We start from the raw sequence: 144,179 nt of genomic DNA, 5'->3' as shown, positions 1-144,179 counted from the left end.
TCTCTCTCCATGGACCTGGTTTTTACAACATTTTCTGTTTCTTGAGATTATTATCCTAGTGCATACATTTTTACGTCATATATGTTTGACGCGGTAATCAAATGCCTAGATAATGGAGTTAGGAGGGAGAGATAGATCAGCCATGATTGAATGAGGGCATAGACTTGATGGGCCGAATAACCAAATTCTACTACTATTCCTTATGACCTTACGACCTAGAAATAAAGCATTAAATGCTGTAAATAGCCAGTAGGTCAGGCAGCATCCACAGAGAGAAACATTGTACTCCTCACTAGACATTCCTCTTCTTGCGTATGGTGTGCACAGCCTAAAGTTGTAGGATAACTTGTTCTATTTGATCTTATTTGAATGTGCACACCAGGTAGATTGCATTCAAACAGGGCAGACCACGTGAAGGTTGCAATCGCCCACCCCATGGATTTCATTGAACTGTATTGAAGGAAACAGGCAGGTGATTTCCCAGCAACAGCGATTCAACGGATATGTTTTATCCCCAAGAATATTTTGACTATTAAATCATGGAGCATATCAGACTTCCAGATGCAAGCCATATCCCCACATCTGGCTTGGATATTAATAATATGATTCTAATGTTTCAAATCAATCAAATTGTGAATGTATTAAAAAGAATTGTTGTTATTAATATGATGGGCAATAAACTGCATCTCCATTTCAGTGAGAAATAGCGTAAAACTGGAGATGGGATTACTCCCATCATTTGACACAGGGGTTTGTACTTCATTCAAAAAACCAGTGGAGAAAGGACAAGGGAATGGGAACAATTACACGGGTCTTTTTAGAGTGGTGACTTTTTATGACGGGCTTTAAAGCCTGTTTCTACACTGTAAAGTACAGTGATTCTACTATATATATATATATATATAAAACAAAAAAACCAAAAGTTTTCCACTGTACCTCAGCACATGTGAGAATACTATTGTGACGTGACAAAAGGGCAGCATGGTGGCGCAGTAGTAGAGTTGCTGCCTTACAGCACCAGAGACCCGGGTTCGATCCTAACCACGGGTGCAGTCTGCACGGAGTTCTCCCTGTGACCTGCGTGAGATTTCTCCAAGATCTTTGGTTTCCTTCGACACTCCAAAAACATTCAGGTTTGTTGGTTAATTGGCCTGGTATAATTGTAAATTGTTCCAGTGTGTGTAGGATAGCGTTAGTGTGCAGGTATTACTGGTCAGTGCGGACTCGGTGGGCCGAAGGGCCTGTTTCCATTCTGTGTCTCTAAACTAAACTAAACTAAACCTAAACTTCAACCTAAATTCAGGTCATACTACTGAATAGGGTGTCTGAACTAATATCAATTTAGGACAATCTCAAATAAAAATCTGGTAATAGAGGTAATTTTTGCCATAGATTTCAGGGGTCAATAATTTTTTTTTTTAAATGAGCATTTTACCTTCAAACTTCTATAATCCATTAACGCGAATTCCCATGATATTTAATGAGATTGTGCTGGGAAAGAGTCACAGGAATATTTCTAGCCGTCTAAATGCAGTGCATTCAAGTCGACAAAAAAACGTTGTTTCATGGCAACAATGTGATAAAAGAGACAATTTAATTTCCACTGCTGCTTGCCAGTTAATAAGCTTCATTGTTATATGTAATCATAGGTGGGGGATGACAGCCTGGAGATTCACTTGATACAAAGGAATTTTATTGAAAGTTCAGTTGGTAAACAGCACCCTCACCACACCTCTACATATTTGTTCAAAATTCTCAGCACTCACATGGAAACCACTGAGCCCAATTCATGTCACTTGCACAAAGTCCAACCAGGAATACAAATCCAAACACAACATGCGGACCTCAAACTCCGATCTCAATCAACGCTGAGATCCATGAAGGGTACAATAGAGAGCCTCAACCTCTAAATTGTTCCCACCAAGCTCCTCGCCACCCTGCCCTCTTTCTCTATTTGGTATTTAGGGTTCTCCCCCGATTCCTTTGTGAAACAACCTCTGCCCCACAAACGGATCATCTCCTCAGCACCCCACCACAAAACAGACGATTACCTGCCAGCCCATCAACCTTAACCATCTCCCCATTGTCATTCTTTGGTCAATCATCTCCCCGCTTCCGAAGGCACTCTCCCACCACCTCTCAATAGACAATAGAATATAGGTGCAGCAGTAGGCCATTTGGCCCTTCGAGCCAGCACCGCCATTCAATGTGATCATGGCTGATTATCCCCAATCAGTACCCCATTCCTGCCTTCTCCCCATATCCGCTGACTCCGCTATTTTTAAGACCCCTATCTAGCTCTCTCTTGAAAGCATCCAGAGAACCTGCCTCCACCACCCTCTGAGGCAGAAAATTCCACAGACTCACCACTCTCTGTGAGAAAAAGTGTTTCCTCTTCCCCGTTCTAAATGGCTTACTCCTTATTCTTAAACTCTGGACCCTGGTTCTGGACTCCCCCAACATTGGGAACATGTTTCCTGCCTATAGCGTGTCCAAGCCCTTAACAATCTTATATGTTTCAATGAGATCCACTCTCATCCTTCCAGAGTATACAAGCCCAGCTGCTCCATTCTCTCAGCATATGACAGTCTCGCCATCCCGGAAATTAATCTCGTAAACCTATGCTGCACTCCCTCAATAGCAAGAATGTCCTTCCTCAAATTAGGGGACCAAAACTGCACACAATACTCCAGGTGTGGTCTCACTAGGGCTCTGTACAACTGCAGAAGGACCTCTTTGCTCCTATATTCGATCCCTCTTGTTATAAAGGCCAACATGCCATTCGCTTTCTTCACTGCCTGCTGTACCTGCATGCTTATTTTCTTAGACAAATTTACAAGGACCCCCAGATCCCATTGTACTTCCCCTTTTCCCAACTTGACGCCATTTAGATAGTAATCTGCCTTCCTGTTTTTGCTACCAAGGTGGATAACCTCACATTTATCCGCATTAAACTTCATCTGCCATGCATCTGCCCACTCCCCCAACCTGTCCAAATCACCCTGCATTCTCATAGCATCCTCCTTGCACTAATTTGTTACTTTGATCTCATGGGAGACTCAAGAGTCAAGAGTGTTATATTGTCATTTGTACCAAAACGTAACAATGAAATTCTTACCTGCAGCAGCCAACATTCGTGTTTTGCACTGCATAACTTGTGAACTCTGATATTTCATCTCTGTGGCATTTGTATTTATTACTTCCTAATACTATTTAAGAATCTCCAGTAATTACAGCCACAACGGAAACATGGTCACGTCTCAGTTTTGTTCAATAGCTGACTCGGTTTGCGAGAGAAAAGGCTTACCTCTGAGTAGCTCCGGTGCGCAAATGGACTTTGTCCGTAATCAAGGCAAGGACACGATTCCAGTCTTGAACTGTATGTTTTGGTAGAAGTAATCTCACGGGTGGTATCAGCAGGTCGCCATTGGTAAAGACACTGATGCCAGGTGGACGATGCAGGTGAAGAAGACAAAAACTGGTGTTAGATCATAAAATTATTGTTTCCCGTTAACTAAGGCAAATCTTACATCCTTACAAAAGTTATTATAAGCAAGAAAGAGCAAATAATCAGGCAGTATCAGGCAAAATGCGGGATGGTTGCCATCTCCCTTAGTTCCAAGAGAATTTTATAAAGACATGGAAACTTAAATAAGAAAGAAAAAGAAAAACTACTGATAAACAGAGAAAGAGAATAATAATAATAATAATAATAAATAATAATAATAATAATAATAATAATAATATGTTATTGTCATTGCACATAGGTGCAACGAGATTTGGTATGCAGCTTCCATCCGATTGTCATAACTTAAACACCTAATAAAGTCTAGATACCCCGAGAAACAGGATTTATTAAAAAAAAAGAGAACAGTAAAACAGTGCAGATATGTCTGTGCCGGGTCCATGTGCGTGAATACAGTTCATGGGGGTGGGGGGGGGCACTCAGCAGTGCCGGTTCAGGGCAGCGATAGATCTGGGGATGAAGCTGTTCCTGAGTCAGGAGGTGCAGGCGTATAAGGCCTTGTAACGTCTGCCGGAAGGTAGGAGTTCGAACAGACTATTACAAGGGTGTGAGGAGTCTGCAAGGAGATGATTAAACTGGCCAATATTCAAAATAAAGGACACAAAATAAAGGGTGGCATAATTTGCTGCTATTAGACATGAGGCCTCACAATGCCAGAGACCCAGGTTCAATCCCGGCCTCGGGTGCTGTCAATATGGAGTTTGCACGTTCTCCCTGTGACCGTATACAATTTCCTCTGGGTGCTCCAGTTTCCTCCCACATCACTAAGCTGTGCAGTTCAACTGCCCCAATAGCCCCTACCTCTGTGTAGGGAGTGCTTGCAAAAGTGGGATAACATAGCATTGGTGTGAAGGTATGATCGACGGTCAGCATGGACTTGCTGGGCCAAAGGGCTTTTTTCCATGTTTTATCTCTGAACTAAATAATATGACATGCCAAAGGAATCAAAGATATCTAAAGATGCAGTAAAGATGCAGTAAAGATGCAGTAACTAGAGGATATGGCAACAAAAATCAGGATCAATACAGTATCTTGGAGGAAAAGCATCTCATATCCCACTTGGGCAGCTTACGCCCCAATGGTATGAATTTGATTTCTCTAACTTCAAGTAATCCCTGCATTCCCTCTCTCTCCATACCTCCCCCAGCCAAGTCACACCAGTTTGTCGTTCTCACCCAACAAACAGCTAACAAAGGACTGTTTCCTTTATCATCATTACTTGTTTGCATATCTTTCATTCATTGTTCTATATTTCAATTCAATTTGATTTAAAAACTTTATTGGCATGATAAAAAAAACATTGTTATATTGCCAAAGTATAAAACATGACATACATGTTTAAAATGCATGTATAAATACAAGTATACAGTGCATGGATAGATATGTCCCTGTACATAAACTCACAATAGGCCTATAGCCCTGTATTGATTGCATCTCTTTACATCATTGTCCATATCTCTCGTTTACCTTTCCTATAACTTCCAGACTGAAGAAGGGTCTCAACCCAAAACGTCACCTTTTCCTTCTCTCTGCCTGTCCCGCTGGGTTTCTCCAGCTTTTTGTGCGTATCTAGCCTTATGTGCCCTTTACAGTATACTCGAGATGTGCAAACTAATCGGAACGATTAAGTAAATGGCAGTAAATCAAACTAATGGCGCAGCAGTAGGGTTGCTGCCTTACAGCACCAGATACCTGGGTTTGATCCTCACTACGAGTGCTGCCTTTACGTAGTTTGTACCTTCTCCCCGTGACCTGCATGGGTTTTCTCTGGGTGCTCCTGTTTCCTCCCACACTCCAAAGATGTACAGGTTTGTAGGTTAATTGGCTTTGGTAAAATTGTAAATTGTCACTAGTGTGTGTAGTAGTGTGTGGTGATCGCTAGTCAGTATGGACTCAGTGGGCTGAAGGGCCTGTTTCCTCGCTGTATCTCCAATCTAAAAAAAAATCCCCTTCCCAGTAACCAGTCCTGAAATTCCAGAGAACCAAAGGTAAGTACAAGTTCTCGGCATCTATCATTACAGCCAGGGCAAGAAAGTAGATGAACTGTCACATTATTACAACAAAATTGCAGGTGATTTATGTTCCAAAGAAAGGAAGGCGTGAATTGACATGGCATTTTATCTCACCTCACAGAAGTTGTCAAAGGTATGTCATATCTAATCAACTTACTGCTGAGTACAGCAAATGTTAAATAGGCTCTATTCCAGCAATTAAAAGTCAAAAGACCCTCACCCTTACCACTTAAGGTGAAAAATTGCCGTTAAAGTCATACTTGCAATGCAATCAGGAGACATAAATCATTTATTTGTTGATGTCGTCCAAGAAGAAGCATGATGAAGTGAGCTTCCAATTGCCCCTGACTTTATTGAAGATGGTATGACAGATGTGAGCAGCTGCTGTGAATCTTCTGCCAAGGTACAGCCCAATTCACAACCCAAACTTACGCAGAAGCTGTTCCTGCACATGTTATGATGGTATTAGAGCTACTATAGCTCATGCCATAACAGCAGCCTTCATTCCTCCATGGCAGGGATGTTGGCTCTGATCGTCTTGTGAGGGTACATTTATCCTGCCGTACTTAATCTCTGCCAAGGGCCAAACTGGAAGGCCTGGATCAAAACCGAACCTTCAGCAATGGGAACACATTAGATGGATCTGATCGGTTTCATTCTACATTCAGCTGACCCATATACTTTAATTAATCATCAAATAACACTCATTAAAATGTTTCCTTTCTGCGGGCCTTATGGTGAATGAACTCATTAATGGAAGCCAAAAAGATGTGGAACCAGACGATGGGCCGAATGGCCATATGCTACTCCCATCACTTATGACCTTATGACTCCCTCATTATGTAGGGTGCACTGTGGGATCTTGGTGTGTGATGACTCATGGAATCATCCAGATATACAGCACAAATACAGACCCTTCAGCCCATCTCATCCAAACTGACCGAGTTGGCAATCCAGGCTTGTCCCATTTGACTGCTTTTGGCCCATATCCATCTAAACTGGGTCCACTGAGTGACGCTGTCAGCGATGGCAGCTCGCCAACAGTCTGTCTGTCTTTTTGTCTTTTTTGTTTTTATTTTTAGTGTGTTTTAAAATAATGTGTTATTGTTCTCTGGTTTGTTTTATGTGGGGGGTGGGAGAGGGAGTCAGGGGAAACCTTTTTTCAATCTCTTACCTTGCCGGAGATGCAATTGTTTTCTGGATCGTATCTCTGGTCGCTTTGCGGCCTAACATCATGGAGTTGGCGTCCTTGCTCGAGACTGACTTTGGGCCCCACCGCGGGGCTGTGGACTTACCATCGGAGCCTGCGATCTCTTGCCTGGGATCGACGCTCCGACTAGCCTGCGGATTTCAACATCGAGCAGCTCGCAGTCTCAGGCAGAGACTGATGTCGGGAAGCTCCAAAGTGGCAGGAAGTTCGACTAGTCCCGACCCAGGGTCCGATTGCCCAGTGCGGAGAGCTGAGATCCCCCCGAAGCAGGAGCTTGATCGCCCCGATGCGGAGGGCCCAACCGCCAGCTATGTGAGCCAAGATTGACCCTTCAACGGAAGGCTCGAGGCCCCGACCGTGGGAGAACAAAGAAAGAATTAGATTGAACTTTTTTTTCACCTTCCATCACAGTGAGGAATGTGGAGGAGTCACTGTGGTGGATGTTTATGTTAAAATGTATTTTGTGTGTCTTGTTGCTTTTTATTGGTATGACTGATGGCAAATCAAATTCCTCGTATGTTGCAAAACATACTTGGCTAATAAAGTATGATTATGATGATTATGATTAAACTGGTCCCATCCACATATCTGTCCAAATACCTTTTGAATGTCATAAATGCATCAGCCCTTAAACCTCTTCCCTCTCACTTTAGAGTCCTCTCCTCAGGGAAAAAGACAGCGAGTGTTCACTTTATCAATGCCGGTCAAGATCTTGCACACTACAATAAGGTAACCCCTGAACCTACAGACTTTAAAGACGCAATGCGGAAACATGCCCTTCAGTCCACCTAGTCCACTCTGACCAGTGATTACCCCGTACACTAACACTATCCTACACACTGGGGCCAATTTTACAATTTACTGAATCCAATTAACCTACAAACCTGTATGTCTTTAGAATGTGGGAGGAAACCGGAGCATCCGGAAAAAATCCCACACAGTCACAGGGGGCGCATACAAATTCCATACAGACAGCTCCCGCAGTCATATAACCATATAACCATATGACAATTACAGCACGGAAACAGGCCATCTCGGCCCTATAAGTCCGTGCCGAACAACTTTTTTCCCTTAGTCCCACCTGCCTGCACTCAAACCATAACCCTCCATTCTCTTATCCATATGCCTATCCAATTTATTTTTAAATGATACCAACGAACCTGCCGCCACCACTTCCACTGGAAGCTCATTCCACACCGCCACCACTCTCTGAGTAAAGATCAGGAGTCAGGATCGAACCGGTCTCTGGCGCTGCAAGGCAGTAACTCCACTGCTGCGCCACCGTGCCGCCCAACCTTCTATGCTCCAAAGAGAAAAGCCCCAGCCTATCCAACCTTCCTCTGTAACTCAAATCCTGGTATCATAGATTCATTTACAGCCTGATGAGCTGTAACTGAATCTTTGTAACCAGGATACACATCAGTCTCAGCTGGGTACACATCAGTCGATGTGCACCAATACCCGACACTGCTATTGCAGCCGCTCAGTATACACACGCTTCATTCACACAGTGGGTGGGCTTCCATTCCAAGAGCAGTTGTGCCTGAGAGGAAGAGGCTTTGCTCCAGAGCTAGTTACATGACCAATTCTTACAAGAACCACTACGTGAGAGGCTGCCGCTGCAGTCAACCATGAAACAAACTTTCCAGCACCAATACAGCATCTGATATTGTTGCCAAGCTTTGCACTTTGTTTGAGGGTGAAGTAAAGGGACACTGTGTACCCCACTGTTCACCTCAGCTCCCCCACAGCATGTGGCCCCCATTCCCCATCTTGAATCTACTATTGCCGGCGAATCTAGCACACTGTTAGGAGCAGAAGTCCCATTTAGATCTGTAGGAAGGAACTGCAGATGCTGGTTTAAACCAAAGATAGATACGACATTCTGGAAAAACTCAGTGGGTCTGGCAACATCTCTGGAGAAAGGAATAGGTGACGTTTTTGTTTTGGGTCGAGACCCTTCTTCAGACCTGACCGGTCTGATCTGAAGAAGGGTTCCTGGTCTGAAGAGGGTTCTGACCTGAACCATCCCCCCATTCCCTTTCTCCAGAAATGTTGCCTAACATGCTGTGTTACTCCAATATTTTGTGTCCATCTTCCATTTAGATCTGCTGCTTTAAGAGTTCCCACCCAGCTGGTGAATCGTCTTCTGAACTTTGTGCTTCCTACAGTATATGAAACTGGATATAGACACTGGATACTGCTGTAATTGGCACAGCCAGGCAGAAGGTCGGGATTCCCAGTGCCATGCACCTTTACCCTTTGCATGGGAAAGGAAATCACTCTCCTGCAGTAAACCAGGATGGCGGGTCCCCTGGGAGAACGTCCTTTTAAGCGGTTTTAATGCACGCAAGCATTTCAGGATCATCATCTCTTAACATCTGAGTGGTTGTGGTGCAGTTAGTGGAGCTGATATCTCATATTTCCAGCCTCCCCAGTTTCAATCAGTACCTCCCGTTTCAATCAGGATGGGTTTCCCAGGTGCCCGGCTTCCTTTCCATCCCCAAAATGTACAGGTTGATGGGCTAATAGCTGGATGGTCATTATAAATTGCCCCTGATATATCGGCGAGTGGTATAAAGAGGAGGGAGTCGAGATGGATCTGGGAAGAATAAAATGAATTAATCTCAAATAGTGTTGATAGTCATCTTGCATAATGGCCATTTTACATGTTGTATCTGTCAATGAATCTGCCTTCTTTTGCTGGACTCCACCAGTGCATGTTTTTGCATCGGATTGGTAAAATGTGTACAGCAGTCATCCTCATGTAGATATTTTACTGCCATGTCACTGGACAGAATCAAACCTTCATATAATGAATGAATGAATGAATACGTTTATTGGCCAGGTATTCACATACAGGGAATTTGCCTTGGTGCTCTGCCCGCAAGTGGCAACATGGCATATAGTGTTTCAAAGGACAGTACAGCTCATGAACAGACCCTTTGGCCCACAATACCTGTGCTGAACATAATGCGACAAACTCTTATCTGCCTGCACATATCCCTCCATTCCCTGCATATTCATACCTCCAATTTCCCTCTTAAATGCCCCTCGCATATCTGCCTCCAATACCAGCCCTGGTAGCACATTCCAGGCAACCACCATCCTTTTATGTAAAAAAAAACTTACTCCGTGTCTCTCCTTTAAACTTTACCCCTTTCACCTTAAAGCAATGTCCTCTAGCATATGATTTTTTTTCCATCCAGGGATAAAGGTTCTGACCGTCTACTCTATCCATGCCTCTCATAATATTATATACTTCTTTCACATCTCCCTGCATCCTTTGACGTTCCAGAGAAAACAATTCAAGTCTGTCCAACTACTCCTTACAGCTAATATCCGCTAATCCAGGCGTCATTCTGATTAATCAAGTTGCATCACGACTTCATGACTCTTCTTCTCAATGTCCTGACCTATGAAAGCAAGCACACCATATGGCTTATTTGCCACTCTATGTACTAGTATTGCCACATTTAAGGAGTTATGGACTTGGACCCCATGATCCCTCTGTGCGTCAATGCTGTTAGGGTCAAGTCATTAATCATACATTTCTCCCTTACACTTGACCACCCAAAATGTAACATCTCACACTTGCTCAGATTAAACTCCATCTGCCATTTCTCTGCCCATATCTGTAGCTGTGTACTTTTCGACAGCATTCCTCACAGTCCACGTCCACAGCAATCTTGATGTCCTCTTCAAACCTACTAACCAACCCGTCTACATTTATGTCCAAGTCATTTATATATATCACAAACAGCAGCAGTCCCTGCACAAATCCCTGTGGAAATCCACTGGTCACTGAACTCCATCCTGAATATTGTCCTTCCACCATAACCCTATTAGTAAGCCAGTTCCAAATCCATATGACTGTTAATACTGCACTTCTTAATCTTCTGGTTAAGCCTACCACGGGGGACTTTATCAAATCCCTTACTAAAATCCAGGTAGTCAACATCCACTGCCCTGCTCTCTTTGATCACCTTTGTCAACTGCTCAAAAAACGTACTTAAGTTAGCAAGACACATAACGCCACCACAACTGACAGCATTAGTCGTCATAATATCTCAACATCAAGTTCCTTTGGGCCTATCATCTTTACATTACATTCTAGGATACACAGTGACATCTAGTGGTGTAAGTTAGCCATGTATCAATTCATTACTTGATTACTGGGAAATTTACTCTTCCTGATGGGAGTGTGATTAATAGATGTACAAACTCATGAGAGGAATAGATTGAGTAAACGCACACTCTTGCCCAGTCAAGGAATCCTGAGCCAGAGGATATAGGAATAAGATTTAATAGGAATCTGATGGATAGTTTTTCCACACAAAGGGTGGTGGGTGTATGGAAAGAGCTGTCGGAGGAGATAGTTGAGGCAGGTACTATTACAACGTTTAAGACTCATTTAGACAGGTACATGGGTAGGATAGGTTTAGAGGGATAAGGGCCTAACGCAAGCAGGTGGGACTAGTGTAGATGGGACTGTTGGCCGGTGTGGGCAGGTTGGTCCATAGGGCATGTTTCCACACTGTAAGATTCCATAACTCAATAGCTTTTCAGAAATTCACCTCAAGATTCAAGAGGTAAACCACCATCCTGTCATTTAGGAAAGTCCTGACAGAGGTCTTGTCCTTGTATGTCCCAAGTTCTCTGGACTCTCTTACTCAGCATTGAGAAGGGCTTATGCAGAAGGGATATCAAATGTCAAATGCTGCAGCAGCTCTTGAAGAAGTTGTTGCAGCCATACAAGGGTACATTTGTCTGTAATAGGCAGTGGCATAATTTGCACTCCTGTGAATCCCGAAATGGGTTTTATAAAGAATGGAGCAGCTGGGCTTGTACATTCTGAAGTTTAGAAGGATGAGAGGATACCACATTGAAACATATAAGATTGTTAAGGGTTTGGACATGCTAGAGGCAGGAAACACGTTCCCGATGTTGGGGGAGTCCAGAACCAGAGGCCACAGTTTAAGATTAACGAGGTAAGCCATTTAGAACGGAGATGAGGAAACACTTTTTCTAACAGAGAGTGGTGAGTCAGTGGAATTCTCTGCCTCAGAGGGCGGTGTAGGCCATTCAGCCCTTCGAGCCAGCACCGCCATTCAATGTGATCATAGCTGATCATCCCAAATCAGTACCCCGTTCCTGCCTTCTCCCCATATCCCCTGACTCCACTATTTTTAAGAGCCCTCTCTCTTGAAAGCATCCAGAGAACCTGCCTCCACCGCCCTCTGAGGCAGATAATTCCACTGACTCACCACTCTCTGTGAGAAAAAGTGTTTCCTCGTCTCCGTTCTAAACGGCCTTCTCCTGCACCTATTGTCTATTGTCAAATGCTTTACTAAATTTCACGAATGCAACATCCACTCCCCTCCCCTCAACTTCGTCACTTCCTCAAAAAAAAACAATCACATTTGTGATACAGGATATCCCCTGCACAAAGCCATGGAGAACCCAGTGAGTTTAGTGAGAGATAGAGCATGGATACAGACCCTTTGGCCCATCGTGTTCATGCTGATGATTGATCACCCGTTCAAACTAGTTCTATGTGATTCCACTTTTCACCCACTCCCTACACACCAGGTCCAATTTACAGAACCCACATGTCTTTGTGATTCTTCAGACTACATGTCTTTGTGATGTGTGCGAAAAACAGAGCACCCAGAGTAAACCCATGTGCTCACAGGGTAAATGTGCAAACTCCACACAGACAGCACCTGAGGTCAGGATCGAACCAGAGTCTCTGGTGTTGTGAGGCAGCAGCTCTACCAGATGATATTTGAGAGGGACTGGGCAAGATGGTTGATGAGTCAATAGCAGTACCTCAGGATACCAGAGGAATGTTCCCACTTCCCTCACCATTCTTCAACAATGAATGCCAAGCGATCACAACTCTCCAGCTGACCCAGAGCAGGGAGTTAGGACTTGGGTTCCATAGATCATACGAGGAAACAAACCTGGTACACAGTGTGTGTGCGAATGTGTGAGAATACACCAATGTGCATCTCTTTACCTCTGTGAAGAGAATGTACATTGTTGCATAACTTTATTAAACTTTACACCTGATGGTACATTTTAAACCTCACAATAATCTGATCCCTAGCACCATCTGGTGGATTTCTTTGGCTAATCATGAAGCATAAAACATCTGAAGAGAATTCTCTAATTCAATTTTTACTGACCTATTGTCAGAGCTTGGCTTTTTTTTTAATTAGCTTATAAATACATAGATATCGAGTGTGTTTAGCTTACTATCTCACATATGATCAGGTTTTTTATTATATGTTCTCAAGCAGGGGGGGAAAAAATAATTTAGTTTAGTTCAGAGCAACGGCGCGGAAACATGGCCTTCAGCCCACTGAGTCCGCACCAATATGCGATTCCCGCACATTAACATCATCCTACACACACTGGGGACAATTTAAACGCCCGTTGGCAGGATCAAAGCGCTATAAGGCAGCAACTCTACAGCTGTAGCAACATGCTAGTGCAAAAATTAGATTCCTAAATTTTCTCCTTCAAATCTGTTTCAGAATTGTGGTGCGGGGAACCGACGCCATGCTGATGACAATACCACCAACACACCCATCGTAGGGTGAACTGACGTGAAGAGAACAAATGCCATGTTGGCCTTAATAACAAGAGGAGTTGAGTATAGGAGCAAAGAGGTCCTCCTGCAGTTGTACAGGGCCCTAGTGAGACCACACCTGGAGTATTGGATGCAGTTTTGGTCTCCAAACTTGAGGAAGGACATTCTTGCTATTGAGGGAGTGCAGTGTAGGTTCACGAGGTTAATTCCCGGGATGGTGGGACTGTCATATGTTGATAGATTGGAGCGGCTGGGCTTGTATATTCTGGAATTTAGAAGGATGAGAGTGGATCTTATTGAAACATATAAGATTATTAAGGGTTTGGACACGCTGGAGGTAGGAAACATGTTCCCAATATTGGGGGAGTCCAGAACCAGGGGCCATAGTTTAAGAATAAGTGGTAACCCATTTAGAACGGAGATTTGGAAAAACATTTTCACACAGAGAGTTGTGAGTCTGTGGATGCTGGTTATCTGGATGTTTTCAAGAGAGAGTTAGATAGAGCTCATATGGATAGCGGAGTTAAGGGATATGGAGAGAAGGCAGGAACGAGGTACTGATTGTGGATGATCAGCCATGATCACATTGAATGGCGGTGCTGGCTCTACTCCTGCACCTATTGTCTATTGAAAAGGTTTGTTTACCTTTTAGTGAATGATGTTGGTGACGAGATGGTCCTGCTCCACATGGGGGTGCAGTCCCTCATTGTCTGTGAGCAGGTGAGCAGACTCGGCCTTGTCCCGGCAGCTCTGCCATGCTCCAAAAGGGGGCTCTGGTGGTCTCAGGCTGGTCCCAGCAGCTCAGTTCCCCTCTCTATGAGGCCACAGTCCCTTGTTATATGTGGGCAGGTGAGGCACAGTCAGTCTCAGGTTTGACCCTAAATCTCGATCTTGGCCTTGAAGGGATGGCGTTGGTGGTCTACGGCTTGTCCGACAACTCGGTCTTGCTCTCCCTGTCGGGGGCACAGTCCCTCATCGTCTGTGGGCAAGTGATGGGGAGCTGGCAGTCTCGTGCCGGGCCCAGCAGCTCAGTTGTGCCTCCAAAAGGATGCAAAGGCAGTCTGAGCTTGAGTCTGAGATTAGTTTATTTCCACATGTACCGAGGTACAGTGAAAAGTTTTTGTTGCATGCTATCCAATCAGTTGAAAGACTATACATGATTGCCATCGAACCATCCACAGTGTACAGACATTTGAGAAAGGGAATAACGTTGAGTGCAAGATTAACCCTTTAAATTCCGATCAAAGATAGTCTGAGGGCAGTCTAAGGCTTGCCCTGGCAGCTCAGCCTTGCTCTCTGTGTGGTGGAGATTCACTTGGATTATCTGTAGGCAGGTGAGGAGTTGGTGGCAGTGTCAAGTCTGAAAAGGCAAGCACAGCTAGTAGGGAGGCACACCGCTTGCTCTCCCATTTTCTCCCTCCTGGATGGATGTAACTGCCTTGGTATTGAGGAGTAGCTGATGAGGTGCAGGGAGGCCAATTCAATCTCACCTAATTGGATGCAGTGTTTAAAAAAGAAATGCAGATGATGGAAAAATCGAAGGTAGACAAAAATGCTGGAGAAACTCAGCGGGTGAGGCAGCATCTAAAGGCGACGTTTCAGGTCGAGACCCTTCTTCAGACTGCTGGATGCAGTTGTTGCTTTACTGGCTGTGGCCTCTGTTCGGTCCAGAGCGCTGTCCAGGGATCCAGTGTTTTCCTGCAGGCGGGAGTTGTCCATTGTGCTCGTCTTCAGCTCCTCTTGCCCCGTCCTCCTTTAACGTGGATCGGAGCGGCATTTAGAGACGATGCATCATCACAGAAGATTATCCAATTCTATAACATTTCCCAATGTTGTGAATTTATAGCCATGTGTGATCGAATGATAATGAGTTGAGTTGAGTTTATTGTCACATGTACTGAAGTACACGTGACAAGATTTTTGTTGTGTGCTAACCAGTCAGTGGAAAGACTATTCATGATTACAATTGAGCCATCCACAGTGTACAAATGCATGATAAAGGAAATAACATGAATAACGTTTGGTGCAAGATAAAGTCCAGTAAAGTTCAATCAAATATAGTCCGTGGGTCTGAAATTAGGTGGATAGTAGTTCAGGACTGCTCTCTAGTTGTTGGTTGGATGGTTCAGTTGCCTGATAACAGCTCATGGAGTGATCCAATGGCATCAGACTATAACATATTATTGAGAGACGTATCTGATAGCACTTTCACCTAGATGATAGTACTGTATCATGGAAAGACAGCAATTCCCTGCACTAGTGGTCTCAGCTGGATCTGACAAAGGTAGACAAAAATGCTGGAGAAACTCAGCGGGTGGGGCAGCATCTATGGAGCTAAGGAAATAGGCAACGTTTTGGGGCCGAAACCTGTCTAAAGAAGGGTTTTGGCCCGAAACGTTACCTATTTCCTTTGCTCCATAGATGCTGCTGCACCCGCTAATTTTCTCCAGCATTTTTCTCTACTTTCGATTTTCCAGCATCTGCAGTTCCTTCTTGAACATTGGATCTTACAAATCCCAGTACAATAATGTTGTAGGTCCATAATTGGTGTTACCAGCTTCAGAGAGTAGCCATTGTCTTCCACCATTGATTTGCTTATTCTTTTGTAACCTCCAGATAATACAGAACTATAAATCTCCACGGAATGAAAGGACTCATGCCACAGCCTCATCTGATACAACTCACTTCACATATAGGGTGGTACATCCCACGACTAGTTTGTGCAATGGAGTTGACGTGGGTCCCTGACTTTTGATGTTGCCTTGGAATATTACAAAGCCCAGCAGTTAATAAAAGTTATGTCAACTCTCCAGCTGCCTCACATCCATTTGGATAGGATACAAGTTTGTCCCCTGGCAAACATGATGTCAATGATTTTCTGTCAACATGAACATCAAAATACCATGTCTCATGGATTTGCTTTGGGTGAACTGCAAAGATCCCGCTGTTGTTACAGTAGGGTGCCATTGTTTGATAATACATTACATAGAATGCCATGATACTTTCCTGCCACAGAACAGCACACTGGCACAACTGCTGCCTCACAGTGCCTTAGACCAGGGTTCAGTCCTGACCTCGGGTGCTGTCTGTGTACACTCCCTGTGGCCACATAGGGTTTATCTCCAGATGCTCTAGTTTCCTCCCACATCCCAAAGATGTGTGAGTCTGTAGGTTAATTGGTCTCTAAATTGCCACCAGTATGTAGGGAGTGGATAAGAAAGTGGGATAACATGGAAGTGGATGATAAATGGTCGACATGGACTTAGTGGGCCGAAGGGCCTGTTTCCATGCTGCATCTCTAACGCAATCTAATAAAAGGCCTGCGTGATATCACTTGATCGTAGAGTGGTATGATTGTTCTGTGCATTAGAATGCTGCAATGTTATTTCCCCAAGATGGTATGATTGTTCCATGCAACAGGATAATACAATGCTAAATGTTAGGTTGTTGTAGCTTTGTGTTGAAATCACTTAGAGACATCTTTAACTCTTCCATTGTAATGGCAGTCAGTCATTTCCAAGTCTGAATGCAGCCTAGGATGAGAAAAGAGAGGAACTGTGCCATGATCGTATGACAATACTGCAGTATTGGATAGGATGGATTACAGATTCATGGCAAAGCATGGTACTTCTATATAACAAGATGGCTCAATAGTACTGTGTCTCGGACAGTGTCACAGTAATGATACAATACTACAGTTCCAGAGGATAAAATGATATCACAATGCTGTAGAATGCTGCGCTAATGTTTGCCATTAGAACACATGCTGGTACTGTTCCAATGGGATGGTACAACAGAGTTGTGCATGATACTATGGATGTTATGATATGATACTATGGATTCTATGATACAATGCATGTCACCATGTTTGTGTGTGCATTAAATTCTCGTAACAAACCCTGGTTTAGTTTAGTTTAGAGATACAGCACGGAAACAGGCACTTCAGCCCACCGAGTTCACACTGACCAGCGATACCAGCACATTAACACTATCCTACACACACTTGGGCCAATTTTACATTTATACCCAACCAATTAACCTTCAACCCTGTATGTCTTTGGAGAGCGGGAGGAAACCGATTATCTTGCAGAAAACCCACGCAGTCACATGGAGAACGTACAAACTCCGTACTGACAGCACCCGTAGTCAGACCCGTAGTCTCCGCCGCTGTAACCACTGTGAGGCAGCAACTTTACCGCTGCGCCACCCTGGTCTCAAATCATCATCTCTGTAACATCTCTATAAGCTAGTAAACCTTCTTCAGTGCAAGTGAGAATTGGTTTAACAGCCAACCCACATTAAAATGAATCACACTTGGCATGATCACTCCAGTGGGAACCTACCTGCCTCATCCCTGCGGGACAGAATACTCTGTCAGAGGATGCATGAAAGCTTCAGGCCATAGGATGTTTTATTATACATTTTTGTAAGCTGACTCTTTAGCATTGTGCCATAGGATATTTAGTGGTGTGGTTCCATGAAATAGTACAATAATGCCATTCTCTGGAATGGGATGAACATACAGTGGCTAAGAATAGAAAAATAATATTAAGCCATAGCTATAATGATGGTACTTTGCCATTAGCTGGCTAGGAGTGTGCTCTCAAATAGTTTGACAATTCTGTGCCATATGATTCTATGATCACACTGCACTTCAGAATTATTTGAAAGAATGGCCCATAATATGGTGTGATAGGACTGCACCACAGATTGTATGAGTTTGCACTGCCCTAGGTACTGTGATAACACTGTATTACGATACTTTGGTATAGTATTGCTCCATGATACTGTATTATCATGGCACTGTGACCTTGGGATATTTTACAATTGCTGTTCCAAATTAAGCAGAAGTGGCAGGTCAACTTGGAAAAGAATGCAAATGCATTGGAGGTAATGACTAACCAATGACTAACTAATGAAAATCAAAAGGCAACAAATGCCGAAAGTCGAAGTGGAAAATGGAAATCCTGGAAACACTAAGCCTTGTTTAAACTGAAACAATTAACATTTGTGTCAAAGATCCTTCAGAGTTGGGAGTGATCAAACAAGTTAGCTTAAAGTTAGAAATTGGTTAAAACTAACTAGTTTTCCTTCTTTCCCAGTTTTGGCAAGGGGCTTTCACAGATGCTTCTTTGACTGATAAGTGTTGCCAGCATTTTCTGTTTTTAATTCATGAATAAATAAATGTAATAACTCATTTGATTTTACACCCGAGGGACTTACATCCATCTGCATTTTATTTTAAAGTGTTAAGGGCCTTTCCCACTATACGGGTTTACCCAAGAACTCTCCCGAGTTTAAAAAAAAAATCAAACTCGTGGTAAGTACTTAGAATGTACGTAGCGGGTACGTTGGAGCTCTGGACATCTCTTAGCGGCTCGTAACACTAATGGCAGGTACTCGGGTAACGCGGTAAGCTCGTGAAGTTTTTTCAACATGTTGAAAAATGTCCACGAGTGCCCCGAGTACCTATGAGCGGCTATTACTGTAATTCACCGAGTTTGAATCAGGGGAAACTCGGGAGAACTCTTGAATTACCTCGTACAGTGGTACAGGCCCTTTATTCAAAATAAAAGTTACTCCAGGCAGAATGAAATATAAATCAACAAGATCATGAAGTAACTTTATCAACATGGTCACTTGTTTCAGTAAAGTGCAGTTTCTCTATGATGCTGAACCATTAAAATATTTATCATTTTTCACTGCTGAGTTTTGACAACATTGACACACACTTCCGGTCATGATTTCCACAATCTGTCTGTCATCTGTTCTTTTGATCAAACACCAAATCTTAAAAACAAAGCAGCCTTCCATTCACATTAGAATTAGGGTCATAGAGTTCTGGAGCCATTGAGTGTTACAGTGTGGAAACATGCTCTCCGGCCCAACTTGCCCATACCGGCCAACATGTCCCAGCTACAATAGTCCCATCTGCTCACGTTAGGTCCATATCCCTCCAAACCTGTCCTATCCATGTATCTGTCTGACTGTCTCTTAAATGTTGGGATAATCCCTGCTTCAACTACCTCCTCTGGTAGCTTGTTCCATACACCCACCACCCTTTGTGTGAACAGGTTATCCCTCAAATTCCGATTAAATCTTTTCCCCTTCATCTTAAAACTATGTCCTCTGGTCCTCGAAATTCTAACATACAGTGTGTGTAGCCCTCGATAAACTAAGAGATGATGCATCATCAACCACTCCTCACTATTTGTATAAAAGAGCAAATATTCCATAAGTGTACTGACTTGATGGTACATGGTTCATAGTTGTACTTCTTCCATCGTGCAGAAACGATAATTCGGCTGTGAACAACTGGTCGAATCTGAAGAGGAAAAAATCCACGGTTAATACACTTTGAAGTGTTTTGCTGGAACAAACTTTGTGATGTGTTAAATGATATCAGGTTCTAGAGAGTGCACTGATCCACATTTATTTCAGTACATCTAAATCACTCCATTATTCTCACCAAAAAGGAAATGTCGTAATTTTCTTTCAAAAGCATCATCTCCTAAACCCTAAAACATGATCACATAACAGTTATATAATGATTTAACCAAAGTCCAAGTGAGAACAAAAATAATATGCCTAGATTCAATGTGATGACATTAAGCACTCTTTCTATAAGTAATTGCATTTGTCGCTTGTCACTGAGTCAGTGCTGCAAATTTTAACTTGTCCTGTCCTTTCTCACTACTGGTCTGAGAAACAAAACCATCATGGTCGGCTCAAATTGAAATCTGACAGCTTTGTGTCCTTAATCCTTTATATATAAGTAGTTTACAGATTTAACTTTAAATACAGCAAAAATTTGCTGTAACATAAAACAGAAATGAAGGGTCTTGCAAGCAGATCAGAGGTCATCCAATGGGCGCATCTTCAGTGGGAATGATGCACTCTAACAAGTCATGATATTCACCTTTTCCACACACTCCCCAGTGGGAAGGGGCCGCCAGAAACAAAGAGGGACTCGACGGGGGAGAAGGCATCAAGAATAAAGAGGGACTCTAATGATTACTTCTGTTACTTTGTCAGCGCCACTGTACCCAAGTCAAGTCCTAGCTACATGTGGTAATAAAGTATAATTGAATCATTCAAGCAGTTCAAAACATTGACATCTTTTTCATGGGCAATTTTGGTTAGTCAACTCCATAAGTGAATTAAAAAATATATATCTCAGCAGAAAGTGCAAGTTGAATATCATGGGAAGATCTCACTATAAATATACAAGAGACAAATGTACACCAGATATCCTTGTTGATCTAGCAATCACTTAGATATCTCGGCAATAAAGAAAATCTAACCAGAAATGAATATTTGAATTATATCTGCCATCTGAATTCATGCACCTGCCTAAACTATTAACAGGAGTGATGAGTTATGTTTACAAATGGACGCTTGATAATGACATTTGCTTCCTTGGTACAAGATTGCTGTTAGAAATGACAGTGGATACAGCAGGCAGAATATGAATACACTACTGAAATAAATACTGCCAAGTTTCATCAATGGCACAAAGGTAAAAGAGCCCTCCATCCCTACCTACCCCATCCCCACAACACCCCCCCATTACAATCAGTCTGAAGTAGAGTCCCAACCCAAACTGTCACCTATCCATGTTCTCCAGAGAAGCTGCCTGACACACTAAGTAAAGGTCCTGTCCCACTTACGTATCCTTGGCACGCAAATTACACAACCTCGTGGTCGCGTTGAGGTGCATGGGCATCGTATGGCTGCGCGGGGCCGGTCCCACTTAGAAGATCGGAGGGGTATGTAGTTGTGCGCGACATCGCGCGGGGCTCCGAAATTTTTGTAGTGAACAAAATCTTCGCGTGCCAAAGGCCTGTCGTGGAACTGACAGCCAAAGTGGGCCCAAGACCCTGGCACGACGCAACGTCTCACCTTCAACAGCAGCAGGCAAACAATCGCCGAGCTTAGCCTGGGGCTCACAGCCGTTGCGGTCCGGATCCGCCCCCACTTCTACTCCCAGAGCGGGGCCAAGAAAATTGAAGATGGACACAAAATGCAGGAGTAACTCAGCTGGACCGGCAGCATCTCTGGAGAGAAGCAATGGGTGATGTTTCGGGTCGAGTCTCTTCTTTTCAGACTGGAGAAGAGTCTCGACACGCTTTGTGTCCATCTTCAAATTACGCCACGTACTCCAGACGCCTGTGCGTACGCATGTAATCGCGTGCGACCTTCGCAGGACCGTCTCGGCTCAACGCGACCACAAGGTCGCGTAATTTGCGTGCCAAGGATACGTAAGTGGGACAGGCCCTTTACTCCAGCATTTTGATATAATGATCATGCCTAATGATTATGTCTGATGAACTGAAACTTACTGTGTACCAGGCAAATAGTTTCCGATTGTGAAAATGACAGACATATAGGAAAATGGTAATTACAACATGGCTATTATTTATGAGATGTAACCCCAGCCCTCACAAACCTGACATGAAAAGTTAAGAAATCTAGAAAAAATACTTTATTGAAATATGGGATGTTCATTTTAATGATCAAAAGAAAATCCAAAGCTCATGGTTTCTAATTATATCTGTTGATCACAATGACCAAATTGCCTTTCATTCATCCTACAATTCATACCAAGGTGTTCACCTTGTCACATATGCATTATTAAGAAATGTTTTTTTATCATCTAGTCTGTACAGAGTGTGTATGTTCTCTCTGTGACTGTGTGGTTTTTCCCTGGAGGTCCAGTTTCCTCCCACATTTAAAAGACGTGTAGATTTGTAGGTTAATTGGCTTTGGTAAAATATTGTAAATTGTCCCTAGAATGTTGGATAGTGCTGGTGTACGGGAATCGCTGGTCTGCAGACTCGGTGGGATGAAGGTCCTGTTTCCATGCTGTATCTAAAACTAAAACTAGTATTTGACTTGATTGACTCTTTGATTTGACTAGAGTGAACTGATTAACTCTACAACACATAAAATGTCCCAAGCCGTAACATCTTGTCTAATTATTAAAGTGAGATGAACGGGTTACTGTGGTGAAATCCATGTACCTGTATGGTACTTTTCACATTATCAGGATGTGCCTTAGTATTTAAAAATCAGTGAAACACATATGAGATTTCGTCACTGCTTTAACCTTGGAAATGCAAAATGCAATGTACATTTAGCAAGCTCTCTGAAACAACGAGATAATGGTTAGACAATATTTTGACACGGTTGGCTGAATGATAAATGATGACATGGACACATAGGAGATTTCCTTTATATCATTTCAAAATTATGTCATCAGATCATTTGCTTGGATCTAAGATGACGTGTTGTTTTCAATTCATATCTACGCAATCAAGCTAAACTCCAAATCTAGATCCAAGATGTTAATCTTGAATTGGCAATCAGTTCTTTGAAGTGGTGTTAAGAATATTAATGCATTTTTTTTCTGTTTTTTTTTTAAAGGTTCTTGTCAATATACATGCTTTTTAGAATTGTTTTATGTTTTATTTTAATGTAGGGTTGTTCCTAAATAATAATTTATATTACCTAGTAGAAAAAGGGAACCCTATTTTAAAGCTGCCCTGCCTTGTAAATTTGCTGCCCTGGATGACATTTTAAATTTTAAAATTACAGGCCGAGATGTTTAGTTCCAAACAAATCACACAGCATATTAATGTAATAATGCAAATTTAAATATTAGCCAATGGATTGTCCATGCACCAGGACTTCATGTCGGATAAGTTGGATAAGTTTCACGTTGACTTTTCAAAAAAGTGCCCTCAGTATAAAGCAGTACATTGAGTAGTGAATGCCTTCAAATTTGTACGTATGTTACCTTCCATGGGAAGTAGTGTGGCACAGCTGGTAGAGCTACTGCCTCACAATTCCGGAGACCCAGGTTCAATCTTGAGCTCAGGTTCTGTCTGTGTGAGTTTGCACGTTCTCCCTGTGACTGCGCGCGTTTCCTCCAGGTGCCCCAGTTTCCTCTCGCATCCCAGAGGGGTTCAGGTTGGCAGGTTAATTGGCCACTGTAAATTGCTCCTGGTTCATAGGTGAATGGTAGAACCTGAGAGGAGTTGATGGGAATGTATAAAGAATAGCATGGGTCTAATGTAAGATTAGTGCAAATGAGTTGATGATGTCTGGTATGGACTCAGAGGGCTGAATGACCTGTTTCCTTGCTGCAGCTCTCTCGATGACTTTAAAATATATATATATATATATAGTCCTGAAGCAACTGTTCACTCTCTATTTCATTTATTATTCTTTTTCTTAAAGTGTATATCTTTAGGTTCATAGTGTTTTTAAACTGAAAGATTAAAAATTGGACATTGACAGCAACCAAACACCTCAACAATAGATAAATCGCATGAAAGTTATGAGCATTTAGACAAAATCTGATGCAGCAAAACTAATATCACCATTCATGTAAGTAATGATGACCATTTTTTAAGGATCATCTATCTAATTAATACATAACACCAATGTCAATATTAATGTTAATACAACAGAAAGGTGGGATGAAAACAAGGCTCACTAAAGCAACCTTGCTAATCCTATCTTTTTTTTTCACAAAGACTATTTGAACATAGAACATAAAACAGTACAACACAGGAAAAGGCTCTTCAGCCCACAATGTCTATGCTAAACCAATGTCAAGCTAACTAATCTCATCTGCCTTCACGTGATCCATATCTCTCTGTTCCCTGCATATCCACATGTATATCTAAAAGCTTCTTAAAAGCCTCTTAAACTGTTACTTAGCTAATACTCTGTTATATTTTCCAAATATTTCCATTCTGGGTTTCATAGGGATCTGAATTTCACACCAAACTGAAATTGCCATGTTTGTGGACATTTCCATTGAGTTCCATGTGGTTATGCTACTTGCCAACATGCTACTATCTGCCCAAAGAGAAGTGTATCCAAGGATCCACACATAGCAAAATGGCACTGATATGTATCAAGACACAAGGGAATTGAGATTTCTACTGACTTCTAAGAATCCACATTAGTCCAAATGTTAATTGAGGTTTGGCATTTCCCACTGAGATCAACATCCATTATGGTAAATGGGCCAATATTATTTTTTTCATGTGGGATGGGGGCAGCAGTGGTCAGAATCTCATCCAAAGGGTTTTACAGCATGCTGATGTTGACTTTGAAAATTACCCCTTGTCATATTTGATTCTGTAGACAAGTGAAAGTTTGGTCCTATTATGTTCATCCTGCTCCTTTTGCACTTGCATCACTGCCTATTTTGAATTAAACGTGAAGATTCATTAAAAATAAATCCCAAATTGACTTCAAGTTATACTTTGAGTGAAATGGTAAAAAGTTGTAATCACTGTAAAATGATGCATGGATATGTTATAACGGGGATACAACATTTCACTTGGTACAGTTGTGTAGTTGGGGAGTAACATAGAAACATAAAAAATAGGTGCAGGAGTAGACCATTCGGCCCTTCGAGCCTGCACCGCCTTTCAATATGATCATGGCTGATCATCCAACTCAGTATCCCGTACCTGCCTTCTCTCCAAACCCCCTGATCCCCTTAGCCACAAGGGCCACATCTAACTCCCTCTTAAATATAGCCAATGAACTGGCCTCAACTACCTTCTGTGGCAGAGAATTCCACAGATTCACCACTCTCTGTGTGTGAAAAATGGTCTTCTCATCTCGGTCCTAAAAGACTTCCCCCTTATCCTTAAACTGTGACCCCTTGTTCTGGACTTCCCCAACATCGGGAACAATCTTCCTGCATCTAGCCTGTCCAACCACTTAAGAATTTTGTAAGTTTCTATAAGATCACCCCTCAATCTTCTAAATTCTAGCAAGTACAAGCCGAGTCTATCCAGTCTTTCTTCATATGAAAGTCCTGACTGTTCTTTGTAGTTACTCTATGGCAAGAGTGTCTTTCCTCAGATTAGGTGTACTGGAATATATATATATATATTAGAATCGAGCCCGAGTTGAAGTTTATACTTGATTTTTCTACATCAATACAAGCTGCATAAAGTACTTGTAACTAATACAAGGCTTTTCTTTTATACTTTAAAGAAACTCATTTTCATTATCAGGAGAAAGGAGAGTCTAGAAAGGCACATTTCATTGTCAGCAAGATGTCTCCAGTGTGTTTCTACATTTCCAGAATTACATTTATCTTTTAAATACCAGTTAACATAAAGAAAATGTTCTTCATATCATCGTTCTTCTCCATATGTTCTTTGTCTGCAAACTCAATACCCCAATACTCTCTCACCGCTTCTATACATTCAGCTCAATACTTGCTCTTGTTTCAGTTTAGTTTAGAGATACAGCATCTTGTTTTAGTTTAGTTTAGAGATACAGCATGGAAACAGGTCTTTGGCCCACTGAGTTCACGCCAACCAATGATCACCCACACACAAGTTCTATGTTATTCCAGTTTGGAATCCTACATACTAGGGCAATTTACAGAGGTCGATTACCATACAAACCTGCTCACCTTTGGAATTAGGGAGGAGACCGGACGGAGCGCACGGAGAAACCACACTCAGTCACAGGGACAATGTACAAACTCCGTACAGACAGCACCCTTAGTCAGGATCGATCCCGAATCCCTAGCGCTGTAAGGCAGCAACTCTACCACTGCCACTACATACTCTGTTTGCTGAGTTCAGCAACCCACATCTTGTCCAACACTTAGTCCCACTCTTTATCCCTCCCATCCTTAATCACTAGTGCCAAATGGATTGAATTTTAAATCCTCATCCTCATTCAAAAATACAGCCAGGGGTCTCCCTCCTTCCCAATTCTGCAAAATCTTTCAATCACGTGACACACATCACATTTTCTCTTTAGACACAAAATGCTGGAGTAATTTGGTGACATTTCAGGTCGAGACCCTTCTTCAGACCCAAAACATCACCCATGTAGGAAAGAACTGCTGGTTTAAATCGAAGGTAGATACAAATGCTGGAGTAACTCAGCGGAATTGGCAGCATCTCTGGAGAGAAGGAATGGGTGACGTTTTGGGTCGAGACCCTTCTTCAGGCATCAAAACATCACCTATTCCTTTTCTCCAGAGATGCTGTCTGACCCACTGTTACTTACACTTGTTTTACCTCCAGATTGGCCCCCAACTTTGGAACCGCTCTAAAGGCAGAAGCCAATATATACTGTTGTTTCATGATCACAATGCTGAACTAAAGGGCCTGTCCCACTTGGGCGGCATTTGCGCGTCATTTACGTGACATCATTCACACGTCACGACGCACAATGCACACGTGATGCGCGCATGGCACGTGGTGTGGCGTGGTGGCGTGTGCAGTGACGCGCAGTCGCATACGGCGCCCCAGGATTTTGGGATTCACAAAATCCTTGCATGCCACCTGCGTGACACGTAAATGACGCCCAAGTGGGACAGGCCCTTAAGATCACAATCTAATTAAATTGTCAATGCATGGTCACTGATATCAAAGCACAGATGAAGTGCCTTATTAAAATAACAATCAAATAGGCAGAAGGAGAAGCAGCTTTTGAGGTAGTGTGCTACCACTACAATTGTGGTTTTTTTTCTGTTAATTGCTGGTGAGGGCTAAATTATAATTACACTGCAATCAATACACGGTATCTTTTAGGTATGAAAGTGGTTAAATTGCATAGCAGGGGAGCAGAATCCATTATTAATGCTTCCACGTAGCAAAAGATTAAAGTAAAAGGTAACATGCAACAAGCTGAGACAGACTGAATTAAAACAAATGAATTATCTCTCCAAGAATGGTAACAAACGATACAGGGTGCTTGATATGAATTTATTGTTGGACATCTTCCCAGTGGGGGAGGAAATCAACATTTCACCAGAATACCTTTTGAGACGTCTTACTCGGAATATGTTATCAATAGAAATTTGTTGTTCAACACAGCTCACTTCAATGGACTGAAGGCTTGCCTCAAAATGAATAATAATTTGAACCTTGAAACAGTGATGGATACCGAACTGTTAGCATAATTCATCTTTAGACAATGCAGTTGCACAAAACTGATGCAAAGATATAAATGGATTTGGTCAGAGCAGACAAGAAAAATAAACTCCTTCCAGAGGAAACAAGAACACTAGCTCATCCGTGTAAGTTTGATGTCAACAATGCAATGAGGAGTACACTAGACTAGTATCCTGAAAAGCAATCGTTGACTAACATCATTAAAGCTATGTTTTTGCCTGTTTTCATTGTGCTGCTAGTGCAAGCCTTCTGTAAACAAATTTAGTGATGTAAACAGATTTGTCTTTGCTATTGGTGCATCTCCTTTCATAGAACGGAGTGACACAGAACAGTAACATAGAACAGTGACATAGAACAGTGGCATAGAACAGTGGCATAGAACAGTGGCATAGAACAGTGGCATAGAACAGTGGCATAGAACAGTGACATAGAACAGTGACATAGAACAGTGACATAAAACAGTGACATAGAACAGTGGCATAGAACAGTGACATAGAACAGTGACATAGAACAGTGGCATAGAACAGTGGCATAGAACAGTGGCATAGAACAGTGGCATAGAACAGTGACATAGAACAGTGACATAGAACAGTGACATAGAACAGTGACATAGAACAGTGGCATAGAACAGACATAGAACAGTGACATAGAACAGTGACATAGAACAGTAACATAGAACAGTGACACAGTGACATAGAACAGTGACATAGAACAGTGGCATAGAACAGTGGCATAGAACAGTGGCATAGAACAGAGTCATAGAACAGTGTCATAGAACAGACATAGAACAGTGACATAGAACAGTGGCATAGAACAGTGGCATAGAACAGTGGCATAGAACAGACATAGAACAGTGACATAGAACAGTGGCATAGAACAGTGGCATAGAACAGACATAGAACAGTGGCATAGAACAGACATAGAACAGTGACATAGAACAGTGACATAGAACAGTAACGTAGAACAGTGACGTAGAACAGTGACATAGAACAGTGACATAGAACAGTGACATAGAACAGTGATATAGAACAGTGGCATAGAACAGTGGCATAGAACAGTGGCATAGAACAGAGTCATAGAACAGTGTCATAGAACAGACATAGAACAGTGACATAGAACAGTGGCATAGAACAGTGGCATAGAACAGACATAGAACAGTGACATAAAACAGTGGCATAGAACAGTGGCATAGAACAGACATAGAACAGTGACATAGAACAGTGGCATAGAACAGTGGCATAGACCAGAGTCATAGAACAGTGACATAGAACAGTGACATAGAACAGTGATATAGAACAGTGACATAGAACAGAGTCATAGAACAGTCATAGAACAGTGACACAGAACAGTGTCATAGAACAGTGACATAGAACAGACATAGAACAGTGACATAGAACAGACATAGAACAGTGACATAGAACAGTGGCATAGAACAGTGGCATAGAACAGACATAGAACAATGACATAGAACAGTGACATAGAACACAGTGACATAGAACAGTGACATAGAACAGTGACATTGAACAGTGGCATTGAACAGTGGCATAGAACAGTGACATAGAACAGTGACATAGAACAGTGACATAGAACAGTGACATAGAACAGTGACATAGAACAGTGGCACATAGAACAGACATAGAACAGACATAGAACAGTGACATAGAACAGTGACATAGAACAGTGACATAGAACAGTGACACAGAACAGTGACATAGAACAGTGGCATAGAACAGTGGCATAGAACAGTGGCATAGAACAGTGACATAGAACAGTGACATAGAACAGTGGCATAGAACAGACATAGAACAGACATAGAACAGTGACATAGAACAGTGACATAGAACAGTGACATAGAACAGTGACATAGAACAGTGACATAGAACAGTGACATAGAACAGTGGCATAGAACAGTGACATAGAACAGTGACATAGAACAGTTACATAGAACAGTGTCATAGAACAGACATAGAACAGTGACATAGAACAGTGCAATAGAACAGACATAGAACAGTGACATAGAACAGTGCAATAGAACAGACATAGAACAGTGGCATAGAACAGTGGCATAGAACAGTGGTATAGAACAGTGGCATAGAACAGTGGCATAGAACAGTGGCATAGAACAGTGGCATAGAACAGTGGCATAGAACAGACATAGAACAGTGACATAGAACAGAGTCATAGAACAGTGACATAGAACAGTGACATAGAACAGTGATATAGAACAGTGATATAGAACAGTGACATAGAACAGAGTCATAGAACAGTGACATAGAACAGTGACATAGAACAGTGACATAGAACAGTGACATAGAACAGACATAGAACAGTGACATAGAACAGTGACATAGAACAGTAACATAGAACAGTAACATAGAACAGTGACATAGAACAGTGGCATAGAACAGTGGCATAGAACAGTGACACAGAACAGTGTCATAGAACAGTGACATAGAACATTGACATAGAACAGTGACATAGAACAGTGACACAGAACGGAGTGACACAGAACGGAGTGGCACAGAACAGTGACATAGAACAGTGGCATAGAACAGTGACATAGAACAGTGACATAGAACAGTGACATAGAACAGTGACATAGAACAGTGACATAGAACAGTGTCATAGAACAGTGTCATAGAACAGACATAGAACAGTGACATAGAACAGTGACATAGAACAGTGACATAGAACAGTGGCATAGAACAGTGTCATAGAACAGTGTCATAGAACAGACATAGAACAGTGACATAGAACAGTGACATAGAACAGAATAGAACAGTGACATAGAACAGTGACATAGAACAGTGACATAGAACAGTGACATAGAACAGTGGCATAGAACAGTGACATAGAACAGTGACATAGAACAGTGACATAGAACAGTGTCATAGAACAGTGTCATAGAACAGTGTCATAGAACAGTGTCATAGAACAGTGACGTCATAGAACAGTGACATAGAACAGTGACATAGAACAGTGACATAGAACAGTGACATAGAACAGTGGCATAGAACAGTGACATAAAACAGTGACACAGAACAGTGACACAGACCAGTGACATAGAACAGTGACACAGAACAGTGTCATAGCACGGAGTGACATGGCCCTTCAGCCCACAATGTTCCTGTCAAACACGATGCTTAGTTAAACTAATCACTTCTACCTGCACGCAAAAAAGATCCCTATATTCCCTGCATATCCATGTGCCTATCCAAAAGCAGCTGAAATGCCATTATCATATCTGTGATCAAAAAGGAACTGCAGATGCTGGAAGATCGAAGGTACACAAAAATGCTGGAGAAACTCAGCGGGTGCAGCAGCATCTATGGAGCGAAGGAATATCTGTGATGTTTACTTTGCTGCCTTGAAATTCATCGAAGCCAGAGACTCTCCATTGCCCTGAAGCTCAACAGGGCTGGGATTCTCGTAGCCCCTTTAAACTTGCTGGGTTCATCAGAAGACTTAACATAATACTGTGCAATATCTTTAAAAAGTGAATGAAAAATATTTTGAGTATTAATACCATCGAATAGTTTAAAAAGAAATCTAGCACTCAGGCACCACTGGAGATCCAAAGGTGACAGACACATGATCAAAGTGTTACTGTATCTTTTAAATTTGCTTCTCATGGGTTACAAATGTCAAGTCTGAAGCAGTGAGATTTTGATTCCTGGTCATGTTGTCACATGCCAGCATTAACGTAATACGGCAGCTTTGCTTCTACACCACACAATGAGGTTTACTACATGTGGGGACCCAAACACTGGTCAGTTTGTCTCATATCTGTGTTATCCGTTGCAAGTAAACTTTAGTTATTGAACAATTTGCAGCAACTAGTTCGGAAATGGAAGCGAATGAAATTAAAGCTACGACAACAAGCATCATGCATGAAGAAACTCACCATCTCATTTATCTTTTTCTGTGGCTTCTTTGTTGTAATTTGTAAATAACTGCGGGAAAATGAATACAATTTTTAATGTTGGCAGATTAAATTAAATAAAAAACATCTTAATAGTTCCTTCTCTCCTGCCTGAAGAGAAATAGGTGATTTATTTTGATGGAATTATATATAATCCTAATTGTACTGGTGTATAAAAAAATAATTCATTTATTTTCAAACTAATGGAACAACACAATATTTTAATGGTGTATTTCATTACAGAAGAGGAGGTGCTTGACGTCTTTAGCCATGAAGGCAGATTCATCCTTGGGACCTGATCAAATGTATCCTAGGACATTGTGCGGAGACTTACATCCTTACATGGTGGGTGAGTTATTAGAGGGGATTCTGAGAGAGGGTCTCCATGCATTTGCAAAAGCAGGAACTGTTTGGGGATAGTATGTGTGGGTTTGTGTGTGGGAAATAGTGTCTCACTTATTTGATTCACCTTTTTGAAGAAGTGACCAAGAAGATTGATGAGAACAATGTACTTGAACTTTAGCTAGGCCACTGACAAGGTACCATATGGTTGGCTGAACTGAAAGGCTAAATCCAGGGCAAGCTAGCCAACTGGATACAAAATTGGATGAAAGGTAGGAAACAGAGGGTGGTGGTAAATGGCTGTTTTTCTGACTGGAGAATTGTAATAACTCGGTTTTGTGGATCATTAACATTGGTGGTATAGTGGACAGTGAAGAAGGTTAGCTATGAATACAACATGATCCTGGTCAGCTGGATCACTAGACTGAGGAATGGCAGATGGTGTTTAATTCAGACAAAAAGTGAGGCATTGTATTTAGCAGGACAAATGCTTCACAATACTTCACAATATGGCAATACTTTCACAATAAATGGGAGGGCTCTGGGAGTGTTACAGAACGGAGGGACCCAAGGGTGCTGGAACATTGTTTCATGAAGTTGGAGACATGGTGGACAGGGTGGTGAAGAAGCCATTTGGCACGTGTGTCTCCATCAGTCAGGACATAGTTTGAAGAAGGTCTCAAACCGAAACGTCACCCCATTCTTTCTCTCCAGAGGTGCTGCCTATCCCGCTGAGTTACTCCAGCTTTTTGTTTCTATCTTCCAATGAACATATGATGAAAGAATGGGTCTACTGGGTTTGTATGCACTGGGATTTAGGATGAGAGGGGATCTTACAGAAACATATAAAAATCTTAAAGGATTAGACAGGCTAGATGCAGGAAAAATGTTCCCGGTGTTGGGGGGAGTCCAGAACCAGGGGTCACAGTTTAAGAATAAGGGGTCGGCCATTTAGGACTGAGATGAGGAAAAACATCTTCACCCAGCGAGTTAAGAATCTGTGGAATTCTCTGCCACAGAATGCAGTGGAGGCCAATTGACTGGATGTTTTCAAGAGAGTTAGATTTAGCTCTCAGGGGACTAAAGGAATGAAGGTGAAATGGGGAATATCATATCATATTGAATGGTCGTGCTGGTTCGAAGGGCCGATGGCCTACTCCTGCACCTATTTTTATATGTTTCTGTTAATACTGGAGTTGGACGACATGTTACAGCTGTACAAGACTTTGGTAAGGTCACATTTGGAGTAGTCAACTGCTGTACGGAGGATGTAATTAAACTGGAAAGGGTGTAATACAAATGAGGGGTTTTCCTAAGTCTGGAGGGTTTGAGCTATTAGGTATTGCTGGGTTTGTTTTCCTCTCTGGAATATAGAAGACCAAGGGATGATCTTATAAAGGTATATAAAATCATGAGGGGCATAGATAAGGTGAATGGTCATAGTTGTTTTCCCAGGAAAGGGGAGTCGGGAACTACAGGCCAAAGTTTTAAGGCAAGAGAGGAAAGATTTAAAAGGGACCTGAGGGGCAACATTTTCACTGGTGCAGATATGCAATGAGCTGCCATAGGCGGTGGTTGATGTGGATCCAATTGCGACATTTAAAAGACACTTGGAAGGGTACATGGATACAAAAGGACAGGAAAGGTTTGGAGTGATATGGGCCCGATGCAGGCAAGTTATGCTAGCTTGGTTACAAATTGATGGTCAGTAAATACGCATTTGCGAGAGGTAAAACAGTGATGATGAACACAGCTGGCTGCTCAGCCTACTTGTTACAGAAGGAATGTATTTTATGTCTGAAAACCTATACATTAAAGTTGCTGCAGCAAATTAGATTGAAATTGCTCAGTGTGTGGACGCTTCACAATCTGCTCATTTCTAGGAACATCAGATTGTTCCCCACCCCATCCATCAGACCCTAGAAATAACTGGCGCAATTGAGAGATAAAGTCACATTCACATTTTGACTGGAGGCCCATATGCATGGTTAAAATTGCATTTGTATCATTGGAACCCTTAAATTAAGGAGCGGTTAGATATTAGTTAGTCTTTTACAGGCAATTCCACATAACCCAATGGTAATAACATGTCTGTACATGGAAGTGCAGTGGGTAATTGGCAAAAAATAATGCCATCTGCTGCGGTCCTCATTCCAATTGGGTGTAGCAGGGGTCAGGGTTAATTTTGAGGCTTTCAGCAGAGCTAAAGTCATGGAAAACTCTGCTGCCTCTATAGTCCTGGGTGTGGTGATGGTGTGTGCTGTTTGGCAATCTGCACAGCCCTGGTAACATACATCAGTCCTGGGTCATGGCTCTCTTTCATAGTCACGTTGGGATGGAGCTGTTTAGCATTACTTGCATTTTAAAATTTATACTACTTGCAATTAACAAATTGTCATTGCCTTATTTGCGAACCAAAAATGTTAACATACATTATTTGCTTATAAACTTAGTATTGGTTTTCTCGTTGACTCGTCATATTTCCTAACAGGCAGGTTACAAAGCTTGTCATAGATTTTTAATTAAACAGAAAAGTTTCTAGAAATAAATGTTAAAACCAAAAATTATTCAACCTCTTTACCAGAGACAATAAAATTTAAATAAACTGACTACAGTTCTGGTCACCAGGGTATAGAAAGGTGGTCATTCTGCTGGAATAAATACCAAAGAGATTCACCATGATGTTGCCTGGGCTTGCGGATTTGAGTTATAAGCTATATTTAAGAGGGAGTAAAATGTGGCCCTTGTGGCTAAAGGGATCAGGGGGTATGGAGAGAAGGCAGGTACAGGATACTGAGTTGGATGATCAGCCATGATCATATTGAATGGCAGTGCAGGCTCAAATGGCCAAATGGCCTACTCCTGCACCTATTTTCTATGTCTAAGGCGGGTTGAATTGGCTGGAACATTTTTCTTTGGAGATTAGGAGGCTGCGGGTTTGTCTTTATTGAGGTTGTGGATAAAATGAGGGGCGTGGATAAAATAAATGCTCTGTCTTTTCCCCAGGAGGAAGGATTTCAAAACCAGTGGCATAGTCTTTAGCTGAGAGGGATGCGATTTAAGCAAGGCCTCAGGATGCATTATTGTGCATTTAGGCAGTAATCCATTTCTGGAATGAGCTGCGAGAGGAAGCAATGAAAGCGGATACATTTATGAATTTTAAACTGATGATACATAAATCATGACATAATACATACATTAATAAACTGATGATGTATCCGTTATGTGATACATTTGGTCAGACCCGTAGATAGGAAAGGTTTAGAGGGCTATGGGCCACATGCAGGCAAATGGGACTGGTCTAGCATGACAACTTGGTCAGCACAGACAAGATGGGCCGAAAGGCCTGTATGAGTGCAGTATAACTCTGTGACTGTGATAATAATGATAAACAATGATAATACTCACTCCAAGGGTTTAAACTTCTCCACTCCTGCTGCCACATAGCAGGCTCCGTTTTCTAGTTCATCCAGATCAAAGACTCTGTGACCCTCCTTAGAAGTGTAGATGTTCCTGACTGCCCCAAAAGGAGGCATTAATGCCCTTGGTGACCTGGTTAAGGAAAGTGTCAAAGGTGGAGACTTGTTTGTTGATGAGAAACCTTCTGCCAGTGAAGAATGGATCCCCATTTCGATAAACTATCACACTCTTAGCTGCAGGTGGCTGTGGGGGAGCTCCTCTTGATGCTGTGGCCATGGCCTTTAATGATAACAACAATCATAATAATGACGATAGAAATGTCTGCAGTCACGTTCATTCACAGTCAACGAGTTTTGCATGGATCATCAAGATAATGTCTTCTCCATAAGGTCCCAGTCAAAATGTATTGAACATGGAGCCGGTCAGCTTGTTTGCCTGCTACCTTAGTTTTGGCCTCACTACAGTAACTAAAGGCAGCAGTCCCTGAACCAAAATAAAATTACCTTTTCTGACATGGGAGGAAAATTTGTGACCTTGAAATAAAGCAAAACAAAACACCTTAGGTTAAATACTAGGCTACATTCGAGCAGGTTCATGTTTGTACATCAGATAACAGTTCAAACTAATGCATATCGGTAGTTAACATTGTTATTAAACATAAAACCAATAATGAGCAAGCAAAACAACTTTTTGAAATGCTAATAAATGCAAATTACACATGCTCCACATACTTTAGTCAGTCGCTTGCACAATTGTGCATTAGTAATATAAGGTGTCACATTACAATAACGAGCATTTCTGCAGTATCGAGCATAATAAACATTGCAAAGCATGTTTCCCAAGGAAATGGCAGGGGTGATAAGAGTGATAAGAGTAAAAAATTGCTGTTTTTTTTCCCTTTTTCCTTCCGCCCACAATATTTAATATGAAAAAGAATATGTGATTCTGTTACATTCTGTTTGTAGTTTGTTTGGTTGTTTGTTTGTTTGTCCTTTTGCACAAAGTCCGCGAGTATTTCCACTTTTCATTTCACTGCACATCTCGTATGTGTATGTGACGAATAAACTTGACTTGACTTGACATGACTTGATGAGATGTCTGCAATTGAGATTGAGGTGGTATGACAAACCACCTTGGGCGGTACGGTGGCACAGCAGTAGAGTTGCTGCCTTACAGCGCCAGAGTCCCAGGTTTGAACTTAACTACGGGTGCTGTCTGTATGCAATTTCTATGTTGCTGTGACCTACGTGTGTTTTCTCCAGGATCTCTAGTTTCTGCACACACTCCAAAGATGGACGGGTTTGTAGGTTAATTGGCTTGGTATAATTGCAAATTGTCTCTAGTGTGTGTAGGATAGCATTAGTGTGCGGGGATTGCTGGTCAGCACAACCTCGGTGGGCCGAAGGGCCTGTTTTCACTCTATAGCACAACTGAACTAAATTAAACATTGAGCAGGGCTACAAGACATGAGGCTAAGGTTTGAACGGTGTGGGTAAGTTAAAGAAGTTTATAAGAGACAAGAGCCAAGAGAGTAAAGGGCTCACAATAGTGCCCAATGCTCGTGGAGAATATAGAGACAATGCAAGGCAGAGTCAATGGAGTCACTGGAGTGAAAAGGATCAGACAAAATGTGCAGGAAGGAACTGCAGATGCTGGTTGAAACTAAAGATAGACGCAAAATGCTGGAGTAACTCAGCGGGACAGAAAGCATGTTGTGTGTGTGAGGAGGGTGGGCTGGTTGGGTCAGGCAGCAGCCCAAACTAACAGAATCTTACTGCAGAGTTATTATAAGGTAGAACAAGGGTAACTCCAAACTGGCTAATAAGTTTGAAATTCCTACATAGAATCAGAAATTGACAGCACAAAAGGAAGCCAATTGGCCCATTGTGTCCATGCTGGGCTAAAATGTAGTTTTGTTTAGTTTAGAGACACAGCGCAAAAACAGGCCCTTCGGCCCACCAGGTCCATGCCAACCAGCGACCCCTGCACATTAACACAATCCAAAACGCTAGGGACAATTTACATTTCTGCCAAGCCAATTAACCTACAAACCTGTACGTCTTTGGAGTGTGGGAGGAAACTGAAGATCTCGGAGAAAACCCACATAGTCACGAGGCGAACGTACAAACTCCGTACAGACAGCACCCGTAGTCAGGATCTAACCTGGGTCTCCGGCGCTGCAAGCGCTGTAAGGCAGCAACTACTGCTGCTCCATCGAGCTGCCTTTAATTAGATGAATCCCATGTCACTAAGTCTAAAGACCCTCTTAGTGTGAAGAATAGTTTCAACGTCGCTTAATTATTTTCTACAGAGATGCTGTCTGACCCGCTGAGTTACTCTAGCATTTTGTATCTATCTTTGGTCTAAAGACCTACAGATCATGGGTCGACAAGTGCTCAAGCAGTACTTTTAAAATTTGCTGAGAGTGCCTTTGGTGCAAAGAGTTCTTGAACCCCACCACTCATTGAAGAGAATTATTCCTCAAATACTTTTATTATTTAGCTCAAAGAGAAGGCCCCAAATTACAGATCTCTCTGCTAATGTAATTGGTCATTGCTATTTACACAGTCTAGACGTCTCATAATTTTATACATTTTGGTTACATTTTGTCTGGCAATATCATTATATATTTCAGCAGCACCCTTTCCCAGAGATGATAATGTTCTGAAACCACAAGGTGGATCATTGCCACCAAGACACTGCCTACTATTCCATGCAGCCCATCGGAACTCCATGCAATGAGCACCATATTAATTCTGGATATGAGATCTACAGTGAAAATGCTAGTGATTTGTAGGTGTGACATGCAGCAGTGGGACAGACTCGTACTGGTTGTATCCTCATGGGCAGGTGGGGAATATCTCAGACAAACCCACCTGAGTTACCTCCTGGGTACGGCTGTATGAACCGATTTGGCAGTGTCTCAAAAGCAGATCCTCCGTGTGACCTCAGCCAGCATACACAATATGGAGTAGGATCACCTGCAAGGAAAATAACATCATTATTGTTTAAAAAACAAAAAAATAAAAAGTTAAAATTTTCGTGTTCGGTTTAGAAACATAGAAACATAGACATAGAAAATAGGTGCAGGAGTAGGCCATTCGGCCCTTCGAGCCTGCACCACCATTCAACATGATCATGGCTGATCATCCAACTCAGTATCCTGTACCTGCCTTCTCTCCATACCCCCTGATCCCTTTAGCCACAAGGGCCACATCTAACTCCCTCTTAAATATAGCCAATGAACTGGCCTCAACTACCTCCTGTGGCAGAGAATTCCAGAGATTCACCACTCTCTGTGTGAAAAATGTTTTCCTCATCTCGGTCCTAAAAGATTTCCCCCTTATCCTTAAACTGTGACCCCTTGTTCTGGACTTCCCCAACATCGGGAACAATCTTCCTGCATCTAGCCTGTCCAACCCCTTAAGAATTTTGTAAGTTTCTATAAGTTCCCCCCTCAATCTTCTAAATTCTAGCGAGTACAAGCCGAGTCTATCCAGTCATTCTTCATATGAAAGTCCTGACATCCCAGGAATAAGTCTGGTGAACCTTCTCTGTACTCCCTCTATGGCAAGAATGTCCTTCCTCAGATTAGGAGACCAAAACTGCACGCAATACTCCAGGTGCGGTCTCACCAAGACCCTGTACAACTGCAGTAGAACCTCCCAGCTCCTATACTCAAATCCTTTTGCTATGAAATACAGCATGGAAACATGGAGAAATACAGCATGGAAACAGGCACTTCAGACCAACGAGTCTATGCCAACTATCGATCACCCATTTGCACTAATTCATGTTTTCCTGCTTTCTCATCCACTCCCTACACAATATGGGCAGTTTACAGATGCCAATTAAGCTATATTTCCACATGTCATTGGGACGTTGGTGGAAACTGGAGCACCCGGAGGAAACCGATGCAGTCACAGAATGAATGTGGAAATTCAGCACAAATAGCACCTGAGGACAAGATCATGCCAGGGTCTCTGGCACTGTGAGGCAGCAGCTCAACTAGCTATGCCACTGTGCTGCCCACTATGTCACTCATCAATTTAATATTAACTTTATTCCACCCCAAACCAAACATGATGGCAAGATAAACTGATCTCACTGATCTGCCCACACATGATCCATATCCTTCCATTCCCTGCATATCCACCTGTTCATCTATAAACCTCTTATATGCCACCATTATATTTGCCTCCACCACCACACATGGCAGCATGTTCCAGGCACTCACCAGCTCCTTGTGTCACCCCTGCACATCTCCTTTAAACTGCTCTCACCTTAAAGCTATGCCCTCCAGTCATTGGCGTTTCCGTCCTGACATAATTACAGCTTAGGTAATAAATAGCATGAGTACAGACTGTAAGGAGGCATTTTAAATATCATCATCATCATCGTTGAAAACATTAGCTGGTTTCCGACGGGCACGGTGAAGAACGCACCACACATATTTTAAATGTGGGGAGAAAAAGTCCAAAAATGGAAACTGATCCGAGGGCAACGACATGAAGATGGAAAATTTAGTGTTCATTCTCGAAGGTTTGCAAAGTGCCTAGAAGTTAAAATGTTATTCTTCGAATTTACCATCGGTTTTACCACAGCAGTGGAGGGGACCAATTTTATTTTTCACACTGCAAATTGATCAGGAAAATAAAGTTTCATGGAATCCTATAGATTGAAATGAGAAGGATCTAACATTGTCTAAGGCAGAAGTGATGGCCACATAAACTTTTCCAACTGGAAACTTCAGTGTGTTTTGTAGAATTCAATGGCTCTGATTTAAATGTAGATGAGACAATAATCTGGCCATGTGGCTGATAACATGGAATTAAGCTGTTTTCAATGGGATGATATCAACATACGGGTCAGCAAGCAAAAATGGGGTAGAATGGAATTTAATCTGGTGAAGTTGAATGTAAGGTATATAGGGAGATAAACAAGCGAGGGAAATGTGTGTATAGTTAGATACTAAGAATTACAAAAGAACAGTGGAATATTGGACAGTGTGTCCACAGATTTATAAATATAGGACTGCAAGTAAATTAAGCAGTTGAGTCAATACAAGGTCGATTTGGCATAATTAGCAGAGTATCCTAACAGGGAAGTTATACAAGAACAGTATAAAACACCTGAAGTGCTGTAGAATCATAATCATGGAATTGTGCAGCACAGATGTGGGTGTTTCACACTCACCTTGTCGAATTTAAAAGGATTTTGCCATGAGAGGAATAGATCGGGTAGATGCACAGATTCTCTTGCCCAGAGTGGAGAAATCGAGGACCTGAGGACTGAGGCAATACATAGAAGTACCTACTAGAGAAGGGGCGGTGCTGGACCTCCTGTTAGGAAATGAGATGGGTCAGGTGGCAGAGGTATGCGTTGGGGAACAGTTCGGGACCAGTGATCACAATACCATTAGTTTCAATATAATTATGGAAAGGGTCAGAACTGGACCTAGGGTTGAGATTTTTGATTGGAGAAAGGCTAACTTTGAGGAGATGCGAAAGGATTTAAAAGGAGTAAATTGGGACAGTTTGTTTTATGGGAAAGATGTGGAAGAGAAATGGAATACATTTCAAGGTGAAATTTTAAGAGTACAGAATCTTTATGTCCCTGTTCGGTTGAAAGGAAATAGTAAAAATTGGAAAGAGCCATGGTTTTCAAGGGAAATTGGACACTTGGTTCGGAAAAAGAGGGAGATCTACAATAATTATAGGCAGCATGGAGTAAATGAGGTGCTTGAGGAGTAGAAAGAATGTAAAAAGAATCTTAAGAAAGAAATTAGAAAAGCTAAAAGAAGATATGAGGTTGCTTTGGCAAGTAAGGTGAAAGTAAATCCAAAGGGTTTCAACAGCTATATTAATAGCAAAAAGATAACGAGGGATAAAATTGGTCCATTAGAGAGTCAGAGTGGACAGCTACCTGCAGAGCCAAAAGGGATGGGGGAGATATTGAACAATTTATTTTCTTCGGTATTCACCAAGGAGAAGGATATTGAATTATGTGAGGTAAGGGAAACAAGTAGAGTAGCTATGGAAACTATGAGATTCAAAGAAGAGGAAGTACTGACACTTTTGAGAAATATAAAAGTGGATAAGTCTCCAGGTCCGGACAGGATATTCCCTAGGACATTGAGGGAAGTTAGTGTAGAAATAGCAGGGGCTATGGCAGAAATATTTCAAATGTCATTAGAAACGGGAATAGTGCCGGAGGATTGGCGTACAGCGCATGTTGGTCCATTGTTTAAAAAGGGGTCTAAGAGTAAACCTAGCAATTATAGACCTGTTAGTTTGACGTCAATGGTGGGCAAATTAATGGAAAGGATACTTAGAGATAATATATATAAGCATCTGGATAAACAGGGTCTGATTAGGAACAGTCAACATGGATTTGTGCCTGGAAGGTCATGTTTGACTAATCTTCTTGAATTTTTTGAAGAGGTTACTCGGGAAATTGATGAGGGTAAAGAAGTGGATGTTGTATATATGGACTTCAGTAAGGCCTTTGACAAGGTTCCTCATGGAAGGTTGGTTAAGAAGGTTCAATGGTTGGGTATTAATGGTGGAGTAGCAAGATGGATTCAACAGTGGCTGAATGGGAGATGCCAGAGAGTAATGGTGGATGGTTGTTTGTCAGGTTGGAGGCCAGTGACTAGTGGGGTGCCACAGGGATCTGTGTTGGGTCCACTGTTGTTTGTCATGTACATCAATGATCTGGATGATGGTGTGGTAAATTGGATTAGTAAGTATGCAGATGATACTAAGATAGGTGGGGTTGTGGATAATGAAGTAGATTTTCAAAGTCTACAGAGAGATTTATGCCAGTTGGAAGAGTGGGCTGAAAGATGGCAGATGGAATTTAATGCTGATAAGTGTGAGGTGCTACATCTTGGCAGGACAAATCAAAATAGGACGTACATGGTAAATGGTAGGGAATTGAAGAATGCAGGTGAACAGAGGGATCTGGGAATAACTGTGCACAGTTCCCTGAAAGTGGAATCTCATGTAGATAGGGTGGTAAAGAAAGCTTTTGGTATGCTGGCCTTTATAAATCAGAGCATTGAGTATAGAAGTTGCGATGTAATGTTAAAATTGTACAAGGCATTGGTGAGTCCAATTCTGGAGTATGGCGTACAATTTTGGTCGCCTAATTATAGGAAGGATGTCAACAAAATAAAGAGAGTACAGAGGAGATGTACTAGAATGTTGCCTGGGTTTCAGCAACTAAGTTACAGAGAAAGGTTGAACAAGTTAGGGCTTTATTCTTTGGAGCGCAGAAGGTTAAGGGGGGACTTGATAGAGGTCTTTAAAATGATGAGAGGGATAGACAGTTGACGTGGATAAGCTTTTCCCACTGAGAGTAGGGAAGATTCAAACAAGGGGACATGACTTGAGAATTAAGGGACAGACATTTAGGGGTAACATGAGGGGGAACTTCTTTACTCAGAGAGTGGTGGCTGTGTGGAATGAGCTTCCAGTGAAGGTGGTGGAGGCAGGTTCGTTTTTATCATTTAAAAATAAATTGGATAGTTATATGGACGGGAAAGGTATGGAGGGTTATGGTCTGAACGCAGGTGTATGGGACTAGGGGAGAATACTTGTTCGGCATGGACTAGAAGGGTCGAGATGGCCTGTTTCCGTGTTGTAATGGTTATATGGTTATATGGTTATAGGTTTAAGGTGAAGGGGAAGCAATTTAATAGGGATCTGAGGGGTAACTTTTTCACACAAAGAGTGGTGGGTATATTGAACGAGCTGCCAGTGGAGGTAGTTGATGCAGGTACTATTGCAACGTTTAAGAAACATTTGGACAGGTACATGGTAGGACAAGTCTGGAGAGATATGGACAAAATACAGGCAGGTGAGACTAGTGTAGCTGGGACATATTGGCCGGTGTGGGCATGTTGGGTCAAAGGGCCTGTTTCCACACTGTATCACTCTATGACTATGACTCTCAATTCGAGGGCCTGAGCTGTGGGGAGAGGTTGAGCAGGCAAGGACTTTATTCCTTGGAATGTTGGAGGCCCAAGGAGTGAATTTACAAAAGTAAATATAGCATGAGGGGAATAAACAATTTTAAACAAGATTTGACTGAAATATATAAAATAAAGAAATATTTATGTCGGGTTTTTTTTTTAGGAAAGATTGATTTCTCTTTGAAAGATGTCAAGTGGAAGGCATGTAGATTTAAGGTAATAAGGGGAGAAATACAGGAGTTTAAAAAAATGATGGCAGAATTATGGAATTCATTGTGTGTTCAAGTGTGATGGAGATAGAAACACTCGTCACTTGTAAACAAATATCTAAACATTTATAAACTTGCTGGGTCAGAAACTGGAAGGCTATGAACAGCAAGCTGCTTATGGGACTGGTCTGGGTAGCTTTTTTTGACTGACCAAATGTTTCCTTCTGCGACATACATTTCTGTCATTCTATGATTCAATCAAAACTATCTCCTGCTAAAAAAATTAAACTTGTCATAAATCATCATCATAAAAGAAATGCTAAACATGATTCCTTTCTCACTGAAAATACATAATGAAGACTCGTCATGCTACATTTTGTCATTCCCAGCTAGTTTAGTCTCTGATAAATTATTTGCTCAATCTTGCATATCCTGATATTTATTGTTTAAGAAGGAACTGCAGATGCTAGAAAATCGAAGGTCAACAAAAATGCTGGAGAAACTCAGCAGGTGAGGCAGCATCTATGGAGCGAAGGAAATAGGCAACGTTTTGGGCCAAAACCCTTCTTCTGTTCGGAGGGAGGAGAACTTCTTCAAAGTAGCCATACCTTGATATTTCGCAGTGTAGACAAAATGTTTAAGAAGGAACTGCAGATGCTGGAAAATCGAGGGTAGAGAGAAATTCTGGAGAAACTCAGCAGGTGAGGCTGCAGGCAAAGGAAACAGCAGGAAACAGGCAACGTTTCATGGCCGAAACGTTGCCGATTTCCTTCGCTCCGTAGATGCTGCCTCACCCGCTGAGTTTCTCCAGCATTTTTGTCTATCCTGATATTTAATTTGGTTTAGTTTAGTTTATTTCTCGTGTACCAAGGTTCAGCGAAAACATTTTTTTTTGCATGCTAACCAGTCAGGGGAAAGTCAATATATGATTACAATTGAGCCATCCACATATTTACTCTAATGGCCATGATTTTTATGTTCATAAAATTTCATATCTGGGATCTCATTATTGCATTCATCCAGTTTGAAGATTCTAACTGTTGGAATATATCAGCATAAATAAAAATGATAGTCTGTAGCATACAGCAAACCTAGCAACATTTATAAATGATTTTGGCCTGAAGGCCTGTATTTCCTATGCATTGTTTGCATTCCATTGTCTGCACAATTTTAACACACTTCTGAATGCAATTGACCAGTGAACGATGGACTTAAGAAAGCACCAACAACATAGAAACATAGAAAATAGGTGCAGGAGTAGGCCATTCGGCCCTTCGAGCCTGCACCGCCATTCAATATGATCATAGCTGATCATCCAACTCAATATCCTGTACCTGCCTTCTCTCCAAACCCCCTGTTCCCTTTAGCCACAAGGACCCCATCTCTAACTCCCTCTTAAATATAGCCAATGAACTGGCCTCAACTACATTCTGTGGCAGAGATTTCCAGAGATTCACCACTCTCTGTGTAAAAAATGTTTTTCTCATCTCAGTCCTAAAAGATTTCCCCTTTATCCTTAAACTGTGACCCCTTGTTCTGGACTTCCCCAACATTGGGAACAATCTTCCTGCATCTAGCCTGTCCAACCCCTTAAAAATGTTGTAAGTTTCTATAAGATCCCTCCTCAATCTTCTAAATTCTAGCGAGTACAAGCCGAGTCTACCCAGTCTTTCTTCATATGAAAGTCCTGCCATCCCAGGAATCAGTCTGGTGAACCTTCTCTGTACTCCCTCTATGGCAAGAATGGCTTTCCTCAGATTAGGAGACCAAAACTCTATGCAATACTCCAGGTGTGGTCTCACCAAGACCCTGTAAAACTGCAGTAGAACCTCCCTGCTCCTATACTCAAATCCTTTTGCTATGAATGCTAACATGCCATTCACTTTCTTCACTGCCTGCTGCACCTGCATGCCTACTTTCAATGACTGGTGTACCATGACACCCAGGTCTCGTTGCATCTCCCCTTTTCTTAATCGGCCTCCATTCAGGTAATAGTCTACTTTCCTGTTTTTGCCACCAAAGTGGATAACCTCACATTTATCCACATTATACTGCATCTGCCATGCATTTGCCCACTCACCCAGTCTATCCAAGTCATCTTGCAGCCTCCTAGCATCCTCCTCACAGCTAACACTGCCCCCCAGCTTTGTGTCATCCGCAAACTTGGGCGAAGCTGGGGGGCAGTGTTAGCTGTGAGGAAGATGCTAGGAGAATGCTAGGCGGCTGCAAGATGACTTGGATAGGCTGGGTGAGTGGGCAAATGCATGGCAGATGCGGTATAATGTAGATACATTTGAGGTTATCACTTTGGTGGAATAAAAACAGGAAAGCTAAACGTGTCACTGGGAAAGTCTACCTTTGTCTGCATCCTGAGAGCTCTCAAAGATGTTACATGGATCGAAACATCAGTGGATCTGAGGGACCATCAATCAGCTTTAGACATGACCAGAAATGTTTTATTTCAGAATGTGTCTTGGTTTTATGCTGGAAACACTCAGCTGGTCAGGCTGATCAAGAGATATTGGACCACCACGGGTATTTCCTGAACGGAGTCATTGACTCCCAGAAACAGGCAGTCCAGCTTGTAACAGCCCTTCAGTCCAGCTATCAAGTACCCATTTACACCACTTATCAGCACGGTCTGTAGCCTTCTTTACCTCAGCGATTTAAATGCTGATCAAGATGCTTCGGAAATGTGATGAAACTGCATGCCTAGGCAGTATCACACATGTGTCTTCCCAGCATCGTCTGCTTTTATTTTAACCTTTCAGCATCTGCAGTGCTTTTTTTTTTGCACATTGGATTTAAGACTTTTGGCTAATCTTAGAAAAGTTAGGCTTTGTTTGCAAATGTTTTAATAGTTGGCGATATGCAGAGTACTGCCCTGCCGACTACAAATTCAGAAGATTCAGAAGATATAATTGCAAACTCCACCACCTGAATAGAATCACCGCTGTCAAACTGCTGGAAAACATGTAATGCAACGCAAGAAGTCTTTCTTAAAAAAAAAACCCTACACAATTACTCCCACATCCCTCCCTTTGGCAAAAGTCACGCAAATGTGTCCTTTTCAATGCAGTTCCTCATTAAACAGCCAGTTGCACAAAACACCACTCCTTGCGTTTTAACCTTAACTTTTTAACTTAAAAAAAAAACTTGAACTGTCCAAGCTAATGAAATTATGCAACGAGGGTGAGAATTTAAAACTGTAAACCGGAGATATGTGAGATTAATATAGAGCATTGGTTGATACGCAGAGAGTAGTGTCCAATTTACTCACCTGCAGGTTGACTGGTAGATAACAAGTCATAAGATCTACTTCTTGGTGAAATTTAAAATATGCTCAGATTCACTTCTAACAACGAAGGGTGCAAAAATAACAAACGCAGTGTGATAGTTGCTGCAATTTGGACTTCCTTGTCCTTAGCCAAACTATTGTAGAAATCAGGGAGTGCGGTGGAAACCGGTGTGCCTTGCACATTCCGAATCGTTAGATCCCAGCATTAAATATACACTCCTGTGTCCAGAGAATAGCTGTTAATTGTCGCTAGGTATGAAGGATTTATTACCAACATACGCGAAAATGAAAATCAACCTGCCTGCAGTTGGGCGGATGGGACAGCGGGAAGAGTGTGAAATCCAGGTGCGTGGACATCCCTTCCAACAACAGATGGGGAGAGAGTAGGGGAGAGAGGTGCAGAAGAGGTTGGGGAAAACATCGACGGCAACACTTACTGTATCCGTGTGGCTGTAAAGGCTGTGGATGCCCCGTGGTGTCTGTCCGTGCGTGGCTGCTCTCGCTCTCCTTGATGCCCACTCCCAGCTCCCAGCCAGCGCTCAATGCTAGCAGTCAGCTGCTGTCACCGGCTCCCTCTCCCCTCCCACACGATGCACTGGCCCAGGGCGAACCAAGCCAAGGTGCCGACTTTCCTTCCTCCAGTCCATTGGCTGCTTTAAAACGTCGCCCGCAGACAGGGCGAAAGTTTTAACCACAGTCGCCCCTTCTACTTTAAACCTTTGTTTTTTTTCTCTCTCTCTCTCTTGCTTTCTCACTTTGCAATATCATTCTTCACACCTCCAATTCCCGTGCCTCTCCACCCGTCCTTTTATCCTCTTCTCACTCCCGTCCTGGTTTCACCTTCCTTTTCTCTTATTTACACTTACTCAGACGCAAAGTTTGCCTGTTATTATTTCTGGTACAAGCCATTCTGATCTGGAAATGTTCTGTCAACTTTCTTGTTGTCTCTGGATCAGACTCCCAGTACTCCTTAGCTAAGTATACTGAAGATATACATAAAATGCTGGAGTAACTCAGCAGGACAGGCAGCATCTCTAGAAAGAAGGAATGGGTGACGTTTCGGGATGGAGACCCTTCTTCAGACTTCTTCAGTATTCCTAAGAATTCTGTGTTAACACCTTCACATAAAAAAGAATAATAGATGGCCACCACTTTTTCAGAGGCAGAGGTGCCTAGGATGCTCATGTTGCAAGGGGTTAATAAAGAAAATATCATAGCCACTGCCTCTGCAATCATTCTTTCCATCATTGAGGAAGGTTTTCAAACTGGTCACCAATTGTAGGAAATCTTAGCTTCATTACACTGCCTGCATAAGCTTCTGCCTCTGGTTAACATGAACAAATCAAAGGCCAAGAACATCACCAAACTGTGCACTGTTGGAATTATATCTCCAGTGGAATAATTATGCTCCATTCTCTGGAGGAGAAATAACAGTGCAAGGTTGAATCCTCAGCTTTCAGTTTTTGAAGGAAAAAAAATATTTCCATGAAAATTGCAACTTTCACACGATTTAACAATGTGTAAGCTGCTTTATACATAACTCGATTCTGGGAGCACCAAGGCTATTGTTAACAGCCCCTTATACCTGCAAACATGGTACAAAGTCGACACCATGCCTAATATGGGCATAATGAGAAAACCATTAATCTTGCTAGTTTAACCTGATTTTGTGACAACATTTTGAAAATGAGACTGGGTTAAAAAAAGAACGCTCCTCAATCAGATAATAATGATAAATAATGAACTGCTTGGTTGACATCTGTACAGTTCAAGACCAGGCCAGCTTCTCCTCACTCAAAAGCTGTCCGTGAATCATACCTGGTTTACATAATCAGGTCTGCTCCTCTTGTTGTTAATCTTGCAAACAGTCCTCAATTGTTAAGACAAGCCCAGCATACTAACATATCGATTCACTCAGAACAGCAACTCAAAAATGTCTGGGAAAGCTTCTGGAGTGACACTGTCAAAGAAAAATAATGCAGCATGTATATCTCCAGTATATCATTGCCCCCTGTTGCTTAGAAACAGATAAACAGTGTCAAGTTTTATCACTGAACCTATATTTGGTATGATGTAAGTGATTTGCACCATGTTTTAAACATAAAGACTCCTCACACCCTTGCAATAGTCTGTTCGAACGTCTACCATCCGGCAGACGTTACAAGGCCTTCCACGCCCGCACCTCCAGACTTAGGAACAGCTTCATCCCCAGAGTTATAGCTGCTCTGAACCGGCCCTGCAGAGTGCCCCCCCCCATGAGCAGTCTCTCTCAGATGGTCACGTCTCACATCGTCCCGGCACAGACCTATTTGCTCTTTATACTGCTTTAACTGTGTTTCTTTTAACTGTGTTTTTTTTTTATCTTGTTTCTCAGGGTGTCTAAATGTTTAACTAATTAAGTTACTACATCAGATGGAAGCTGCATACCAAATCTTGTTGCACCTCTGTGCAATGACAATAAAATATCTTATTATTACATATAAAAACATCAAATTGTAAATATTATACTCCTTTAGCATCTCACAACTGTTGGATATTGAGAGGGAGAGTAGGTACCTTTTAGTTTCACTCAGTTGCATTAAGGATTCATAGGGTAATAGAGATATACAGTGCAGATACAAGCCCTTTAACCCATCTAATCCATTAAGCCAAGGATGTCTATCATAGATAGTCCCACTTGCCTGCATTTGGCACATATCTAGCTAAATCTTTATTTAAACGTGTACTTATCTGAACATCTTCTCAACATGGTAAATGCACTTGCCTCTACAGCTTCCACTGGCAGCTTGTTTCAAATACCCTCCACCTTTGTGTGAGAAAGTTGTCCCTCAGGTTCCTTTTAAATCTTTCATCTTAAATCTGTGCTCCATGAAAAGGAGCCCCTCTTTCTTACAACATACCCTCAGCCATACATGGATTCTCCTTAAATGTCTCCATGTAAACTTGAAAATGGCTCAACCAATAATACAGATATTATAACAGACATATTCCTGCTAATTCCTAGTCTTTTACGAGAACTGCATCCTTATTCCCATTAGAATTGCGAATAGACTTAGACAACACACAGAAACACAAATTATGCACAAATTACTTACAAATTCTTCAAGATAGTGAAAAGAAAAAAAACTGTAAATCAACAAGACATTTGTACACAAATACACAATTAGAAAACAGTCCAGGGTGTATGAGAGGTGGCACGTAGTAATCTGTTGCTGAGATAGCATTAGGGTATATCAACCAACAAATGATTGATGTAACATGTTTAGGAACGTGAGCAAGATGTTAGTAAAGTCTTCATCTCACAATTAAGGTTTCAAAGGCCATCTGAAGATAGATTCGAATAGTGTGGAAAGGCAAAAAACCTAGGACAGAAATCCCTTGACAAATTAGGATTTTGATGTACATAGACAGTGGTATTTAATTTGTGTTTAGAAAGGCACAGGAACAGGTCCTTCAGCCAACTATGCTGAACATAATGCCAAGTTAAACAATCTTCTCTGACTGCACATGATCCATATCCCTCTATTGTCTGCATAACCACCTTTTAACATATGAAACACATGTATAAAATAACTTTGGGATTTTTCTTCAATCCAACCTGTCAGTGATATTTCATATATCCTTTGGTCTTTCTAATTGCCCGTTTGATTTCGTTCCTGCTTGTTTAATATTGCACAAAACCCATGTCTGATATAATTTTTCTAAACATTAAACATTTTCCTAAACATGTTTCCTTTTGGAGATACAAGGAACTGCAAATGATGGTTTACAAAAAAAGACACAAAGCGCTATAGTAACTGCGGGTCATGGAGCATCTCTGGAGAAAATGGATAGGTGATATTTCAGGCCAGGACCCTTCTTCAGACTGATTCTAATTTGAGGGCAGAAAGGTGGAAGAAAAGTGGGGGCAAGGCAAGACTTGGCAAATAATAGGTGAATACTGGAAAAGCATGCAAACTGGAGGAACAGCACGTCATAATCTGCTTGGGTACTTTACAACCCAATGGTATAAACATAGAACATTGAATTCTCCCATGTCAAGTAACTAATCTCAACCCCCACCCCACCTCTGCCGACATCTCTTCCCTGTGCCCCATTTTGATGTGCACTCATTTCCCTCCCCCCTCCTATCTCCCATACTACCCTTCCACCCATATTCTTTCTTCTGGCATCTCTCCTTATCTCTGTAAAATCACACTTTTTGTCTTTCCATCTCTGGCCTTTGTCCAACTACCTGCCAATCCAGAATAACCCTCACCTGTATCCACCTATCACCTGGCCAGCTTTGACTCACACCCACCTCTCTTCCAGCTTTCTCTCCCCTTCCCGCCCCCTTCTCTCTTCAAGCAGTATGAAGAAGGGTCCCAACCCAAAACATTGCCTATTCATGTTCTTCAGAAATGCTGCCTGACCCATTTAGTTACTCCATCACATTGTTTCTATTTTATATGCTTCCTTTTAATTCTTTCAGAAAGAAAAGGCAAGCGTATAATATTTAGGAAGATGTTGCAATGGGGAAAAGTGTCATAAAATTTGCTGAACACCTACGCTCAGTTCGCCTGAACCTACCTGATCCCCCGGTTGCTAAACACTATAATTCTCCTTCCCATTCCCACACAAACTTTTCTGTACTAGGTCTCCTCCATTGTCAGAGTGAGGCTAAATGTAAATTGGAGGAACAGCATCTCATATTTCGCTTGGACAGCTTACAGCCCAGTGATATGAATTTTGATTTCTCTCACTTTAAGTAACCCTGGCATTCCCTCTCTCTCTATCCCTCCCCTACCCAAGTAGCACCAGCTTCTCACTTTCACCCAACAAACAGCTAACAATGGCCTTTTTTCCTTTCCCATCGTTACTGTTTTGCATATCTTTCATTCATTGTTCTTTATCACCATACATCATCGTCGATATCTCTCGTTTCACTTATCCCTAACTAGTCTGAAGAAAGATCTCGACCCAAAACGTCACCCATTACTTCTCTCCAGAGATACTGCCTGTCCCATTGAGTTACACCAGATTTTGTGTCTATCTTCGGACATCTGCAGTTCCTTCCCACACATAAAGTTCTATCCTTGCTTTCCTTTTATTCTTTTCAAGTCAATACCTTACCACTTTTATTAGTTAAAATGCACAATTCCTCTTTAAATCGTTGATGTTTACCACTACTCTTTATCCATTGGGTTGTGTTACCCAAGCATAATTTGATGTTCAGTTTGCATGCATTTCCAGTATCCACCTATCACTTGCCAAGCTTTGCCCAGCCTCTTTATCCATTTTCTGTCATGTCTCTGCTCAGGAAATTCAGACACATTTAAACATTTCCAATAAGAACTCAATAGTTATTAACTCATTCTGTCCAACTGGTTGGCGCTAGCATCAACAGGTAGCCACAACCACCAGGGACAAAGATATAATTGATCTGTCCTTGAACAAGTGGAATAGTCACCTCAGGGGAAAGTTTTTTTTAGAAAGTGTTTAAAAATAATCATTAACATCGGAGAAATCCTACCCATTCAATCACGAAACGGGACGGGAAAAAATTACAATTCTTCCATTACAAAGATAATAAGTAGCTTATCTTGCACAGTATGTAATTCTGTCATAGAAAAAAGATACCCATACAAGCTATTTTCAGAAGTCTCATAAAAGAGTTCATGACACCTGCACTGAACATGATGCTTCATTTCACACCTAGCGACCCTGATTGAAAGGATTTAATTATACAGACATATTGTTTACGCTGACAGGCAATATGTTGGAATTGATGTCAGCAAAGATTATGAGGCACTTTGTTACATGAGTCCTCTGCCGTCGCAAACACACTTACTTCTTTCCTTTGGAGCAAATACTTATCTTGTCATTTTCCAGTTCATTGGAATCTTCTGAATATTTTTGCTGCCTGATATTGTTAGTTGGCTAATTAAACACCATGGATCTTTTTTTGTAATTTGTTATAAATAAGTGTAATATTCATTAAGTGCAGTCTGTCCCAAGAAAGCATTCTCTTAACATTAGACACATGTTCCATAACCTCTTCCTCATTGAAGACTCTCAGACTATCTTTAATCGGACTTTAATGGACTTTATCTTGCACTGAACATTATTCCCTTTATCATGTACCTGTACACTGAGGACGGCTTGATTGTAATCATGTATTGTTTTTTTTCGCTGACTGGTTAGCGCACAACAAAGCACACTATGCTTTTCACTGTACTTGAAGATACATGATAATAAATGAAACTAAACGAACCAGACACAGGAGGTGTATTACAACAGGGACACAAGGAACTGCAAATGCTTGAATTTTGAGCCAAGCAGCATCCGTGGAGGGAATGGATAGGCAACCGTTCAGTTTGGGACACTTCTTCTCTGGAATAGCTCAATCAATGATCTGAAAAGAAGCATTTATATCCTGATTTGTTCTTCCTAAAAAATTAGCCAAAATCAAAAATCTCAGAGTTTAAATTACCATACGCACAGCTTTGGCTCATTGAGGTCAAGTTAAAATTTAAAAGAAGCAATGCTGTCACAAAATTGTTTGTCTGCCGTGTACTTTTCTGTGGCTTTGGTTTTGTTAAAGTCTTGCACATGGGAATTTGATTTAAAAAATGCAACAATTCATTAACTAAAAATAAAATATTGGAAATTAACCATTAATGGGAAATTAATGACATGTGACTGTCATTAGTTTTGCTCAAAATTCAAATTTGTAACAATTGTGTATTAATGAGCTTGATAATTATAATTAGCAGGAGACATCTGCAAACAAGGGTAGATTGATCAGCATATTATAGGAAATTAATAACAGACTTGGGAGAATTTGCACTGGGCTATCAGTTGAAAATAAATTCTTATTGACTTAATAAAATTAATTATACAACCTTGCCAAGCCAGACGTTGTACAAAGCTACGTGCTCTTCTATCAGAACATACACAAATATTGTTTTGGCAAGTATACTCTGTCTCAGAATTTGATTTATCTTTATTCTTACAAATATCCAAGTATATTGACCATAAAATTATGATGGCATATTTTGGAACAGGAAATTGCAAAGATATGTACATAGTTTAGCTGCAAGAGGAAGTAGTTATGGCAGGTAATGTGTCTGCATTTAGCCTAGATCCCTTTAAACCTTTCATATCTATGTACGTATCCAAATGTTTTAAAACATAGACGTGAAAGGCTTAAAGGGATCTAGGCTAAATGCAGACAAACGAGCTCTAGCTTAGATGGGACATCTTGGTTGGCATGGACGAGTTAGGCCGGATGGCCTGTTTCTATGACTATATCATTTCATGTCTGTACGGAGTTTGTACTGTACATTCTCCCTGTGACCTGCGTGGGCTTTCTCTGACACCTTCGGTTTCCTCCCACATTCCAAAGGTTTGTAGTTAAATTGTAAATTGTCCTAGTGTGTGCGGGGATCTTTGGTCGGCGCAGACTCGGTGGGCCAAAGGACCGGTTTCCATGCTGTATCTCTAAACTAAACAAAAAAAAACTAAACAAAAAAAAAACTAGAAATTAGGTGCAAGTAGGCCATTCGTTCAGCCTGCATCCCATCTTCGAATCCTATCACCACTAGTATCCCAACCTTTACGGGCCAGCCAATTAACGGACTTAAATAGCCTGAACTGGCCTCTACCCTCTGGGCAGAGCGTTCCAGAGATTAACCTGTAAACTTGTTCAGTTATCCCATCTTCGAATCCTACAAACTAGGTGAAATTTACAGGAGCCAATTAACGGACAAACCTGCACGTCTCTGGGATGTGGGAGAAAACCAGAGCACCAGGAGAAAACCCAAGCGGTCACAGGGAGAACTTGCAAACTTCGTACAGACAGTACCCATAATCAGGATCGAACCCAGATTTCTGGCGCTGCGGCACTGTGCCGCCCCGGTGAGGAGGAACTACATGTAAATACGTATAAAGGTGATTAGGTTCATTAATAGTTGTGAAATAAGGAATGATCCAGCTAGAATCTACGGTATATGAATGCTTTAAATGTAATTTATGTAAATACAAGTATATTCTAGATAAGGATATCTAACTGCAATAATGCAAAACTCTTCCTCACATTTAGAGGCATAGAGTCATACAGCACGGAAACAGCCCCATTGGCCCAACTCATCCATGACCACCACGATCCCCATCTAACCTAGTCCCATTTGGCCCAAATCCCTCTAAACAGTTCATATCCATGTACCTGTACAAGTGCCTTTTAAACACTGTTTTAGTATCTGTCTCAACAACCTCCTCTGGCAGCTCCTTTCATACACCTACCACCCTCTGAATGAAAAAGTTAGGTTTGTATTAAATCTTGGACCTCTCACTTTAATGTACTCTGGTATTTGATTCCCCTATTCTGGGTAAAAGATTGTGCATTCACACTAACACTTCACCTCATGATCCTATACACCTCTATAAGATCACTCCTCAGTTTCCTGCACTCCAAGCAATAAACTCCAAGCTTGCCAAAACCTCTCCCTATAACTTAGTCCCCCAAGCCCATGAAACAGCCTTTTAAATCTTCTCTGCACTCTATCCAGCTTAATGACGTCAAATTCTCTCGCTGTGTTCCAGTTCCCATGTGAGGGCCTGTTGCGTAATTGTCTGTCATTTGATTCACAGTGCTAATGCATTAAGGAGTTGTAAGATATATTTTGCATTGTGTAAATTATTAAGGCATGGTAAACACTAGCAAAGTTCTCTCAGAACAAAGATCAAAGCTATCAAGTTGTTATGTGATCATTTCCACATGGCTTTCTTGCATAATTCATAATTTATTGACCTACAATGTAAATTTGTCTGAAAATATCGCTCGCATTATATCCTATCCTCCCAGATGTTTGTATGTTCCAAGGTATTAGAAGTGTTGTCTATCCAGGTAGATATCTATCCAGGTAGTACCAGGACCATTCTATTCTTCATCTCCTCATTACTGTATCCACTGTTCCAGGTGTGGACTCCTGTATATCGGCGAGATCCAGCACAGGTTCGGCAATCGTTTCGCTGAACACCTCCATTCAGTCCGCCTAAACCTAGCTGATCTCCTGGTTGCTCAACACTTTAACTCCCCCTCCCATTCCCATACTGACCTTTCTGTCCTGGGCCTCCTCCATTGTCAGAGTGAGGTCCAGTGCAAATTGGAGGAACATCACGTCATATTTCACTTGAGCAGCTTACATCCCCAGCGGTATGAACATTGACTTCTCTAATTTCAAGTAGCCCTTGCTTTCCCTCTCTCTCCATCCCTCCCCATTACCAGTTCTCCTACCAGTCTCACTGTCTCGGACTACATTCTATCTCTGCCCTGCCCACTCCCCTGACATCAGTCTGAAGAAGGGTCTCGACCCAAAACGTCACCCATTCCTCCTCTCCAGAGATGCTGCATGTCCCACTGTTACTCCAGCATTTTAATTTATCCTCTATTCTTCAAACTTGTGTCCTCTTATGCAGATCTGCAATGGCACACAAACCCTGAATCTAATGTAATCGGAGAAACCATCTCCAACCACTCACATCACTAATCTAGACCCACATCTGTAGTTCAGATGTCCATAAGGTCATAAGTTCATAAGGATCAGAATTAGACCATTCGGGCCAACAAAGCTACTCTGCCATTCAATCATGGCTGATCGATCTCTCCCTCCTAAACCCATTATCCTGCCTTCTCCCTATAACCCCTGACTCGCGTACTAATCAGTAAAAGGTTGACAAATGACCATGAATTCCAGAGTGATACACAATGTGCATGGAGTAACTCAATGGGTTAGGCAGCACCTATAGAAGGAATGGAATTAATCTACCACTTTGTGCTCAAAATTCCAGCATCTTCAGTTTCTTCTGTCCCCATCCCAGATACTTAGTTTTTTCCTTTTAACTTTGAACCACCATAATCTCAGATTAGATTTACAATTTTTTTAAAGCTAATCCTCCTTATTAGAAAGATAGACACAAGGTGCTGGAGTAACTCAAAGGGTCAGGCAGCAAAAGGATGGGTGACGTTTCGGGTCCAGAGATGTTGGCTGACCTGCTGAGTTATTCCAGCACTTTGTGTCTATCTTTGGTATAAACCAGCTTCTGCAGTTCTTTGTTTCTATATCTTTATTTGTTCACGGCTGGGAAAGGATCAAATACATTAGTATGAACAATTAGAACATTTCCAAACAATAATATTTTAACTTAAGGGTTGAATATGAAACAAGTCCCAATACAAGTATTGGAATTATCCGAGCCAAAATTGTCATATGGACACCAGGGTGGGTAAATCGTCTTAGTCCTGGTTCAAAGCACAACATTTGTTGTAAGAGCTAACCAATAGACAATAGGTGCAAGAGTAGGCCATTCGGCCCTTTGTGCCAGCACCGCCATTCAATGTGATCATGGCTGATCATCCACAATCTATGTTCCTGACTTCTCCCCATAGCCCCTGACTCCGCTATTTTAAGAGCCCTACCTAACTCTCTCTTGAAAGTATCCAGAGAACCGGCCTCCACCGCCCTCTGAGGCAGAGAATTCCACAGACTCACCTCTCTCTGTGAGAAAAAGTGTCTCCTCATCTCCGTCTAATGGCTAACCCCTTATTCTTAAACTGTGGCACCTGGATTAGGACTCCCCCAACATCAGGAACATGTTTCCTGCCTCTAGTGTGTCCAAACCATTAATAATCTTATAGTTTCAATAAGATATCCTCTCATCCTTCTAAATTCCAGAGTGTACAAGCCGAGCCCCTCCATTCTCTCAGCATATGACAGTCCCGCCATCTCGGGAATCAACCTTGTAAACCTACGCTGCACTCCCTCAATAGCAAAAATGTCCTTCCTCAAATTAGGGGACCAAAACTGCACACAATACTCCAGGTGTGGGCTCACTAGGGCTCTGTACAACTGCAGAAGGACCTCTTTGCTCTTATACTCAACTCCTCTTGTTATGAAGGCCAACATGCCATTCACTTTCTTCACTGCCTGCTGTACCTGCATGCTTACTTTCATTGGGTGACAAACGAGGATCCCCAGATCCTGTTGAACGTCCCTTTCCCCTAACCAATATTAAAGCTCATTGGTATATTTCTGGCATGATCTGGGCACTTGCCCAGAGGCAATCCATTGGTACACAGGTTTCTAATTTCAGCCTAGCCCACTGCTCCTCCTTTGCAAGTTGCAGATATCTAAACTAAGAGAGGGAAATGGAGAGGGACCAGAATTTGCAGTAATCTCAGAATGCCGCTTCTGCTCCTCAGTTAAATTGTTCATTCATGGTCTGCTTCTCTCCACTGGGCATCACTTTTAATCTAAAAAGTGTAAACTTTCAACTGTAGAGAAACAGCGTGGACACAGGCCCTTCGGTCCACCGAGTCCACGCCAACCAGCGCTCGCACTGTACACGGGCATTATCTTACACGCTAAGGACAATTTACAATTTACAATTTACAGAAACCAATTAATCTACAAATCTGTACATCTTTAGAATGTGGGAGGAAACCGGAGCACCCGGACAAAATCCACGTGGTCACAGGGAGGACGTACAAACTCCATACAGACAGCACCCATAGTCAGGATCTAACCTGAATCTTTGGCATTGTAAGATAGCAATTCTGCCGCTGTACCACTGTACTTCCCTAAACCTTACACAGGTGGTAGCCAGAGCACTAAATATGCTTGATGACCTGGGGACCCATACCATGTGCATGCTGTAGTTAACAGACAATGGTTCCTTGAATGCCAGGTATGCACAAATTAGGTGCAAGATATTGTACAGCATATCAAAAATGACTCTTTTTAACTGTCGTCCACCTTGAATCTAGGAAGAAGAACTGCACTAGGCACACTTGCAGCATTTAAAATAATTCTGGACTAGTACATGGATTGGAATAGTTTTGGGAGGATATGGGTCAAACGCAGGTGAATTAAACTATGGTCATCTTGGTTGGCATGGAATAGTTGGGCCAAAGAGCCAGTTTCCATGCTGTATCTCACTATAACCATTACATGTTCAAAACAAGGGACAATTATCAACGCGTATTTGTCCTTGGAACAGAAGTACTGTGGTGATGCTGTAGGTTTTTAAATTTTAAACTCTCAAGAGCAACATGTAATTTTAATTTCCTTTAATATTCAACCAGCAACAACATAGCTGCAGGCTATGCTCAGCCTCTGCAGGCTGTGGTCAGGTGAGCATATTAGTTGTGAATAGTTCATCGTCCAATAGCTTGTGAAAGATGTAACATCTATGCATGTCACTTTCTCAGAACTATATATTTAATGCTATTCATTTTTAGAGAATTAGCCACCTGAGGAATGAGTCGAGGAGACTGGTCATTTATATTTCTGGGACAAAGGAGGGATGGGTTAGTACTCAGCAACAGTGAAAAAGATTTTAATCCCTCTTTCTGCAACTTCTGTACAATCCCACAGCATGGAAACAAGCCCTGTGACCCAACTCATACATGCCAATCAACTTGTCAACGAAGCTAGTGTTACTTGCTTGTGCATGGCCCATATCCCTCCAAACATTTTATATCTCTGCACCATGTTAGTATTCATGTTCTTGGGGGGAATTTTTTTTTTGCCTAAGTGTCTGTATCTGAATTAGTGAAAGTTAACATGCAGGTTTAAGAAGTATTCATAAAATATATTTTATATTTGTATATAAGAGATATAAGGGCGGTACGGTGGCGCAGCGGTAAAGTTGCTGCCTTACAGCGCTTGCAGCGCTGGAGATCCGGGTTTGATCCCGACTACGGGTGTCTACTGTAATGGAGTTGGTATATTCTCCCCATAACCGTGTGGATTTTCTTGGAGATCTTCAATTTCTTCCCACACTCCAAAGATGTACACGTTTGTAGGTTAATTAGCTTGGGTTTGTACACTTGGTATAAGAGTAAATTGTCCCTATTGTGTGTAGGCTTGTGTTAATGTGTGGGGATTGCTGGCCGGTGCAGACTTGGTGGGCTGAAGGGCGTGTTTCCACACTGTGTTTCTAAAAAAACAACCTGTCCAAGTGCCTTTAAATGTCATAGTGTACTCACCTATGCCACTTTCTTTAGCAGCTCGTTCCATATACGTGCTACCCTTTATGTGAATGTCCGACATGGCACGGCCTTCCGTTTCCTTGTTCTTAATTTTCCCTTCATGTTTAGGTCATTTCCATTTAATTAACGCAACAAAGTAATGCCGCTGGGGCAAGATGACTTGCAAGTGCTACATTCCTGGGCAGAATTACAGAATTATTCCAGTGGGTGGGAGTACAATCCAGTGAGGGACTCATATCCTCTGGGTTTCCAGTCTCTAAATGTATCTCTTAATTAGGGGCAAAACATTGATGCAACTAGTAGAGCAACTGCCTCAAAGTTCCAACGATCCAGGTTCAATCATAACATGTGCTGGCTATGTGGAGAATAAGAATCAGAATCAGAATCAGAATCCCACTTTATTCGCCAAGTATGTTTTGCAACATACAAGGAATTTCACTGGCCAGCTCATACAATTAAAAGCAACAGATCACTCAAAAACACATTTTAACATGAACATCCACCACAATGACACCTACACATTCCTCACTGTGATGGAAGGCGAAATAAAGTTCAAGTCCCTTCCCTTTGTTCTCCCGCGGTCGTGGGTCTCAAGCCCCCGTTGACGGGAGGATCTTGACTCCCGTAGCCAGTGGCGTTTTGGCCCTCCGCATCGAGGTGATCAGCTCCCGCATCAGGGGGATGTCAGCTCCCCCGCACCAGGTGGTCGAACCTCGTGTCGGGGCTGGTCGAACCTTCGGCGACATTGGAGCTCCCAACTCAGCCTCTCCTGACTGCAAGCTTGATGGTAAGTCCGCAGGCCGTGGTGGGCGCGATCCCAGGCAAGGGATCAGCTCCGATGTTAAGTCCATGCCCCGCAGGGAGGCTCCCAATACCCTCTCCCTCCCCCCCACATAAGACAAACCTAAGAACATTAAAACAAACTTTTAACACACTAAAAAATAACAAAAAGAATGGAAAAACAAACAGACTGCCGGCAGGGCAGCCATCACCCCGGCGCCCCAGGAGTTTGCATGTTCTTCCTGTGACCACATGAGTTTCCTCAGGTGATCTGGTTCTCTCCCATACCCTATAGCCTGTGCATTAATTAGCTACTGTAAATTGCCTCTAGTGCAGGTGGATGGTACAATTGAGGAGGGATTGATGAGAATGGAGGGAAATGTAAAATATGCGATTAGTGTAGGATTTGTACAAATGGGTGCATGGTGGTTGGTGCAGACCCATTGGACTAAAGGGCTGTTTCTGTGCTCCATTATGTAGAACCCTTCAGACCTGATGGTCCTCTTTGATACACTTCTGCCACTTTAAGGATTAACTCTTTTGAGCAATTGGAAATCCAGTCCTGGCACCCAATACAATTCAACTGAAAATGACTGGTAATTCCAATTAGATTTTCACCTCCTGAAAGAAGATGTATCATCTGTTCATGACAAATAAATTGGAGAGCAGAGCAAGTAATTACATACTTTTAATCTTTCTTACCTTCTATCTTTTTTAGCCCAACGCAGGGGTCAGTTCAGAGGAGTAGGCTAAAATTATGACCGTCCCACCCAGAGTGTTGCCCCTATAGCGTTGCGCCCAAGTGTTCTATCACTAGAGTGAACAAAAGATTCTGCACAAGGTTTAACCTCAATGCAAAGCAGTGGACAAAAATCTCATTATGCCACACCTCAAAGTAGACTTCAGAATTTCTACCCTTGAGTTTTACAACTGAAACCCCCTTCCCTGGCTCCTCTGAAGACTTTACTGAAACTAAATGGTCACCTTCCACAAGTATTGAACGCATTTTCACTTTAATTCAGAAATTGTATAATGATTAACAGCTGAAGTCAGAATCAACAGCACCACACGATCAAGTCCACAGTTAATAAAGACCAAACCACTGCAGTCATTAGAGGTCCTGCATATCAAGAGAAAGTGGTGGAGGTGGGCAGCAGATCAGGCAGTGTCTGAGGGGAGAGAACCAGAGATAAAGTTTCAGGTCAAACACTTTTCATCAGAACCTGAAACAGTGCAGCTAATCTGTTCTAACAGCTTAAAGCATCCCGGCACATTATCAATATCCTGCACACACTGGGGACAATTTATATTTATACCAAGCCAAATAAACTGCAGACCTGTACATCCTTGGAGTGTGAGAGAAAATTGAAGATCTTGGAGAAAAACCACACAGTCACAGGGAGAACATACAAACTCCGTACAGACAGCACCTGTTGTCAGAATCGAAGCCGGATCTCTGACACTGTAAGTGCTGTAAGGCATAGGGTTGCCAACTGTCCCGTATTAGCCGGGACATCCCGTATATTGGGCTAATTTGGTTTGTCCCATACGGGACCGCCCTTGTCCCGTATTTGACTGTTACTACTCGGGTCGAGGGGACTGTCGGGTAGGAGCGCCGTGTTCCGGCCCCGCCTCACCCATCCCGACGTAGTGCAGCCCATGGAGTGCATTAGAAGCGACTCGCCCATGGCCCTGTCGGTTGGCAGCCCGACCAACTGTCCGACCTTCGGACCTTCGCTGACCGTCGACACCACCACCCCTCCATCTCATGGCCGATCATCGGTTCATGAGTTGGATGGGGTGCCGGACTTTGCGAGCAACGTCGCACGGGCCAAAAGGTAGCTGGCCCACCAGCTGGGCTTTGTGTGCAGTCCAGCACCCGGGCCAACACATCATTCACCCAGCCATGGCCAAGTCGGTCAATGAATTTCCGTCATGAATTTGTCCCGTATTTTGACCTTTTTCTCCCTTATTTGGGAATGAGAAAATTGTCAACCCTAGGAAAGCAGCAACTTTACTGCACCACTACCTTGGTGGGTCTTACATGAAGGGGATCAAACCAAATCCCACAGCTGCTGAACCAGCAGATCGGGAGACTGACTAACATTTATTGCCGCTATCTTTGACTGAAAATTTATAGATAACGACAAATTTGAAATTTGATTTTGTCATGGCATGGCAGCCATGTTGCATTAAAATTCATGGAAAGGGATGCTTCATGGCAGACAGAAAGAACACTAGCAGCTTGCAAAGTCCTTTGTGATCTGGTGTTGTGTCAGTCCAAATTTCACAGCAGACCCACCAAACGGTGGTTCATCTATAGATTCCTCTGTTCAGTCATCTGTATCCAAAATATAACAATGGTTTCCAGCTGATCCAGACAACATGCACAGACCTCCAGCGTAGTATTTAGATTTATACCAAATGTCACTGTCACGAGCTCAGTAGTGATAATAAAATTAGACTTCTAACCGTCTGGGAATTTACTGCACTCACATTTCAACTTAAAGTTTGTCAGTCCCCACCATTCGTCACTGAGTTTATAATGGAGATTGAATTGAATCTGCCAGTGTCATTGTATCCTTGTGCAAAGAGATTAATGTTTCATATATGTTTCCATTATTCATACCACGTCCAATCATGCATTTACCCCCATTAAGGATCTCCACTTCTGTGATTAATTACTTTTTTGTCCCAGTTGTCTCTTTATGTTACTTTGTTTTATGTGTCATCATTTTACACAGCATTTGTCAGAGTGAATATTTCATCCTGCTGTCTGAGAGCATGCTACTGGGTTACTGAGTACAGGTGCTGTTCCTACCACTCACGTATCCCAGTGAGGAGAGCAATGAGCTAACGTGCACTGCGTGCCTTTCAGGCCTCGCTGAATTCAGCTGGGCTGAAGTTCACTATCAAGTGACGACAGCAAGAATCAATGACAACATGGTCAATGTTCTTGATTTAGCTCTGAACTAAATGGGCAAGGGTTTAAATCAGATTGACGTGTGTTGGATAATTCTAGGAGAGAAATGGTTAAATAATAAAGTAGCCTAAAGTGAAAATGTAGAACATCTATGTGAAATTCAACAAAGACCAAAGTCGCATCCTGGAAGCAAAATGATCTCAGTTGCAGGAAACACCCTGGTCATTGGGTGAGAGGGTGGAAGATTACAGCTTTGACCCAAAGTCAGAGCTAATGGATTGCACAGAATAACCTCAAGGTGCTACAGAAAAGCAGATGGGAAAATCTATCAGATGGCCCTCTCTGCAGGCCATGAAGTCAATAGGTCAATGCCTTATCACCAGATGTTTTTAACCAAACACCTACATCTTACTTTGCTTTTGGTGGGAAAGGTCTTCCTATGGAGTCATAGAGTGGTACAGCAAGGACCAGGCCCTTCGGTTCAACTTGCCCAAACCAGCCAACACTATCTGCACTACACTAGCCCCACCTGCCTGCATTTGGCCCATATCCCTCTAAACCTGTCCTACCAGTTTAAATATTTCTCCTAAAGATCATTCATGAATAGTCTGAATTACAATCCCACCACATATTCTCACTGAAGCTGTTGATGTGGGGATGAGACATCACCCATCTCATAATAAAATGTCTACTTACAGATGTGGATCAATTACCTTTGCTATGGTCAATCACAAACAAATGTTAACAAGGAACTTTCCTTTCCAGAGGCTCTTCCTAGCAAAACACACTGAGACAAGGATTATTCATCTGGTGAAATATGGTTAGGTCAGGGGGAAGTTCCCACCGCCACGAGTACCATGTAATCCCGTGCTACCTGCTCCATGGTCGGACTAAACCATCTCCCCCACCTGGTTTACCAGGTGAGGAGGGAGCTGTGGACCTCCAGCAGGACCAAAAACATGTCCTGTCAAAGGATGGACGAGCTCCTAGCAAGCCAACAGTCATCCACACTTCAGTAGAAGTTGCGATCACTGTCGTACATAACACTGTGCCCCTGTCCCACTTAGGAAACCTGAATGGAAACCTCTGGAGACTTTGAGCCCCACCCAAGGTTTCCGTGCGGTTCCCGGAGGTTCGCGGAGGTTTTTGTCAGTCTCCCTACTTGCTTCCACTACCTGCCACCTCCGGCAACCACCAGCAACCACCTGCAACCTCCGGGAACCGCACGGAAACCTTGGGTGGGGCGCAAAGTCTCCAGAGGTTTCCATTCAGGTTTCCTAAGTGGGACAGGGGCATAAGGCACCATGCCCGTTGCTGTTTTCAACAATGATGATGAAAAATGCATGTTGACCACTAGTCCTCTAGTGCATGGTTCTGCTCAAGACAAAATGTTGCAGACTGATGCATTCCAAAGTCCTGGTTTATGGAATCTCAAAAGCTTTACTTCACTCTGCCCATCACAATCTTACAGCACCAGACACCCAGGTTCAATCCTGACTACGGGTGCTGTCTGTTTAGACCAAATACATTCTCCCTGTGACCGCGTGGGTTTTCTCCGGATGCTCCTGTTTCCTCCCACTCTCCAAAGACGTACAGATCTGTAGGTTAATTGGCGTAGGTAAAATTGTGAATTGCCCCTAATGGTAGGATAGTGTTAGTATATGTGGCCACCGCTGGTCGGCGTGGACTCAATGGGCCGAAGTGCCTGTTTCTGCGCTGTATTTAAAGTCTAAAAGTCTAAAATCACACCTCTGCTGTTTGAAAAAGAATTACTGAAGCTAATTCCAATTTCCTGCACCTGGTCTGGAGCCCAGCAGGTCACAGTTCATTAAATACAAGCAGTTTTCAAATGTGATGAGGATTATTGTTTCCACCACCAGCTCTGGTAATGAATTCTAGACCCTCTAGGCGAAAACATTTTGCAATTCCCCTGTAATCCTTTCCCAGTCCCTTGAAGATATGTCCTCTGGTTGTTGCCCCTCTGCTCAAAGAGGTAGATCATTCCTCTTTACTCTACTATTCCACTACTCTAAACTTCCCCTGAAATGTTATATATCTCCATTAAGATTTTGGTCACCTGATATGTTCCAAAGATATAAAACATCTCTGTAGAAACATATAGAAACAAAGAAACATAGAAAATAGGTGCAAGAGGAGGCCATTCGGCCCTTCGAGCCAGCACCGCCATTCGTTGTGATCATGGCTGATCGTCCCCTATCAATAACCCGTGCCTGTCTTCTCCCCATATCCCTTGACTCCACTAGCTCCTAGAGCTCTATCTAACTCTCTCTGAAATCCATCCAGTGATTTAGCCTCCACTGCCCTCTGTGGCAGGGAATTCCATAAATTCACAACTCTCTGGGTGAAAAAGTTTTTTCTCACCTCTGTCTTAAATGACCTCCCCTTTATTCTAAGGCTGTGGCCCCTGGTTCTGGACTCGCCCAACATTGGGAACATTTTTCCTGCATCTTTTATAACTTTATATGTCTCTATAAGATACCCCCTCATCCTTCTAAACTCCAGTGAATACAAGCCTAGTCTTTTCAATCTTTCCTCATATGACAGTCCCGCCATCCCAGGGACCAATCTCGTGAAACTAGGCTGCACTGCCTCAATCACAAGGATGTCCTTCCTCAAATTATGAGACCAAAACTGTACACAATACTCCAGATGTGGTCTCGCCAGAGTTCTTTACAACTGCTACCCTATACAACTGCAGAAGAACCTCTTTACTCCTATACTGAAAACCTCTTGTTATGAAGGCCAACATTCCATTAGCTTTCTTCACTACCTGCTGTACCTGTAAACCAACTTTCAGTGACCGGTGTACAAGGACGCCCAGGTCTCGCTGCATTCCCCCCCTTACCTAATCTAACCCCATTGAGATAATAATCTACCCCCTTGTTTTTGCTGTCACATTTATCTATATTATACTGCATCTGCCACGCATCTGCCCATTCACTTAACCTGTCCAGGTTACCCTGCAACCTCCTAACCCAGCTTTGTGTCATTCGCAAACTTGCTATTTCTCACCTAATTCTATTTCTATACTATTTCTCACCTAATGAAAATTTATTTCAGTTCCTCTACCCCCTTAGATCCTCTGTCCTCCAGTACATTTGGTAGATTGTTTGTGTCGTCCTTTGTGAAGACAGATCCGAAATACCTATTCAACTCATCTGCCATTTCCTTGTTGCCCATAATAATTCCACCCGTGTCTGCCTTCAAGGGACCCACGTTTGACTTTGCTACTCTTTTTCCCTTAACATATCTAAAGAAGCTTTTACTGTCCTTCTTTATATTCCTGGCCAGCTTCATACTTCATCTTTTAAGCCCGTATTGCCCGTTTTATTTCCTTCTGTTGTCCTATGAAAGTTTTCCAATCCTCTAGCTTCCGGCTACTCTTTGCTGTGTTATACATCTTTTCTTTTAGTTTTATTCTATCCCTAACTTCTCTTGTCAGCCACGGTTGCCTCCTACTCCCCTTAGAATCTTTCTTCCTTTTTGGAATTAAATGATCCTGCGTCTTCCGGATTATGCCCAGAAATTCCTGCCATTGCTGTTCCATCGTCATTCCTGCTAGGATCCCTTTCCAGTCTACCTTGGCCAGCTCCTCTCTCATGCCTTCATAGTCCCCTTTGTTCAACTGCATCACTGCCACGTCCGATTTAACGTTCTCCTTCTCAAATTGCAGATTAAAACTAATCATATTATGATCACTACCTCCAAGCGGATCCTTTACCTCGAGTTCTCTGATTCATTGGACAACACTAAATCCAGAATTGCCTTTTCTCTGGTCAGCTCCATTACAAGCTCCTCCAAGAATCCATCTCGGAGGCATTCTACAAACTCTCTTTCTTGGGGACCTGAACCAACCTGATTTTCCCAGTCTACCTGCATATTGAAATCCCCCATTATCATAGTGGCGTTACCTTTGTTACATGCCAGTTTTAACTCCTGCTGTAACTGACACCCTAAATCCGGGCTACTATTTGGGGGTCTGTAGATAACACCAATTAGTGTCATCATGCCTTTACAATTCCTCAACTAAATCCACAGTGACTCTACCTCGTCAGTCCCTATGTCTTCCCTCGCAAGGGACTGAATTCCATCCCTCACCAGCAGAGCTACCCCCCCTCCTCTGCCCACCTGCCTGTCCTTTCTATAGGATGTATAACCCTGAATATTAAGTTCCCAGGCCCGATCCTCCTGCAGCCACGTCTCAGTAATCCCCACAATGTCATATCTACCAACCTCTAACTGAGCCTCAAGCTCATCTACTTTACTTCTTATACTTCGCGCATTCATATACAATACTTTTAATTCCTTACGCATCTCACCTTTCACATCGATCCCTATTACACTTGGCCATACTCTCCTATCCCTTTGTGAGCTTCCTTTCCCATTAATTCTGGGGTCATTAACCATCCCTTTACTCTCTTTCCCTTTAACTCCGTCCTCGACTATCCCATTTGACACCCCACCCCCCTTATTCAGTTTAAAACCACCCGTGTAGCAGTGGCAAACCTGCCTGCCAGAATGCTGGTCCCCCACCTGTTAAGATGCAATCCGTCCCTTTTGTACAGTTCCCCCTTACTCCAAAACAGATCCCAGTGATCTAAGAATCTAAATCCCTGCCCCCTGCACCAGTTCCTCAGCCACACATTTAGGTCCCGTATCTCCCTGTTGCTGCTCTCCTACTATCTTATTAAATCTTTCCTAATTTCCCAGTCCTGGTATCATCTTGATAAATCTCTCTGGATCATCTCCAGTGCAATCGCATATTTCCTGCAATGTTGATACCAGAATTGCACATGGTGCTGAGACTGTGATCCACCGACTGTTGTTTTCAGTTCGAGTAACATCTCTCAACTTTTGCCCAGCATGTAAAGAAAAGCATCCCGTAAGTTTTTTTTTACTATTTGTTACCAATTTGTCCTCCATTTAATGATCTTTGATCATACATTCCAAATTGCTTGGCTTCTTCATCCGCAGCTCTCAATATCCTCCGATTTGATACATATTGTTGCACCTCCCCAAATGTATTACCCAACAAGTGTCTTCATTAAGTATTGTGTTGTCATTCTTCTGTTCAACTGACCAACCATCTGGATCTTCTTGCAATCAAAATGTTTAATTGTTCTGCCTCAGAAGGCAGTGGAGGTCAATTCTCTGTATGCTTTCAAGAGAGTTGGATAGAGCGCTTAAAGATAGCGGAGTCAAGGGATATGGGGGTAAAGGCAGGAACGGGGTATTGAGTGTGGATGATCAGCCATGATCACAGTGAATGGCGGTGCTGGCTCGAAGGACGGAATGGCCTACTCCTGCACACATTGTCCATTTATAGTGTCTATCATTTCTGCTGGCAATCTCTGTGCATGAGCAATTGTTGCTCTCAATTTTTTCGTAGAGGTCACCAAGAGGATTATTGAGGATGATTATAGAGGAAAAATTGATGACATATCTGTATGCTAGAAACATCATACTTTAGTAAAGTGATCTGTCCTGCATTGTGCATGATGGCATTTGAATGTGCTACATATTTACTAATTTTACGAGTAAAATGTATTTTTGGGTATGTAAACTTCTAGCATTCTTAGTACCAAGATGTCCATTGGGAATTTGGGAGTATATCTGATTTGCTGACCCACAGTTTTCCACCAATTAAAAAAAACGTGGATAAGCATTTCACTTATATGGAAAACACTGCCCCTTGAAACAACAAAGTGCCTTCAGATGCTGATTAATCTGCTCTGTGGTCACAGCAATTTTGATGTTTTATTTTCATCTTGAGCAAATGCATTATTTCACTCATCACCTGTTTTCTATCGCCCTGATAGCTTCAAACACAGCAAGCTGAAGTTTTGTTAAATCCAAGGTTCATTACCTCCTTTAATAGTTTGTGCTTAAGAACCTGATGAAATGTTTTCTGCAAGTGCAGGTACATTACACCCGTTGGCTAGCTGTGTTCTAATTGTAGTTACCTCCTCAAAGTATTTCACTGGATTAGTGAGGCGTAAGCAATTGCTTCAAAATCTCCCTGATTGCCCCTTTTGGTTTCCATGCTCTTTACAGGAATACTAAAATATCACGTAAACACAAAGGCAATTTTCCACAATGGATGTTTGTTAGACTAATTCAGTACTTGATGTGTTTTGCCGGTCTGCATTTAAAAAAAATGTGCTCAAGGGTATTTCCATATTCCTAATAGGAAAGTTTCCGTAATCCTTTCAGATCCAGAATAGGTTTACATTTACACCTCCCAAAAACATAAACGCATCGACGTTCATGCCATTATTGTTTGACATATATCCAAGTAAGAACGGCAGGGTGGTGCAGCAGGTAATGCTGCTGCTTCATTACATCGACAACCTGGGTTCACTTCTGACTTCTAGTACTGTTCGTTGTACGTTCTCCCTGAGACTGCAGAGGTTTCCTCGGGGTTTCCTCCCACATCTTCAGGATGTGCAGGTTGATAAGTTATTTGGTCTCTGTAAATTACTCCAGCATTGATTGACGACAGGAGAACCAAGGTGGAGTTGACGAGCATAAAGAGAAAAGGTTGCAGGTCAACAAATAGGGCAATGGGTCTGATGGGACTGCTCTAAGAGTGGGCATAGACTAAGTGGGCTGAATAATCTATTTCTCTGTTGTGAGAAATGTGACAGATATGCTGATCTTGAATGAACAGAGTCTTACATCCTCTCAGTTCACCTGGAGGTCACACCGACAGCATACTCAATCCAATATGTAACACAAAGTGTTGGAGTTAGATAGCATCTCTGGAGGACATGGATGGGCAACGTTTCTGGTCGGGACCTCTTTTCAGACTTCAACAGGCTAATGGTATCCTTTGCATTTCATAGAAGTTTGGTTCCAACATTCAATCTAATGTTCATTCAAAATATGAAGACCAGCAAGTTTCAAAGTATCACACCTGCATTTCTTTCTATCTTCTTTCAAATGGAAAGAAATTCCATCAGGACTCCTTTGAAAGCAAATGGAATAATTAAAATGCCGCACATTTCTTTACCACTTCTCACTGAGCGAACATAAATAAAAATCAAACTAACTTCACTTGGATGGGTGCAGTACAGCACTGTGCAAAGGTTAAGTTACTCAACTGGAAACCTAGAGCTCAGAGGAATGGTTCCAAATGTGACAGTTCCATCATAGGAGCTGGGGAATTTGAATTCAGTCGATTAATTAATTAAATGTAAACACTTTCTGGATGAAAAACCTCCATTAGTAATAATGGCAGTAAAACTGATGGCTCGAATAAAAATCAATATAATTTGTGATTATCCTATTGAAATAGAAAGCTTAGCTGGCCCTGGGCTATGTGTGACTCCAGAACCATTGCATTATGATCGACCATTAACTTTCCTCTGAAGTGATCTTGGAAGCTACTTATTTCAAGGGCATTCAGACGGTCAACTTGCCAATGATGTAGACATGCAATGACTAAACAAACCCTAAAATTAAAATTAATATTCTTGCATTATTTATCGCAGCACACCCTCATTCAATAAATTATTCCTGAGCTTCCATCTTCACAGGTTTCTTTTCCACCCTGGGGACCAACCTGCTATTTTTAGCATAAACAAAGTGTGCATCCAATTCTTCAGTAAACCTGAAACACAATCAGTGGAAAGCCATCTTTGTTTTTTTCAAGATAAATCGAACACTGACATAGGTGAGCTTCAAGTGATAGAAAAAGTTAATTTGGGATGATTTCCCTCTATATCTTTCTCCGCTCTCTTGAGTGTGAAATCGTTTTGAAATGTGGTCACTGGTCTAATCATCCAACAACTAGCAATATGACAATGACTGTCCTGTGCACGGCTGCCCAGCCAGCAGCTGTCTGTCTCTTCATCTCTTCATTTTTTATTTTAGTTAGTTAAGTGTTTTGTTTGGAGGTCTAGACTTTTTTTATGTGGGGGGGGGGGGAGGGGGGAAACTACCTTTCAGGGTCCCTACCTGGTCGGAGAGGCAGCTTTTCTCTGGGCTGCAGCTTCGACCCGTCCTCGCGGCCTACCAGCAGGCCTGGAGCGGCGTTTCCTGTCGGGGACTGCCCAGAACCTCGGCTTCGGCGGCGGCACAGCACTGGAGCGCTATCGCGGAGCGGGCGATGCCTTGCCCGGGTCGCCGCGCTGGAGCTCCGGTGAGCTGAGACCGCCGGGTAAAACATCGCGGAGCTGCGGGTCTGAGGAGCGACCAGCTGCAGGCGGTGGTGCTGACTTTACACCGGGATCTCTAGATGAGATCGCCAGTTGAGGAGCTCCAACCGGCACGGCCTTGTTGGCTTCGGAAGCCGCGGCCTCCAGTACGGAAGTGGCCATTCCAGGGTTCCCAAGCCGCTGGGAGGACTCTCCCGACGCCGGAGCACCATCACCCGGCGAGAACGGCCTGGAACATCGGGCCTCCGTAGAGGCAACTGTGGAGGCCTCAATAGGCCCGACTAGGGGTGAACTGGGGTTGGGGACTGGGCTTTGTGCCTTCCCTCATGGTGGGAGCCATTGCGGGGGGATGTTCTTTGTGTTTAAGACTCTCATTGGTGTTATGCCTGTATTCTTTTTTTGTGTGCTGCAAAATGGCAAAAAGCATTTCACTTTACTACACCTGGGTGTATGTGAATGTGACTAATAAAAAAGCTTTGATACCTTTGACCTTTGACTTAAAAATCTCATTCGCGTCTTAGTTAAGAAATAAGCCTTGATTGGAAAACTCTTGCACTTACTTTAGTTTAGTTTAATTTAGAGATACAGCGCGGAAACAGCCCCTTCGGCCCATCGAGTCCGCACCGACCAGCGATCCCCACACATTGACACTATCCTGCACACTCTAGAGACAATTTACATTTATTCCAAGCCAATTGACCTACAAACCTGTACATTTTTGGAGTGTGGGAGGAAACTAAAGATCTCGGAGAAAATCCACGTGGTCACGGGGAGAACGTACAAACTCTGTACAGACAGCTCCCGTAATCCGGATCAAACCCAGATCTCTGGCGCTGTAAAGCGCTGTAAGGCAGCAACTCTACTGCTCCGCCACTGTGCCACTAATATTGTATTTGATTCTTCCTGGGGGAGGGGGGGAAGAAATTAACCTAAATAACAAAGACGGTTGCACTACACAAATTACTGACTGCCACGAATGAAGATTACATCATTTTATTTAGCAGAAATGTGCTACAATTCAGTTAAGACAGTTTGTTTCACTTGCACATTTTTCTGATAGCTGCATCCAACCATGACCCATGTTATCCCCTTTATAATTACAGAGGTGAATTTGACATAAGCATATTGTTCATATAGCGACACCACGGACATTATGCTAATGTGTATATTAAAAATGTGTATATTACACCCAGTACAGCGAGTTTCATCATGTTATCCAAGTGTGGGAAATTTTTCCAGAGAACTCTGGCCACTACATCCAATGGTGGACTAAATCAGACAAAGAGAGACCGATGGATTAAAACAAAAAAAGCTCAAGTCCTCGCTTTCACTTCCGGACTGAGGGCCAGTCCTGTAGTGACACCCCATCCGCATGGATGAAGGAGGGGTCTCCAGAGTACACCAGCCTCCAGCAGGTACAAGGGAGAACCCATGAAGAATTCAGACCGTGTGGGGGGTTCTGATTTAAACACAAAAGGTCTTAAATTCCCTTTCAATATTCAATTTGTAGCCAGTGCCACTGCAAACCAACCAAATAGCAAATGTCTGCTGCTTTCTCCTGAGCTTGTTGATGGAGGTGAATGTTCAACATGGTATAAATGCGTCCGGATCCTATTTGAATGCGGAACCACCATACACACAAATAATCAGAGGAGGTTCTCTCATCAAAATACAATGAGGAAGCAATTGTGTTTTTGATTTTATCCAACAAGAACAAAACAGTGTGAAAGCCTAACCAGATTTTCTTTGTGGGCAATAGGTGTAGAATTTATATTTTATTGATCTTACTTCCGAGGTGTTGTATATGTTTCTCAAAGTGCCCATCCAGACCTCTGACCAATGCAATTTGTTTATCGGTTGTATTGTCCAAAAGTGTACTGGCAAACTGATACTTTCATTATTAATATGACATTGAATGTGTATACTTGGTTATTATTAAATATTTTGACTGTGTTTCGTTTTATAGGGACTGAAAGTTGATTTTAAGTTTAGTTTGTACCCAAAAGAGACCAATTTTTTCCCTAAAGTTTCTAAAAAGCAAAAAAATAGCTAAACCAAGAATTACAGCTGAAAGTTGAAACCCTTCAAATAATTCAGCAAAGGAGGAGCAGACGTTGACACCAAGATATGCACGTGGATTTGGTCCTCTAATTTACATGTTTTAGAAACACAAGATCAGGTCTGCTAGTATGTTTATATTGCATCAATATCCCACAGCACATGCAGTTGCAGAAACTACAGTAAATGTTGCACGATCGATATGCTGTATGACGAAAATTTTACTCAGGAGACAAATCATTTTTAGCCTCGGCGGCAGTGATGGGACCTTGGCAGTGGTGAAGCCTCGTGGTGGCGGTAAAGTCTCGCGGTGATGAGGCCTCAGTGGCGTCAAAGCTTCGCGGGTTGACCCGTGGTCGGGGGGGGAGAACCGCCGTGAGGGGGAGTGGGGTGAAGAGCTAAGGAGGACCCAGCATGGGGTACTTTGTAACTTTCTCAGCGCCATATATAGCAGCCATTTGTGTACGCTGGGTTTGCAAGCAAAGAATTTCACTGTGCCGTGTCACATGTGATAATAAAGTATTCCATTCCATATAGGGCACACTGGGGAAATGAGGGAAGGTTGGCAGACTACGACAATTTGGCTTCTAGCAAAGCTGATTCGGTGATAAGGGGATGAATTTGCAATACATTTTGAGAAGCTTCACAGATTCACCGGGAGCAGAGGGGAGGGATGTCCCACAAGCCGCATCCTGCTGATCCCACCATCTGGTCTCATCGTCAGCCGTGTGTGAGTTGCAACATCTTCCATTTTGATGGTGAAGAAGTGCTGCTGGTGTGGCTTCAGCTAAAATTGAAAGAGAAGTTATTTGTGATACATGAAGGGACCAGGGTAAGCCTTGCAAGGAAAAGGGACAAGAACGTTTTGCTTTGAGAGAGAGGAAGAACAGGAACAACCATTTATTTCCCTGTGCAAGTGAAAAGTGCTTTATGACAGAATCATGCAATTGAAACATGCTACCTAATCAAAGCATCAATGGAATAACTATCCAGTCCCATTTCCCTGTTTTTTTCTCATGATCTATTAACTTTATCTTTATCCTTTACAAAATTTACACATAAACTTATCAACAAATCAAAATACCAAGTTAATATATTTTACTGTCCAACAATGTCCTATTAATTGAAACAATTTCATAGCAATGTTTTATTCTTACATAAACATATGGCTAATTAAAGGTGTTTCAGAGCGAATTTGAAATGAGAAATTATAATATCTTGGAACAGCAGATGAGGAAACACCCAGTAAAAACTTTTGACAGAGTTGCAAGGGAACAAATATCATGCAGACACAATATGAAAGTCTATCGTGCTGCTCCTCCCACCTTGCATTGAACATTATCACCTTATCATACCCATTCATCAATAGACTTCATTTTGAGGCACAGACTGTGACAGACAATCAAACACCTTCATAAAGGACAATGTAAGTAGGCAGAAAAACAAGATACAAGATACATTTATTTGCCACGTACCAATTGGTACAGTGAAATGTGTGGTCTCCATACAGCCATACGAATAATAAAGAGCACATAACACGATAGTCTTAACACAGACATCCCCATACAGTGGGATCAAAGTTTCCCACAGTGAGGGAAGGCTCCAAAATTCAGTTATCCTCCTCTGTTGTCCTCCCATGGTCGGGGGGCTCCCGAACCCCCTACTGTTGCCACTACGAGCGGCCCGATGTTCAGGCCCGCTTGCCGGGGTGATGGAAGTCCGACATCGGGACTGGAGGACACCCTCAGCAGCTTGGACATCCGAATCAGCCACCTCCTACCTGAGTCCTCGGCTCCCGAAGTCCACAGGCCACACTGAGCGGAGATTCAAAGCTGCTGGCCCATCGGCAAAGGGCCCCAGGACTCCGCGATGTTAAGGTCAGCGCCGCCCGCACTGGAATCTCTACAAACCACAGCTCCGATGTTGAAGCAGCAGGCCCAACACTCCGGAGCTTCAACGGCGATCCAGGTAAGCAATCGCCCGCTCCGTGATGTATCCAGCGCTGCGCCGCCGCTGCTGAAGTTCTGGTCCAGGTCCCCGGCAGGAAAGGCCGCGCCAATCCAGGTGGTAGGCCGCGAGGAGGAGGGGCGAGGATGTGACTCGGAGGATGCGACTCAGAGTCCTCGCCAGGAAGTGACTGGGAAACGTTTTTTCCCCCTTACCCTACCCCCCTCCGCCACATAGAAAAGCTAAAGAAATCACCAAAACAAACTTTTAAAACTGACTAAAACATTTTAAAAGACAGAAAAACAGACAGAATGTTGTCAGAGGCTGCCGTCAATGCGGTGCCCCTAGGTGACCAGCTACACTTCAAGCTGCCCAGGGAAAATAGACAACATAATCAAGGACCATTTAACCATATAACCATATAACAATTACAGCACGGAAACAGGCCATCTCGGCCCTACAAGTCCATGCCGAACAAAATGTTTTCCCCTTAGTCCCACCTGCCTGCACTCGTACCATAACCCTCCATTCCCTTCTCATCCATATGCCTATCCAATTTATTTTTAAATGATACCAATGAACCTGCCTCCACCACTTCCACTGGGAGCTCATTCCACACCGCCACCACTCTCTGCGTAAAGATGTTCCCCCTCATATTACCCCTAAACTTCTGTCCCTTTTACATGATGTTTTACATCTCTGTCTTCCTCTCTTCCCCCGCCCTCCATTCCCATAAAGGCAGAAGATACAAAAGCTTGAAAGCACATACCACCAGATTCAGGAACAGCTTCTTCCCCGCTGCAACCAGACCTCTCATAAGCTAAGGATGTAGTCCTGATCTTCCAGCCTACCTCATTGCTGCCCTTGCACTTGTTTTAATCTGCACTTTCTCTGTAACTTTAACACTGTGTTCTACACTTTGGTGGATTCCTCTTTGCACCAGCTGTTGTATCTTGGTACGTCTGACAATAATAAACCAATACCAATGATGGTTAGAGATAATTTAGGAAATTGAAGCTGAACATCGTTGAGCTCAGAGATAATTGCCATTTTAAGAGAGCATGTCTACACATTGGACAGGCCAGGAGCCGCAACCTTTTACTCAATCCACAATGCAAGTTAACCCAACATAATTCACTATAACTGATGTTATTTGAGTCAAATTTGGGAGCTAAGCACTGAACTCACCAGAATGTGAACAGCCTGTGGTTTATGATAGAATTTCTCCAAGAGTGCAGCTAGCCATGACATGGTAAAGGTTTAAAGGAACTGTTAATTAAATACAGACTTTAACAATTCCTGGCATATCTAAGCTCGGTCTTGCTCACAAGGAAAGTGAAAGGGTGCAGCCAAGAGATACAAGTGCTAAAGTCATGGGAATTGAACAGCTCCTGATTATATTTCAGGTAAGGAATTAAATTGTCACTTATTATTACAAACATAAAATTTACCCAATTGTTCAGCCTTACAAAGCAAATTTACATTTTTTTTCAGCCCTGCTTTCCACAGTTACCAGAAGGAATGTTTATTTAAATATTAACCTGTTCCTTATTTGAAAGTAATCACTAACAATATTAACTCACCAAATCGACTCCGCAGCCAAGAGGAAAACATAAATCTGTGAAAGCACTAAAGTTGTTGCCTCATACAGTGACCTCCAAATAGAGCAAACAACTGGAAAAAAACTACTCCCACTCCAGGGAGAGGGAGAGAGGGGGGGGGAGAGGGGGGAGGGGGGAGGGGGAGGGAGAGAGAGGGAGAGGGGGGGAGAGGGGGGGAGAGAGGGAGAGGGGGAGAGGAGAGAGAGGAAGAGGGAGGAGGGAGAAGGAGGATAGAGAGAGAGGAGAGAAGGGAGAGACGGAGGTCGAGGGAGAGAGAGAAGGGAGAGGGAGAGAAGGAGAGGGGGAGAGGAGAGGGGAAGGAGTTGTGATCACCACTGGAGGAGGGAGGGAGGGAGAGGGAGGGAGAGGGAGAGGGAGGGGAGGGAGAAGGAGAAGGAGAAGGAGAGAGAGGAGAGGGAGAGGGGAGAGGGGAGAGGGAGAGGGGAGAGGGAGAGGGAGAGGGAGAGGGAGAGGGGAGAGGGGAGAGGGAGAGGGAGAGGGAGAGAGAGAGGGAGAGAGACGGAGCCGGAGAGAGAGAGCCAGAGAGAGAGTCGGAGAGATGGAGAGAGACAAAGAGCGAGAGAGAGAGAGAGAGGGGGGAAACAGAGAGGGGGGGGGGGAGGGGGGAGAGGGGGGGAGGGGGGGGGAGGGGGAGAGAAAGGGGGAGAGAGGGAGGGAGAGAGAGGGAGAGAGGGAGAGAGGGGGAGAGAGATGGAGAGAGGGAGAGAGAGAGAGGAGGGAGAGAGAGGGAGGGAGAGAGGGAGGAAGAGAGAGAGAGAGGGGAGAGAGAGGAGAGGGAGAGAGAGAGAGGGAGAGGGAGAGGGAGGAGAGGAGAGAGGGAGAGGGAGAGGAGAGGGAGAGGGAGAGGGAGGGGAGAGGGAGGGAGAGGGAGGGAGGGAGAGGAGGGAGAGGGAGGGGGAGGGAGAGGGAGAGGGAGAGAGAGTGAGATAGAGAGGGAGAGATGGAGGGAGAGAGAGGGAGAGGGAGAGGGAGGGGAGAGAGAGAGAGAGAGAGGGAGAGGGAGAGGGGAGAGGGAGGGGAGAGGAGAGGGAGAGAGAGGGAGAGGGAGATGTTACATAATTTATCCACTGGGCAGAATTCTCAACGGGTAAATCAGGTGGAATTTCACAATTCTGAAGAATTTCTACCAAAGTCTTGCCTTTATATGTAAAATGCAAAACGACCCTTGAATCCTAGAAGGGTCCCATGTATGGGATATCAAAAATAATGTATTGAAGTAACTGAGAAGATTGATGAGGCAGGGCAGTTGACATTGTTTATTGGAATTTTGTAAGCTGTTTGCCAAGAACCAGATGGTGAGCCGGTCCAGAAATTTAAGACACATGAGATGAGAGCCCATCTGCACTTGTCCCACTTGCCTGCATTTGGCTCATAAACCTCTGAACCTTTCCTATCTATCTGCCTGTCCAAATGGATTTCAAGCCTAGTTGTTGTACTAACTGCCTCAATTACCTCCTGTATCCACCATCCTCTGTGTGAAAACTGCCCCTCGAGTTCCTATTAAATCTTTCCCCACCTTAAACCAATGTCCTCAGGGTTTTTGATTCCCCAAACCTGGGTAAAATACTGTGCATTCACCCTATCGATTCTCATTATTTTATTTACCTCCATAAGATCACTCCTTAGTCTCTGCATTCCAAGGAATAAAGTCCTAGTCTGTCCAACTCCTCCCGAGAGCTCAGGCCTTCAAGTCTCGCCAGCATCCTCATAAATTGTCTCTGTATTCTTTCCAGTTTAACAACATCCTTCCTATTAAAACATGACCAAAACTGAACACAATTCTCCAACTGAGGCCTCACCATGGTCTTGTACAACTGTAACATAACATCCCATCTTCTATATGTAAAGCACTTTGGGGTCAATGAAAATTGACTATAAATGTGCTATATAAATAAATTTATTATTATTATTATTATTATTATTATTATATTCAATATCATAACTATTGAAGGTCAATGTACCAAAAGCCTTCTTGGTCACCTTATCGACCCGTGGCACCACTTTCAGGGAACTGTGTATCTGCACTCCTAGATCCTTCTGCTCTACAACACACCCCAGAGCCCTGTCATTCACTGTGAAGGTCCTGCCCTGGTTTACTAACCAAAATACAATACCTTGTAGATATCGAACCCGGCGTTCGGAAGCCGCGGTCACGTGACTCGGGAGGGGCTGTTGTTTTCGCGTGGATTTTCTTTTGCGCGCGTTAGTTCAGCCCTGACCACGGATGTGGGCTTGAGCTTTTGAATAAAGTTTTGTTGAAAACTCCAGTAGTCGTTTCTCAGACCGCTAAAACCTCACACTTACCTGTATTAAAGTCCATTAACCATTCCTCAGCCCATTTGCCCAACTGATGAAGATCCTGCTGATGTGGCGTGGTTCACTGAGCAGAGCTTGTCTGGCGAAATGCCTCATCGCCAGAACTCACATATAAGCACCAAGCCCTCGCTCGATTGCCGATAAGAGGGGCCCTCCCGGTCTGATACTTTCTGTATCATTGAGTTTTACTACCGATGCACGCTGCCCTCAGTACAGCTGCTATGGAGATGAGTGAATGCCAATCACTTTGCAATGTGCAGAATTGCAAAGAGGGTCTGGAGAAGAATGCAAGAGTCTTTGTCATTGTTCATCCAGAACAGCCTTGTACAGAGAGGACTCTTTGATTTACAGGCAGTTCCCATGGACACATTTGGAGACAGATATCCAGTGCTGCTGGAAGATCATCAGGTTAGACAACTTTCCTCATGATCCACAATCTTACTTAACAGACCTCCTATAATCACATCCAATTTATCGATATGCATCACAAATAACAGTCCCATCACTGATCCCTGCAGCCCACCACTGATTGCAGAGTCCATTCAGTAAAGCATCCTTCTTTCACCACCCTATCTCCAAGCCAATTTCTGATCTAATCAACCATCTCACCTTGGGTTACATGTGCTTTAATCTTATAGACCTGTCTATCATGTTGGACCTTGTCAAATGCCTTACTAAAGCTCATATAGAAAACATCTACCAATCTTCATCAAAATCTTCATCACTCCTCAAAAATCTTTGTCAAATGATTGGGGCAGGATTTTCCCCTAACAAGGTTGTGCTGACTATCCTTGATCTGCCATTGGCTTTCTAAATGTACATAAATGTTATTTCCAAGGATGTTCTCCAACAATCTTCCTAGAGGTAAGACTCGCTGGCCTGCAATTGCTTGGCTTATCCGTGTTGATGCATTTAAATAAAGAAACAACATGAACTCTCCTCCAATCCACTGACTAATGAAGATATAATATTTCCATTCAGACCCCAATATCTTCTTCCCCGTAACATCCTAACTTATGTTACATCCGGTAGGCGGCGCGGCTCTGGCCAGCAGCGGCCTCTGCAGTCTGTCCGCGTTTTTATTATTTTCTGTCTGTGTTTTAATGTAGTTTTGTGTTTTTTGTTGGGGTGTGTGTGTGTGGGGGGGTGGGGGTGGGGGTGGGTGGGAGGGGGGGGGAAACTTTTTAAATCTCTCCCTGCACTGGAGACCCGACCTTTTTCTCGTCGGGTTCCGTTGTCGTTGAGGCCGCAACGAGGAGCGGCCTCCAACAGGAAGAAGCCGGGGACTCTGGTGCTACTCACCGTTGCCGTCGCGGAGCTGGCCGAGACCGGAGCGGTTGGAGCGGTGGAGGAACGCTGCTGCTGCTGCTGCTGCTGCTGCTGCCGATGCCGCTGCTGAGTCGGGGGCTGCTGCTGCGGGTCTGCGGACAGCGACGCCGGGAGCCCGCGGCTCCCTGGAGAGAGACCGCTTTTCTGGGGCTCCTGCAACGGCGAATTCTCCCGCCCGAGTTGCGGGGTCGAAGAGCTCCTGGAGCGGGGCCTCACTACACCGCCCCGCGCGGCTGGAACGGCCGCGGGTACTTGCGAGCGCACACCGGGGGCTCCAACACCAAGACCTGGTGTGCGACCTCGCACCACCCGGCGTGGCTTCAATGGCCGCGGGACAATCGCCATCGCCAGCCGGGGGCTTTGACTTTGACTCTGACATCGGGGGGGGGGGAGAGTGCAGTGGAGAGATAAGTTTTTTTTGGCCTTCCATCACAGCTATGTGATGGATGTTTATGTAAAATTGTAATTATGTTGTGTCTGGGTCTATTTGTGTGTAATGTATGGCTGCAGAAACGGCATTTCGTTTGGACCTCTAGGGGTCCAAATGACAATTAAATTGACTCTCTTGACTCTTGATCTGGCCCCGGGGATTTAGCAACCCTTATGCATCTCATAACATCTAACCTTAAGACGTACCTGCTCTAAATTATCCAGGTACTACTCCCTGAACTCATTATCTTCCATGTCCTTCTCCTTGGTGAATATAGATGTGAAAGATTCATTTAATACCTCATCCACTTTGCAATGCATTATTATTGAATAGGAAAGTAGATTTGAGGAACCAACTGATCTATTCATGTTCCTAATGCACATGTCTGCAGGTATCCACATCAGCCCCTCAGCTTATTCCTGATTTCCAAGATGTATTGTACAAGAGCAATGGCACATCAACCAATGCAGCCATCAATTAATACAGCACAGAGCGAGGCCTTTCAGTCGAATGTGTCTACCTCAGTCCTTTGAAAGAGTAGACTCATTTCCCTGCACTCTCCAAATAGCCCTGAAATTATCTGCTTTGGTTGTGAGCAATTACCAATGAATGTACTTCTCACTCCTCCAGGGTCAGGAATTGTGAGCTCCAGAATGGCTTGATGGTCGTAATTACAGATCATCCCAGTGCATGTAACCTGGCAACAGCAGATTAATTCATGGTTTATCGTCACATACCTTAGTAATTGGCAACAGTATTTTCCATTTCAAGCTGGCACAGCTTTTCCACTCTGCATCAATGCATTTTCTCTCCTCCTCTGGTGTGATGCCACACCCTTCAATTAGGCAACTATCTGGGAAGTTACCTGGTGACAGAAAGTTTGTTGCTTACCTGCATTGCTCACATTTTCATCCACTAGTACAATCCTACTCACTGCTAACTCTGTTAAAACATATATTGGAGCAGTAGAGGGGAGGGTGAAGGATTGGAAGAATACATTCTCTCCTCCCTCCCTCCGATAATAATTCCTGGCTCTAAAACCATTGCAAATGCGACTTTAAACAGAGCAAGGTGGAGGTCAAGGTGGAGGGTAGTCCATTCAAACGTCTACCTCCTGGATGGACTTCCCGGAACTCAGGAGCCAGAGAAGATGATGTCAGCTGGGAACTGTGAGAACCAGAGGAGTTTGTGAATTAGTTTGAGCTGTTGTGTTTAATCCCATTCCTAACCTAATCTGCCACAATTTGGAAGGTGCTTTCCTGGAGATGAGAGAATATAATTATATAACGTTTATTTAATTATAATGTGCGCATTTAAGATTTAATATAAACTAGACCAAGTGCAGACCTGTTGGGTCTGTTCCCGCAACGTGCGGCTGCAAGGGGAGGGGGCAGCCTGACGTCATCGTGCAATGCCACGTGCTAGGCATACGGCGTCAAGACGCTGCGTACGACGTCAAGACGCTGCGTACGACGTCAAGATGCTGTGTACAATGTCAAGACGCTGCGTACGATATCAAGACGCTGTGTACGCCCTCAATGCGCCTCACAGGGCCTGACAGGACGTTGACGGCGCTGGGATTTGCGGATCAGAGGAGTGCAAGCCAGCGAGGAGGACACGGCGCAACCCAGTTGCAGCAGGGGGCCACCAGAGCAGGTGATCTTTGGCTCCCACTACCCCCAGTGGAGCCAGGGCGTGGGAGACAGAGGCCCACCGGAAAACGACCCCCACAAGAGGAGGGGGGGGGGGGGGGGGAGTATTAACAGGGGGAGTTGTTTGTAGGAAGTAAAAATCGCCCACGAAATGAGAAAAATGTCGCCATTTTTGGAGGAGAGCCGGGCGGCAGCAGCAGTTATGGAGGCTGGCCAGCAGGAGGCGAAAAAATGAGTGAGTGAGAGGGGGGGAAGGATTTTATTAAAAATGTGTACATAAAAAACGACGAAATTTAATGAGGAGTGGATTTGCGAATGTAAAAGTGAAATCGCTAGCGAGATGGAAAAAATCTCGGAGTTTTTGCATGTGGTTTTGGCGGACCAAAGAATCAAAGGCCAAAAATCTAATCTGAAAATGACTCTAATCTGACATACAAAAACACACACACACACACCACACACACTACACACACACACATTATCACATCACACAAGGACTCACACACACACACACACACACACACACAGTCACAAGTCCTATCACACACACACACTTAAAGCAGTATATAGATGTGTCGTTAGGGAATATTTTGCTATATAAATTGGCATGGAATAAATGTCGATTTTCATGGGATGTGCTAGTAAAAAACATTGTCTGCTTTTTTCTGGATTTCATTTTTTGCTCTTTCAACATACCTTTGAAATGGCTCGTGTCAATCTCAATGTGTGTTATTACACCAGGATGCCCCAGTTTAAAAATAGCCCATTCACAACCAGGTACCTGTAGAATGCCCTGGTCATCTGCCTGGAAAACAAAATGCAAAGGACCAAGGTCAATCCAAATTATATTTAATAAATTTGAAGCAATAAGTGTGACTGCTGAACAGACCATTGAAGAACAAACTCTTGGTTTTCTACCTTTAATACTGCTGGTCTGTCCAGTCTCCGGGCAGTTTCCCAACCATCAGACATAACCTTAGACCTTCCAATGCCTTCGGTGAAAAATCATATGTTAGGAATATTAAAGTAGCAAGAGAAGAACTTAAAATAGAGGAAGGATTATTTAAAACAAAAACAAAAAATGTGGATGATGCACTGTAATTCTGTGGAGAGAGAGGAGCACTTAATGTTTGAGGTCAATGACTTTTCATGAAAAGGGTTCTTGTAAAAGATTATCAGCCTGAAATATTACCTCTGTTTCTGCATTGACCCTGCCCGGTCTGCTAAGTACTTCCATCATTTTATTTTTATTCTTCATATTTCCAGCATCAGCAGAATTTTTCTGAAGGGTTATTTAATTTGCCTGACATTATTAATAAATTAATTATTGATCAATAACATATTTGATACAGATTAACAATATAAATTATAAATTCATTTACCATTACAAGCATATTTTTACTAACCTTCGATTAGGAAAGATTAGTAAAAATATGCTTGTAATTGTAAAGTAATATTGTTCTATTTCAATAGGAGGGATTGCGAATGTAAAAGTGGAACTCGCTAGAGATTGAAAAATCTCGGGGTTTTTGAATGTGGTTTGGGCGGACCATGGAAAATAAACCCACCATGGAACATAAACATGTCGATCAAACATGTTATTGATCAGTAATTTCTGTGAGGTGTCCACCTCATTACCGAAACAACAAAATAAATTGCCGTGTGTAAAAAATGAAACGCTGGTGACTTTAAAGCCTGTACATAATGGACAACGGATATTGAAATGTATGCATTAATGGTAGAAATATGATTGTATTAATTCTTCTACTAGCAATACATTGAATAAAATCATGCAAGATGTAAAGTTCCTATTTTCCCTGACAAAGTTGCTGTGTAAAGGGCTGTTGCTCCAAATTCCCATCCGATTCCAGGTACTACTTCTAATTTTCTCGGCAGTACAAAGTGCAACAATTGAGGTACATGAAACTGATGATAATGTGAGTAAAACTGCACTGGGCTCATTGGGGATTTGATACTCAAATTATTCTTCATGGAAAGTTCCTCCATGATGAATAAGAACATTAGATATATATCCAAGTAAGGGTCACTCCCGCCAAGTAGGCCCGACTTGCCCACTGCGGTCAGATGTCTGTGGAGGAGCGGGAACCTGGCTGAAGGCTTGGCAGATGGTGTAACCGGGAGAAAGCTGGAGAAGTCGGCTGGTAGGAGGGTGAACCGGGGAAATGCCTCCAGGGCCTTCAAGGTTGGCTGCAGGAATCGCTCCCCGCAACACAAAGATGGGCGAGTGAGGAGAGGAGAGTGACGTTGGTTCACTGGATCTGCTCCAACACCGGACTTTGAACTTTCAATAATGGCACCAAAATTGGCGGTGCCTGCATGTGAAATATGTGCAAAATGAATTTCACTGTGCAGTTGCATATGTGACAAATAAAGCACTATTGGCTATTGACTATTTACTAGTTAACTATGCATCTTGTTAAACCATATAAATTAAATCATCTATTTCTTTTAATAAAAGTCTTTGGAGTGAAATGTATCGTAACTACTTTACCTATAATGTTATTAGGGTGTCCAAAGTGAGCGTTGCTGAATCCCACGCATACACCTCCATTTGTCATTGCAGCCAAATCCACTGTTTGCCTCTGTGAAATTGCTGTCCAGTCATTGTGGCCTATGCCATAAAGTCTAAGCCGTGCAATCCCACCATCTAAAGAAAGAAAACCAGGTATAAGTATCACGTAGTGTTTGGTCAATGTGCCATAAGAAGGGCAACGCGATGGTGTGGCGGTACAGTTGCTGATTACAGCACTGGAGATCCACGCTCAATCCTGACTACAGGTGATGGCTGTACATTCTCCCTGTGACATGCAGGGATTTCCCCACATTCCAAAAACATACAGATTTGTAGGTTAATTGGCTTCTGTAAATTATAAATTGTCCCAAGTGTGTGTAGGATAGTGTAAGTATAGGGGGATCATTGGTATGCACTGACTCAGTGGGCTGAAGGGCCTGTTTCGCGCTGTATCTCTAAACCAAACAATGAAGGCCAATATCAGCATGTAGAATCAGTGTTCAGCATCCCGTTCAGACAGCACCTGCAGTCAGAATCGAACCCTGGTCTTTGGTGCTGTAAAGCAGCAACTCTAGCGTTGCGCCACTGAGGCACCCTAAACTCACCATCTCCTGCAGCACGAACCTTGAGCTCGTGTTTCTCTCCACAACCTCCATAGCCTTCCATCTAAACTGAGGATGCTATTTAAGGTAAGGGAACCATTGCTCATACTGGTGCCTTTACTGTGCAGGCATTGTGTACCAAAACTGATCTGCACAGTAGATAATATAAATAAGAATTCTGTAAGCAAGTAGCATGGGAGATGAATGTAAGAATTGACTTGTAGGATTCTTAAAGTAGATAAAGCAGCTTTAAAGCTGCTCATACAAGTAGCTATTGGTAGGGGAACTTGGTAACCTTTGTGACAGTCACCTTTGTCTACTTCTAAGGGCGTGTTATGAAAGTATTGCTTTCAGAGGGTAAAAAGTACCCTTGATGTCCAGAATGGACCAGGAGGAAACAGCGGGCATGTCTATTTGTCATGCTAAGTATTAGACAACATTTCTCTTCAGAAGTAGGATGAGCTGATAGACAGTGATGGTAATCTTAGGATTCTCCTTACTGCCTTCCTACTTTGCTAGTTATAACCATATAACATATAACCATATAACAATTACAGCACGGAAACAGGCCATCTTGGCCCTACAAGTCCGTGCCGAACAACTTTTTTCCCTTAGTCCCACCTGCCTGCACTCATACCATAACCCTCCATTCCCTTCTCATCCATATGCCTATCCAATTTATTTTTAAATGATACCAATGAACCTGCCGACACCACTTCCACTGGAAGCTCATTCCACACCTGATGGAATTGTATAGGCCTGAATGCAGAAGGATGTGTTGCTGTGATGTTATCATATTGGTGGATCCATTCTAAATCAAAAACATTGCTTCCAATAACTTGAAATAGATTCAGTTCTTTGGAACATGAATTTAACTTTTATTTGTGAGCTTTCATCTCCATGATCAGCACTTCTGCAGCCAACGCTGACAAAATCCCTGTCCATCTCGGATGTATATCTCTCAAAAACATGAGTTTGGTATCACCGATTTGCTCCCTCCTGATTTTGTTTGTTTTCTCATTTAACCTTTATTTATTTAGGGAATGCCTGGAATATCTTTCCCTGCTTATTATTTAATGAAACACCAATGAAAGGATGTGTAAGAAGGAACTGCAGATGTTGGTTTACACCAAAGATAGACACAAAATGCTGGAGTAACTCAGCGGAACAGTCAGCATCTATGGAGAGAAGGAATGAATTATGTTTTGGTCGAGACCCTACTTCAGAGAGAAGAAGTCAGATGGAAGACAGATGAAGAACGTCACCCATTCCTTCTCTCCAGAAATGCTGCCTGTCCCGCTGAGTTTTTCCGGCATTTTGTGTCTACCATTGAACGGTTAGTTACCTGGATACATGTTAAGTCGGATGTGAGTCCATCGCTTATGCTGTTGAACAGGAAAATAATTGTGGCAGGTGTCCACATAGCCTGGGTGTAGGATTGTCATTGGAACTAACTCGGTCCAGACCTCCGATTTCAACTAGCGTAGAGAATATAAAAATAAAGGATTTAAAAACTTTTTCATGGTAGCATTCATCTTATTTTACCTGGAATGTGTCGATAGATGGTAAACCAAGTAAAAAATGAAAATAAATTTCAAGATTGTTCATGCAAATATGAACACCAGAAAATAGAGGAGTAGAGGAGTAGGAGTAGAAATTAGTCCATGTCACCCTCAAACGTGCCCCACTGTTCCAGGCAGATCAGCCCTAAGCCTTGTGTCCTCTTCCACAACAGCTACCATAGCCATTCACAATCTTCCAAACATTTATCTATTTCCTTTCCAAATACCTCCACAATCTGGCCTCCACTACACTCTGGGGTAGCGAAACACAGAGAAACCCAGCCTTTTCTGCTGAGACGTTGCCTGACCCGCTGATTTATTCCTGCATTTTGTGTCTGCCTTAGTCTTTTTTGTGTTAGAAGTGATTGCGATGTTACAAAGTAGAGGGTAAAGCAATCATAGAAACATAGAAACATAGAAAATAGGTGCAGGAGTAGGCCATTCGGCCCTTCGAGCCTGCACCGCCATTCAATATGATCATGGCTGATCATCCAACTCAGTATCCTGTACCTGCCTTCTCTCCATACCCCCTGATCCCTTTAGCCACAAGGGCCACATCTAACTCCCTCTTAAATATAGCCAATGAACTGGCCTCAACTACCTTCTGTGGCAGAGAATTCCAGAGATTCACCACTCTCTGTGTGAAAAAATGTTTTCCTCATCTCGGTCCTAAAAGATTTCCACCTTATCCTTAAACTGTGACCCCTTGTTCTGGACTTCCCCAACATCGGGAACAATCTTCCTGCATCTAGCCTGTCCAACCCCTTAAGAATTTTGTAAGTTTCTATAAGTTCTATAATCCATAGGAACAGGGCAATCACGTTAAATCACCTTGACTGATCTGATAGAAAGTTTGAGAAATAGACAGTAAGGTTATTAAGAGAAAATTAATAAAAAAATAAGAAAAAGATTGGATTAAGAGAAATATGCAAACATGACGGAAAAGTAGAAAATATGTTATTTTTAGATTTTTATTATGACAAATCTTTAAGAATATTGCAACTCCTATAATAGTTGATTTTCAGTAACAGAGAGGAGAATTAACAATTGCAATAGTCACATGGTGAAATGGATGCTCGTACTTGTAATGACAAAACTTAACACCCTGAATTCATTTAAGTATTCAAATACAAGGCATTGAATACAGTTACCGGAGTGCCATTACAAATAGGATTGCCATTGATACAAAGCTAATATTACATCAAAGATAGACACAAAAAATGCTGGAGTAACTCAGCGGGACAGGCAGCATCTCAGCAGAGAAGGAATGGATGATGTTTCGGGTCGAGACCCTTCATCATCCATTCCTTCTCTGCCTCAATAAATGGTATTGTATTGTATTGTATTGTATCAGACTTGACTTTAGTCTCGACCTGAAACATCACCAATTCGCCAGAGATGCTGCCTGCATAGTTACTCCAGCATTTCTTTTGTGTCTATCTTTGATTTAAACCGGCATCTGCAGTTCCTTCCTACTAATATTACATCAGTTCAACTTGGATAGAAATTTTGGAAATATGGGTTTATTCGCATTCAACGTCTGTCACTCAAATCTGCTGTGTTGTTTACAACTAAATAACTTTGAGCGCAATTAATGTCATTGTCATTTCAACAAAAGATCCAGCTCATTGATTTTGTGCTCATGCAGCACTGAAATTGTAAATTATTCTCTTTTAAACAAATGCACCTGTGATAAATTATTCAATGTAATTCATAAATTTGAAAGGTCATTTTATGAGCTGGACTTTTTGGTACAACACTTTATGCCACGTATTTAATGATCGAGAGTTTGAAAAAAAAATTCCCTCTTTCTGGTTTGAATTTCCAGTGGGCAGCCTCTCACCTAAAGCACACCAGGAGCATTGGAAAATCTAAATCAGATCTTTTAGTAGATAGACACAAAGTGCTGGAGTAATCAGCGGGTCAAGGCAGCATCTCTGGAGAGAAAGGATGGATGACGTTTTGGGTCGGGACCCTTTCTCAGACAGTCATACCCAAAGATCATAGAGCGGAGCAAGATATTCCACTCGGCGAAAAAGCTGTAGTACGTCATGGGTAATTTTTTGTGCCATCTTGATGAGCTCGCGATTACGGTCATGGCGTCCACATCTACATCTACAGCTCACTGACTGAATGATACAGACACCCTGACTGAAAATCACACCCTTCCGATCAATTATTTTAGGATAAGCCTTTCTAGAGAACATGTTACTTTTTGTTTCGCCCATTTTCAAAATATAGAATTTTGAATTTGGCATTTGACTGGTACAAGAAGACTACAAAGCTCGTAATAACTATTTTTACACACTGTAACTTTCTACATTTCTACTTTTGGGTATGTATGTGGCAATTATGGCTCATGGAATTTTCTCCCATACTACTAGTTATAATCATAGCAACATTTAAATACTTGAAATTTTCGATCTTTCCCAACCCCTTACAAAATGTCTGAAGAAGGGATCCGATCCTAAACGTCGCCTGGCTATTCCCTCCGGAGATAGATACAAAATGCTGGAGTAACTCAGCGGGTCAGGCAGCATCTCTGGAGAGAAGGAATAGGTGACGTTTTGGGTCGAGACACTTCTTCAGACCCTCCATAGATCCAGCCTGACTTGCTGAGTTCTCCAGCACTTTATGTTTTGTTCTTAAAATAAATTTGTGGTCCGCTGAAGAAACAACATGATAGACCACTCTGGAAGTGCAAGTCTTACTGTACACTTCATACTGGAGAGCACATCGTAATACACCCTGAGTGAATTAATGGGGTTAGATTATTTTTTTAACCTGTTGTCTAGAATTAATCGATATCCAACCTATGTACCTTATATCAGCTTTATTGTATGAAACGTTCATAAATGCGGCAACGCAGATGTCGTTTACAATTATCCATAGTGTTTATGGGTGTGTGTTTTCAATAGCTACTGGTTCCAACTCTGACCAGATGTCATATCAGTTCAGATTCAGGAAACTGAATAGATTCATAGCAAAGAGAGACACAAGAAGCTGAAGTAACTCAGCGGATCAGACAGCGTCTCTGGAGAAAAGGATGTGGTGACATTTCAGGTCGAGATCTTCTCTCCAGAGATGCAATCAGTCCCGCTAAGTTACTTCAGATTTTGTGTGCCTATATTCAGTTTAAACCAGCATCTGCATTTCCTTCCTACATATAGATTCATAGCAACTTGTTTCAGCAACTTTTTCAGCACTTTAAAGTTTGGCATATAGTTTGGACAGCATGGTGGTGCAACAGTAAAGTTGATATCTTACAGCACCAGAGACCTGGGTTCGATTCTGACTAAGTTTGCTGTTGCTGGAATATCTCAGCGGGACAGGCAGTGACTCTCGAGAGAAGGAATGGATGACGTTTTGGGTCTTCAGACTGAACTGAACTCTCGTCGGTGAGAGTACTTGTGATTGTCTGAAGAAGGGTCTCGACCCAAAACGTCACCCATTCCTTCTCTCCAGAGATGCTGCCTGTCCCATTGAGTTACTCCAGCTTTTAGTGTCTATCTTCAATTTCAGAGTTAAATACAAAAACAGAGTGCTGGAAGAACTCAGCGGGCTAGGTGGCATCTGTGGAGCGAATGGATTAGTAGTTTCGGGCCAGGCTTCTTCTTCAATAGGAAGGAACTGCAGATGCAGTTGTCTTTGCAAAACGCCAAAGAATGCGGAGAGGGAGAGGGAGGGGAGAGGGAGAGGGAGAGGGAGAGGGAGAGGGAGAGGGAGAGGGAGAGAGGGAGAGGGAGAGGGAGAGGGGAGAGGGAGAGGGAGAAGGGTAGCGAGAGAGAGCGCGAGAGAGAGAGGGGAGGGAGGGAGAGAGCGAGAGAGAGAGAGAGAGAGAGAGAGAGGGGGAGGGGTGGAGAGTGAGAGAGAGGAGGGGGGGGAGGGGGAGGGGGGGGGGGGAGGGGGAGGGGGAGGGGGGGAGGGGGAGGGGGGAGAGGAGATCTAGAGAGATTCCAGCCTCTTAACCCCAAGCACTGTGGTAGATCAACGCTTACAAAAATAATCATCCAGATCTTGATATTTAAAATACTAATAGATTTAATCTGCTATAATTTTTAGAGGTACAGTATGACTTTTTATCTCCTTGCATTTTTTAAGCAGCAAGATCTTAAGTCAATTTCACCGGGTTATTACTTTTCCATTGGCGAGTGGTATGTTCATGAAACCGGAAGTTGGGTTGCGCATTCCAAAATGGTGGCCGTTATGCTCCGTTACGTACTACACCTCAGTGATTACACAGGAGTGGGGTATCCTGCTCCGCTCTATGATCTTTGGTCATACCTTTCAGTGTTTTATTTTTGTAAAAAGTTCACGGTGTAACAGAACACATTTTTCTGCATTGTCACAGTGACAATGTACTTGACTCCTGCTTGTACAGGGTGAAAATTCACAGATAATGCACCTATTATCAACTTATCCACCTCCACAGACCACATTGCAATAGTCCTCATTGCTTTTCAGATTGAACAAGATTTGTCAAACAGAAGCAATGGTTTTGTCTAATAAGGAAATTGCAAATTATTTTGACAAACCTTCCCAATGGCTTCAGATTCCACCTCTGAAGCAGCAGTTCCAATTCTCTCTCCCCGTAGCATTAGGTCCGGAACTGCATCTGGTCAGAGAGATGTATAAAGTTGCATCATTTCAAAGCTTGCTCTTAGACGCAATATCAGATCACGGATAAAGTACAAAGTGCATGATGGATTGGTATAAAGTGATGTAAATCGCAGACCAAGACTGGTGATGAAAAATAGTAGCCCTGGGCTACTCGCCCTTCAGATTTCCTTCTGGACTTAAAACAATATCATGTCATGCAAAGTCAAATACACCAAAACTTTCTGTATTAACTGATCAACAATATCTCCCGTTATGCATGTACGAATCCACAACATCGCATAATAGAGGATTTAAAGTTAGACATTACACCAGCAGGGGTGTGAGAAGCCGATGAATTCTGAGGAACCTGGTGTGCAAGTGATCAATTGATAATAAAAATCTGGTTCGTGGGAGCAGAGTCAGAATATTGTTTGTCAAAACCACACTTTACTTCTTAAGTTATATTGAAGAACATTGAGAATATGTTCCATCTTTTGAATGAGACATTAAACTTGGTCTCTCTTAGTCCTTCGAGTAGATAGATTCTACGACACAATTCAGAAAGAGCGGGAGTTTCTCACAGGGCCCAAGTTATCATTCACCAAAAAAAAAACAGATGAACTAATTGTGAGGCAATGTTGTGCTTTGCAAATTGCTACATTTGGCCAAGTAAGCATTGTGAAGAGCCTCAGACTGTCCTTCAAATGTGAGAAGCATTATGCAGAAAACAAGTCCCACTTGTTATGAAGAACATATTTAACAACAATGATTAGGAATTCAGAAAAGTAAACTATAATTAGGGCAGAGATTTAAGTTCAGAGGGGGAAAGTTTAAAGGGACATGTGGGGCATGTTCTTTCTACATAGAGGGTGATGGGTGTCTGGAACATGATGCCAGGAATGGTATCATGAAAGCTGATATGATAGTAGCATTTAAGAGGCTATTAGATAGGCACATGGATATGCAGAGTATTGAGGGATGGCATCACAAGCAGGAGAATAGGATGTTTAATTTGGCATCATGTTCGGCAAAGGTATCCTAGGCCAAAGGGCCTGTTCCTGCTCTGCTCTGTTTTTTGTTATATTATTGTGCATGCTAAATGCACAATAATGTAAGAACATGTGCCTGCAAGAATGTGAGAATATGTGCCTGTTTAAAGGGGCTGTCCACTGCGGTGACATAATCCGCGAGTTAAGAAGATTGTCTTCGACCTTCAAGCTCGAGGGCACGCGCCTGGAAAACCTCGAGATGAATCGACCGTCAGCGTTGAAACCACGGGCTGGATCGACCACACGCACGCACGCACGCACACGTGCACGCACGCACACACGTGCACGCCCGCACACACGCACCCGCACGCACGCACACGCGCGCACGCACACACACGCACACAAACACACACGCACGCGCGCACACACACACACACACACGAACACACGCACACACACACACACACACACACACACACACACACACACACACACACACACACACACACACACACACACACAAAGGCATCGCAAAGGCAGGGGCCAGGGAAAGCGGAGGAGTGCTGTCTGAAATTCAAACCGCGATGATAGAAGGTAAAATATGGCTGCACAGTGTACGGTAATTCCTTTAGAGAGTGTGGGGGGTGGGGGGGGGGGGGAGAGAGAGAAGAGGAGAGAGGGGGGAGAGGGGGAGGGGAGAAGGAGGGAAGAAGCAGGGGGGGAAGGAGTGGATAAACTTTTAAGAAGTATAATAAAGTTTAGCGGGCATTTTACCTACCCGTAGGTTTTTCTTGGTCCTGAAAACTCCAATGAGCCAATCAAAATGACCGGTCAGCGAAGGAGATTGCCTATGGCAGCCCTCGACTGCCTGTAACTACATAGCGACCCCACTCTACTGCACTATGAGTTAAAAAGAACCACGCCGACCTAATTTTACTCGCGGAAATATTTCAACATGCTGAAAATTTTTCCGCGACCTAGCTGATGCGGCAAGTATTGGGGAACTTCCCTCGAGCATGAAGGAGAGTTCCAGTGACCTCATTGGACCTCCTAGGACCACGTGTCGACCATACTGCAAGTTTGAGTCGAGGGCAAACTTGTCTAAACTCGCAGATTAGGCCGCCGCAGTGGGACAGTCCCTTAACTCGGCTTCTGAAATTCAATTCTTTCCACACTTGCGGAATCAAATTACAGAGGCAGAGTTTAAAGACTATATGGTACAACATGACATTACATATGAAGATTGGGGTGAGAGATTGCAACCTTCACGTGGTCCACTCTGTTTCGATGAATGCAAGAAACCTGGCGTGCACAAACAGAAGATCAAACAGTACAAGTTGTCTTATAACTTTCGACTGTGCACGCCATACGCAGGAAGAAGACATATGAAGGAAGATTAGCACGTGCAAATGGAGGACACATCTCTATTCACAGGGCCCTGTGCCTTAAGCCTGCAACTGTGGAATGTCAAATGTAAAATAATGTGGAAAGTAAAATAACTTAACAGAGAAATTATAATTATTATAAAATCAGAAATAACTCGGATAAAACACAGTGATAAGTCGAGTGGAAATGTTACCTCTTGACTCCCACATACCTTGTTCGATCCTGACCTTTGGATGGCACGGTGGTACAGCTGGTGGAGCAACAGCCTCACAGCACCAGAGAACCGGGTTCGACCCTGACCTCAAGTGCGGCCTGGGTGGAGTTTGCAAGTTCTCTCTGCAACCTCATGGGTTTCCTCCTTGTGCTTTGGTTTCCGCCCACATCCCAAAGATATGTGTCCTTGTAGGTTAATTGACCTTTATAGATAGCCCCTTGTGTTTAAGAATTGGATGCAAAAGTAGGATAACATAGAACTGTTGTGATTACACCGAGACCTGGCTGTATAAGTCGACCTTGGACATTGTGTTGCAGCTGGCTGGCTTTCAACTTCACAGAGCGGACCGCGAAGCATAAGCAGCAGGAAAATCAAGAGGTGGTGGAATATGCTTCTATACTGACCAGGCCGGGTGCAGCGACATCACGGCACTGTCTAAATTCTGTTCTCTCAATCTAGAATCCCTCTGTATAAACTGCAAACCCTTTTATTCTCTGAGGGAATTTACCTCTTCTATTCTTGCTGGAGTTTAGATCTCCCCCCCAAGCCTGCATACGTGAGGCACAAATGCAATTCGCTGAACAGGTAATGAGGGTAGAGAGTGACTTCCCGGACTCCATGGTCATTGTTTTGGGGGACTTTAACAAGTTTTAACTCAGCCGTGACCTTCCAAAGTACAGACTTCATGTCACCTGCCCCACCAGAGGGGAGAGGGAGAACACTCGATCACTGTTACACTTCAAACAAGAACGCATATCGCTTAGTTCCCCGTGTGGCTCTGGGTCTCTATGATCATTGTTTAGTTCACTTTATTCATCTACAGGCAGAAACTAAATTCTGCTAAGCCTGTGGTCAAAACAATGAAAAGGTGGACAAGCGAGGGCATTGAGAACCTACATCCTGCTTTGACTGCACTGATTGGAATGTGTTCAAGGAAGCAACCACAAGCCTCGATGAGTATACACACACCATGACATCACATTTTGTGAGGCCAGTTGCATTCCCACTAGGACCCGGATCTGGTTCAACAACGGCAAGCCCTGGTTTACAGCAGAACAGACAGCTCCGAGACCCGACTCGGCCCCGAAGCTGTGGCGGTGGCAGCAGTGGCAGCAGCAACGGCAACGGAGACCCAACTCGGCCCCGGAACCGTGGCAGCGGCAGCAGCGGTAGCGGAGACCCAACTCGGCCCCGGAACCGTGGCGGCGGCAGCGACCACCCGCGGAGTTTGAACCGGCCCGTTCGCGGAGCACGGTTGAGCCGCGGGATTTACCATCACCCGGTGGGGTCACAACATCTGGAGCCTGGATCGCCTCGGCGCAGAGGGAGAACAAAGAGGGAAGAGACAGAGACTTTAAGATTTTGCCTTCCACCACAGTGAGGAGGTGTTTGGTGAACTCACTGTGGTGGATGTTAAATTTGTGTTGATTGTGTGTTTTTGTCATTTTTCTATTATATATATGACTGCAGGGAAACGAAATTTCGTTCAGACCGAAAGGTCTGAATGACAATAAATGAATCTAATCTAATCTAATCGAATCTCCGCCAGTCTAAAGATGAGGCCTACAGGAGCGAGAATGCAGACCTCTACAGGCAGGCCAAGTACAAGCTGAGAAGCGGAATCAGAGCTGCCAATGAAAGGTACTCTGAGAAGTTGAGGAGCAAGTTCTCAGCTTGTGACTCTTCTTCAGTTTGAAAGGGCTTGCAAGAAATTACCAGCTACAAGAGGAAAGCCCGCCACTCATTTGACATTCGTCAGCTGACCAACGACCTGAACAAGTTCTACTGCAGGTTCGATAAACAGAAACTTAACCCTGGTACCACCTCCGCAACCAAAACTTCACACCTACTCACAGCCTGAATCCAGTCTGCAAAGACTGGGCTCTCGTCCACTACCCACCCCCTCCTTGCTGCCCAACATCAGTCTGCCCACTTCTCCGTCACTAACAATAGAAATTGTTATTCAGGAAACAGAAAAGCCTGAAATCTCCAGGACCAGACAATGTTTCCCCCTCTACCCTCAAGCTCTGAGCTGAACAACTGGCACCGGTCTACACAGACATTTTCAACCAGTCCCTGCAAACATGTACTGTCCCTGCCTGCTTCAAAGTCTCCACTATTGTCCCTGTACCCAAAAATACAAGGATTACTGGTCTTAATGACTATGGGCCTGTCACACTGACCTCTGTAGTCATGAAGACCCTTGAAAGACGTGCTGGCCAAGCTGAAAAATATCACAAACCCCTTCTGGACCCTCTGCAGTTTGCATACCGGGCCGATAGATCAGTGGCTGTGCGGTCAACCTAGGTCTCCACGTCATCCTCCATCACCTAGACTGCCAAGGGACCTATGCAAGGATTTTGTTTGTTGATTTTAGCTCTGCATTCAACACCATTGTGCCAGAGCTACTGCACTCCAAACGCTCCCAGTTGACTGTGCCTGAACCCCTCTGTTGGTGGATCACCAACTTCCTGACTGACAGGAAGCAGCATGTGAGGCTAGGAAAGCACATCTCGGACCCACAGACCCTCAGATTAGGAGCACCACAAGGCTGCGTACTCTCTCCTCTCCATTACTCTCTCTACACCAACGACTGCATCGATAGTCAGTGTGGACTTAGTGGGCCGAAGGGCCTGTGTCCATCAGTCTGAAGAAGGGTCTTGACCCAAAACTTTGCCTATTCCTTCGCTCCTTAGATGCTGCCTCACCCGCTGAGTTTCTCCATCTTTTTTGTGCACAATGGATAAGAGAAGTTTTAGTTTGGGACTCTTCTTTAGATTGATTGCAGGTGGGCAGCGAGAACGAAAGCTGGAGACCTCAGGAAGGCCAAAACACAGTGAGAAATACATGACAAATATAGTTAGTGTCCTTTTGCAGAACATTCATTGTATTTCAATGTATTAAACGGTGGAGGAGTTTTAGTAAATTACTAACCGGCTTTTAGGCATGCTGCTTGAATTGACATACGAGGAGCATAATTGCCAGTGAAGTAAGATGTATCGACATCAATTCCATGGATGACTCCAGGCACACCCAGCTGGATAACACACCAGTCATGACCTATGAAAAATAAACATGCATTGATGAACAAAGATTAAGATTTAATACACTTGTGGAAAGGAAAGTTGGAGCATGGTCAGACTCAAGCATCATTTGTAGGATGCTAATTATCGAATTATGCAGTATCTTGGAAAGCCAATGTCAAGTTGCAACTGATGTTCATGTCTTTGCCTGGAATTAATATTGGCCATTTGAAAGCCCAATGGCCTGAATTTGGATATTAGAGGGAACATTAGAATACCTTGGTTGATTTTGATCAACTATAATTCATAAGTAAATGCTGAAGTAGAAATGTGTCTACATCCTTGGTGGGGTATAAGATGTTGAGGAGCATACTAAAGAAGGAAATCATGATGACAAAAAGGGGCATGAGATAGCTCTGGCAGATAAGATTATGTTAAATCCAAAGTAAAGAGATTTTATTAATATATTAAGGGCAAAAGGATAACCAGAGAGAGAATAGGGGCCTTTAGAAACTAAAGTGATCATCTATGTGGGAGACATAGGAAATGGGCAAGGTACTCATTGAACATTTCCCCTGTGTGTTTTACCATGGAGTAGGACATTAAGACTGGGGGACGTATCAGTTAATGGAGATGTCTTGAGGACATTCCGTATAACAGTTGAGGAGGTGCTGGATGTCCTAAGAAATGTGACAGCTAATAAATCACCTGGGCCTGAACAGATTTATGCAAGGACACTGTGGGAAGCTAGAGAATACATTTGAAGAAGTAACCATGAAGGCTGATGGAGGCCAGGCCATAGACATAGATAATAATAATAATAATAATAAACGTTATTATTATTATAATAATAATAATAATAATAATAATAATAAAAAACTTTATTATGGACTCAAGGTCCAGACAAGGGGCAACATTACATATAAATGCTTTGCATATTAAAAAATATCATAAAGTGCATATAAAATCTTAGTATATCCCTTATAAAAGTATCATAAATTATATATAAAAAAACACAATACATGAATTAAAAATCCAGATTTAAAAAATGATCAATGTCCTACAATGAGACAACGATACCAGTGTCTCCACAGCTGGGGTTCAAAGCGTGTAGTGCTAACCCTTATGTTTGTCAAGGCCACAATAATTACATTTTTAGAGTCATATAGACTACATGGACTATGTGGACTTCAGAAGGTTGACACATACAGGAGATGAAGAGGAAAGTCAGGGTGGTTGCAGACTTAGTAAAGATATGGAAAGTAAAACAGCCAGCTAAACATTTGAATTCTCCGAAGCAAGGTTGCACAATTTCCTTCTGTTTCACTGCAATCAAGAATTCAAGGTAGGATTATATCACAGAGACAGACCTTTCACCCTGCCAAATCCATGTTTACTATCAACCACTCATTATTATACTAATCTTATGCTAAGCCATTTTATTCTCCCTAATTTGGCATCAGCTGCTCCCAAGACAACCTTTCACTGACATCTAGAGGCAATTTATAGTAGCCAATTAAACGACCAACCTGTTAAATATTTTGGATGTGCAAAGAAACTAGAACACCAAGAGAAAATCAATATGGACGCAGGGAGAACATGTAAACTCCGCGCAGAAAATACCCAAGGTCAGGGTTGATCTCGAGTCAATGGTGTTGTGATGTAGTAGCTCTATCAGCTGCGCCATTCTGTCACCCTTAGATTTATTTCAAGGGACAAGTGAAATTACTGTTATCAGGCAACTTAAAGATCCTAACAACTAGAGAGCAGTCCTGAACTACTATCTACGTCATTGGAGACCATCAGGCTATCTTTGATCAGACTTTACTGGCTTTATCTTGCACTAAATGGTATTTCCTTTATTATGTATCTGTGTACTGTGAATGGCTTGAGTGTAATCATGAATTGTCTTTCCGCTGACTGGTTAACACAAAACTTTTCACTGTACCTCAGTACACCTAACAATAAGCTGAACTGCTTTATCTTGCAATCAGTAAATGGTATTTCCTTTATAATTGCCATCTTCTAGCCTTTCAAAAGCCACCATATTTAAACAATATAGAGAAACATCATAGAAAATATGTGCTGAGTAGGCCATTCGGCCTTTCTAGCCTGCACCGCCATTCAGTATCATGGCCATCCAACTCAGTATCCCATCCCCGCCTTCTCTCCATACCCCCTGATCCCTTTAGCCACAAGGGCCACATCTAACTCCCTCTTAAATATAGCCAATGAACTGGCCTCAACTACCTTCTGTGGCAGAGAGTTTCACAGATTCACCACTCTCTGTTATCAGTAGCTGCATGATTAAACCTTCATACCATTGATGGAGCTGATTTTGACAGAGTTCTATCTACTTAGATACTAGTGGGGAACATAATCAAGTTAGCATTAAATGTGTATATTTCAGATCTTGACTTACCTGGAATTCGTTTTCTCCTGGTTTCCCAACCATCCATCCATTTGCCAAAGTTTGTAAATTCATGTGCCTTCCATTGTGGTGCTTCAGACTAAAACAAACATTGTGATTTAAAAATTAGGAACAAACCAAATATAAAAAGTCAGTCTGAAGAAGGCTCTCCACCCAAAACGTCACACGGAATCAAGGGATACGGGGAGAAATCAGGAATGGGGTACTGATTTGGTGCTGACTCAAATGGGCCGAATAGCCTACTCCTGCACCTATTTTCTATATTTCTAGGTCACCTATTCCTTATCACCAGAGATGCTGCCTGACCTGCTGAGGTAGTCCAGCATTTTGTGATTTTCTCTAATATATCCATGACTTTGACACGCTCAGACGTGGTTGTTAATGAAGTATATTTAGAAGTGGGGAAAACATTTGAGGTTATTTTTGTTCAGTCCTGAAAAATTAGCACCATGTCAGAGGTGCAGTCCTATTCATGAGATACACTCTCATGTTGAAAGTCTTTCTGCTTGCTCCAGGGGATTGAATGATAAAAGTTCCAAGGCAGATTTTTCCAATCAAAAATTGGAAATAAATCATTGTGCAGGTAGAATACACATGGAAGAATTGCTAAGGTTGATTTGCCTACCTTTAAAAATATTTTTTTTTGTGGTCATTTTGAAATGGACTGATGATCAGGATGCCTTTGTTAACATCACACAGTTCTCATAATACAGTGGACTGCCACCAGGCCAATCTCAAGCACGATAGTGGAAAATATCCATCCCCATGCCAGTGGTTCAGAGGTTACACTGCCGTTTCATAGCACCAGCAACCTGAGTTTGATCCTGACCTCATTTGCTGTCTATGTGGAGTTTACACATTCTCTTTGTGAGTATACAGGTTGAATTTGGTTTAGTTTACATTCACATTTACTGAGGTACAGTGAAAAGCTCTTTTGTTGCATACTATCCAGTCAGCAAAAAGACTATACATGATTGCAATCAAGCTTTCTACAGTGTACAGATACAGGATAAAGCGAATAACATTTAGCGCAAGATAAAGTCCAGTAAAGTCCAATTAAAGATGGTCCGAGTATCTCCAATTAGATAGATGGTTAGTTAGGAGTGCTTTCTGGTTGGTGAGGGGATGGCTCAGTTGCCTGATAACAACTGAAAAGAAATTGCCCCTGAATATGGAGTCATGTGTTGTCCCACTTCTGTACCTGTTGCCGGTGGGAGAGGGGAGAAGAGGGAGTGACCAGGCTGAGACTCATCCTTGATTATACTGCTGGCCTTTGCGAGGCATTGTGAAGTGTAGATGAAGCAGCATGAAGTGATTTCACTCTGTGTTCCAGTTTCCTCATACATCCCAAATAATACCCCAGTGCAAATTACGTTTCGATCATCAATTGTTGATGTCCAATGCCTGTAAATTAACTGAAACATATGTAGCATTTCACTCACCTTCAAAAGATTCTCTGCAGTTGCAAACCAATCATCTGTTGCAAAAAGGACCTGAAAAATAGTTACGTTGAAATAGCAAAATGATCACTTCCAGTGGTCCTTTATGTATCATGTCTCTTACATCTAACAACAAGGAGGTTCGCTAAGCAGAGGTTAGGTAGTTGAGGAATATTTGTTGGTTAATTCAGACAGCTCTCATTAGAAGCAATAGAGCACCATTTGCTCTATTAAGTTTTGGGGGAAATCACATCCACACTAATGTGTTGAGAAATGTAGAAAGGGTAAACATAGAAACAAGAAACATAGAAATTAGGTGCAGGAGAATGCCATTCGGCCCTTCGAGCCTACACCGCCATTCAATATGATCATGGCTGATCATCCAACTCAGTATCCCGTACCTGCCTTCTCTCCATACCCCCTGATCCCCTTGGCCACAAGGGCCACATCTAACTCCCTCTTAAATATAGCCAATGAACTGGCCTCAACTACCCTCTGTGGCAGAGAGTTCCAGAGATTCACCACTCTTTGCGTGAAAAAAGTCCCACCTGTCTCGCACTTTAAAGGATTTCCCCTTTTCCCTTAATCTGTGACCCCCTTGTGTCCTGGATTTTTAAACATCGGGAACAATCAATGAACCTGCCTGTCCACCACTTAAGAATTTGTAAGCTCTATTCCAGATCCCCTCTCAATCTTCTGAATAAAGAGAGTATAAACCAGTCTATCCAGTCTTTCTTCATAAAGTCCTGTCATCCCAGGAATCAGTCTGGTGAACCGTCTCTGCACTCCCTCTATGGCAATAATGTCCTTTCTCAGATTTGGAGACCAAAACTGTACGCAATACTCCAGGTCTGGTCTCACCAAGACCCTGTACAACTGCAGTAGAACCTCCCTGCTCCTATACTCAAATCATTTTGCAATGAAAGCTAACATACCATTCGCTTTCTTTACTGCCTGCTGCACCTGCATGCCTACCTTCAATGACTGGTGTACCATGACACCCAGGTCTCGCTGCATCTCCCCCTTTCCCAATCGGCCACCATTTAGATAATAGTCTGCTTTCCTTGTAACCTTGCAAAATTCCCAGGAGAATGAAATGACTCGAGTACCATCGTGTTGATCAGATCTCATTTAATTCTGAGTATCTCTCTTGGCATCCACACAAATTACTTTGGCATTTCTAATGTTTCCATCTTGCACCCACTCATCCCAGTAAACATTGGTGGCTCAATAAATTAAAACACATTCATGATAAAGTCCAACTTTATTCATCAAATATACTGGAGCATTTTAACAGGCAGTTGCTGCTGGCGTCTCGCTTACTAATGGCCCTGACCCACGGTACGAGTTCCTTCCAAGAGCTCTCTCGAGTTTTAAAAAAATCAAACTCGTGGTAAGCACGGAAAATGAACATAGCGGGTACGTCGGAGCTCGGGGGCGTCTCTTAGCGGCTCGTAACGCTAACGGCAGGTACTCGGGAAGAGTCGCTAATGGCAGGTAAGCTCGGGAAGATTCGTGAAGATTTTTCAACATGTTGAAAAATGTCCACGAGAGCCCCGAGTATTGATGAGCGGCCACTATTGTAAATCTCCGATTTCGAATCAGGGCAAACTCAGGAGAGTTCTTGGAATTAACTCGTACTGTGGGACAGGGCCATAATTTTTGGTTGGTGGGGGCGCTGCAAGCCGGCGCCCTGTCAGCAGTGTGTCTGTTTTTTTCAACTTTTTTTGTTTTTTTAGTATGTTTTAAAGTATGTGTTTAATGTTTCTTTGTGTGTTTTGTGTGGGGGTGGTGTGGGGGGGGTGAGGGGAAAACCGTTTTGGTCGCCTCCTCCATGGAGAGGCGACTTTTTCCAGGTCGGCTCCCCCTTGGCCTAACAACGAGGATCGGAGACGCGCCCGGTGCTTCAGCGGCGGACGCAGCGTGGACTCTCGGCGCGGAGCGGGCGAGCCCTCGCTGGGGCTTGCCAGAGGGGAGCGCTCTGTTTCGCTGGCCTGCGGCAGCCGGCAGCCTGAAGCCGCGGTCTGCAGTGCTCCAGCTGGCACGGCGTCTGCATCCCTTGTGGGGGACCCGGGGGAAGAAGAAGCCACCACTGCCGGCCCACGGCCAACTTTAACCGCAGATCCGGTGTGGACTTACCATCACCCCTGGAGGGGAGCTTCGACCGCCGGCCCTGCAGTCTGTGGTGCATCTGGCTGCGGCGCAAACTTTGAATCTTCGCCTTCCGGCCTGCGGCCTACACCAACCTAAAGCCGTGGTCTCCAGTGGGGAAGAGCCGACTCCGGTCTGGAAACACGGGGGAAAATGGAGGAGGACTGGCCAAATTTTGTGCTTTCCACCACAGTGATGAATGCTGTGGTGGATGTTTGTATTATTTTTTTACTGTGTATTGTGTGTTCTTTCTCATTGTACTGCTGCTGACAAATTCATTTCACTTGCACTTTATGTGCAATGTGACAAATAAAACCGTATTGTATTGTATTGTATTGTATTGTAACTAGTACCCGAGAGAGAGAGTCTTTGTGTAGTACCGTAATACCATGTAATGGGTGGCATGCATATTTGTGTTATGAAGGTTATAAATGGTATGAATTAATAAGGGTTAATCTACACCGGTTAAACTATTTTTAAACATTTACGACATTGGCCTGAAACATTAACTCCACAGGTGCAGCCTGACCTGCTGAGTACTTTCAGTTTTATTTCAGACATCAAACATCTGCAGATTTGTTTATCCTTTTCAAATTTTCATCAGTTTCATTTGTTTTTCCTTTTGCAATTCCATGTGGGCAATTTTCCTTATTGCTTGACCAATGCAACATTCTAAAAGCATAGTAGTGAAGAATTCATCCATTGGTCTTGCTGTGAACTAAATAATTGCCACAGTTCCCAGTTCAGCATCAATGCCTTTTCAAACTGCTCCAGTGAAATCACTGTAGGAAATTGACACAACAGCTTCTACATAAATGAAATGTACTGTAATTCTATTTTGTTCTTCTCAAAGTCCTTCCCGAAGTCAGAAGTGTCAGTGAAAGCTTACCTTTGCCCCTGTTGACTCACAAGCCAGGTCATTCATATGGACAAAGTCTGGAACCTTTTCTATTTTGCTCTGGACTGGACGAACTGCCATTCTTCAACCTGTTCTAATAAATTAAATGTTCGCATGTTTTTTTGCTCGAGTACAAAGGTCTTCAATAATGCATGGATACATGCTGGCTAAACATGCTCTTTCCTACAACTCTCCCCCTGGAATGTTTTTTATCCATTTTGTGGTATGTTACCCCGTATGTTGATATCACTTTCCTTGGTATTTCATAGTTCTGCTTGTGATTAAGTTTTCCTACCATTATACATTAACCAAGCATAAAATTAAATTCAATTACATTTACTGATAAGCTTCAGCATTCAGCAATTGTTGTTCCAACATGAGCAGATTTTAAACAGACATCCCTAACTTTATTTTATAAAGTAGAACATTTATAATGGCAAATCTAAATAAAAGTAAGGAAGACCAACACAATTAATATGAAAAAATGGTTTTGTATTTCTAAAGATATAAAGAAAATTACATCACAAATGCCAAGCCCAATATTTAACTTTATTTACATACTTTCAAATTGCTACTTATACTAACTCAAGATATAGGTTTTTTTTATTTGTAACTTGCATATTGTACATTTGATTTTATGACTTACCGGTTTTCCTGCCGACAAGCCTGTTTGCAGCTAGTGAGTCTAAAGTACAAAAAAATGCTGGTATCTGTTAAACAACCCAGTTATGATGTGCAAACCTGCAGAATGAACTTAGGGGCACACAGTTACCGAACTGAAGATAGTCAGCTGTATTATTGGCTGTTTCAAAACATGCAAATGGAAAGCAGCTATATTTTCTCATGCAAGTTCAAAACATATGCCCAGGAATTGAATAGCGACTATTCTGGCGTGTAAAATTGACCGGAGCTTTTGCCAAATGAGAAGACACCAATAATTCAATATCTTTTCTTAATAGTTAATATTGTGGCTTGCTTGTTTTGAGAAAACATGATCTGGGGATAAGGGGAGAAAGCAGGAACAGGATACTGATTCTGGATGATCAGCCATGATCATATTGAATGACTGGCTCGAAAGGCCAAATGGCCAACACCTGCACCTATTTTCTATTTCTATTTTTTTCTATGTTTCTATGATCTCATGTTTGGCACTTGCTGCTTGAAGCGTCCCAATCCAAACCAACACACGAGGAAGTGGATAAATCCCAGGCCTCTTCAGACGTGATAAATCCACAGATGGGTGAATCCCCCGGCCTGATCAAGTGTACCCTACAATGTTAGAAGAAGCAAGAGAAGAAATTGCTGGGGCCCTGGTAGAGGTTTTTGTATAACCTTTTGGAAAAAGGAAGACTGGAGGGTAGCTAATGTTGTGCCTTTAGTTAAGAAGGATTACAAACCAGGGAACCTCAGGCTGGTGAACCAAATATTGGTGGTGAGGAAAATCACTGAAGGTGCATCTGAGAGACAGGATCAGTCTACACTTGGAAAGGCAAGAGCTGATATGGGATAGTCAGCATGACTGTGAAAATAAACCCTGGCGGAATATACGCAGTGAATGTCAAGGACGTAGGGAGAGAACTAGAGATACAAGTTTTGTTCACAGTAAGTAGACAAGTTGGTGATAAAGGCATATGGCACGCTTGCTTTGATTGGCAGAACATTAAGTCTTTGTAATGTCATGTTACAGCTATACAAGATGTTGGTGAAGCTGCAACTGGAGAATTGTGTGCGGTTCGGGTCACCCACCATATTAAAGGATGTGATTAAGCTGGAGTTCACTTATCATTTGCCAGGCTTCACCCTGACCCCACCTCTTTTCCTGAGTTCTCGTTCCCATACTGTAATTACTCTGAAAAAGGGACCCGACCCAAAATATAACCTATCCTTGTCCTCCAGAGATTCTGCCTGATCCATTGAGTTACTCCAGCACATTGTGGGTTGATTTATAAGCCAGCATCTGCAGTTCCTTGTGTGTTCAGTAAGACAACCTTTAGAACACTTCATCCTAGTAACATAATAGTCACAGAATTTTTATAAAACTTTTTCTCACCCTAGTTGAAGCTACCTTCGATCAACCTTTTGGTATTAAACAGCTAAAGGCCCTGATGCAAATCAAGCCCAATGTCCTGGAATCACCTCCCTAAATTTCTCCTTACCTCTTTCGTCCTTTTAAGATGTTCCTTTAAAACCAACCTTCACGACTTCACCTGACCTATTAAGTCCATCGGCATCTCCATGCTTCGTTTTGTTCAGGAATGCTTCTGTGATGTACCCTGGCTTACCTTATAGTAAACAACAGAGGTTTTCTCAAGCCAGCACCTTCAGCATGCAGGCCTCAGTTATTCCCATTCAGCTCCACTTGGCAGGCCACATTGCTCACTGGCTTGATTCCAGAGTCCAAAACAAACCACATCTCTGGAAGAGATTACCAGATGGACAGAGGAAAGATTCAGGAATCTTGGACGAGTCCGAGTGATCCAGCGCTGAAACAGGCCCTTCGGCCCAATTTGCCCACACCGGCCAACATTTCCCAGCCACACGCTGTCCCACCTGCCCGCATTTGGTCCCTGTCCCTCCAAACCTGACCTATTCACACAAAGGGTGGTGGGTGTATGGAATTGTCGCATTAACTGCTCAAGGCTCTCCCTGGGCAGGCTTTTTAGAGTTCCCGCACTGCAACTCACCTAAGATTCCCTTCTTCCAACCAATACACTCACTCGCTGCTCTGACTGCTGCTCCTCTGCCGACTCGCCTATGGCAGTGTGTCAAATTATGAGAGCAGAGATAGGTTAGAACCTTTTTCCTAGGGTGGAAATATCAAAGACTAGAAGGTATGGCATTGAAAGTTTAAAGGAGATGAGCAGGGCGATGTTTTAGTACAAAGTTGGTGGTTGGTACCTGGAAGGCACTGCCAGTGGTGATAGTGGAGGTAGACATGATAGTGGTGTTTAAGAGGCATTTAGACAGATACATGGATATGTAGGGATTACGGGGATGTGGATCATGTGAGTAGTTTATCTTGGCTTCATCTTCAGTAGATATTTTGTTTTAGATTAGTTTAGAGATACAGCGTGGAAACAGCCCACTGAGTCCGTGCTGACCAGCGATCCTCGGAAAGCAGCACTATCCTACATACCAGGAACAATTTACAATCTTCACCGAAGCCAATAAACCTACAAACGTGTGTGTACGTCTTTGAATTGTGGAGGAATCAGGAGAAAACCCACTCTGTGCAGACAATACCCACAGACCATGGGAGAACATGCAAACTCTGTGCAGACAGTACCCACAGTCAGGATTGAACCAGAGTCTCTGGTGCTGTCAGGCAGCAACTCCAGCAGTGCGCCACCATAATATTGTGTGCCAAAGGGCCTGTCCCTGTGCTGCATTGTTCAATGCTGTGCCCAAAGTCTCCTTGAAGAAACTTTGCATTTCCACTGACTTCTGAACACAGTGGGCCAGGCAGCATCCCTGGAGAATATGGATAGGTGATGTTTCGGGTTAGGACCCTTCAGACTGGATGGTGTTGTTCAGTGTGGTGTTCTTAAGCATACTCTAATATGTACTTTGATTACATTTCTATATAATAGTGATAACTTACAAAATCACCATTAAAAGTTGATTGAAGCACTTAGAGATCCTCTAACTGAAGAACTCAATAAAAGATTAATGTACTTACAGTTAGGGTACAGATTGAATGTTTTTGGAACATTAGTGAGAGATTTTCAAAATTGGAAGCGTCATAGGTTTAGGATCAAGAGATTGCTTAGTTTAGTTTAGTTTAGAGACACAGTGTGGAAACAGGCCCTTCAGTCCGATCACCTGTATATTAGTTCTATCCTACACACTCGGGACAATTTACAGAAGCCAATTAATCTACAAATCTGCACGTCTTTGGAATGCAATAGAAAACCAGAGCACCTGGAGAAAACCCACGCGTTCACAGGAAGAACATACAAATTCAATCCAGACAGGAGTAAACCTGGGTCTCTGGCGCTGTAAGGTAGCAACTCTACCGCTGCACCATTGCAACTGGGTCCTTAACGTTTTATCACAACGGCAGCAGACAGTCAGGGTGGGCAGTCGATATCAAGAGCCATCGCCGTGAGCACTGGCTCACCCCAAGGCCTGTGTCCCCCTGCTGTTTAGTCTGCTTACACATGATTGTACTGCTAGACTCAGTAACAACTATATCAACAAGTTCGCTGATGACACAACAGTGGTGGGTCTCATCAGCGACAATAATGAGTCGGCGTACAGGATGGAGGTGGAGCTGCTCACAGGATGGTGCAGATCCCACAACCTCACTCTTAATGTGGAAAAAAAAACTAAGGAGATGGTGGTCGACTTCAGGAGGGCGGGAAAACAACACCACACACCGCTGTACATTGATGGAGCTGCTGTGGAGAGGGTCAGCAGTGTGAAGTTCCTAGGACTCCACCTGTCGGATGACCTGACCTCTATGACCAACACCACAGCAGTGGTCAAAATAGCCCAACAGCAACTCCACCCTCTCCGGAGACTAAGGAAAGCAGGTCTCCCCACTGCCCATCTAAGAACCTTCTACAGGGGCACAATCAAAAGCATAATAACCTACGGCATCACTTCCTGGTTCGGGAGCTGCAAGGCTTACGAACAATATCAACTAAACAGGATAGTGAAGACAGCCAGCAGGATTATTGGTGCCCCACTCCCTTTCCTGCTGGAGATATACAAGAAGAGGAGCATCAGTAGAGCCATCTCCATCATCCAGGACCCCTACCACCCATCACACCACATCTTCTCCATTCTGCCATCTGGGAAGAGGTACAGGAGCATCAGCTGCAAAACCAGCAGGATGCTCCTCAGCTTCTTCCCACAGGCAATAAGACTGATTAACGGACTTTGTCCCCTCCCAAAATATCGCTCACCAACACATCCAACCCCGCCCATACTTTGACAGTTGGGCACCTGCCAAAGTAAAGCCACTGTAAAAGCCAAAGCCACTGTCGATCAGAATGTCTGTTTTTATTATATTGTTAATTTTAGGCCTACTTTCTGTTTTAAACATGGTAATTTTAATTTGTTTTTAAAGCTCTATGTATTTATCCTTTTTTTATTTTTTTTATTTATACACTGAATGGAAACCGATCGAGCAATGTGTTTTCGTTTCCTCTGTATATGCGAGTACTCAGTGAAAATGATATTAAAGAAATACTGAATACTGAATGAATTGTGTCGGCCTTGGGATTCGGAATGGAGAGCAGGGTGGGAAAAATAAAGCCAGAGGCACCAGCGGGGGACAAAGCAATATGAACACACTTTCTACAGAGAAATTCTAGCAGTGTCTGTGACTCTTCTTCAAATGCCACTGTCCTCCCACTAGCCAACTCTCCCTTTAACCAGAATAAACAGAAATAGCAAATGGTTGCTGGAAATATCAACAGAAAACTGGATATAATCTTGGTGGCAGCTTTAGCAGTGGTAGATTGCATATAGTTTAATTAAAGTAAGGGTGGTATTGAGGATACCACACCCAACAGGTGGAAAAATAAAAAATCAACCCATCAAAGATAAGTGAAGGTACACAAAAAGAAGCTGGAGAAACTCAGCGGGTGCAGCAGCATCTATGGAGCGAAGGAAATAGGCAACGTTTCGGGCCGAAACCTTTCTTCAGCCCGAAACGTTGCCTATTTCTTTCGCTCCATAGATGCTGCTGCACCCGCTGAGTTTCTCCAGCTTTTTTTTCTACCTTCGATTTTCCAGCATCTGCAGTTCCTTCTTAAACAAAGATAAGTGAAGAATGTTTGTTAGTGAACACAGAGGAATGTAAAGGTGTTACTAATGTGAGACAATGTTGCATTCTGGAACACATAATGGTAATTTTTATACGGTGTAAAATCAAATCAAATATTTCCACAAAGTATAACAATAAAAAGAATATTTTATTTCCATTTTTAAAATAAGTACACATGGAAGAAAGTATATTTTAGTTTATTACAGCATTCAGTACATGTTTCTTTTGAATTCATTCTACCTTGCCCATTTTGTCTCATTCAACTGTGAAATTCTAATGGACAATACAGTAGAGTTGCTTAAAGCTTAAATAAAGTTTAAGTAAATTACCAGTACCGTAAAAGTTTCATTTGCCTCACAACAATTTAAGCAACTAATTTCTGTAATCCATAACTTCAATGCGTCAGGAAAATATCGCTGATTCCGCAGGCCTCATGGGCTCGAGACCACGTACATGCGCACACTCTGGAAAGGCCCCGCACATGCGTACACTCCACTCCCTTTTCAATGTTACACTTGAATCTGCTTTCACTACTCCCTGGTGCTGCATTGCCAACCTAAGCCAGTCGTTATTTCAAATACATTTTCTTCATTCCATTTGTTTTCTTTTACACATCTTCATTCCACATCCTAGTTTTTGAACCCTCTATAAATGGGAATAGTTTTTATCTACTCTGTCCATTCCCATCATAATTGTAAATACCTCACTCAGGTCTCCACATGCCACTTCTGGGCTAAGAAAAATTATCCCATCCTGTCCACGCTCTCCACATAACTAAGTCCCATCACTACTGCCATCATTTGTAAATCCCTTCTGTACTCCCTCTGAAACTTTCACATCTCTCATGCAGTGCGCTGCCCAGACCTGAATTCAACTATCAATGTGGCTGAATCAGTGTTTCCTGCTCTCTATTTTTGCCATAAAGTCCATGATCCAGTTTCCTTTTCTTAACCACTTTCTCAATCTGCCCTGTCATTTCCAATGAACTATTCACACATGTGCCCAGATCTCTATGTCCTTGTGTCCCCACCCCACCTCCCCAATTCTCCATTGAAGGTCCATGCCTCCTGTAAAATTCAGCCCTTATATTATTCTGCTCTTCCTGTGGCTCATGCCCATTCTTGCCACAAAGCATCAAGACAAGTAGAGAATGTGTAGAATCCAATGTTCATACAGTTGGATTGTCAGCTACCCGTGTGGAATGCGAGATGCTGCTCTTCTAGTTTGCGTACGACCTCACTCTGCCAATGGAGGAGGCCAAGGACAGAAAGGTGGGTATGGCAATGGGAAGGTGAGTGAAGGAAGTGGTCATCAAGCAGGAGATCCAACAGGCCTTGGTGGACAAAGCGCAAGTGTTCGGCAAAACAGTTGCCTAGACTATGTTTTGGCTTGCTAATGTAACAATAAAGCCTTTCACTGTACCTTGTTGCAGTTGACAATAATAAACTAAACTAAAACTCTGTAATTTCAGACCAGTTACCCAAGATTTAGGAGTTCGTGGCGTGGAGATTCAGGGTTTTGGCAACTCAAAGCTAATAAGCTTATCTTCACAGTATTCAATAATCAATCAAAAAGTTCAAACCATTATATAGAACGAAAAATAAATTTAGGTACTGAAAAAGTGTTAATTTTTCTTAATGCAATACTGTGAAACAATTGATCTCAGATTGGTCTCTGGTTATACACACCTCCCTAATTTTATTACCGCACATTCTAGAACCCTTCGTCTTTAGATATAAAGTCCAAGTAATCTTCAATCTTCTTTTCAGTAAGGATAAAGAAGGACACAATCTTCTGCTAAAAAATTATATATTTAGTCATGCTCGAAATCTAATAACAGTGAAAAATAAAATTGAAACTAAAACTCTGGTGGTTGTAATCATTCTCCGTTGAGGTATCATAGACTTTTAAAACTAACACAGATTTATCCATTGCAGGCACGGAATAATATGCTACATTCAGGAGCCGGCTGATTTAAGGTACATCTTTGTCAAATTCACAGACAAAATACATTGTAATATGACAGGCCACGTCATTCCACCCTCCAGAGGATACCATTTCTGCACAATCTTCTTCATCGTAGGCATTGTTCGGTTCTCCGTTCCGCCACTTGTTGAAGATCAGCAAGGGTGATCCATCTGCAAAGATGAAGCGACCTTCCTCCTCCAGGTCATTAATACCAATGAACACTCTGCTGAGCCCTGCTTCGCTGATATAAGATGCAATGAGGCTATTAGTTGCCTCATCTTTCGGCATTATGAGAAGTCCTCCTCGGTCACGACAATACTCATGGGCATCAGTGTATCTTTTCTCTTCCTTCACCAGCAGGTAAATCTTATTCTCTACCTCTCGTACTCCAGCAACAGCTGCAGGGGAGGGCAGTGCTGAAAAGTGAGCACTTTGATTTCTGTTATATTTAATAAGACATTAACAGCTTTACAAAGCCTCATATTTCCCCATTAAAATTAATATTACGTGAACAACCCCATGTTATAATGTCTGCATACAAATTGCTGCTGGAAGAAAATATCAAAAGATTTCAATACATTTCCGACGTTTCTTTCTCTGCAATAAATCTAGACCTTCATATGCTGCATAATTTTAATTGTGGATGGATCAGGGAATGACAACGGCATATAGAATCCCAGGAAAAGTGCAGCACAGGCGGGAGTTACTCGGCCCATCATAAACATGCCAACCAATACTGAATCAAATTATGAAATGGTCTCCATTCCCCAGCTCCCCTTCATAACCTTTAAGTGTAAAGAAAGTTACCATCTCCACTACCCTTCCAAACCCCAAGTACACATGGGTGCAAAATAGCTCTCCTTCATTCCCTTTGAATTTTTCTGTAGATTATTTTGTGTTCCCTGGTTATTGACCTTTCTGCAAAAGGAAGTACGTTTCCCCTGCTCACTTTGTACATCCCTGTCATAATCTCAGAGGTCTCTATTCCAAAAAAGCCCCCAAAATTTAGACAAGCCTTTGAATTCTTATAACTATAATTCACAAGCTTTGGCAATATCTTCGCGCCTCCTCTGCACCTATTCCAGTGCTATCACATCCTATAATCTAGTGACAAAACTGTCACATATGTTAGTTTTAGCATATGGCATACAGTTTACCCATGCTATTTTATTTGCTATTCATTATTTCATTTATAAATCAAGTTTAAAAACCAGGGTATCTTTTTCAAGCCACTTTGTCCCTGCAATGGAATATACAGATGTCAATATTGATTTAAACGGCTAGCTGAGCTGTGCAACAATTTCAGAGCTTAAGGTGCAGCCTTGTATATTGCTGCCCACATGTGGCCAGCAGAGGTCCCTGAAAATATCATGGTCAAATGGCAATGTTCCCATCACATGTCTAGAGTAAGAATCCTAAGCACGATATTGAACCCTTCAATGCATTAAAGGTTGGAGAGAAAATAATTTACAAGGAGCGAGTTATTAGAATAGTGGTACAAGTCTTTTGTCAGTTGTAAATAGATGTGTCAGGTGCAAAATGTCTGAACATTTGGATTGTTGCAGAATACAGGATTGGCACATGGATGTGCAGGGAATGGAGGGATTTGGATCACATGCAGGCAGACATTAATATTTTAACTTGGCATCATGGTCGACATGGACAATGGGGACCAAAGGACATGTCCCTCTGCACTACTATTCTATGTTCTAATTGTGAGAATTGTACAGGTTTATGAACTTTAATCAACTATTGAATGCCCTGGAATAAGGGGCAGTAACTCAGGTGATGTAAGCAAATGCTGGAATGTACAATTTTATTTTATTCAATTTTATTCGGAATGCCAAACCTGCTTATTATCTTTCATTGACCTTATTGAGGTGAAGAAGATCATCAGAGGAATGGATAAAGTAAACACTCATAGCCTGTTACCCCCAAGTCAGAGGAATCCAAAACCAGAGGCCATAGGCTTAAGGTGATAGGGAAGAGATATATGGCCCATTCTTAGTCACGCGTGTGACCAAAAATATGAAAAATTGTGGAATATACAGGTATATTGTTTTGTGCTATATATGATTCATATTTTTTCCGGTTTATCAAGTAAAAATGTTATGTTATGCTATCAATGTTTGTTTAGGGGCAGAGGTCAAATATGACTGGTCACGTGTGTGACATCACATGGAAGCATTTTTTTCATAACTCAGTTTTAACTTACAAACTCTGAATTTTAAAAAGCTAGAATGTTAGAACATTAGAAAGCTAGAAAGCTAGAACATTAACAGTATAGTTCTGCTGGTAGGAAAATAGCAATGAATAAGACTAAGCTCTTACAATATATTTTTAATGTATTACTTTGTGTGATGACCATCTGGTCACGTGTTTGAAATTTGGTTCACTTTGCAAAGAATGGCCCATATAATGAACCTCAAGAGCAATATTTTCACACAGTGTGTAGTTGGTATCTGGATTGAGCTACCAGAGGAAACAGTTGAAGTGGATACAGTTACGATCTTTAAAAATATTTGAACTGATATATGAATAGGCAGTGTTTAGAGGGCAAGATCTTAGGCTCCTGCAGCATGGATACAGTTACGATCTTAAAAAAATATTTGAACAGATATATGGATAGGCAGTGTTTAGAGGGCTGTGGGCCAAATGCTGGCAAATGGGACCAGCTCAACATGCTAATTTTGTGGGCAAGGACAAGATGGACTGAGGAGTCTGTTTCCATGCTGCAGGAGTCTAAGATCTTGTCTAGGTTTCTATAGCATGGCACGTCATGCTCATCTAGATGCGTCTTAAATGTTGCGAGAGTTTCCAAACACCCCTGAGGGTAAAAAAAAATTCTTAACTTAATTGATCAAACTTACCATTTTTAATGAAATTGAGTTCATGTGTTAGCTTTGTCACCAGGATGTCCATTTCTCCAATTACCTTTCTCAGCTGGCCACATTCACAGGGTAAGCCTGAGGAGATTGTACAAGAAAGTATTCAGCCAAAGAATTAAGGCAACAGAATAACAGAATGTGGGCTAAACCCACGAGAAGATATGATAACCCTACCTGGATCACCAGCTTCTCCTTTTAGGCCTAAATCGCCAGCGTCCCCTTTGCTTCCTAGTAATGAAAACATAAATAATTAAAAATATTGTGTTTTGAATTGTATTCTGTCTTTACTTTGTGTACTAGTCATGTCTCTACTATTTATTTCATTCCCCTTACATGTTTTTCCTCTACCTGCTAAATTTTTGTAAGGTGTCCTTGAGACTCTTGAAAGGCGCCCATAAATAAAATGTATTATTATTATTATTATCATAAGGTTTGAACGTATCAAATTTCTAATCTGAAGTGAGACCTCTTGTCAATAGAAGCACTTTTTTTTGTTAAATCACTTCTCACCCATAACACAGCTCTTCAGATTAATGCCTGTGCAAAGGTGTGATCACAGCTTGAATTTAAACGATGATAAAACGGATAAAATATCTATGATGTCACATTTTCACTTTCTGAGTAAATTTCCTTTTGTGAACTTTAATCATTGTAAAGTTTTGTCCATATTTATAATACTGAGCATTGGATAAACTGTCTCACCAGTAGTGGTGTTTAGCCGCATGAAATTGAATTTTTCTGGCTCCTTAGTGTTAGAAAATGACCCATTGTCACGCTTTCATTTTTGAACAATAGATTTACGTGTAACATCAAAGTTTTGTATGAAACCCAAGATTTATATAAAGCTAAGGACAAATTACAGGGAATGGATGGATATGGATTTTGTGCAGGCCTCTAAGATTATTTTACCTTAGTATCATATTAGATGCAGACACGGTGCAGAAAAGGCCTTCTTCATTTGCAGCACTGGTCTATTGCATATCTTAGATCTGTGCATCCTAGTCTAACTATTTCAGATCTTCCAGGTTTGCTGCATCTGAAGATATCATTTTGTCCTCAAGTCAAGTTTATTGTCAGAACCACGTGTATGGTGAGGGAGAGGTACAACAAAAATGTTGCTTGCAACAACATCACACACACTTAGATTCTGGCAACACACAAATTAATAAATAAAACATAAATGATGTGGTACCTTTGTTCACTTAAATAGGCATATTACAAGGGAAACATCCTGTGAAGAATGACAAGGTACATATTTCAGTAAATATGCTTATTCATGGTATCAGGATACCCGAGGTGCCTCAATAGTACAATAATAATTTACAAAACAAATGTCAAGGAATTCCATCGGGAACCCATCACATCTGAACCCAATCATCTACTCAACAGACTTTCACCTAGCGCTCATTTTTCCATTTTGCTTCTTGCACCAAGATGAAACTTTAACACCCTTTAACCGCCTGCTTCTCCCTGAACTTGAGATCAACTCGTCCTGGTTCAAATCCTAGGCTTAATCTGGTCTGTACATCCAAAAATCTCAATGTCATCATTGCACTCCGAAGACAAAACATATCAGATTCAGTATTTATGGTTACACATTACTTTCACCTAATCTGGTCAGACTAGGAGCAAAAGAAAAGTTAAATAATTGGGACGGGTTGCAGCGGAGTTGAAAATTGTCATTTTGATGGAAATAAATAAATGACCTAATGTGAGAAAAATATAAGGTACACAAAAAAGCTGGAGAAACTCAGTGGGTGCAGCAACATCTATGCAGCGAAGGAAATAGGCAACGTTTCGGACCGAAACCCTTCTTCAGACTTCAGAACCCGTCTGAAGAAGGGTTTCGGCCCAAAACGTTGCCTATTTCCTTCGCTCCATAGCTGCTGCTGCACCCGCTGAGTTTCTCCAGCTTTTTTGTGTACCTTCGATTTTCAAGCATCTGCAGTTTTTCTTAAACACTAAGAAAAATATAATTTGAGTAAATTGCATTGAAGAAAATCATGTTGGTTGGCAGAGACAAATTTACAATCAGGTATTCAGCTAGATTTTGTGCCTGTGACCTTGAAATGAATAAAAAATACCTTTTAACCCAGCCGGGCCCACTTTTCCATAACGACCCATCATGCCTTTTGAGCCTTTTTCTCCCATAGGTCCTAGAAGAAGAAAAAAAAAATCAGAGAGTATTCAACACAATCTTTCCCATTTCAAGGGACTCATTTCTACACCCCCTCCAAACAAAAATCGGAAATGTCTGTGATTATCAAGAGTATATTTACTGTTCGTTTTTTACTAGGAAATATGAACAAAGATAGATAGATAAGATACAAGATACAATTTATTTGTCATTTGGACCCCTTGAGGTCCAAATAAAATGACGTTTCTGCAGCCATACATTACAAACAAATAGACCCAAGACACAACATAATTTACATAAACATCCATCACATTGCTGTGATGGAAGGCCAAAAAAAACTTATCTCTCCACTGCACTCTCCCTCCCCGATGTCAGAGTCAAAGTCAAAGCCCCCGACTGGCGATGGCGATTGTCCCGCGGCCATTAAAGCCACGCCGGGTGATGCAAGGTCGCACACCGGGTTCTTGATGTTAGAGCCCCCGGCGTGCGCTCGCAGAGTCCCGCGGCCATTCCAAGCCGCACGGGGCGGTGCTGTAAGGCCCCGCTCCAGGTGCTCTTCGACCCCGCAACTCGGGCGGGAGAAGTCGCCGTTGCGGGAGCCCTGAAAAGCGTCTCCCTCCAGGGACCCGCGGGCTCCCGGTGCCGCCGTCCGCCAGACCCGCAGTTGCAGCCTCCGAATCCCCGGAGGTCGGGCGGCAGCAGCGCTCCACCACCGCTCCACCCGCTCTGGACTCGGCCAGCTCTGCGACGGTGAGGTGAGTAGTCAGCACCAGAGCCCCCGGTCTTCCTGTTGGAGGCCATTCTTCGTTGCAGCCCCAACGACAACGGAGACCCTACAAAGAAAAGGTTGGGTCTCCCGTGCAGGGAGAGATTTAAAAGTTACCCCCCCTCCCTCCCACCCCCCCCCCCCCCCCCCCCCCCCCCCCCCCCCCCCCCCCCCCCACACACATACCCCAACAAAAAATAACAAAAACTATATAAAAACATAGACAAAAAAATAATAAAAACGCAGACGGGCTGCAGAGGCCGCTGCTGACGAGAGTCGCGCCGCCTACTGTTTATTTTGATCTTACATGTAAACAAAAACACTTCAAGTAGTATAAATAAATTTGATCCATAAATCTACAAGCCTCATCAGCAGCACCCCTAGAATTATGTCATGTATGCACAGAAGCATGACCAGTTAGATAGGTATTCGTAAAAAAGGCACTTTGCAAAACTGAAGGTGGCGGTTTCTAGAAATTATCCATGTGTTGTAGATTAATTTGACTAAAAATTAGCAGCAGTCACTTTTTGGACTAAGCTTTTTCCCTTACATGGTTTTAACCAACACCAATTAAAAAAGAATATGAGTGGCATTCATTGCCAAGCTGTTATTTTCCTTCTATCATAATGGCAGATGTGGAGAATCCAGCCAATTAACCTCTGCAACTTGTCTAAAAAATATTCAAGCAATTAGTGGTGGCACAGTGGCACAACAGTAGAGTTGCTGCCTTATAGTTCCAGAGTCCCGGGTTCGATCCTGACAACGGGTGTGGTCTGTATGTTCTGTCTGTGACCACATGGGTTCTCTCCAGGTGCTCCGGTTTCCTCACACTCCAAAGATGTACAGGTTTTTAGGTTAATTGTGTTTGGTAAAAATTGTAAATTGTCCCTAGTGTCTAGGATAACGCTAGTTTATGGAGTGATCGTTGTTCGGCACAGACTCAATGGGCCAAAGGGCCTGTTCCCGTGCTGTATCTCTAAACTATATCTGCATTAGGTAGTGAATCTTGGAACATTAGCGTAGAAGAAACTGGAGTTGATGGGGACTCAGAGCGCTTTGAAATGGCTGAACACACTGCAACAGTGTTCTCATGCTTTATAGAAAGCGAGTTAATGACTGTCATACTGCTAGATCTGCCTCAACACTTCTGCTAAAACGTAGCTATAGCTGAGGTTTGAACTTTTGTTCCAAAACTTTGGAGGTCCACAGATTTAAACAGAAATAATTTAAAAAACTGACATTTGATCCATAAATACAAATACTTATAAACACATGGAATAAGCAGCTAGTCATTAGATATGTTCTCTGGCTATGCTAGTGGTGACCTCCTGTCCTTTATTTGAAGCACAGTGCCAGACCACTTACAAGCAGTGGTCTCTTAAACAAGCGCATGTTGTAGCTGGTGAGCTAATGACATTTCAAGGTTAATTTATGATCAAATGACACGCAGTGGCGGTTCGACTGCTTGGGAGGTACAAACAAAGAGGCACAGCTTGTGGGAAATAGTTCACTTTTTCTGAGTTCCAAAGTCACTGAAAAATGATTTGCTGATTATCCAGGCCGCAAGCAGATTTAAATATCCCAACTTTTATATAAGTGCATTGGATTCATAGTCTGTGTAGAAAGGAACTACCTTATTATACTGGTTTATACCAAAGATGGACACAAAATGTCAGAGTAACTCAGCGGGTCAGGCAGCTCTGGAGAAAAAGGATGAGTCTGAAGAAGGGTTCTGACCCGAAACGTTGCCCATCTTTTTTCTCCAGAGATGCTGCCTGACCCTGAGTTACTCCAGCATTTTGTGTCTATCTTGGATTCTTAGTTATTCAGTACACAAACGTACTTACTTACTTACTGCCTATTATGCCTCCTGGCATGTAGGGCAACAACAAAGGTCCTCCACTCCTGTCTGTTCTGGACTAGCTTCTGGACACTACCCCAGGTCAGGTCCATTGTTTTAATTTCCTCCTCTACAGTTCAATGCCAGGTGGTTTTGGGTCTCCCTCTTTTCCTTTTCCCTTCCAGTGTCCAGTGCAGGGCTATTCTTGGGATGTTGTCTGGTTCTCTTGTCAGTATATGACCAATCCAGTTCAAGCACCTTCTCATGATGATGGTGTCCATGGTCTCTTGTCGGCATTGAGCAAGGAGATCTTGGTTGGATATGGTGTTTGGCCAAAATATTCTAAAGATTCTTCATTCATCCTAGCATCTGTCGATAGCCCAGGAAGTCCATCACGCCCAGTAGTGTCACTCTTCGTCTCGCCTCTACCCAGCATGGGAGACCCTAACAGGAGACGAATCTCCCCCTGGCATAGCTCTAGGGGTCTCAGTGCACAAAGTTACACTAGAATTAGTCATCTTCATTTCAATCAATTCAGATTTTGTTTAGTTACAAATAAGCAGTGTGCAATTTTCTCCTTGACTTTTACAAGCAGTGAGAGAGATGGAATTGATAACAGATTAATTTCTGACACTACTTGTGGGCAGAGCACCAAGGCAAATTCCTTGTATGTGAATACTTGGCCAATAAACTTACTTACTTGCTATTCAGTTGTATCATGGCTGACATACATGTCAATTCCATCTTTTTCTCAGATCGATGCCCCTTGATATTTGGACCTAACACAATAATGTAAATGGATTGGCATAGGTTATGTGGGCGGAAGGGCCAGTGCCATGCTGTGTGACAACTGGTGGTTCTTGAGCTATCCTTACTGCTTCCACTTCCACCCCTGTACTTCCACTCCTGATTGCTGTAAACATGGAAACATAGAAATTAGTTGGAGGAGTAGGCCATTCGGCCCTTCGAGCCTGCACCGCCATTCAATATGATCATGGCTGATCATCCAATTCAGTATCCCGTACCTGTCTTCTCTCCATACCCCCTAATCCCCTTAGCCACAAGGGCCACATCAAACTCCCTCTTAAATATAGCCAATGAACTGGCCTCAACTACCCTCTGTGGCAGAGAGTTCCAGAGATTCACCACTCTCTGTGTAAAGCTGGTGGCAACGATTGTTATCTCATGATGGTAAGGTCATGTGACGTAATGCACTCATCCTGATATCTGCTTCGTCAAGCACTGCAAGAGTCCAATGGACTCCAACTCGAAAACTCAGAAACAAAGAAGATTACAAGGTTGTATGCCCATTCCATTCCACTGACCTTCCCGTCACTGAAGGGATCTGCAGGAGGGGCTGCCTGAAAAAGGGAGCTAATATCATTTAAAAAAAAGCACACCACTCTAGCCATGCGCTTATTTTGCTATTACCATCGCAAAATCGGTACAGGAGATGAAGAACCGTGACCACCAGGTTCAAAAACAGCTTCTTCCAAGTAACCCTCAGGCTCTTGAACACTACACAACACTAGCCTCACCAACTATGAAACTCTATAAACTGTTTCTTTGAGTGCACTAAAGACTTCTTTTTTTTTGCCTAGTATTACAGTTGTTATTTACTGATTTATTTTAAGTGCTATTTAGCTGTGTCTATTGCGTTTGTAGGTCTATTAAACTACTGCAAGTAAGAATTTCATTGTCCATTGTCAGTACGTATGACAATTAAATACTCTTGACTCTTGAGTGGTCCACACAGTGGATTCGATACGCCATCAATGGTCTGCTTCACTACATTGCTCGCGACCTTTGATGTATGTAGGCCACACGCGTGTGCGAGACACAGATCAAAGTCATCATCAAGCTCAATAGCAACCTTTCCATTGTTGTACCAGGTGAAATCAGGCTGGTAATGTTCTGTCTGAAAGTGAAACAGAATGCACAGCTGCTTGGATGTTGGAAATTCATCTCCATGATTCACAACCGATGGTCACACATCAACAGAGCACGGAAGTGGAGGAATTCCTTTCTTTTCCCGTGTGGGACCGTGTTCTACCACAGGTGATTGAGCATCCACTGCAGAGCCCAGGAACAATGAGTCATGAGACCAGCGATGCAACACATTGGGTCTCAGTGTGCTAAGCTAATCACCGCCACTGCTAAGCTAGTTCCAAGCGATCGGTTTCACGAAGATCTGGGGTGACCTGATAAAAGTCTATAAAATTCTACGACAGTCAGAAACCTTTTCCCAGCATGGAAATGTTGAAGGCTAGAGAGCATAGCTTTAAACTGAGAGGTGCAAAATTTATAGATTTATGGCCCAAGTTTATTTTTAATACACACGGAGAATGGTGGGTACCTGGGTTAATGGTGGAGGTAGCATAATAGTGGCATTTAAAAGGCTTTTAGATAGGCACATGGATATGAAGGGAATCGAGTGATATAGTAGATCATGTGCAGACAGAGAGATTAGTTTAACTTGGCATCATGTTCAGACTGGACACTGTGGGCTGAGCTTATGTATGTGTGTTTATAAACATTTTATTCTTTAACAAGAATTAACAGAATTATGAACTAACAGAATTATGAATCTAACCCTATATCACACACAAAAAGTTCCCCCGCAATGTCAATTACCCTGCGAGTCGGGTCGGTTCTGGTTACTACAAAATCAACTCAAACATTGCTTGTGAGCCATTTAAAAAGAAATGATTTAAAAAACATTAAAAAAGACAATTACCAAAGTCAAATTTTATTCTTGACAAGAAGTATGAACTGACAGATTTATGAATCTAACCCACACAAACTGTTGCCCCGCAACATTGTTTTACTGCGACTCGGGTCGGATCAGGTAGGCTCAGGTTGCTAAAATGGGCGTGGAAAAATGCCCAGGATCCCCTCCATAGCGTACTACACGTCAGCCCATTGCATTTCGCAGGAGTAGCCCAACTTGCTCTGCTATAAGATCTTTGGTTGAAGCCCCCGCTGGCCGATTTTAAGCTGCTCTGGTCGCTGAAAGGCCCCGCGAACGGGCCTCACGATTCGGGGCGGACGAAATTGCTGTTGCTGGAGTTCGGGGTCAGAGACCAACCAGGTCAGCTCCAGATATTACTGTCCACAGCAAAGATCATAGCTCTATGTTCTTTGGTCCACATGGCCCACGGCCGAAACCTCCGAAGCCTCGCGTGTGCATGTGTGTGTGTGTGTGTGTGCGCGCATGCACGCGGCCGCTAAGAAATTGTGCCCCCCCCCATGTTTTGCTAGTGATTTCTGCTCCTGGGCTCAAGGGCCTTTTTCTGTGCGGCACTGTTCTATGTTCGACACAGGTGACAAGACCTGGATTTATGTCCATTTCCGATTGTTCCTGTGCCTTCAAATCTGCAGGCTTTTGCTCTCTTGATTGAAAAGCTGGTATTGAGGTTACGTTCCGTGATGCAGGTGTGATGTTCACAATCCAGCTAAGTCTGACAATTGTGTGACCAACCAATGATGGACATGAGGGGTTGGACAGGCTAGATGCAGGAGGATTGTTCCCGATGTTAGGGAAGTCCACAATAAGGGGTCACAGTTTAAGGATAAGGGGGGGGAAGTCTTTTAGGACCGAGATAAGAAAATCATTTTTGGTGAGACCACACCTGGAGTATCGCGTACAGTTTTTGTCTCCAAATCTGAGGAAAGACATTCGTACCATAGAGGGAGTACAGAGAAGGTTCACCAGACTGATTCCTGGGATGTCAGGACTTTCATATGAACAAAGACTAGATAGACTCGGCTTGTACTCGCTATAATTTAGAAGATTGAGGGAGGATCTTATAGAAACTTACAAAATTCTTAAGGGGTTAGACAGGCTGGATGCAGGAAGATTATTCCCGATGTTGGGGAAATCCAGAACAAGGGGGTCACAGTTTAAGGATAAGAGGGGTCTTTTAGGACCAAGATGAGAAAATCATTTTTTACACAGAGAGTGGTGAATCTGTGGAATTCTCTGCCACAGAAGTTAGTTGAGGCCAGTTCATTGGCTATATTTAAGAGAGAGTTAGATGTGGCCCTTGTGGCTAAAGGGATCAGGGGGTATGGAGAGAAGGCAGGTACAGGATACCGAGTTGGATGATCAGCCATGATCATATTGAATGGCAGTGCAGGCTTGAAGGGCCGAATGGCCTACTGCACCTATTTTCTATATTTCTATGAATCAAATTGGTAATGTGCTGGAATGGTAACATTGGGGTTGCGATGGTATTTGAAGATGCGTTCACTGCCATTAACTTCTGATGCGAGGTCCGCTGGAGGGACTGATTCTACATGCTTTGGACGATTCCTGCCACTGAATTCTGCAGTGCTCTTCCACAGCCTAAGTGTGCCTACTCTGCTTTGAGAAGGACTTAATTGTTCTGTAGGCTGGCTATACCAAGGCTTCCACTGCAACATCTGAAAACCTTGAAGCTCACTGTCTCCCATGTTGTGTCAATGTTTTCAATGTTTCCCCAAGTGAGATTCGCTTCTTGCAACTGCTCCAACCCACAATCCTTCTCCTACTTGAGAGGTGCAATCTATCTTTAAATTGTACAGGTTGCCTGTAACTGGAGCAGGCCACTCACCATAGTGTTCAAGTCAATAAACAAAACAGTTAATGCCAGCTGGACACTAAAACTATTGAAAAACCAGGCAGCATAAACATAGAACAATACAGCACAGGAACAGGCCCTTTAGTCCCTTATGTCTCTACCATACACAAGTTATGGACGGACCTCAGGATCCCTCTATACATCATTGCTGTTAAGGGTCTTGCCATTAACTATATACCCCTTGCATTCGACCTGCAACACCCCGCACATGCTCTGATTAAACTCCAAAGGTGACACGCTCTCTCCATTTGAATCAATTAAATCAGATTAGCCATGAGTTCATATAACCAACACGCATTTAAGTGTCAAGAAAAGGTAGTGTCCATGACACTTTACATTCTGTTTACACTAAGTTTGCAGCAGGTTAAAGTAACAAAACACATAAACCGGGAAAAATAATGTTGAACTGTTGCAATAATTAACAGTCTGATCCAAGATGGCACCCAATCCAGATGACTATTAGTGTGAGCCACAGAAGCAGATCTACAAACGTATATTACAATCACTCCACACTCTTACAGTAAATCTCCATCCCCATAGCACCATTTCTTACTTTAACTATAATCTTCTTAAACGCCTCTCAGATCTGTCCATAAAGCCCTGTCCCACTGTAGGAATTCATTCAAGAGTACTCCAGAGTTTTTTTAAAAAAATCAAACTCGTGGAAGCATGTAGAAAGTACGTAGCGGATACATTGGAGCTCGGGGACATCTCTTAGCGGCTCGTATCGCTAACAGCAGGTACTTGGGAAACGCGGTAAGCCCGGGAAGACTCCTGAAGATTTTTCAACATGTTGCAACATGTTGAAAAACATGTTGGAAAATGTCCACGAGAGCCCCGAGTACCTACGAACGGCCATTACTGTAATTCTCCGAGTTCAAATCAGAGCAACTCGGGAGAACTCTTGAATTACCTCGCACAGTGGGACAGGGGCTTTACTTCGATTAGGCAACTGAATCATCCTACCACAACGAGAGAGCAGTGCTGAACTGCTATCTACCTCTTTGGTGATCTTCGGACTATCATTGATCAGACTTCGTTGGCTTTACCTTGCACTAAACGTTATTCCCTTTCCATGCATCTACACGCTAAATAGCCCGATTGTAATCATGTATTGTCTTTCTGCTGACTAGATAGCACGCAATAAAAGCTTTTCACTGTACCTCGGTACACATGACAATAAACTAAACTTGTTACTGGTCATCTTTTCAATACCAAAATTTGTGCTGCTCATGTATTGTTGAAAAATGAAAGTGCTTATACATTTTACATCATATAATATACATTAATAGTAAATGTTAACAAGTCATAAGCAAGTTTTATATTGTACAAGTAAGTTTTCTATCAATGAAGAACTAGCCAGAATAGATATTAAGTATGTGTCGACATTTAACTTTGAACAGGGTGAGCAGCCCATGTTTTTGACTCGCTATCATTAACGTGACAGGAATTTTAATGCAAGTTTTCATGTTTAGAAAATAATATAAATGTTTTCAATGAAGCTGACATTCACACTCAAGAATTTCATATTTAGTTCCCTGACACTTTGATTTCAACCTGTCTTACACAGATAGGATTAGATTATGCTTTCACAGCCAGCAAGAGCTTTAATTGAAAATAATTTTCAATCATATCCAGGGGGGTTTCCAATTCAATGAGCTAACTTACATCGACAAATCTGATGGAACTCTTTTTCAACAGAGGGGGATAGTTACTTCTCTTGGGGAAAAATATTGCATAATTATTGAGATTTTTTAGCATCTGCCAATCAAAACAAAATCCTCTTGTCAATATGTTAAAAAAAATCAATGATGGGGTCTCTAAAACTCTAGACATTTTTGACTCATTTGCATTAATGAATTTTTCACACTTCTCCAGAATTTAAAGTAGCTTTGTCAATACTTAATAGCCTAATCTGAGGAAGGACATTATTGCCATATAAATGAAATGAAATGAAATGATTCAATTTATTGTCATTGTCAGTGTACAGTACAGAGACAACGAAATGCATTTTTAGCATCTCCCTTGAAAGGGAGACACAGGGCGTCGCGGTGTGCCCGCGCCTGCCGCCGTACATTATTAATAATAATAATCTTATTTATATAGCACATTTTCAGTCAACTTGCATTGACCCCAAAGTGCTTCACATAATTACATTACATTACACACAGGCAAAGGTGGGTGAAGTGTCTTGCCCCAAGGACACAACGACAGTATGCACTCCAAGCGGGATTCGAACCGGCTACCTACCGGTCGCCAGCCGAACACTTAGCCCATTGTGCCATCTGCCACGTTGATAGAGGGAGTGCAGAGACGGTTCACCAGACTGATTCCTGGGATGTCAGGACTGTCTTATGAGGAAAGACTGGATAGACTTGGTTTATACTCTCTAGAATTTAGGAGAATGAGAGGGGATCTTATAGAAACTTACAAAATTCTTAAGGGGTTGGACAGGCTAGATGCAGGAAGATTGTTCCCGATGTTAGGGAAGTCCAGGACAAGGGGTCACAGCTTAAGGATAAGGGGGAAATCCTTTAAAACCGAGATGAGAAGAACTTTTTTCACACAGAGAGTGGTGAATCTCTGGAACTCTCTGCCACAGAGGGTAGTTGAGGCCAGTTCATTGGCTATATTTAAGAGGGAGTTAGATGTGGCCCTTGTGGCTAAGGGGATCAGGGGGTATGGAGAGAAGGCAGGTACGGGATACTGAGTTGGATGATCAGCCATGATCATATTGAATGGCGGTGCAGGCTCGAAGGGCCGAATGGCCTACTCCTGCACCTAATTTCTATGTTTCTATGTTAATAGAAACCCTAAAAGCATTTTTAAGATCTGGAATTAAGCTCAGTTCTTGATGGAATTTATTCTTACCCAGCCCAGATTTAGGTGTCGTTATTGACATTATCTTATTTTTAATTTATATTAGAAAAATTAAATTAAAACTTTGACAAATACTTCAATTGTTAATTATATGTTTATTCAATCAAACTTATTTTTAGAATCTAGTTGGGCATTTAGACACATTCATCGATTCTGCAGCAAATAAAATACCTAAAGTTTCTTTGCTAAAGCATCTCCACCTAAATCCCAGATTGGAAACGAGTAAAATGGAATTTTAAAAAATCACTAGCATAAAATTACATCCATTTTCCCTTTTTCCTTTTGGTTCCTTTGTGAGAAACAATGGAACACCACGTTATTGCAGGATAGTTTGGCATCAAAATAAATATATGGACAAGTTCTGGTAATTTTTACAGTGGATATTGTATGCAATGCGTGGCATGCAGAAGATATACGAATCAGATATTAAAGTAAATGCAAAAGACCCAGTTTGGTTACCTGACTGTCCAAGTGGGCCAACTTTTCCTATTCTTCCAGGTTCTCCTTTCTCCCCTTTTTCCCCAGGTTCACCTGCAACAGAATGCAAATATTGATGTTATCTTCCTCATTAGTAGAATAACAGCCAGGAAATAATACCATCCATATGTAGATGGATCCCCTCGAATTCCGATGAACGATCAAAAATCAAATGGGTGACATTCTCAAGCAATGAAATAGTGGATGCGATGATCGAAAACGTTAATTTTAACAAATGTTAACAATTAATAAGTAGGAAGGAACTGCAGATGCTGGTTTGAACCGAAGATAGACACAAACTGTTGGAGTAACTCAGCGGGACAGGCAGCATCTCTGGATAGAAGGAATGGGTGATGTTTCGGGTCGAGACCCTTCTTCAAACTGAGTCAGGGCAGAGGGAGCTACAGAGATAAGGAAGTCCAAGGTGGGAAAATGAGGCAAAGGGGATGGAGATCAAGGAAAATGTAGAATAGATCATTGTCAGCTAGGAGAAGTTAACAACAAAGCCAACAGAGACAAATTGTAAACGGGGACGGTCAGATTGATCGGAGGTTTGTTTTGTGAGATTGCCAATAGGGTTAGGTACATGGTTGGGGAAAGAGTGGAGGGAACTTTATTTCTGGTGGTCAGGTTGAATCTGATTGTCTTTGATGATGGTTAATCTTGCCTAGGATGGTCAGAGCTTTATTCTCCATTCAGTTATCCATATTTCTCTTCCAGGCTATGTAAAGGGATTACAATGAAGACTGAATAGTATTAACTAACCTTGGGCAGTCAATATGTGGTTGCAAAGGGCAGTTAAATGTCATATTCTAAGAGTGGTTAAGCTCTGCCTCTGCATCTCCATCACAGCCCAGGTGATAACCATATAACCATATAACAATTACAGCACGGAAACAGGCCATCTCGGCCCTTCTAGTCCGTGCCGAACACATAATCTCCCCTAGTCCCATATACCTGCGCTCAGACCATAACCTTCCATTCCCTTCCCATCCATATAACTATCCAATTTATTTTTAAATGATAAAAATGAACCTGCCTCCACCACCTTCACTGGAAGCTCATTCCACACAGCTACCACTCTCTGAGTAAAGAAGTTCCCCCTCATGTTACCCCTAAACTTCAGTCCCTTAATTCTCAAGTCATGTCCCCTTGTTTGAATCTTCCCTACTCTCAGTGGGAAAAGCTTTTCCACGTCAACTCTGTCTATCCCTCTCATCATTTTAAAAACCTCTATCAAGTCCCCCCTTAACCTTCTACGCTCCAAAGAATAAAGCCCTAACTTGTTCAACCTTTCTCTGTAACTTAGTTGCTGAAACCCAGGCAACATTCTAGTAAATCTCCTCTGTACTCTCTCTATTTTGTTGAAATCCTTCCTATAATTAGGCGACCAAAATTGTACACCATACTCCAGAATTGGCCTCACCAATGCCTTGTACAATTTTAACATTACAGCCCAACTTCTATACTCAATGCTTTGATTTATAAAGGCCAGCACACCAAAAGCTTTCTTTACCACCCTATCTACATGAGATTCCACTTTCAGGGAACTGTGCACAGTTATTCCCAGATCCCTCTGTTCACCTACATTCTTCAATTCCCTACCATTTACCATGTAATTTATATGGTATTGGTTTAGTGGTCTCAAGAACGACAACTGAAGTTTTAAACAAACTTTTATTCGAAAATTCACTTTTCAGTAAACAGGTTCTCTAGATACGTCTGGCCACATCGGTGGTCATTGCTGAACTAACCGCGCGAAAGCAAAACCACGCGAAAACAAGCCGCCCCCATCGAGTCACGTGACCGCGGTTTCCGAACGCCGGGTTCGATACCAGCGTGCACCAGTAGGCGTTGCTACATTGGGTTATTATTTCCTGTGTACCACGTTAGTGAAAAAGGTCGTCGCAAAGTGCAATCCTCAAAAGGACACAAAGTGCTGAAGTAACTCAGCGGGTCAGGTAATATCTCTGGAGGACATGGCTAGGTGACTTTTTGGGTCAAGACCCCCTGAAAAGTCACTATCCATATTCTCCATAGATGCTGCCTGACCCGCTGAGTTACTCCAGCATTTTGTGTTCTTTTGTGTACTAACCGGCATCTGCGGTTCTTTGTTTCTACGCGAGTGCAATAATATTATACATGAGTGCAGCAAGTTGTGCACAGGGAGAAAGGAAGTCGAGTGAAGGTTGCAGGTGTCATGAAAGTGGTGATAAGAAAAAGTGCAAAGCCCCAAATAAGGTCAAGTGGAATCTATCCTTAGCTCATGAGAGGTCCATTCAGGCCAATAACTTCTTCCTCAATGTCAAGAAGATGAAGGAGCTGGTGACTGACTGCAGGAAGCATGGAGGAGTACATGCTCCAGTCAGCATCAATGGTGTGAATGTGGAAAGTAGCTTGACACTAATGTTACCAATGATCTGTCATGGACCAACCACATTGATGTGACAGCCAAGAAGGCACACCAATGCATCAACTTCCTTAGGAGACTGAAATAGTTCAGCATGTCTCCTGTGACTTAGAAACTTCTACAGATGCAGCATAGAATGCATACTGTAGGGATGCATCACAGTTTTGTTTAGGATTAGCTCTGCCCAAGGGCACAATAAATTGCAAATTTGTGGATGCAGCCCAGCCGTCATACTGACCAGATTTCCCACCTTTAACTCCATCTGTACCGTGCCATCTCGAAAAAGCAGCCATCATAATCAGAGAATTGTCCCACCCGGGCATTCTTTCTTTTCCCTGCTCCCTTCTGGCTTTGGATACTAAAACTTGAAAGCTTGCACCACCAGACTCAGGAACAGTCCCTTCTGTTATCAGGCTTCTGAACAGTTATTTCATAAGATAGTGTATCTTTTGTTTCACCAATGGCATCGGACTTTGTCTAAGGAACTGATGCGCTACAATGCAGAGAACAACATTCTGCACTCAATATCTTTCCCGTTGCTCTATCTATTGTACTTGAGTTTGAACTGATTGTATCTATGTATGATATATCTGATCAGTTTGGATAGCATGCAAAATAAACCTTCTCACTATATGTCAGTATAAGGATAAGGGGGAAATCTTTTAGGACTGAGATGAGAAAAACATTTTTCACACCGAGAGTGGTGAATCTGTGGAATTCTCTGCCACAAAAGGTAGTTGAGGCCAGTTCATTAGCTATATTTAAGAGGGAGTTAGATGTGGCCCTTGTGGCTAAAGGGATCAGGGGGTATGGAGAGAAGGCAGGTACAGGATACTGAGTTGGATGATCAGCCATGATCATATTGAATGGCGGTACAGGCTCGAAGGGCCGAATGGCCTACTCCTGCACCTAATTTCTATGTTTCTATGTCAGTACATGTGACAATAATAAACCTAAACCATCAAGAGTCTGATAACAGCAGGGAAGAAGCTGACTGGTGATACGGGCTTTCAAGCTTTTAAATCTTCTGCCCAATGGTAGAATAGAGAAGAGGGAATGACCGTGATGTCAGTGGTCCTTGATTATGCTGACTATTTTCCCAACGGTGCATGTAGCGTAACTGAAGACAATGCTCTCAGCACCATGCAAAACTGTTGTCTGCCTTCTGTGTTAAACACTTTCCTTCCACCTCTAATATGGTTTCCACAACCCCTACAAGTGCTTCCAGCCACGGAGAAGCTGTTCCAACTTTCATTGGGATACAAACTCACCCACCTTCTCACTAAGAATATCAATTTTCTTTAGATAAAAGAATTTTAGAAAAATAAGATTTGATAAATTAATCAACAAGTAGGAAATTTCTCGCTACATTATTAATATTGTTAATATAACGATATGGCATTTATATCTTTTGAAGTAAATGTTCTCTCTAAATCTTATCCCTCGTGCAAAATAATCCTTAAAATGTACCCGTCTGTCCAAGCTTTTGGATATCTGTTTGAATTTACCCTTGTGCAGTTGTGTCAAATGATACTGTGAATTATCTACTGCTTTAAAGGCAATATATAAATACATATTTCTGCCATTGCATTTACCCATGTTGGAATTACTACGTCATAACTGACTAGATCGTAAGTGTTGAGCATGTCCCACATGAATGCAATTGCCCATATGGAGTGCACGGTAAACCATTCATTTTGTTCCATAATCTTTGTACTCAAGGTGCAATTATTAGTTGATTAACCATTCAGCAGCTTTCATTAATTGGGTGCATTTAATGAACATAATTAATAAACATATTTGCACATTTTTGACAGACGCTGTATGCACATATGTGTTCCAACGCACAATGGTCATGTTAAAATTCAATACCCTTGATCTGTTGTTTAATAGCTCCAGGTAACATTTTCTGGACCACAGTCAATTTCCTTTCATCATCTATCCCGCTCACCACCTTGTCTCACAGTTTACTATGGTCTGCACATTTCTTTGTGCTAATGGAGCAAGAATTAAGAAAAAAAGAGTAGCCCTCTTAAGTGCACTTAGTAAATGTTAGCTGCATAATTATGAATCTGGTAAATGAGGACTGTAGCTAAGCTCCTTCCTCACCATGAAAAACAGCCTGGTAACTCACATCATCCGAGCTCACCCATGAACCAACCAAAGAACGAGCTGACACTATGGAACAACACCCAAAAGTAGCTGACAAATTCACGAGATACAAGAAGAGCAATCCAAAGAATAGGTGTGTTCAATTTTATCTCCATGTAATTCTTGGACTAACTGCAGCATCACTAGGACAATGACATTTTCAATGACCAAATAGATTTCAGATTCTTGTACTGATTTATTGTATTCTAATTATTGTGCAAACATTCAGATAAAGAATGACCGAAATAAATGGTTTTACGTAACACATACTTAAATAATTATAAGACAGCAATAACTACCTTATCAACTATGTATTTACTGCCAGAAGCTGTCTCTACTCTTCTGCTCAGCTAATAGGATCTCAGAATCATTTGCCAGTTTAATGGTAGCTAATGCAATAGCATCAAAGTGAATATATCACTGTGCTGCTCTTTGACACATTAATGCAACTTTTAGCTGACATGTTGACAATTCTTACTATATGTGGATTGGGGGTAAAATCTGACCTTTCTTAGTTGTGCCAGCAAATTAAACTTTTCACATACTTCACACCCAGTCAAGCATGTGTGCACAGTCATAGAACACATACCATTAGTCTGTTTCGTATATCTGAATATGCATGCAGAGTTCTAGGCTGCAACAGGCTTCATGCTTCTGACGTTACTTAAGGCACATAATGGACTTTGAGACAATGTTAAAGTTCTGCAAGAAGGTCTAAACTAAGCAATTGTAATCTGTGGAATTATCTGCCAATCTGTGGAATTCTCTGCCACAGAAGGTAGTTGAGGCCAGTTCATTGGCTATATTTAAGAGGGAGTTAGATGTGGCCCTTGTGGCTAAATGGATCAGGGGGTATGGAGAGAAGGCAGGTACAGGATACTGAGTTGGATGATCAGCCATGATCATATTGAATGGCGGTGCAGGCTCAAAGGGCCGAATGGCCTACTCCTGCACCTATTTTCCATGTTTCTAACAAGGCATCTCCACACAGAACTTGCCTTTCTGTTAGTATTGTAATTTGCATTTGATGTTTTTGTACTACACCGTTGCATGAACATGACACTAAATAAACATTTCAGCGGAGCATATTTTAATCCACTTCCTCCATTTTCTTTTACCTGAAGATGTTGACGTGTTGGTCAAATGGAACTCCATTATCTTGCCCAAGGATCTGACCCCAATATCAGCAGGCTGTTCAATTTCACACGGCCTCACAGTTGAATTCATTTTAGTCATCATCCACCCCCCTTTCAGCAGGACTCATTGGATAGTGATCAGAAGTGGGCTGCAGAATCTAACTAATTCCACTGGTGTTTTGTTCAAGATCAATTAATTCAGCACAGATGAGGAACTGTTGTGTTTAGTTCACTAATGGGCATTGGATTCACTCAACATGCATTCTGATCATTTCCATCCATGCTGTACCATGGAGTAACCCATATACAGTAATTTATATTTTACACCCAATAAGTTGCAAAGAATAGTACTACCATGATTTAATGTGATAATAACATATGCATCGTTAATAGTAAGCAGTCCGCAATAATTTTCAAATCACAAAGATTCAAACTGAATATACCTTTCAGACCAGGGACAAGGATTTGTACTGAGCATGATTCATCTGCTATGTGTTGAGATTCTCCAGATCTGAGCAAGGACAGGACCAGCAGTCCAATTAGCAACACCAGTAAAAATAGTCCGCTGTTCATAATGTCCACACGAAGTTCATTGACTCCTGAAAGCAGAAATTCCTTTTGTAAATAACCATCACAGTGCTGAGATGAAATAAACACATTCTTGACTCCTTAAGTACCAGCAATGTTTAAAACCACCCTGAAACCACCTTCTATAACCAAATAACATATAACAATTACAGCACGGAAACAGGCCATCTCGACCCTTCTAGTCCGTGCCGAACACATAATCTCCCCTAGTCCCCATATCTGCGCTCAGACCATAACCCTCCATTCCCTTCCCATCCATATAACTATCCAATTTATTTTTAAGTGATAAAAACGAACCTGCCTCCACCACCTTCACTGGAAGCTCATTCCACACAGCTACCACTCTTTGAGTAAAGAAGTTCCCCCTCATGTTACCCCTAAACTTCAGTCCCTTAATTCTCATGTCATGTCCCCTTGTTTGAATCTTCAAATTAGTTAGAATCTTCCCTACTCTTCTGCCTTCACCCTCTATGTATTAAAAATAAAACAAACCATTCCATCTTCTGCATTCCTTAATTTTCCTGAAAACACCCAAACTCACCCTCCCCACCCGTGGCCATCTCCCAAATCAACCTCATTGTTTTGGTTATTCCTTCAATCAAGCTTTTGCTTTTCAAGTTTGAAATTACTCAGGTCCTGGTATTCTGGATTATGATAGTAAGTGTGGTTGGAGGAAGAAATTGTGGCTCAGTTTAGTCAGGGTCTTTGTTCCCATCTTTTCGATCAACTTTACGGAATAGATGATTGTGTTTACTCCCTGTGCATGGCCCCATCGGAGGGAGATGTGACAGCATGAGAAAGGGCTGGAGAGATGATGTCATCTACCAGAGTTCCCGCCAGTTACACATTTAGCCAGCCCCCCTCCCCCAAGCCTCCCACTGACCTCTACCCAATGCTATGTGCATCTGCACAACATGAACAGAAGCTCCACGCCACCCAAGAGTAGGTCCCACAGGAGAGTCTGTGAGGAATTTCCAGAGGCTAAAAACTACTCTGAATTTTCCCTGACCTTAACATATCAACTTATGGCTTGCACAATGGAATTCTTTATTCATGTCGAATTTAAAAAGAAGCATATCCTCCAACTAGCTAGCAAACAGCATTAATAGATTAATGATAACTGCTAAATGTAAGCAATACAACAGCTCTGCAAAAAACAAACTTTCACTCCACTTCAAAAGTTCAGTGAGTAGCAATGGGGCAAAAGAAATAATTTAGCTACATGATGCAAATCAGAATAACATTTTACTGATCTGAGATCAGATCAACAAATTCCATTAGTCGGCAAAATAATTCTACAGGTCGTGAAAAAAGATTAAGGCTATCACCGGTCAATTAATGGCCCGCAGCTGATGCTTCTTCAACTGATCAAAATTCCGAAGCATTTTAAGAGTTACCATGCACTCCGATACAGATCTTTAGCAACTGAAATAACTCAGTTGATTTGCTGAGCTCCTTGTATTTTAGCAGCTGGGAGCAAGGACTGTCATTTGGAAAGTAATATTGCAGGTTTTTAAACTAAGAATGGAACTAAAACCAGATTCAAATTCCTCTTACCTTATGATGGAACACAGAGCAGTGCGCAAGGAATCATCCTCAGCTTGTTCTCCCATCGTACAGATAAACTTTATTGCTGCTCTTGTTTACCAATGTTTGACAGTTTTTTTTAAGTTGACTGGTTGATATAGCCTGCCCAAAGAATCGGCTCAGCAAATCAAGAGAGAAAAGTTGTAAGTATGACCAATAAATAACATCCTGTTTGAAAAATGTCAGCTGGGAGCTTGCAGCTGTAAAAGATAACTATGGGAAAATCCAATACAGCATAGTGCAAAAATAAAATCTTCAATATTTGTTTAATTTTTTTTTAAAGAAAAAAACTTTTAATGTGCAGCATATAAAAGTTAATTGCAATATGAATGGCAGGGAACTCTCATATTTTCCATGTCACAGGGTCCTCAAGTTAAGATTATTTTACTCTTGTTAACCAAATTACCAAGGGTTTGCCCGACATCTTTCATTTCGTTTGGTGGAGTTTTCCTCAATATCTTATTTGAATGGTGTAGCTTCCGAACTCAGAAATTACGATTAAGGTCCAGGTGCAGGTTACAAAGTGCCTTCAGTGGAGCAGTTCCTCTTCTCGATACAATTATAAGAATAATTTATTCTTATATTATATAGGCAGTAGAGCCGCTGCTGTACAGCGCCAGAGATCCTGGTTCGATGTTGGCTTAGGGTGCTGACTGCATGGAGTTTCCATAATCTCCCTGTGACCACGTCAGTTTTCTCCGCGTGCTCCAATTTCCTCCCACATTCCAAAGACGTACAAGTTTGGAGTTTAATTGGCTTCAGTAAATTGTCTCTTGTGTGTGGAGTAGTGCCGGTGTATGTATGCTCGCTCTCTCCCCTCTAATTTCTCTCTCCCCATCCGTCCCTCCCTTCCACCCCATGCCTTTCTCTCTCCCCCCCTCCCCCCCCCCCCCCCGCCCCCTCCCCCCCCCTCCCCCTCGCTCCCCCTCTCTCTCTCTCTCCCATCTCTCTCTCTCTCTCTCCCCCTCTCTCCTCTCCTCGCTCTCCCTCTCTCACTGTCCTCTCTCTCTCTCCCTCACTCTATCTCTCTCTCTCCCTCTCCCTCCCTCTATCTCTTTCCCTATCTCTATCTCTCTCTTTCCCTCTCACTCCCTCTATCTCTTTCCCTATCTCTATCTCTCTCTTTCCCTCTCCCTCCCTCTCTCTCACCCCTCCTCTCTCCGGGGAGGCCCCATCTGCCCCTCTCCCCCTCTCCCCCTCTGTCACGCTGGTGGTCCTTCCCTTCCCTTCCCCCCTCTCTCAGCCCCCCTCTCCGCCCCGCCTCTCCTCTCCTCTGTCTCTTGCCCTTCTGTCTCTGCCTCTCTCCCCATTCTCTCTCTCTCCTCCCTCACTCTCTGCCCCCCCCCCCCCCCACCCTCTCTAGACGTGCCCACCGAGTTGGGGGCTATGCGTCAGTGGATAGGGTTATGGGGTAAAAGGAGCAAATTAATAATATCCCCTAATATAATATCAAGGGGGTCTAGTTAGTGTGTGTGTGTGTGTGGGGGGGGGGGGTAGTTAGTGTGTGTGTGTGTGTGTGTGTGTGTGTGTGTGTGTGTGTGTGTGTGTGTGTGTGTGTGTGTGTGTTGTGTGTGTGTGTGTGTGTGTGTGTATGTGTGTGTGTGTGTGTGTGTGTGTGTGGGGGGGGTGATTAGTGTGTGTGACGCAGCATGCCGCCCCACAAACTAGCATTGGGGGAACAGACCCAATGGGTCTGCACTTGGTCTAGTAATACATAAAATCTACCCACTTATATAATGGCTGCTTCCATTATACCCCTTGCCTTGGAGGACAGAGAAGATGGATTTTCCCTGCTGTCAGATTGAGGCAACTCACATACTCAGGAGAGTGTGAGACAGGATGAAATAACTCTGAGCACCATTACAACTAATCAATGAGCAGTCACCATGGAAACTAAAAACTCTCTATATCAAAGCACAGCTTCCACATATGTTCATCTACAATACTCCTAATTGCCTACCTGCGCTGAGGCCATGCATGGGAAAATTGACTGCCTTTTTTTGTTCCTCTTAGCTAAATCTGAGAGTCTTCATTATCTTACTGTGCTTCTTTGATAGCCCTTCTCCACAATGGATGTCCACATACAGACAAATTGTCAGAAGTTACTCTCTTTGGAACACATATACTATTATGTTCCAAATGTGAATGATTTAAACATTAAACATTTATGTTATGTCAGTAAATGCTTTGATTTTGTGTGTGTGACTTAACTACATATTTTAAATGTTTTTTAAATGTAAATTATACGAGTCGGCAAGAGAATAAAATCAATAAATCAGCAGTATTGACAATGGACACTTAACTTGCCCCTTCCGAATGATATAATTCAAGAACAATCTATCTTCCATTGGCCTTTAAGGGTACCCTATCAACAAGATAAGTAAATTTGACATTCCCCAACCTTTTGCAAAATCCCAGACTGCGCTCACTCAAGCTTTCCAAAACCAGAAAAATTTAACCACTTAACCAGAAAGCACCAACCACTTAACCAGAAAACACCACAACCTTTCTTCATGTGTTAAGCCAGGAAGAGAGCCAGCATTAAGCCAGGAAGATTGTGGACCTATCTTCCAGTCAACTCGTGCTCCTCAATTCTGACTTCTTATCATTCTCTACCCAAGAGGGAGGGCATTTTTGCTCAGTCATTGAATATATTCAAGGATTGGATGAGGTGATTTTTGGACAAGGGTGGCCTCACAGCTCCAGTGACACAAGTTCAAAGCTCATCTCCAGTGCTATGTGCGTGGAGTTTGAACATTTTCCCAGTGATTTCATGGGCTTCCCCTGGGTGTTCTATTTTCATCCCACTTACCAAAAAACATGAGGGCTGGTAGATAAATTGGCTACTGCAAATTGCCACGAACGTGATAGAACCTAAAAGGAATTGATGGGAATGTAGGAAGTACAAAATGGGATTGGTGTAGATGGCGCATGGTTTTCAGCACAAACTAGATGGACACTACAAAACAGGCACTCAGCCCAATGAATCCACGTCGACCACCAACCACCTATCTACATTTACCATACAGTAATTTTTTTCTTTAATTCTCTCGAATTCCCACCAACTACCCCCAGATACTACCTCTCGCCCACACTCTAAGGTCAATTTACAGAGACTAATTATCTGACAAGCCAATGTTAATATTGGCCAAATTAAAGGCACTATAAAATGGAGAATCCCAGCACTTGTCAGAATTGCTTAACCCTCGTCAGCTGAACTTTACAGGCTTTGATTGGCACCAGCCAGTCTAGGCTCAGACTGGTATGCAGGATGGGGAGGGGTCCAGGTGTTTCTCTTAAATTGATAAAATGTAGACCAATTTTGCAAACGAACTTTAAATGCATCATTTCAACTGGATCGCCACAAAAGCATTGTAATTAGTTTAACTAATGTTGCGAGACGATCATCCTGTTAATCGATGATTGGTCGAACTGTTGAGCCTTGGAGAAACTGTTTGAATCTCAGGGCACATGTTTCAATGTTTATTCTTGTTTGCTTCCTTCTATAACTTTCTCTCAAATACAATGTATTAGCCACTGGATTATTGGGTTAGGGAAATGTCTGTCATGTATGGGGTTAATCCATATCTGTTATTGTATTGTAAAGAGATCACCCCCATGTGCTTCGGCCCCTCGAGGTCCGTGGACTTATAAAAGTCCGTTACCACAAGGTCCTGTGTCGATCTTCTGGGAGAGCACTTAGGACTGCCTGTCTCTGTTTGAGTGAGGCCAAGAGGGCTTGATCAGGTAGATACGAGGATCAAACCCGCGGTGGTTAGGTACAGTAGTTGGAACTGTAATTGTGTTTGGTCAAAATAAAGTTTAGATGCACCCCTTTGGGTTGGGGACCCATAAAATAGGCCGTGGAGTGGCCCAAAACTTGGTAGTAGTTGGCAGACTACAGCTGCTTTAACGAGAGACTGATGTACTTCATTGGGCGAGGGGTGGCCCACTGTCCAGATTTGGTGTCCAATTGGTGGGGTATTCAAACACGGGTCTGGTCTACGTATTGATCTTTCTTTGCCGGGAGCACTGATTGGAAAGGTGCGTTCTGAAAATCGGCATCGACTGCCAGCGTGAAGAGGTTAGGCGCCGAACCCTCAGTGCCCAGCAGAGGGGGGTGTCTGCGTGAAGATATCCGAGTCCCTCCCTGGAGTGATGGACGAGGAATCTCGTAAAGATACTGGGCTCGGTGGCTAGAGTATAGATTGGCTGAGAATACTCTAGTCCATTCGAGATTTCATTGGGCAATTTAGTTTGAATTAGAGAGCCCGCGTATGTGGAGTGGTACACACCAAAACTAGGGGTCTAAGAACGAGTCTAGATTTGCAGAATCAAATTTCCAAATACAGAATTTCACATTGAAGTTCTGCCCATACGGTATCATTCAAATTCTGAGTAGTTTGGAGTTTGTGCATGTTCATGATCGATTCCGAATAGCGGCTGATCAACAGTGAATAGTAACTGATCGATTGTTGATTAGTACCTGATAGCGAAGAGTAACTGAGAGACGGGAACCTGATTTACTTGGTGAAAAGTAATCCGAATGCGAAGGGTACCCCTAATTCTGTAGAACTTAGAGAGGAGGGATAGAGGTTCCCCTGTAGAAGTTCAGTCTTGGCGTAAGGATAGTAACATTCGGGATGAAAAGTAGTCATTTAAAGAGTAGTACCCCTCAACAAAGAGTAATCTAAGAAGGGGAAAATCTTCGGTATCAGAGGGAGAGGTTCACTGTTTGATAACAGCGTGACGCGGCATTGAGATCGAGTGTTTGTAAACTGCGCTAGCGTGTTAAATTATTATAGTAAATTGCATCTTTTTTTTGCATCTTTATCGGATCTGAATTGTATAAATACTTTGCGTATGTAAATAGATTTAGAGTGTATTAAGGTTTAGAAAGAAGATTTAGAGTGCGTTAAGTTTGCAGACCGCCAATTGTATTGCTGCTTGTGTGTGTTCAAGGATTTTTGGTTGTTAGATAATTTAAGTAAAAGTGTGTTTGAATTAAATATTTGTAATTGTTTAGATTGTAATATTGTGAGAATCCAATTTGTGGTGGTTTGATCAAGGTTTATTCTCTTTCGATCACTATGTCGGGGGAGGAGATGCTCTGACCGATTGTGCCATGGGGAGGATTTATTAGAGTGTAATTTACCGTTGTAATAAGTGGATGTTTGTGATTTATGCAGGTGCGTGGTTAGGTATACTTTTAATAAGTGGAAATAATTTCCTTTTTGTGTTCAATTTTGCTTATGTGTTTGGAGTTCATTTGCATGTGTTTAGACTAAGGTCGGGGATAGGAAATGGGCTGCGAGAACGTGTGTGATTGTAGTTGGTTGTTTCCTGGAGCATCTTGATTTGAATATTGCTTAAAATGACTTTGGTAACTTTGAAATTAGAAAGAGAAATTGTTAAGAGATGCGGGTAGTTTGAAAGTTACTTCCATATCCAATAGAATGGGGAACGATGCAAATAAAGATACATCCGCTGACTCGGAAAGTCCTTTACAAGAAATATGCAGTGAATTTCCACAAAAAGCTAACAGATTGAGAATTCTTTCCGGATCATTAAATATAGAATTAGGGAGTGAATTATGGCCCAGAGGGGGCATAGATACAGTAAAGGGATTGAAATTCATTGAGCAGATTATATGGCAATGCAGCGATAATACAGAGGCAAAGGAACTTATTGAATTGTGGAGAAATTATTATGAGGAACAGAAAGCGAGTTGAGCGGAGGAAAGAAAGGCGTTGGAAGGAAGCAACTCGGGAAGCAAGCGGGGGATAAAATTAGAAGACACTGAAACATTTGAACCTCCACGTAGCCTAAGGCAAGAGCCTGAGAGTATTAAAGATAAAGGGAGAAGGAAATCTTTCACAGAAAGACTGTCATCCATAAGTTTTAAGTGTGAGGATCCGATGGTTAGCACTGATTACGAGGGGGATGATGATGATTATTTAGAAGATTGGGAGAGTGTTAGAATTAGGAATTCACATCCACCACCTTATTCCTCTTACGATCCCAATACCTTAGATGCACATCGCGGAGCTCGTGACGGAATAGACAATCAAAATCCAGGGCACAAACTTCCTTAAACCCGACCGCTCCGCCCATTACAGACAGTCCTAGAGTTCATGGTACCAGAAGCCAGACTAGAAAAAGAATTCAATTAGTTAAGGAGAAAGAAGAGCATACCCCTAGACAAATTGAACGAGCAATTAAAGAAGGAAATAAATCATTTAGAAAGTACGGTGATGGGGAAGATACATCTGGGGGTGAGACAACAATTGAAGAAGCTGTGGTAGATCCTGAAGCTAAACAAACAACCCTTAGGTAGTTCCCTGTACGGGAAATGCCTAATCCTTCTTTTGATCCAACCAATGCAGTCAGTGCAAATAATCCCCATACAATTAGAGTCTATTCCCCATGGAAGCCTAATGAGATGATGGCTATTGTACAGTCAAATACCCGATCGTAGAAAATCACCCGCTTCTTTTGTGGATCACTTAAGAACTACAATGCATGTTTATCACACCGATTCCTGGGATTTATGGGCGGTGATCCAACAAATAATTACCCCAAGTGAGCCACCAAATTCCAAACAAATTTAAGGCATCCGTCGCATGAAGCTCTTGCAAATATAATAGCGGACAATGGTGCAAGAGAGTAAACTGTAATAACAACCCTTGCAAACACCCTTAAAAAAAAAATCGATTTGGCCAGAATATTAGATGTAAGACCAAAAAGGGGAGAAGCAGCAGATGAATTTTTAGAGCGATTCTCTGAATTATATATGGACCAATCGGGTGACTTAAATTACAGAAATTGAGCAAATACCCCTCAATATTGTGCCATCTTACTGAATTGCCTCCCCACCAACGTAGCAGAAGCCACTAAGACTAATAACATGGACTGGACAGAAAATAGTGCCTGTCAAATTGGCTAGGGATGTAAGATATCATTGGAAGGACATAAAGAAGCAGGATTGCCCACCTGCACTAAAACCAAAAACTGAATACGTGATCAGTAGAGCCAGGCTTTTGCCATAAATACCATGTGCCTTTTTTTGATGATTTCACCAGGATAATGCCTTTTTCATGATCGAGTGCCTAAATCAGCCTTTTTTTTTGCCATTTTGCTAAAAGGTTGTGCTATTTTCTCTAGTTGTACTGTGATTACAATGATGTTTTCTATGTTGATGCTGGAATTCCACGGTGGAAATTGGAACACAAATCTCTCAGAGGCTTTTTTAGAGTAATAGGAACATATACCAAGCGAGTCATCATTATGGAAAAATTATGTTGACATCAACTTCAACATTGTTGTGCAGAACATTAGAGATGAAGTTGCATGCAACAAAATATGGATCCCAATAGGCGAGACAACTGATGCTGTGGGGAGATATGTTGCCAATGTGGTCATCGGTACTAGAGGCAGGTCAACCATCAAAGTATTTGTTGACATCGGAAGTATTGGGGAAGTCAAACAGCTCAACTATTGCTCAGTTGTTTACATCTTCACTTGCTGTACTTTGGCCAGAAGGTATAAAACACGAGAATGTACTTCTGTTTGTGACTTAAAATTTTATTTCCCAAAATGTTGCATTTGACATGGTTAGCTCAAGGACTTCATAGAATTGGCAAGCACCGATGTAGCCTGTTTCCAAATGTCGATCGCCTAGTTTCCAATGTCAAGAAAATCTTCCTCAAAGTACCGTCTTGTGTGAAGTTGTTCAAGGAAATGCAACCCAAGATTCCGCTACCTCCTCATCCCGTTTTGACTAGGTGGCTCTCTGCTGTACTCTATGCTGGAAATTTTCCAAAGATAAAATATATCGTCAACTGTTTTGAAGAAGCAGAATCTGCTGCAGTCAGGATCGTCAGTGAAATCATGCAGAAAAAGTCCTTCCACTGCAATCTTGTGTTTATTGCTTCCAATTTTGCAAACTTCCCACAAGCTATCATTTCTATTGAGCAATGTGGTGAAACATTAGTGAAGAACTTGCAGGTTTTAAGCAAAGTAACTGACGATATTTGTAAAGTTCGTGGCGATGTAGGTAAAGGAATATAGGGAAAACGTGATAGCGTGATTTTAGCTAACAAAGATTTTGAAGAATTACAAAACGTAGCTAAACTTCTCAAAGGTAGTTGTAATGCACAAGATATCGATATGAATATAGAGTCTGGAGCTTGTTTCGGGTATGCACCAGTGACCTCAGCTGGGGTAGAAATAAGTTTCTCACAACTGAAGCATATTCTGTCTGACAGACTGCATAGTTTAACACCAGATACTTTGAAAAAAAAAAATTCTAGTAATTATGTGCAACCAGGCAACTTTGGCCATTTAATGTGGTATAGCATATTATTATTTTTAACCATATTTTGGTGGT

At 42.5% G+C, this 144,179-nt stretch overlaps 3 protein-coding genes across 7 annotated transcripts in view; all 3 read right to left on the bottom strand.

The window, feature by feature from the left end:
* LOC129697058 (doublecortin domain-containing protein 2) overlaps nt 1-47,206 on the bottom strand; it is a 116,492-nt gene extending 69,286 nt beyond the window's left edge. Inside the window, 7 exon segments of the mRNA XM_055635268.1 lie at nt 3,308-3,439; nt 19,595-19,671; nt 31,203-31,251; nt 34,971-35,092; nt 35,094-35,515; nt 37,859-37,963; nt 46,905-47,206. Coding sequence (XP_055491243.1) covers nt 3,308-3,439; nt 19,595-19,671; nt 31,203-31,251; nt 34,971-35,092; nt 35,094-35,258 — 545 coding nt within the window. The 5' untranslated portion in view covers nt 35,259-35,515; nt 37,859-37,963; nt 46,905-47,206.
* A 25,098-nt stretch (nt 47,207-72,304) lies between these two features.
* On the bottom strand, nt 72,305-105,341 carry allc (allantoicase). Of its 2 annotated transcripts, none has more exons than XM_055635260.1 (12): nt 105,211-105,341; nt 104,556-104,658; nt 101,519-101,569; nt 100,068-100,155; nt 97,557-97,682; nt 91,970-92,049; nt 87,218-87,350; nt 85,250-85,405; nt 83,656-83,729; nt 83,434-83,542; nt 81,823-81,950; nt 72,305-74,228 (listed from the first exon to the last, which is right to left on the bottom strand). In XM_055635260.1, the coding sequence occupies exons 2-12, from the start codon at nt 104,643-104,645 to the stop codon at nt 74,085-74,087; spliced, it is 1,179 nt and encodes a 392-aa protein (XP_055491235.1). In that variant the 5' UTR covers nt 104,646-104,658; nt 105,211-105,341; the 3' UTR covers nt 72,305-74,084. The 2 variants fall into 2 exon arrangements, with proteins under 2 accessions (XP_055491235.1, XP_055491236.1); XM_055635261.1 differs by having other exon boundaries at nt 104,556-104,653; nt 105,211-105,272.
* Nucleotides 105,342-110,469: 5,128 nt separating this feature from the next.
* colec11 (collectin sub-family member 11) lies at nt 110,470-135,916 on the bottom strand. 4 transcript variants are annotated; one of them, XM_055635264.1, is made up of 7 exons: nt 135,761-135,916; nt 134,059-134,214; nt 127,901-127,972; nt 117,281-117,352; nt 115,371-115,424; nt 115,179-115,274; nt 110,470-112,724 (listed from the first exon to the last, which is right to left on the bottom strand). In XM_055635264.1, exons 2-7 carry the CDS (start codon nt 134,186-134,188, stop codon nt 112,315-112,317), a joined length of 834 nt encoding a protein of 277 aa, XP_055491239.1. In that variant the 5' UTR covers nt 134,189-134,214; nt 135,761-135,916; the 3' UTR covers nt 110,470-112,314. The 4 variants fall into 4 exon arrangements, with proteins under 4 accessions (XP_055491239.1, XP_055491237.1, XP_055491240.1 ...); XM_055635262.1 differs by lacking the exon at nt 135,761-135,916 and adding an exon at nt 134,745-134,961; XM_055635265.1 differs by lacking the exon at nt 135,761-135,916 and adding an exon at nt 134,777-134,960.
* Between the last annotated feature and the right edge of the window lie 8,263 nt (nt 135,917-144,179).

This window comes from Leucoraja erinacea, chromosome 5 (genome assembly GCF_028641065.1).
Source record: "Leucoraja erinacea ecotype New England chromosome 5, Leri_hhj_1, whole genome shotgun sequence".
NCBI classification, from domain to species: Eukaryota; Metazoa; Chordata; class Chondrichthyes; order Rajiformes; family Rajidae; genus Leucoraja; species Leucoraja erinaceus.
This window is presented reverse-complemented; position numbering and strand designations above follow the sequence as displayed.

Bases quoted from the DNA above. Each gene is read 5' to 3' on its own strand.
- allc (XM_055635260.1), bottom strand. From the start codon at position 104,645: ATGGCAGTTCGTCCAGTCCAGAGCAAAATAGAAAAGGTTCCAGACTTT. The intron at 85,406-87,217 runs GTAACTAACCGT...TTCTTTCTTTAG, and splicing joins CCGACTTAACATGTATCCAG to ATGGTGGGATTGCACGGCTT. The intron at 83,730-85,249 runs GTAAAGTAGTTA...TTTTCACCGAAG, and splicing joins ACACCCTAATAACATTATAG to GCATTGGAAGGTCTAAGGTT.
- colec11 (XM_055635262.1), bottom strand. From the start codon at position 134,781: ATGAGGTTGATTTGGGAGATGGCCACGGGTGGGGAGG. The intron at 134,215-134,744 runs GTGAGTTTGGGT...TTCTGCTTTCAG, and splicing joins GATGGCCACGGGTGGGGAGG to GAGTCAATGAACTTCGTGTG. The intron at 117,353-127,900 runs GTAACCAAACTG...TTCTTCTTCTAG, and splicing joins TGGCCCACTTGGACAGTCAG to GACCTATGGGAGAAAAAGGC.